The sequence below is a fragment of the Lagopus muta genome, chromosome 14 (assembly GCF_023343835.1).
Source record: "Lagopus muta isolate bLagMut1 chromosome 14, bLagMut1 primary, whole genome shotgun sequence".
In the NCBI taxonomy this organism is placed as follows: domain Eukaryota; kingdom Metazoa; phylum Chordata; class Aves; order Galliformes; family Phasianidae; genus Lagopus; species Lagopus muta.
The window spans coordinates 6,325,981-6,470,159 of NC_064446.1; the positions used below are offsets into that span (position 1 = coordinate 6,325,981).

At 39.3% G+C, this 144,179-nt stretch overlaps 4 protein-coding genes and 2 long non-coding RNA genes across 7 annotated transcripts; 1 reads left to right on the plus strand and 5 right to left on the minus strand.

Moving 5' to 3' along the window:
* Nucleotides 1–17,571: 17,571 nt before the first annotated feature.
* Nucleotides 17,572–55,047, minus strand: LOC125700418 (uncharacterized). Its single transcript, XR_007379925.1, has 4 exons — nucleotides 54,958–55,047; nucleotides 41,975–42,081; nucleotides 27,829–27,998; nucleotides 17,572–21,785 (listed from the first exon to the last, which is right to left on the minus strand). It is a non-coding gene; the product is annotated as an uncharacterized LOC125700418 (long non-coding RNA).
* A 5,272-nt stretch (nucleotides 55,048–60,319) lies between these two features.
* On the minus strand, nucleotides 60,320–88,007 carry LOC125700419 (uncharacterized). The gene is made up of 3 exons (XR_007379926.1): nucleotides 87,777–88,007; nucleotides 73,226–73,320; nucleotides 60,320–60,415 (listed from the first exon to the last, which is right to left on the minus strand). It is a non-coding gene; the product is annotated as an uncharacterized LOC125700419 (long non-coding RNA).
* Nucleotides 88,008–97,602: 9,595 nt separating this feature from the next.
* MAT2B (methionine adenosyltransferase 2B) lies at nucleotides 97,603–106,205 on the minus strand. The gene is made up of 7 exons (XM_048960768.1): nucleotides 106,067–106,205; nucleotides 103,401–103,595; nucleotides 102,466–102,580; nucleotides 102,030–102,182; nucleotides 99,562–99,755; nucleotides 98,725–98,838; nucleotides 97,603–97,785 (listed from the first exon to the last, which is right to left on the minus strand). Exons 1-7 carry the CDS (start codon nucleotides 106,127–106,129, stop codon nucleotides 97,615–97,617), a joined length of 1,005 nt encoding a protein of 334 aa, XP_048816725.1. The 5' UTR covers nucleotides 106,130–106,205; the 3' UTR covers nucleotides 97,603–97,614.
* Nucleotides 106,206–108,733: 2,528 nt separating this feature from the next.
* Nucleotides 108,734–122,018, minus strand: HMMR (hyaluronan mediated motility receptor). Its single transcript, XM_048960405.1, has 18 exons — nucleotides 121,882–122,018; nucleotides 121,446–121,544; nucleotides 120,757–120,833; nucleotides 119,868–119,948; nucleotides 118,955–119,143; nucleotides 118,583–118,669; nucleotides 117,632–117,732; nucleotides 116,986–117,060; nucleotides 115,862–116,040; nucleotides 115,056–115,204; nucleotides 114,560–114,774; nucleotides 113,848–113,964; nucleotides 113,128–113,286; nucleotides 111,408–111,560; nucleotides 111,204–111,303; nucleotides 110,762–110,938; nucleotides 110,345–110,507; nucleotides 108,734–109,630 (listed from the first exon to the last, which is right to left on the minus strand). The coding sequence occupies exons 1-18, from the start codon at nucleotides 121,925–121,927 to the stop codon at nucleotides 109,611–109,613; spliced, it is 2,187 nt and encodes a 728-aa protein (XP_048816362.1). The 5' UTR covers nucleotides 121,928–122,018; the 3' UTR covers nucleotides 108,734–109,610.
* Nucleotides 122,019–122,103: 85 nt separating this feature from the next.
* NUDCD2 (NudC domain containing 2) lies at nucleotides 122,104–125,919 on the plus strand. Of its 2 annotated transcripts, none has more exons than XM_048960411.1 (4): nucleotides 122,104–122,351; nucleotides 122,746–122,794; nucleotides 123,819–123,970; nucleotides 124,874–125,919. In XM_048960411.1, exons 1-4 carry the CDS (start codon nucleotides 122,172–122,174, stop codon nucleotides 124,955–124,957), a joined length of 465 nt encoding a protein of 154 aa, XP_048816368.1. In that variant the 5' UTR covers nucleotides 122,104–122,171; the 3' UTR covers nucleotides 124,958–125,919. The 2 variants fall into 2 exon arrangements, with proteins under 2 accessions (XP_048816368.1, XP_048816367.1); XM_048960410.1 differs by having other exon boundaries at nucleotides 122,106–122,360.
* Nucleotides 125,920–127,365: 1,446 nt separating this feature from the next.
* Nucleotides 127,366–132,841, minus strand: CCNG1 (cyclin G1). The gene is made up of 7 exons (XM_048960409.1): nucleotides 132,680–132,841; nucleotides 132,176–132,439; nucleotides 131,059–131,312; nucleotides 130,119–130,197; nucleotides 129,939–130,037; nucleotides 129,525–129,719; nucleotides 127,366–128,866 (listed from the first exon to the last, which is right to left on the minus strand). Exons 2-6 carry the CDS (start codon nucleotides 132,437–132,439, stop codon nucleotides 129,528–129,530), a joined length of 888 nt encoding a protein of 295 aa, XP_048816366.1. The 5' UTR covers nucleotides 132,680–132,841; the 3' UTR covers nucleotides 127,366–128,866; nucleotides 129,525–129,527.
* Nucleotides 132,842–144,179: the final 11,338 nt, after the last annotated feature.

The window sequence follows — 144,179 nt, forward strand, 5'->3', positions numbered from 1 at the left end:
GCAGGGTAAGGCAGAGGACCAACAGAGCAGGGGAATGCAGGAGAAACTTCATTGTGGGGTGTCTATGAAAGCAGATATGTCTCTGCTTCACTGCAAGGACATGATTTACACCACTGGAACACTGTGCATTTTACAGACTGTTGTTTACAAAGTCCAAGTCAGATACAGATTTTCCTGAGGAACTCCCTTTACCCCCATTCCAGAAGCAGCATCCACAGAACTGCAAGATTTGCAGTACTGGTCATTTTGTCTTTCTATTATCCAGCTCCCTGATGTCACAGGTTTGCAGAGCTCCTGAGCTCTGACAGTCCCCTGCATAGTCAGGGGGACATTATTAAGAGTCCACTGACTGCCATTTAGCCCTTCTCAAGCCTTTCCCCATAGATGCAGATTTAGTTCCAGCTGCTACAGTCTGAATAGATTGTATTCCTGGAGTGCCTTCCTTAGATGCATTTCTTTTCTCTACAGTACTCCGTACTACTTGATAACCTTTACCATTTTTTATTTACTACCATAGGTCACCAGAAAAGAAGAACAGGTCTTCCTCACTACTCGTATGTTTCACAGTATCACAGATGCAACAAAATGATTCATAATCACGTAGGGCTGCACTGGCTGTTCCTTTTGCCCAGATACTGGGAGATGTACTTTCTATATTGAACAGATGGGAAAGATACTGAAAGTGCATCCCACAGCTTAGAATGCTTAAATCATCGCAGGCTGTTTTTGTATTCTTTGTGTGTCCATTCACTTGCAGGCTGCGATGATTATAAATCAAGCAGCAACACATCCAATTGCACTCCAGAGCTATAATTTAAAGAATAAATAATCATGTATGTTTAGAGGTGTCTTAGTGATGCTATAAAAATGTAAAATTTCCATGTTCTAATCAGAGATGCCCCAGCAGAAACTTAGGCAAGTCTCCCTCACCTTGGGTTATTAAGAAAACACTGGAATGGGAAGTAACTCTTCTTGGCAAAGTAATGTAATAACATAATATTTATAATATCAGGGAGTTGTCAAATTACAGATTGCATGCTTTTTACTCATTATTCCAAACTAAATGTTTAGAAGAATGATCAAAAAATGGAGTTATTAATTAAAAAAAACGTATTTCTAAGAAGTTTGAAGTTGTAAGTCTGATAGATACATCAGGTTGGGTAAGTTATCTCCCTAGAAAAAAGAAGTTACGTCATCTTTTTTTTTTTTTTAATATTCAATCTAATATCTGTTATTAAGCAGTCTGCAAATCTTTAAACACATTTAATTCTGAAAGAATTCCCATTTTGTAACTGCATGGTAGCTTCAATTTCCAAATAAATCTTATGCTGCACAATGAACTCCTACATACCTACATGAACTCCTAGCATTACCTACATGATATCTTTTGCTAATGCATCCAAGCAATAATGCATTAAATGTTTTACAAGTTCTAAAAGGCATAACCTATGTGTCTGACCTTCTTATTTCAGCAATCACCTTACCAGCAAAGCACTCACCTGTCAGTGAACTATTTTACGTTCAGAGTCAAATCACTAGATTTGCAAGATATGACCTTTGATCCAGCTTACTCAGTACATTATGGCAGAGTTGCCTTGAGATACACTATCAAGCATAAGAATACAGGAAATGCAAAAACAATGCTGACTACAACCTTGCATCTTGCACGTCCTCACATGTATTGTTGAACATAAACCATCCCAGCCAAATGAAGTAGAGCAAGTTATTCCCACTGCACTACCACCTCTGAGTTCTAGTTTTCCTTAAACTTAATTACTTTCCTACAAACCCAGCAGCCAGTCCAGATCTGTTATCTCAAGACCGTGCAACAGTGCTCACATGGAAGGGTAAAGAAAGGATAAGAATCCTATGTTAATGCAGAATGCTCAGTAGCACAGATCTGGATGTCAAGTTTTTCTTAATTTCTATGCATCTGCTCTAGTCCATTTTGAAAACCTTTAAACAAACAAAAACCAACCATTAAATCCCAGGTGAAACACATTAACAGGTATAGCACAACAATTGGTAACACACTGCCACCAGAAGGCTCTTAGGAGGTCACGCACTCCTTTTTCTACGTATTATAAAATATGTTTGTTGATCCAATTTTAGGAACACAAGGACAACAGAAGATGAAAAACTGAGCTTCTGTGAGAATGAAAGAAATGAAGCTGTGCACCTTAGCAGTTTGTTGAAGCACAATATTTAACAATATCAGAAACTGCCAGTTAGAAAAACTGAATGAATATAACCTAGCAAAATCCTTAACAAAGAGAAGAAAACAATATGGGAATTAAAACAACAACCTGAATTCAGCATCCATATCCTCATAAAATTAAACAGACCTGTTCTTACAGTCTGTAAAAAAAAGCTCCATTTCTAATGCTGACTCATGCTTATCACGTGTGTGAAGTGGAAGTATTTAGATACCTGTTACAATTTAAATCAGACATTCTTAAGGCTTTTTAAGACTTTACTTGCACTGAAGCACATTTGCACAGACTCAAAATTATGTGCTTCTCCAAGACTATCTAGCAACCTGCATTAACCTCTGCAGTGCAGGATCACAACTCTTACCTCTGACAAGAGCTACAGCATTCAAACTACCCACACAACTGACTCTCCCAGCAAAGAGTTTTTTTAGGTGGTCAGAAACAAATACTGTGAATGATTAAAACAATCCTTACTGCTGTTCGCATCCATGCAAAAAACTGAACTGGGAAAACACAAAGGAGAGACAGAAACATACTTACAGCGTCCAAGATCAAGGCAAGATTATAGGACAAATATAGGAAATAGCTGCCTACAAAAGACTGTACATCAAGTGTTGTAGAAAAGCTTGAAGGCTCCCTCCTGGAACATCTAATCTCATGATTTGAGCCTTTAAAAACTATATTTTGAATCAATAGAAATATATTCTGACTTCAAACCATCACTGTCACATATACGTAACCCTCCTGTAATCATGTATTGTCTTTGTTTTGTTTGCTTTTTAAGTTTATATCATAAAGTCAATTCATCTAGAGTTTTTTGGTCCTTAAATAATCTTTTTTTTTTTTTTAACCTCTGTGGTAGCTGCAATTGTTGCATACCAAAGAGATAACAATTTAAAATGCTAATATTACACAAAACTTAAAAACTTTTCATAAACATCAGATTAACTAGTTATCATTAGTAAACTTCTGAGAACATTGAAGAAGAATACTTAGAGTAATACTGAGAATACTTAGACTATATCACAAGTTATTAGTAGGCCACCTTATATATAATTTGTGCATTATCAGCATCCTTAAATTAAGTCTGTAACTAAATATTACAAGGTATCTAACACAAAGCCCTCCAGAAACAAAACCGAGAAAAGCATTTCATCAAATGCTATTTCAACTTTTCAATGATATTTTGTCCTCACTTAAATAACTGATTGTAAACAGCGTTTCAAATATCCTTCCTTATACCTATAGATATTTCATCACTCATGTTTAGTTCTTCGGCTTTATATAATGCTAAATGGTCAAATTCTCTATCAACTGACCTATGAATGCTCCTGTACTACCACTTCTTTTCATAAAACCATTTGGATTGGAAAAGACCTTCCAACTTCGACCACCAAGTCCAACCATCCACCCAGCACTCCAATTCTACTGCTAAACCACGTCCCTGAAGTGTCACATCTCACACATCTCTTTGATACCTCCAGGGATGGGGACTGCACATACTCCCTTGGCAACCTGTTCCAATGCCTGCCCCCCTTTCTGTGAGGAAATTCCTCCTCATATCTGATCTGTACCTTCTCTAGTATAACTTGAGGACATTGCCTCATGTCCTATCACTTGTCACTTGAGAAAAGAGACCAACACTAAACCCGCTGCAACCTTCTGGCAAGCAGATGTCAAGCAGTGAGATCTCAGCTAAACTTGCTGTTCTTCCTGCTGCTCCTCATGAGTCTTGTTTTCTAGTCCCTTCACATTGGCCTCTTTGCTATTCTCTGAACATGTTCCAGCAATTCAAACCCCTTGTAGTGAGTGGCTTAAAGCTTAACACAGCACATGAGTTGTAGCCTCACTGGTGCCAGATACAACCTCTTCCCTCACTCTCCTGGACTACTGGCTTCATTAAAAGGCAATGAAACAAGGACTACGATTTTTATATTTTAGGGCCACCAAACAATTGCCAAGGATGTTCTGAAGTGTGTATCACTCTTCCATTTCTTGAGGATTGTTGTTTTCCAGATACCGCTTTTTGGTAACTAGCATACATGTCATCTATTATATATCCTAACTTATGTGAATATATAATGACAAACCACATGATACTTTTCCTTTTTTTTTTTTCCCCAGAAAAGTCTATTTTTTGTTTAATCCTAGATAAGGAGAAGCCCAGTCTGAGTTTGTATTTAGCACTAAGCTTCAGTTTAGATTAATGTTTAAATGGAACTACGGGTTTGGTCAAAGCTTGTATCGAACAAAAGCCTTTTCAGATTTCTGTGTCATGAAGTATTCCATTACCATCCAAGCTGAGTTAAAATTACCCAGAAGTGCGGAGCCTATTGAGACTTATTGCTTAAATATACAAAAGGTTCAATCAGATAAATTACTGAATCTCATGGTTTTACTTTTCTCGCACAGAGTATTTAGTCTATTACCTTTTACAATATTTAATTAAACCATTCTATCAATTATCCTGAACAAATACGCAAATACAACCATAGCTGCTTCATGCCATGTTTTCAGACTTAGTATTCATTAAAAACTCTGCTAGACTATGTAACTTATTCAATTCATTTTGCAATTCTAGCAATTGTCTTACCTAAGAAAACTGTTCCTTATAATTAAAGCACTTGTTCTTATTTGGCACATTTCCCTCTGTAAGTTGAATTTAAAAGCTAAGAAGAGTTCCCTGTGGTATACATAGGTCTGGTATTTTTGGGTGGGGGAGAAGCAGGGTTGTGGGTTTTTTTTTTAATCTGAATGAGAAAGGTATAATCACCCATCACAAAATCATGTATTTTATCTCATCTGCACAACAAATTATAGGCCTGTAAAGCCCACTGCCACAAGATATTACCAGGATCAAGGTATCAGTGTTACACACAGATGGGTTGTATAACAACACTGAAAATGAGAACTTAATAATCACAGTAGTAGAACATAACCTTTTCTGGAAAGGAATTTTATGCAAGGAAGGCAAATTTCTCAGGTTGTAAACAATTTCAGTAAAAATTGGAAAATTCACAAGATCAAAACCTGTCCATGTAAAGCAACAGTTCTCAGCCCCATCTCTTACTTGTTTATCGTCAGCTGTCACTGCCCACAGAGCACACCTCCTCTGTTATTGCAACACAGCACGTGCTGAAGCCATGCATTCCTTCCTCCAGCTTCACTGCGAATTAAACAAATTATTATAGCAAAGAACTTTTGCTCAGGATAAAGAAATGACTGGAATCTCCATCAGAAATTAAAATCACTAAGTCAGTGGAAAGAAATTATTGACAGTACTGGGCTTTGGATCCAACCGTACAAGAATCTTCCCTTATATGTTACAAAATGCTAACTATTCTCCCCTGACACGTTTTCCTATTACTCTTCTCTCTATGATGCCTTATTACAATCTAGTGTCTCAACAGAAATTAGAGAACTGACCAAGTAAAATCAGGATCTCCTCATTAAAATAGTAAAATTGCCAGAATTCTCCCTTGTTCTAGGTTAATATTTCATTGTAGACAGGAGTATTTTACATACACAACAGCCATCCTGTGCAAACCTCTATATGTTGAATAACACACAGGTGTGCACGAGGGCAGTGTTTTTACTTAGCAAACTTGCAGTGTTATCAGTGAACAGATGTATACCAGAGAACTCCTTCAACTGGGAAACAACTGATTTTTATTTTTTTTTTAAACTCTATTAGTACAACATGGTGATGTATCAGTACTTGTATGTGTAAACAAATTAAATTAATGAGTTAATTGCAAAGAGACACAAAAGTTTGTAAAAACAAGTCAATTAAATCATAAACAGTCCAGAAATAAGTGTAATGCAATTAGTTTTCTAATAACTTCAATAAACAGGATCTTAATTACATGACAGGTCAAAACAAAAAAATTAATTGATATGAAGAAACTTTATGCTGCTATACTACAGAGCTGAGTTTAAAAAAAAAAAAAGATCTGTGTTAATGAGGTCAAAATACTGTTATCTAAGAATTTAATATTTTTAATAGACAACACCCCTTGTTCAAGCAGGGCCACCCAGGTTTTGAAGATCTCTAAGGAGGAGACTCCACAGCATCCCTGTTCTGCCTGTGCTCAGTAACCATCTGTATCATCCATCCATCAAAATGCTGTGAACTGTTGCCAACGCTTAACTCCTATATTGAGCAAGCAGTAATTCCGTCTAGGATTAAGGAATGCAACTCCAGTCCAGGCAGCATACGACAAAACCATTACTTGTCTGCTTTTTAGGTCCACGGATAATCTCTAATATTTATTCCTTTATTGAATCCACAGTCTGGTAAATTAATGATTAACTTTACAGGAAGAAGTTGCTAAGAGGATTTGCCTAAGAAGTATTTGCCTAAAGCTCCTACAGTGAAGTCTGAATGGGAAGAAAATACAGGAGGGAAAGTGTTCTCCTACCTAAGGTATTTACACAGTCCCATTATCATCCTACTTTGTGATAGATGATATTGAAAGTCTCCGTAGCAATAGTCAACTCCAAAAGCTAGAGAAATGTAATTACCACCTTAGAAACTGAAAGTAATCAAGACCAAGAACAACAAATGGCTGGTTTTACAACTTGGTTTCTTACACAGCAGGTAATCTACCAGGAAAACAACACTAGGAGAAATGGTATCCAAAGACATTCACGTTAAAGCCCGTATCTGTTGGCACTTCCCTGGAAGAGACAGCAGTAGGGTAAGGGTACTGCTAGCCAGGGCTGGCTGGGTAGTGGGGCAGCACAGAAGATGGAGAGGTTCAGTGATTTCACAATTTGTGTGTTAATGGAGTGAGATGGAGCAACATTGTAAGTAAAACCATTCAAGTTTTAATACCATTAGCAAGAGGTGCATCACGGGTACCTATATTTATCAACTTGAGGTCCAGTATAGATGAGTATTTACTATTCCAGTGACTTCTCATTGCATTTCTCCAGAAAAAACAGCCTTCTTACATTTTCTTTCCAGCGCTCCTATTACATACTTGCCATAAATCAGAGCATACACGTGTTATTTTTGTCCTTGCTTGACATTGAAGTTACTGCATATCTTTCAGTAGAGTTTAACTGAAAACAGCTATTCAGCAGTCTCTGTTGTTTTGAAGATGTTCCTTGATGGGGGGGAGCATGACTAATAGCATATACTTTTTAAGGTAAAGTAGTTTTTCCTACAGTTAACTCTAGCAGAATAAATAACAGCTCACTGAATTCCAACACCTCTCCCCACACACCTCGCCTGGCTCCCCCTTCCCCCAAAAAAGAAAAAGAAGAAGATGTAATAAGCAAATACATAAGAAATATTTGTAAATAAATTCCTGCAGCCTGATGTCCAAATACCCTCTGATAGCTCTCTCAGCAGCTTGACTTCCTCTTGCTGATACCAGCCAGGGGGCTGCCATGGAGAGCCCTGAACAAAGTGATGAACCCCACTTTCTGCCCTTCTGGTACTTTCCAAAAATCTGAAAGTAAAGCTTGAAATAAAATTGACTCTTTGCTCTCAGCAAGAAGTAATATTTATAAAATGTCCTGGTCAAACACAATAAAATCACACTGAGTTAGAAAATTGCTTTTGTAATTGATTCACTAGTTTTCATAGAAGAAAAGGCATTTCAGTAGCATTTTCATTAAGCTGCTTGTCTACACAACCGCCACCACTCCTCCTTCCAAATCTCTTTCTAAAAACATAGCCTCTTAGTCTGAAATAAGTAGTGCAACAAAAAACATGGTACATAGTGGCAAGTTGTGCTGTAAAAGGTCTGGACAGTGAGATTTTGAGAATCTGCTGTTATTCAGAACTGCCAAGCATAGCACAGAGGCAGCAGCCCACGTGTTTAGCACAGCAGGAATCACTAGCAGTGCAAGGCTCGTGCTGCTGGTGCCTTTGTGCTCCTCCTGTCCAGCATGCAGACAGCCCCCGCTCATCACTTCTACTACTGCTCAGGGACATCCCAGAAACCAGCAGGATAAAACAGCTGGGGCCCAGATTATTTTCAAGACTCACAATTATGTCAGTCAGAAACTTGTAAGACTTTAAATATCTAGTGGAAATAGTCTTAAAAGCTGCTGCACTTCCCATCATGTCTGAAAAGCATTCCTCAGTACGATGAGCCAGTGGCAAGTAGTCCACTCCCTTAAACCAGTTTGGTTTTTTTTCCCATGTCATTTTTAAGGTACCATGCTGATAGGACCAGGTCCACAAAAAACTTGGGCTGTACACATTATCATTACTCTTTAAATAAGAAAATATACTCCATCTATAATGATAGAGTTAAAATTCATCTACAGAAACTGGATCCTATACTAATACTACAAGAGGAACAGTAAAAAAGAAAAGCCAAAGTCTTACCTGATACAATATAGTGTTTTCCTTTTCTAAACCTAAATTCCCCCCTTCTTCCCTGAAAAGGGATAAGCCCTGTGAACAACCCACATCTCAAAATAGCATCAGGACTTCTGTGTTACCATCAAGTATTTAGAGTGAGGTATATTTATTTTCACATATTCTTCTGAGAAAAGCTACCGTGGCTAAATTAATATTCCTTAATGTGTTCCCATTGCCTTGCAGTCAAATTCCAGAGAACTCCCCCACTGAAGATCTTTTTCCCCTCCACCAGTTCATTGCCACTGCCTTGGCACTAACCGCTGTGTACATCTGCATTGCCTCAGCATCTGTACAGCATCCCCCAGTTTCTGAGCTCACAGAACAGAAGGGATGCAAAGATCGCCATGTATATACAGCTGTATTTGAGATGTCTATGTAATTACAGTATCCTCACCCATGATAGTAAAAGCAATTGCCAAAGCCAGCTAAGGCCACAAGGTCAGCCCTTCTGCTGTTTGGTCCCTGTGCCTGTGGTACAGCTTTGTGCTGCCACACAGCACACATTTTCTGTGCAAAATCTCAGAAACATGCAGCATGAGCTCACTTTTAAAATAGGATGCATACCTTGTACACAGATCTGCAGTGTAGTATCTCAGATTCTCAGTTCTAATTTAAACATCACAACAGAAAAATACTGTGTAAGGATCCCAAGAACCTTCATTAAAAATCAAACCTGGTTCCTACTGCCAGGTTTTAAATGCCAGCCTTGCATTTTATTTGAAACAGTTTCTTGAACAAAGGGCACTCTTCTTATTACACACACACGCACAAAAATTAACTTGATCTCACATGCTTTTATATATTGTAATTCATGGATTACTGAAATTCATAATTGAATAATATGTAGATGTCACCTAGAGGTACTAAGCCAATTCTCCTACTTGTAATTGCCTGACTAAATAAGAATGACACTAACTTTAGCATTTTCTCTCCGATTAAGACCACTATAGATTTGTGGTTGCCTCCACGTAATATAAATCAATAAAGAATAATTTTCAAGGCAGCAAATCAATCGTCAGTTCACAGACCCTAATACCCCTGTGCAGGATTTATCGAAAAAATGAATGGCAGCCTTGTTAGTGGATGTACAACATGCTTTGCAGGCACATAATGGTTTAAAGCCCAGACTACAGCTTATACTGCTGCACCTGCCAAATTCCTTAACTCTCCCCTTGCCTTTGCAAGAATGTGGAAATAGAAGAGAGGGAAACAGGTATCTTCATAGGAAGAAAGGAAATTTTAAATATATATTCACATTATGCTCTTCTGTGTTAGCATCTTGGTATCAGGATATTCCCATATCTTCTGTAACACTTAAATGGAAGCACATTACTAGGCAGAGTTTTGTAAAATGATTTGCTACTAGATAGAGTGCAGAATGATGCTTTAATGCAGTTGAACTGTCCGGAAAAGAACCTATGGAGAAAAAACATTTGAAAATGCTAACCTGATTAGATCTAAGCTTTTATATGCATATTCTTGTCCAAATAATTTATCTCACAGAAAGAAAAAAAAAAAAAAAAAAAAAAAAAAAGAATGAGATCAGACTCCTACATTTCTCTTCTTGTTTTATACGACACCGCACTGTTACAGGATACACTTCTGGATCTGATGGACCACTCCTGGATCCAAGTTAATGTCCATGTTTCCTCATACACCAAAATTTTTGGTCACTAAAACTATGTTACTTTGGTGCTAGAAGCAATATACCAAATGGTAAAGGGCTATGAACGCCAGCTTGACAGTCCCAGAACATGCAGTACTGGGGTTTATCTCATTCTTACTGGAGGTAAATGCATTCTGAAGACAATCAATGGAAACAGAAATTTACCACTATTCGAACTACAGGCACACTGGGTGTCAGGGCAGGAGGGAGATGGCAAAGATGACAAACTGCTTGACAGCAATTGCCCAAGGAAAGTCTAGCCCCACCTAAAGTTAGAGCTAAAATAAAAACCTTAAGATGCAAACGTGGAAAAGTGTCAAGAAAGAATTTCAAGTGATAGTTCAAAAATCTTTTACATGACAGTCAAGCCGCATCACAATAATCCACTCATGAATCACTAAGTACCAATGCCAATGCCACCTTTAAAAATGAGAAGGATTCAAACTTTCAAACTTTGTTCTATACAAAGAACAATGGTTGCTCTTTCTCACAAGGCAGTGGAAAGAAAAAGTAAAATAGAAGCTATAGATACAGAATTTTATGCAGAGAAGGCAAAAATTACACCTTATGCCAGACTGTTATGAAGAAAGAGCTTGTCATAAATTCAAACGAGGCTCATTCACTTAAACATAAAATAAAGGTTGAGTGCAACCTTCAAGCAAAGGAGACAGAAAATGTGCAGGCATTGTAATATCCACGCTTCCCCACAGCGCTGAGAAAATAGGACCTTAATTATGCAACATTGTTGTCACCTACAATGAGAACTAATGCTCCCCCACTGGTTTCTGAAAATCTATTCCATTCTCAATACAGTATCAAACCCACATTGCATACTCTAACTTCTCATCTTACTTCCAAGGTTAGGTTTTGTAGGTGTGTTGGTTTTTTATTTTATAGTGTGAATTTTGCATCTGTACTGGGAAATAAATAGAACTGAGGAAAAACAAGTATTCATTAATGCCTATTTCTCAAACAAATTGACCTGACTCAAAATTAATATCCTCCTTGCCCCACAGCCCCTGCCATTTCTGCTAATATTTTTCAATGGAATAGTCACGTACTATTTAAAACCACTTGGTAGATTCTTTTCATTAAGGTAAGGTTCTGTACACGTAATCTGAGAGAATGGAATATTTAAGAATTCTAAAAAAGAAGAACAGTAAGCTGTACTAGTAATCTGTCCTTTCTTGTCTTCCTCCCTTACTTAAGCCATTTACTTAAACTTCATTCCAATATCTCTTTTTTGCTCCTATTCCAGTGTTTGACTATCCCTGTAATCATTTCTTTTTCTCTTATTTCCAGCTTGATTAAACTGTATTGCATGGTCCATTGCTATTCATCCTTATCTCTTACATTTCTATGATGAATCTTGCTTCATCTTCTCTATAAATAAAGATTCCAGTGATTCTTTAATATGTTCTATTATGTCATATAAATAATACTCAGAGATTCTCCTACTGCTTTTCTTTTTAGGATTTCACTTTGCTTTTTTCTCCCATATTCTCATCATAAACCGAACAAGGAGAATATTCAATGTATCGACTAAATGCAGAGTTTGAAGTAACAGAAAACAAGAAGCACCAAACTTGATTTCTTCCTACAGATTTTGATTAGAGGAAAACTGTTCCAAGTCATTATTTCGTGAGGTGAAGCTTATCTCACTAATTGCACAAAAACTTGACAATAAATGCAAAGAAGTGGATGACTTTATGGTCACTGCTTTTACCAAACCAGCTGAGATCTCCTTTCCTACCGTAGCATTGAAACTCAATGGTGTTAAAACACAAGAATGAAGTCTGATGCCAATGACACACTACAACTTTCATATAGATTGCAATAAAGCATGAATGAAAATAGCACAGAACCAGTAATCATCTCACCAGAGTAAACATATAACCTTATATTTGTAGGGATAAATCTGTTGACGTAAACAACAGAAACGAGAACAACAAAGGGCATAGATACATACAACTGCACTGACCACCATGGCATAAGAAGTAGCAAACATGTCAACTGATAAATTATTCAGACAAAACTCAACAAAAATCTTGCATCTACATTAAACATTTCACTTCATGATATTGGTTTGAATTTGTTGTCTGTGCTGAATTAGGACTACTTAAAAAAACAATTTCCATCCAATCCCTTGGCTGATCTATGCCTCCCAGGAATTACCACCTCTCACGTCTCCTGCACCACACACAGTTTGCCTCCCAGCCAAGGATTACAGCACGTTACGCAGAATGAGTCCTCTTACTTTGTTTTGCAGTCTAACATGCCACAAATGCAGTTTTTCATTTCGGTTCCTCACTGCTTGTACAGTTGAGCAAATAAAACATTTTTATTTGGACCAAATTTACCTGAAATTTTCTTATTTCTTTTGCATTTATGTGATTTAACATCTTTGAAGAGAAAGAATAAAGGTGAAGAGTGTATTTTCTCAGATAAATTCTGAGAAGTTTTATGCAAGTTCAGAATTACTATCCACCACTCAACAATAATCATGCATCAAAAAAATTTAGCGAAGATGCCAGTAGCTAAAGTAACATGTTTACACCTTCACATGAAACCAATCACCACGCATTTCAGCATAAGCTGGTTTTGGATTGTGCTACCAGGTATATTCAGGAAGTGCCCTGCATTTTCAGAGCTAAGAAGCTCAGAGCATATCTCCATCTACCTACCCCAGGCCCAGCTTATGAGTTTGATTCCTGAAGCCAATTTCCATGGAGCCCCTAATTAACAGGACTCCACACAAAACGTTGGGTTCCTTTCAGCTCTAGCTCCTGTCTTTGCTATTAGAAAAATCTCATGCAACAGCAATCTAATTAGTCATCAATTACTGCTGGATGAGAGGAAAAGAGCCAAGATGCCCTTCACGTGGAAGGTATTCCTATTTCATCAAAATCACTGAGTAAAAAGAGAAAGAACAGCAAAGAGTATTGCTTTTGCATAGGGGAACTAAGAGGGCAAAGACTATGTGCCTAGTTCCTGTTTCATTTACAGTTGCTGAATGTCATTCAATACCTGCTTAACATAAAATGGAAGCACTCACTGCAGGGACTGTGAAATATTGAGCTGTTAAGTGAAAAAAAGGATTACAGCCTATTCCTCCTGCTCCCAAGGTTATGCTGTAAAAGAGTAATCTTACCTCTGCAAACCTGAAATGACCCAGAGCTGGTGCAAACCCTAGTCTGAGCTATTACCCAGGGAGGGTAAGGACTGAAAATGGTTGAAAGACAGATGAGGGGAAAGCATACTGAAACTCTCAGTCTTATGCTTCCCATCCCTCTTAACTCTTCTGCAAATCTAGCCCAGGAACCTTAAACTTTATAAAGCAGCATGGTTCATAAGAGCTAGCCACGCTCCATGCTCCCAGCACAGAATCAATCAATAGAACACCATTCTACTGATATCCCTGTAAATTAGGCTCTTTTTGTGTATCTCAGAGGGGTGGAGCACTTCCTAAGGCACACAGACTTTTGAAGCCCCATCTCTACTATACTCACACAGTCCAAACTCAGCAATTCTTGCCCTTAATAAAAGAATGACTTAAGCGTTTGCATGGGGCATTATCTATATGCCATTGCAGATGTTCCTTTTAATATCAGCTCTACAGTATATCTTAATCCATGCTCTTTCAAGCATGTTGTTACATTGGACACAACATCAAACAGTGTAGTAAATCCAGATGGCCAGATGCCTCGTTTAAAACGCAGTCAGTGTTCTACTTTAAGCAAGCTAGGTGCGCCTACAACTTTTCTGCTCTTATGGGGTCATCACTAACAGTAAACCAATTTAAATTTCTTACGCGTTTGCACTATTATTTAATACTTGATCATCCAAAATACGTCAGAAATGTGAGAACTGAAAGGAAGTCTCATCTGCAAAACAAAACTCAGTCCAAAGAAATTCGAGCTGACGTGGGATTTAAACTCATGAACAGGGAGAATAAGCTTCAGGGAGCTCTTTCTAGTAACTTCAGAATTGAATTTTGCCCTATATTGTTTATTTTAAGGCTTTTGTGCATATTCCCCTCTATAATTTGCACATCACCTTGTTCATTACTGAAATAGCATTTCAGTACATGTCTAATGGAAATAATTATTATAAATTGTTTAGAACTGTGAAGCATGTGGGACTGAGCTTTCATTTCAGCAGTAAGTCTATATAATCACACTGAGAGCTGCTCTAGAGACTTTTTATAAAGTAATCAAATTGTGAAACTTAGCAATGCAATCGATTTTCTTGTCAGAAGATCTACATCACTGCCTGGGATGCCAAATGGTTGATGAGAAATTCAGTCACCTACAAGCCTAGGAGCAATCACCCACCCACCAAAACACTCAAAGAGATAGGGGGGTCAGTTTTAAATGAGTTGCCTAATTACCTGCAATGCACTGGTACAGCAAAACAAGTGGCACTGAGGAACGCGTGCTGTATTCAACAGCTTCTCTTTTTCATTTCTTATTGATGCTTTTTCATTCTCAAATAAGGCTGCCTTCTTTCATGCCATGTCAGAAAAGACACATGATAATGTTGTAGCATTCAGTGAGGAGCTGCTTCATTAACAACTGAGTTATGTCACATCCTTTTATACCTTTCCATACGACTGCAACCACTTGACAAGACAGACCTTAACACAATGCATCAGCTGAAGTGTACAGAGAAATACTGCTTTCAGAAGCATGCTGTCATTACAGGATTTTTTCCTTTTTCTCTGCTCTGTAGGCTTTCCTTACTGAAGGCTGCACAGATCTTTCAAACGTGTCTTGGTTGGCCCCACGCTGACTCATACATCCTCGTATTACCTATTAATAAGTCATGTGGCACAGGATGGTTTGAAGTAAAATTGTGGATGGTACCACAGTACCGCACACTGTATTGTTATTCCTTCTTGGCTTTTTAAGCAATGTTTCCAAACACATAAAAGGCATGACAATACCCAGGGTTTCATATTGTGCCATTGTTTTATTTTCGTGTTTCCTATATAGTCTTCCACACATCACTTCATCTTTCCCTGTCTCAATTTTCCAGTCTGAAAAAACTGTATAATACATCACTTCTCAAGAATACTACAGGAATATACTAACTCTTAATTAAACAAATTAAGATTTTTTCTTAAAAAAAAGGGGACTCAAATGGACAAAATCAACAAGAGACTCCAAAAGACTCACACAAGTTCAACATATTGTTTTTAACAATTTATTTTTCTTTAATTGGATTTACTAGAAAACAAATTGTACTTGCTGTTGATTTTCAAACGTGTCCCAAAGACTAAGATCTGCAGGACCCATTCAGAACACTTGTGCTTTTAAACTCCAGTTAGGAAATTTAAAAGGTTTCTGCTTGCAACTAGGACCCTAAAATAAGTAAGAGAGAGAATTCCTTGAGAAGTTTAATGGCCCCACTCATTCTATAGAATGAGAAATACAAGTTCAACAGCTACAGCCATCCATATATGATCGGAATTTCTCCCTGTGGTAAACAGCTCCCCACATATATAGGAATACCTCCCTGTTAAAAAGTTATCAAAAGCAAAACACATTTACTTAGTAGTATTTTCTCCCTAACGAGCCACCAAAGATTTTAAAGCTCTTGTTTAGCAAAAGGCCTAAGAATATTTTCCCAAGTACCAGAAGTGAGCTTTCAAACAATGGGAAAGAGAAAAGAATGGCATTTTACGTATCTTTTAATTATCTCTGTTCTTGGAAGAAGGGCCAAGCGTGCTTCAGAACCTGAACTAACAGCTGGCTTAGCTCCAACTTGTGAGCTGTTCCCATTATCTCACTAACCACAGTGTACCTCGCACATACATGATGTACCTGAATTATGCACATACAGACTATAAAGACAAACACAATCCATCTTGTCTGACCTCCTGCCTGAGTAAGGTCCCAATACTTCCCCAAATAAGCATTCCTTGAACATCACTTCCAAACTTAAATTAAGATGCCAGAAAATACGACAGAGAATGGTGAGTTACTCAGGAGGTTAATTACCTGTACTGCTAAAGCAGTGCACCTTATTTCTAAGTCTGAGCGTGTATCTCATTATACATCTACACACTAGAATACAGAAACCATTGTTTTCTCATTCCTTAAATACACACTGATCAAATTCCTCTCCAGTCTGTTCATTGAATTATAGAATAGCTTGAGTTGGAAAGGACCTTAAAGATCATCAAGTTTCAAGCCCCTCGCAGGAGGCAAGGTTACTGACCACTAAATCAGGTGCTAGATCAGACTGCCCAGGTTCCCATCCATCCTGGCCTTGAACGCCTCCAGGGATGAGGCATCCACAACTTCCTTGGGCAGCCTGTGCCAATGTCACCACCCTGTCAATAAAGAATTTCTACCTAAGATCTAACTTAAATCTCCCCTCTTTTAGTTTAATGCCATTCCCCCTTGTTCAATCACTGTTACACTGCATGAAAAGTTGGCCTCACTCCCGTTTACAAAGGTCCCCTCACGTGCTAGAAAGCTGTAATTAAGTTTTTCTAGAGTGTTCTCTAAGCTGATCAAACCCAACTCTATCAGCTTTTCTTCATAGAAGTGCTCCAGCCCTCTAATCACCTTCACATCCTTCCTCTGAACCCTTTCCAAGAGATCTACATCATACTTATTCTGGCAACATCAGGCCTGGATGCAGCACTCCAGACAGAGCCTTACAAGGACAGAGTAAATGCTGGCAGGTCAAAAGGGATTGTCCTGTTCTGCATTGGTACAGCTTCACCTTGAGTGCAGTTCTGGGTGCCACAATATAAGGACTTAAAAGTACTAGAAAGCACCCAGAGGAGGGCTATGAAGATGGGGAACGGTCTAGAGAGCAAGATGTATAAGGAGCATCTGAGGTCCCTGGCTTCATTCAGCCCAGAGCAGAGGAGACTGAGGGGGGGCCTCAGGGCATCCTGCAGCTCACAGGGAACTGAGGGGCAGCTCTGAGACCTGTTCTCTATACCCCTCAATACCTGAGGGAACAGCATGGAGCTGAATCAGGGAAGGGTCAGGTTAGCTATTAGGAAAAGGTCCTGCACCAGAAGTAGTCAGGCATGGAAAGGGCTCCTCAGAGCAGTGGGCATGGCCCAAAGCAACCAGAGTTCAAGAGGCGTTTTGGACAATGCTCCTAGACATGGGATTTGATTTTTGGGTGGTCCTTTGTTGAGCCATTTGGACTAGATGATCCTTGTGAGTATCCTCCAACTCAGGATACTCTGTGATTCTATTATATGATCCTTCTGAACATCACTTATACATTCAAGATAGAACAGTAAAAGGTGCAAGAGGTAAACTGATGAGTTTGCTGAAACTCACCCATCTTAAGAATGTATAAATTTAGAGAAAACTGAACAAGTTTCTCCAACTATTGTATATCTCTCTCCATATTCTCTTCATCATTAGGAGATATGACCAGTGAACTACAAATTTAGTCAGTCTCTATAAAAACACGACTGCATTAAAAGATACTTATTCCAGACTTGCAAAATCTTGTTCAACAAGAAAACAACTTTTGTGAAGACTGAGGTATTTCCTGCCTCAGAATTACTGTTCAGCACAAAGAAAACTTTCAGGTTTTTTCTTTACTACTTTTATTACATCTTTCTCTCTCATTCTCTCATTTAAATAAAAGCCCTGGAAACCTATGGTTTCATAGATTGCCCACAACCCACAATTTATGGATGCTACTTGCAACCTTCAAAAGCTTTTAAAAATAGTACTGGATCTATTATTGTGAATTACAGTAATTGCAGCAAAGATTTAAGAGGCACTTTGAGAAATTTCAATTTCATGGTATGTTTCTGAACCCTTCCTCTGCATCTGAGGGAAAACACAGTTATTTTTCTGAAAGAGCTTTTCTTCTCTTTTGATATAAAGTTTCAATTGAAACTTCAGTAACAAAATTTCTCATACGGAAAAAAATGCTGGGTTTCCAATTCCAGTTGCAAAAGAGTCAAAGATGGTATAAGACTCCAGCCTAACCTCAGTCCTCAGAGTACAAAAAGAAAATCAACCCCCAAAAGGAGAGCACAGCCTTTGGGATTTCTATGCTCTCTAGTCACCTACGAGTTTCATATTCTGATGTTTTGAGCTGAAGGATCTGATAAGATAAATATATTCTCAAACAAATAATCAGAACTGAACTCCAAACTATGGTATTCATGTGAACGCTAGCAGATTTGGACTAAGTTCATCGGTACATAGAAATGGAAAAAATACTTCATGATCTCTCCACGTTTCCTTACACAGACTGCCTATTCTGCAGTTAAAACACCCAACAGATTAGTGCACTGGAGAGGACAAGAACCGTGTGAAAAATCAAGTAACCAAAGTAACCAAAGAGGTCAAGGAGGTCCATTATTTGGCTTTTTCTTTCCAGATTGCAGCTTTTGCTATCTTGATTCTAAAATCGTCACTAGTCTGTATCACCCCAAACAGACAAGAGCTAAACCTGCTGCAAGACAAAGGAGAAGCAAAGTCTCATAAAGAGTTTGTCCTTAATGAGCTGAGAGGAGACCTAATGGAAAGGATCAGCTCACAAGGACAGAAGGAGCTTTGATACCAAGGCCTTCAACTTGCAGATTGTTTTCCAATGATTTCCAGACCTCACAGTGATTTCTTTCTCCATAAAATAACAAAGAAAGAAAAATAGAAAAAGGAAAAAAAGGAAAACTGTTGTTCTAGTTGTAGTTAATGTAGAAGCAGATTTTATGACCTAAACTCTTTCTCATGGTTTTCATGTGCTTATTCCAATAACTAGATGCAAGATTAAATTTTTAGCTGATGAAACTGTAATTGCTTGATATGCTAGTTTCCCTCACGTGGATTGCATTCTCTGCAATTTGTGCCCATTACATTCTTCTAGAACATCCTATAAGCATAACTTCATAAAATTTTATAGACAATCTCCTAAAATTGCCCCCCTATGTACATGCAAGAAATTTTTTGTCAGCACGATGTAGTCATTTACAGCTTCAGATGCCGCCCAGATGGATTCCCTTAACCTCAGTTCAGACCACCTATTTATTGAAGGTGTGATGTTACTCGGTTTCAAAGAGAGTAGAACTTCTTGCTCCCCCCCCCACACCCCCAACACATAAAATATGGAATTAATCAAAACCATTAGTTTTTTTTTATGTAACCATAATGGCAGCAACAGAGGTATCTTGTCCTCAAAATACAGTAACTTCTAGGAGGAAAAGAAATGATCAGTAATATCATTGGCTTTGACTTCTGATTTGTCTGCTACTTGCAAGGCAGTTTCATGGATGCCTCATCAAGTTTTAAATTATAGGTATGGGAGCAATCATGTTGTTCAGATACTGGGAAGATTAGCTATTACCACAGGAATAGGAAATGAATCAAAGTTTCCTTCCTTCCCCTTCTCTCACCTCCAACCTTCTCATACTACAGATATTATCAATGCTCAAGTTTGGATGAGCAGCTTGCAGAGACTTGCTTAATACCCATCTTCAAATGATTGATTCAGACAGCTGCTTTACTGATCAGGCTCCAGCACAGCTGTGTTGGTCAGCATTACACTTGGTCCTATGTTTCCAGCAATTTTTGAAGCACTCTATCAGTTTTGCACTGCCATGGATCTGAACTATCTCCCTTGTCTGAAATTGACAGCTCCTGAAAGGAGGACTGAAGTAGAAGAGATGCTAAACCTCTAACTTGCCTCCTCAGAATAAACAAATGCCAGTCCCTTTGGATTAAATGGAGAGTTACTATTTTCACAGACACATGAATCCAAATACAAAACAACAACAAAAGCACAACCAAAACCAAACAACAACCCCACAACTGCAATCCCCCAAGAGGATAATGAATGCTAATGAAGCATGCATTGCCACAGGGACTGAATGGGAACAAAGCGGTCAAAATGTGGTGCAGAAAGCAGAAAGAAAATAGAGGCTTAAGACAAAATATTTTCTTGAACAGTAAATGCAAAGAGTCTATCATACATACACCAAATGTCAATAGCACATGTAATTTTTAGTTAGAACAGCACAATTACAGCAGAGAAAAGGGATTCCTTCCTCACTCTCAACGCTCCCTAATTTCTTTGAACGTCAAGACAGTAGCAAAACTTGCCTGTTTTAGAGGTTATATATGCAGAATTAATAGAGGCAGCCCAGCTCAGACTCTAAGGCATGTCAGTTCCCCAAATACACTTCTTGTACTGCAGTGATCTATTTCAGTATTTGCTGGAGCATGGCAGGGGTTGTTGAATAAGCTCTTTCTGAAAAGCCTCTATTAATGAAGTACATTTTTCCTAAGGTTTTTTCCCCCACTGTTCTCCTAATGAAAAGATAACTACATGGCCCACATAGTGTAAATAACAATAAGTGCTTCTACTTTGTTTTTTACGGCTCAGATTCATGCCCATTTTGACAGTGAGAGGCAAGCTCATTCTGTCCAGTGATATTTTATTATTTTAATTTCTCCAAATACCGTGGATTTCATATTTTAACATTCAGTAAATAGTTCTTACAGGGAACAGATGCTCAATCAATAAGTCCCCATAGGAAGAAGGATCTGGAATCCTCTCCTCTGACTGGTATTAGCTTAAGCTACAGCACAAATCCAGTATTACCAAAGCAGATTTTTTGCCAGGTTACCTAACAATGGGGTGTGTAGTCTGAAAGCTGCAACAACACTTAGCAAGTGGTATATGACATTTGATTCCTTCAGCAATATCCCCCACTAACACATGTTTGGCTTTCAATGGCCCTACTCCTTCCTTGTTAGCAATATACTGTAGAGCCTGGAGCAACACACTACAGTTCAGAAGCCAGCCAACTATCACTGCTTTACAAAACAATTCTGTTGCTGAATCAATATTTTTATGGCCTCCAGCTACTAGAAATGTCAGTATTTTTAGAGCTGCCAAAGCAGTGAAATGTCATTTTCAAATCAAGGCCTAGATGATGATCTCCATTACATTTGTATAATTGGATGTCAGCAGAATCACTCAGGATTTGCAGATGAAACTGCTTAAAATACAGTCTCCTCACCCTATTTATTTTTTAACTATTTTTAGATCACCTCATCTTGAGGAAAGGCAGGTAGCCACAGACCTGACTCTATTAAGACAGCTGTTACAGCTTCTTAATTCTTCTCTGACCAGCTTCCTTGCAAGCTGTCAAACTTCTGCTGCAGCAGTGGCTTGAAACATCATCAAAGGAGCAGATGTGTGCCTCAGCTGGTAAGCTGACCAGATACTCTTCCCAACCGACTCAGTGCTCCTTTTGATCATACTGCTTAGCTTCCATTCCGTCATTTTCTCCTCTTTCTGTAATATTAGCCAAGTTTGTGGCAGTGATTTTCCCAATATGACTCCAGAGAACAAACTCCTTACTTACAAGTTCATTTTTCATAAATGCAGACTTTTTCTTCATTTTCTACTTCATAACATGACTGCATACTTGCACAGGAAAGAAGCATATTTTAAATGACTCTGTAGTTGCTGGAAGCAGGGAAGTGGCCATAGGTTAGCCAACAGAGAAAATCATCAGAAAAGCCTAAAAGGAAGACAGAAATAAAAGAAATTACTCATTCCCTTTTACCTTTCTTTTTTTCCCCACCTGACTACACCCCCCTACTTATCATCATAAAGAGCAGTGGAAAGGGAATAACATGTGCCATAAAGGAACCCCTGAATAGCGCAAAGGCCAGACACAGGCAAATCAAACAAGCAGCTGTCAGTCTCCCAGGTCAGAAGATAACCAACATCTGAAGAGAGTTAGTTAATATTTTTGGTGCATGACCATGCTCTTAAGTTTTAATTGGTGGCAAGTGAGCAACCAAAGAATTGTAAGTGGAATTTCATTTATCTGTATACAGCAGATCAATATTCACTCAGCATGCAACAACTCCTTGCATCTCAAAGGGATAAAATAAATTGTCAGTCAGCAGCATGCTTTTGTTGTTGTTGGAATTTTTCTAGCTAAATTATTCACCTTCTCAAAAGGCAATCTGATAAATGTTTATTTCTTCATAATGCATTCTAACAACTGCTGATTTGTGACACTTGCAGCGAACAGAATTGAAATTCAGAGCAGGGCTCTAGGCAAATGCTAGGCAGTACAAACAAGAAAGGGCTGCAAGAATTTTTTTCTCCACTTCAGATATTGCAATGGCCTCCTATGGTATAAGGGGCACTAATTGAATTTAAGAGATTTAATAAGTGAGAAATTCTCCCGCTCACTTCATATCACAATGAAAGCCAATTCAACGGTATTGGCAGCAGCAGCAGCACCAGAACAGCACATAAGTGCCAATTTCACAGCCAAGCAGAAGAGATTGTGGAGCTATAAAGTTCACTGACAAATGTTAGCTGAGGGCAGTCCTGCATAGCAATGGTCAAAGTTTCGCATACTCTCTCCTGAAGAGGGTACAAAATCAGAGCACTTTTTTTGCCAATAACAGCTCTTGATGGTGTCATTTCACGTCACAGAAGAACATTTGGATTTTACTCATCCCTTAGCAAGAGATTTAACTGCATACATCAATGGCGCGCTACAAATTCTGAAATCACACAGAGCTTGGAAACATAGATAATTACAAATATAATTTCTCCATTAAAGCATTTCAGATTCTTCAATATTACCACCTCATGAGTCTAACTCAGTTTTTACTAAAACACATGATCCTCTGTATCAGTTTTCAGTTTCAGAGCCGAAAAGCATAATGCAGATGAAAATGCATAATTCATATAACAAAGAGCCCATAAAGACACATACCTGCAAACTTGCTATCAGTATGACCACTGTGACAATTTGACTTCAATACAAAGAGCTAAAATTTGCAGTGTGCTCAGAACCATGACAGAATCACAGGTATGATTCAGTGTGCCAGCTAACAAGACAACTTTAGAAGATCAGAGGGGAAGATTCTCAATAATATGGCAATGCAGAATGCTCAGCCAGAGAAGTTGATTATTTTGTAATGTTTTATCATCTTTGTTGAAAGGAACATTACAGATAGAAGAAATTCCATGAGGAAGTACTGCGTCTCACTACACACTTTCCATGATGAGATATGTAGTACAGATTCTGCACAGAAGGCCTCCAAACTGAACAGTATGGCAGTTACTGTCAACTGGCAGAAAAAGTAGGAAAAACAATACAACTCTTAGTAAAGAAGAAATACGAACAACATAATAAGAGATAGGAAAAAGAAAAGCTGCTGAGTAGCACAAGATATGAAGAGGATAAAACACAAAACAGGAAGCTGGTGAAGCATAAAAATGGAGGTCATCTAATGAAAAGATAAGCAGGATGCTCAGAGCAGTTGCATTTTCATGCACGCTGGAAGAAGGCAATATGTTTTTGAAAGCAATTTGCAAGCATGCAGCAGTAATCTACATAGTAAATTATGAGAACATGTATGAGAGTCCAAGAAGTAGAGAATCAAAAGTGTAAACAAACATATACTGACTGCCCAGTTTTCAGTGGGGAATGTTTCTCATCTGATTCAAATGCTGCTGAGTTCACCTTATACCAGAGGGAAAATAAACATAAGGAGCAGAAAACTCCACAGGAGGAAGAAAAAACCCTGCTGAACATGGATTAATCTCTAACAATTATTTTAAAAGACAGGCAGAAAAATACAAATTGCACATCGACTGTAATTTATGTTAAATGCAGCTGTAAGTGCTGCACACAATATGCCCGCATCCTCTGAAACAAAAAAGGGGAAATATAACAGATGTTGCTGCTGTAAAACATTAAGCAATATGACTCCTCTTTTTTTCTGTTTATTTAGAAAAACAGGAGAAATGAGCACAAAAGACTTAAATTCATAAAATATTAAATATCTCACTTAGTTGATTCCGTATGTGACAACCTTTCCTGCTGTGTATCTCACAGCGTAAGAGTAAGCATAAGTATTAGTGTAAAGTGATATTAGTGCAAAGTGATATTAGTGTAAAACATGTAACTTCAACACTTTCAGAAAATTTCATGCTACTGAACTTGCAGTGATAGCCTCAAAGAACCTTCTAAGGTTTTGCTATACTGGGGAGGTAAGAGAGATAGACTAAGTCTCTCAGATATTTGGGGAAAATATCTTGAGGCTTTCCAAGTCAGATATTTGCTAACTGAAGAACTTCAACTGTCCCAGGAGATTCCATGGAAGAACTTCGGAAATAAGATAGCAGTTATATTCCTTTCTTATCTGACTGCTGGTGAGATAATCACAGTGCTGGCAGGTACACTGCAGCAAGTTCTAAAAGACATCATGGAGATATAATTCCTGCCAGACCTCCCTTGTCCCTCGCCTAAAAACATCCAGCCCATTTTATTCTTCTAAGACAAGTCTAATTGAGACAGAGCAAGGATCACAAAGAGGTGGTTTGTGGTCAGTCAATGAAAAATAGCTGCAAAAGATGAAAGAAAGCAGAAAAGCGTGAAAAACAGGAACTACACATGCATAAAGCCTAGGTCACATTGCAGCAACGTCCAGGGAGACAGACTCCACTTAGGTAGGAGCGTGGTTTTTGTTCGTAATGAACATACTGAATAATTGTTCAGTGGGTTTTGTTTGGTTTGTTTTAATCCTCCCACTGTTGCTCTGATTAGTGTTGTTTGCTATTTCATTTCATTATCTTGAAGTTATCTTCGCAGAGCAAAGATTCCCTTGTGGATTCACTTTATTTCATTGCTTACTCATCACTGACTACAGTGACAGAACATAAAAAGATGTTAGATACTGTGGGATCAGATTCTGCTCTCATCTTTCTGAGGAGTTACAGGGCAAGGAGAAATCAAGAAACCCTATTTTCCATTTATGTGCTCCTCCAAACCTCAGACTATTTTAAAAGAGGAATTTGAAGGTTGCCTCATATTCACTCCTCCGATATTCTGCTTTCACTGAACTGGAGCTATCAAGAAAACCTTTGTAGCATTACATTTGCACCATTCAGCAAAACCTAGAAAGGGCTCAAAGTAATTTCAGACATAAGTTTCCACTTTTTTTTTTTTTTTTAAACAAAACACCCAAAACAAATGTAATTCCTGTCTGCTGCCTATGCATCCTCCCTCCCCACTGAGTCAGTGCACTGTGATGCTAATGCCAGTAACATTCAGACAGAGATCAAGCAATGCAACCAGCTCTAGCTCAACTCTTTCAACTTGAAATTTTACTTGGCTGCACATACTACTGTCTGAGAAACAAAAAGCCATTTGTTCTCTAATAAGAAGTGCTTTTAGATAGAATTGGAACTACCTCAGATTCAGGCAGTGAAGGAAGGATGTTAATCCAACTACAGATAGGAAAGAGTAAAAATCTGTTAGCAATTCAGAGATGCAGGTCATCTCAGAGACATGCACGTTCAGCAATAAAGTTATGTTTCATACATGTGTAGCTGTAAAGACATGACTTAACCAACAGTCATTCTTTACTGTCTGGTGCTGCAGAATCCAGTTTACCTAATTTTGATGCTAGTGACGATGCCAAGTTTGGCAAGAGATGTGTTACTGGTCTGAGCACCCACTTCATAACAGAGGTGTTAAAATCTGGTACCCAAATTTCAAAGCCAGTTTCCAGTCATCATTCTTAACTGTTCAAGGTTCATGCAGACATGTTTCATGTACCTGTATCACCTCCTTTCTGTCTCTGATGGATTTACTGGGATTAAGAAACAGTTTCCAACCTGACATGACAAATGAAGCAAGAGTTCACTTGTATGAAGTAATAGAGGCCAAGGATGAGTACCCTGCTTTCCCCTCCATCTGCATACATTTACCACTGCTGTCAGCACGATTAGATTTTAGGACTGGCTAATGACTTCAAGTCACAAACTGAAATGGTTTTACAGAAAATACTTTTAGCATCAAAAAACACCTACAGATAAGAAGAGCCTTCAGAAAATCCTATGTTAACACAAGTATTTTAGTAAATAAATTAACAAAACTATCAAGTTCTGCAATGACTTCAAATGACTACAGAAAGCAGCTAAGTGAAATACTAAATAATTACTGGAGATAAATATTAATTGTATTTGTAAATTGTAAATTTATAAATATCTGAATATACCTGAACATTGAAGAGTCACAGGAAATTTGTGGAAGGTTCTGCCTACTTAATGTTTTACTTTTGGTGTCATTTTTTTTATATTCTCTAGCAAAAGTAATAATATTTTATTATTATATGTTTATATGTTAAACTAAGCACAGGTAATATCTCACACCAGCTTTTCCAATACTAGATTCATACTGTCACCAAACTAAATAGATAAATAGCACTTTCCTCTACATAAAAACAAAATTTAATGAGTGAAATCTTAGTAGACTGATACTGAACATATCTGGTACCCAGAAGTCTCCCTCCCGCACTACACAGAACAGCTGTGAACAGCTAAACACAGGAATGAGCCTCCTGAAATGTGAGGACAAAACATAGCGTTTCCCTTCTCGTTACACCTGACTTAAGTTAACTGACAGAGAATAATGTAGCTTGAAGCCTCACTTTCTATGAAGCCCTGAATCACTGAAGAGGGAACATTTGATTTTTGGATACTCAGAACACCAAATAAAGCGTACAACTCCCTGGTTGTTATGAAAGTTGCACGTAGATACCCAGAACCATTGTTCTGATCACCACTTCTCTGTATTTTAACAATGAAGACCTTAAGGTTTTGGGAAAGAGCTCACTGACAGTGAAGTCAATGAATAGGCAAATATCTATTCGCACACGCAGCTCTGTTGACTTCAGAGAGACTGCTCATCTGTGAAGCAATTCTACAGCCACCGCGAATATAAGGCCATCAATATCCTACATTTCTTCTCTGCCACTGAAGTTTAACCTATCGCCAATGGCAACCCCAATTACATGAATTAAGCTTAAGGTAAGATATACGACCTTATTACTGCAATGTTACCTCCATGTCTTACCATGGAGAGAATTACAGCTTTCCTTGCAACGTACAACCAAGTGCTACGAAACTGTATTCATCCATGCCATGCTGCTCTTATTGGTATGAATGCTTACGAAGAGCCAGTACACTTAGAGCAAACCTATCCCTAAATGAAGAAACATATCAACCCACGCTTCAAAGCACAGCCTGTACCCTCTGATTCACTGCCTGCTCTCCCTTTGCTACCATGTAACAGCAGAAACCTGGCTTCTAAATCAACTGCTGAAACAATCATGGCCTCATGCAGCAGCGAGAGTCTGAGGGAGCCAGCGCTCCCCCTAGAAATCCAGTCAATTAAATTCTGCCCGGAAGGGATCTAATCTAATATCAAAGATGCTGCCATAAGGGTAAGTTCCCTGGAGCAGAGGGTTAATGATTTAGAGCATGTCGGGCTGGCCTGAAGCATGGGAAATGAAGCTGCATCTAACTAAATAAATAAATACATAGGGAAACAACCAAACTAAATACTTGCAGAAATTACAACAACAACAACAAAAATTTCCATGGAGACAAGCTGCAGTAATTGGCACCCACAGTAATTGGGATATTCAATTTTATTTTTTTTTAATCTCACCTTAAAGCCTGAATATTTGATTTCCCAATATCACTGAAACACCACACATCTTGAAGATAATGCTGATACTCACTGAAAATCCCAAACATAAATCAGTCATCTCTGGAAGTAACAGCAGCCCCTGCTAGACATGGGTGAAGGTGGCTCATTTTGAGCTTTTGTTCTGTTGGCGTTCTTTTTGGTTCCTCCTTTCAAAATGGAAGCTGAATGTTGAATGTCTTCTTAGCAGATTGTAGACCTTCCCTAAACATACACAGTATCATCAGTGTTAAAATTCAAGAATTCTCATTGCCCCTGAAATCAGAGCAACAAAGGTACCTGGTGATACTGAGATGAAATTCTCTTGAATGTAAGGCTCCAGACCCATCTGTGCAACTAAATGCATATCTAAAGCACATCTAAGAGTCCAAACATGTCCAATCCCAAATTCACTCTCTTCTGTGATTATTATTACTATTCCCAGATTATCTTCATGTTTGACTCACCACAAGAGCCAGACAGACAGCTATTTTTCAAACACATTCAGTAATGTAAGCAAAAAAAAAAAATCGATAAAAATTTCTATGTAAAAGCTACTATGTGACAACAATTGTTGGTCACTATTATTCTGTTACTTGGATTATTTCTAAAGCAAACTTTTCTGTCTGCCCAGAAGGACAGAAAACTGTATCTGAAAATATCCAGCCCTGCTAGTATCTAATGATGTGATCTAACCCTGTTTGGATATCTCCTTGTGAACCACAGCTAAGCAACTTCTAGAGAAACACCAGTTGATGGGCTTAGAATCGCTGAAGTTCAGGTTGCATTTAAAGAGGCAGAAAAGTCATTGTTACAATTTAGGTTCTGGACAAGATCTCATCATGATCTGAGACCTTATACAAATCACTCTCCTGGTGTTCTAGTTCCCCATTTAAAAGACGAAGACTGAAAGGTAGCATCAAGGTATTTTTACCCCAAAGATAGATTTGAGAACACCAGTTACCTGGGGTAATAAATAAATAAATCACAGGACTACTGGTATAACAATAAGCATCAGTCCTCCATAGCTACCCAATCCAGTGTTTGAAGTTCACAGAGTTGGCAAGACTCATCATCTCGCAATTCCATCACTCATTCAAGCACCACGTATCACCACAGCTACTTTCTGTTCTCTTTGTTCCAAGCTCAGCTGCTACATTAAGAGATCTGTCAGTTTGGCCCCCCAGAACAAGAACACAATCCTCTTTCTTTCCCTACATGCAAAGATGTTGTGTACCTAACAATATGTTTTAGCCACAGTTCCCCCACTGTATCAAGAACCAATCTGTATGATTGAATTGATTCTTCAAGCAGTAGGAAGACCACAGTGTACATGTGGTTTATGTGTTTTCAATACACCAGTAACAGAAGCAACAGCCAAAGAAACAGGAGGGAGGGCAGAACTACTTTGGAAGATAACAAGAAGAATAACTAATGCTATTAATAGCCATTCAAAGATCATATGAAGAAATGATATCATGCAAAAATACACTTAAAAATGAATGATTTGTTATATTATAATGATTTTTATTTATATGAAATCTCTACCACATAACCTTTAAATATATTTGACTAGGAGCATGAAGAAAATAATAAAAACATTGCATAGTTAGGAACACGGCTATCAGCTGCTTTGTTGGCCTCATGGTAGCTGAATTATGTTACATTTAATAATAGAAGTGAACACTTCATTTCCAGGATCATTAGCAGGTAACTAAAAGCACTCTAGGCAGAAGCAGGTTCATGTTCACAGGCATAACATGAGGCCATTTTGCCTTTTTAGTTCTATCATCTATTCACAAGAGTCTTGAATGCTCTTTTGGTCAAAAAAATATATTTATGAAATTGTGACTCAATTCACAAAAAAACCTTGCTTTATGAACTCACCATGTTGCAATTATTAGGAAGATCGTTACTTTTATTTAGCCTCTATTATCTCAGAATCATAACTCTCCAAGACTGATGAGCAAACACGTGCCTTCCTTGTGGCCAAGAGCTGAGACACCATACTTTGGGAAGCTTCCAGTAGGACGAGGCCCTGAACCTTTGGTCTCCATGAAGTGAGCAAATAGCTTATTTTTGCACAAAATATATTTGTAAAAAGTTTATCAGATAATTACTATTAAAAAATCCCTGGTGATCAAAGATAGGGCTGACTCCTCTCTCTTCCTGACCAAGAGCCTCAGCAGACAAAAAAGAGAACAAAGTTTTAGATACTGTGAGAATGTCTCACATGAGAATTAATCAGTTCTAAGCTGTTTAGGTGAATGAATACAATAATGATGGACACAGCCCAGAAAAACAGAAGTCAAAACAGCAACAGCACAACCAAGTGTATGGATGCTCATTACCATGGCAACTAAACAGTATAAAACAGAAAGCATATATGTTAGCAAGGGACCTTAGAAATTAAAAGGAGAAATGCTAAAATACAACCAAAACTCTTGTAACAAATGCCCATTCAACATCTCTAAGTACATCAACATGTACATCGCCAGCATCTGCATCATACAGAAAAATGGTGTTCAAGTTTTGCTTTTATTGGGCATGGTACAAATGAAGTCAAAAATTTCTGAACTATCGATGAGTAACTATATGTATTTACAAAAATATTATAAATACAAATTATCTGAGACAATATTGGGCCTCAATAACCACGAAAACTCCTCCCATTCACTGATATCTTATTGTCACACTGTCATCTAATACTCCAGATAATAAAAAAAGTCTTGCAAAAATCTGTATTTAGTGTTAACCACGCATCACATAGAAGATTAAGGTCTAATTAAATTTTTTACTCTCCATGCACTAAGTTGGAAGAGTTCTACACATGGCAATTGATGCTGCTATAAAGTGTCAGTGTGAAGAAAAGGCGCTGGTGAGCTTACTAGGATATGGCAATCTAAATCACCTCCAGGTACTTCCACACCCAGCCCATTACTCACTCTGGTTTTTGTACCTCAGCTCAGTCAGATATTTAATTTTTTGAAGGTAGTCAAATGGGCAGCACTTCTATTATCTCATCTTTTGAAGAAAGAGAGATAAGCAGCAGTGGCAGCCAAGGGTTCTTCACTTTTAAGTACTGCTCTGAGTAGGATATTTAATTTTGGCAGTCATACTGTAAGCTCATTTCTTTTAAAAAAATTCCTAGGGGAACAAGCTGAAATACTACCTGAAATAGTAACCTTTCATCCTTAAGGTCAAAGGAAAAACAGTTCTTGTAAGCTCAGTAAGAACCTCTCTCTGATGTATATGAATGAAAGCCAAAGGAAAAAAAAAAAAAAGCCCTACCTCCTATATAAACATCTCAAAAGTAAATAAAACCCTTGAAGGGGAATGACACAGAGCTAAGTGAAATTGCAGAAAGATAAATTATCTCAGGAAGCCAGATTTACTCCTGTGCAGTAAGACAGTAGCAGGACAAAAGAAGACTGGAAATCATGACAGGTTTTAATAAATCAGAAACAGGATGAACACTCTGACCCACCAACTGTGCCTTCTTCCTCCAAAAACATGTTTCTGAAAAAAGTATTACCATTGGAAACTGTAATTTATTAACTGTTCTACACCATTTAGATTATGATGCTTTTGACAGGGTTAAAGGTGTTTATTTCAAACTGGCAAAGCAGATTAAGATCTCACTTGCATTAGAAGCATATGAGAAAGAAGCAGAATTATAAAATTCAGCAGAAGTACAAATAAGATTGAGCCATTAGACCCAATTTTTAAGGCCAAAATAAGCTTATCTTGATTGAATTACAATGCTAACAGAATGCCATATTTGGAGGAATTACGGTCAATTTAAAGGCAACCGATTTAAAAAAGGAAACAAAATCACAAATCACACAGCTCTCTGCTGCAGCTTCTCTTTCTTTCAACGCTGTTTTTCCTTTACATACTATTTGATAATAGCCAGACTCACCCTTACAAATGCAGGCTAGGTACATCCTACCTATAGGCATCTTTCAAGTAGTTGTTTTATTCTTCTTGACGGAAGTTTCAAAAGCTGTCATCTGACAGTTTGTTCAGGTTTTTTTTGTTGTTGTTGTTTGTTGTTTTTTTTTTTTTTTTTTTTAACCAAAAATGGCAGTGATCTGATGGCATTTCTACTAAGCAGCTGTAAGCATCGTTTTGATACACGTCATACAGACTCCATTCCATTCACTCCAGCACACTGAGGATTAAGAACCAGCACCAGCAAAAGTCACTCCAAAAGCTGCATGCAGGTAGATGTCCTCAAAGAGCACTAACTTTCTTGGGCATTTCTCAGCTTCAGAATGAGACTTCAGTTTGGTGAGAAAGTCACACAACACAAGGATCAAGACCTCATTTTTCCTCCTGTTTTAGCCTTCTCTCACACTGCTTTAAGAAGTCTCAAAATTTTCTCATCATAAGATATTAATATATTGAAATGTGTTCTGTTTGCAAAGCTAATATTTTACTATTAAGTGTCCTGAAGGGTAGGTGGCATTGCATGACAAAATCTAGTTCAACTCTGGTCAGATTCATGATACGAGAAGATTGAAACAAAAACAGTTCCTTTCAGTTTCAACTGAAACTGTGACAAAGCCGGTTTATCAAATGCAACAAACCCATCTATCACCTTCTAATTGGAAGTCTTTCTGCCAGCATGCTTGGTGCCTCAATAATCTGTACACAGCTTAATAAGAAAGTTAATAAATTATGCAGAAGAACTAATTATACCTATTTGTCAAAAGATGAGATAGTTAAACTCAGGATTTAAATAGCAATAAATGAGTATTCTATCCTAATTACTTTGACCTAAAATTTGATAGGAAGGGAAACAAGAAGCAGAAATTTTTCTGACTGATCTCTGAACAGTAGGAGCTATGACCATACAGGAAATACAAGACCAAAAGGGCTTCTGTTTCATGAAACACTGGAACATGCATTTAATTCAAATAATTAAATATTATGCTGTTATCAGTCCTCACAGTAGTCCAGTTTGTATATGGTTAAAGTCCACTAAAGGAAATAGTTAACATGATGCCATTTGATCCATCTTCCCCTCTGTTTTTGTTTTGTATTTTGAGGTTGTCTGTAAACAAGTTTGTACCATCATAGAATGGCTTGGATTAGAAGTGACCTTAAAGAAAGACTTCAGTTGCAACTCCCCCAGTAATACCAAGAACACCATAAAATAAAGCAGCATGAAAGACACTCTCACATACGTACCTAAGTAGGCGTTCACACACACTTTTGTGTATGTTACGGACGCTTTAGATACTGAAACTGGCACATGCTTTTTGAAGTAGGGATCAAAGAAGAGATTGTTGAAGTTACTATATAAAATAGTGTATTTTAACTAACAGCAAATACTGAGATGAAATGGGAAATAATTCCTTTTCATGTGAACTTCCTTAGATGTAGTCCATTGCAGTATAAATATCATGACAAGAGTTTAAAACAGATTCTGGACTCATCCCATTGCCAGCAGTTTCAATTCTCGTCATCTCTTTTATTAGACTGTGGACATTAGCATATCTCACCACATATTGTGTTATGCACAATCATTTTGAACCTTACAAGGAGACACTGCTTCTTGTAAAGGACTTTGTTGCGTGCCTGAGGTGGAAAACAAATGTAGCTCTTGCTCCCATGGAAAAGCAAATGTCTTTTAGACATAACAATCTTCTCTAAAACAACTCAAATTACTTATAGACCACCTCCTTCATCAGCTACTTCAGATACTGCTTGCTGCACTACCAGTGGTTACTACAGTAAGAATTAACTCTTAGCAAACATCTTCTTTCAAATAACCAGAGATTGAGACGTATTCTTGCTAGAGCTACATAGCATTTTACATCCATACATGTTCTTCCCATATTATTTTATTGTTCACGATGACTCAGCCCTTAAACACAATTGCTGACTGAATATAAACTCATTACTCAGAGTCTTTGCTTAAGGTGCTGTGGTTTGAGTACCAGCGTTCAGCCCAGGTCAATTCAGAGGTGCCTAAACAATTACATTCAGCTGATCCTAATGGAAACTGTGCTCAATTGTATACATTAAGAATGTCATGATATCAGAGATATCATAAACTTGAAACCATATAAGATAAATATAGCTATTACAATTAATTACACTAAACTGCCTGAGCCAGCAAAAGGCATAAGTGCCAAAGATTTGAAGCAGGCAGGCAGCTATCATTCTACCCAGCAGAATGCCTGTACAATCAATAAGCACTGAGACTTGCTTAGAAATCAAGAAAGAGCTTTCTTTTGACAAGGGGATGTATAAAGTCATATCTGCTATAAAACAAATCCTTTTAAGCCCGCTTACAATTACAGATTGTACCTGCTCAATAGCTGAAACAAAAAAAGAAAAAAGGTAATGTAAACGAATATCGGGAGGAATGCCTCCCCACAGGTAATCTGTCCAACATAAAGTATTCCACTTGACCTTCAAACTTCTCTCTAACACGGTATCAGAATATTTAATGATTGTGCTTTTGAAAGAAATACAAAGGAAATTAATACTCCCTTTCAACTAACTAGTAGTGGGAAACACAGCCTCCTTTTATTTCAATTTGCTTTTACCAGGGACAGAGCTTGCACCCCCATATACAAGATGCACTGATAGGGAAAACTACCGCACACTAAATCCTCTCCTTTACAATTTTGCAAGGAGGATTCCCAATGTTTGTTGAGGTTAGAGACTGCATAAATAACAAGGGTTTGCTGTTGTGTATAACTTGTTATACCTCAAAGCTCCTTGGTCAATTGTTCTCCTCACTTGACTCTCCCACTTAGGACCTGGATATGGATTTCTTATCACAGGAATGGTCTCCTAGAGAGACCAAAGTGGTCCCATGTCAGAATTCTGCTAAATTGCCTCTCATTACAACACTCTTCTAGAACAGAGAAAAATCATAAACTTGATATAGAGTAAGGATCTGAATTAATGTCTCCTATTCCTGAACCTGCTTTCAGCTGGTTTCAGCTACCAACTTAAAAATACTTGTAGCCCAGGTTATAAAGCAAATCACTAGCAAAGTAACAAAGGGTATTCAAGGGTGTTTCCACTTGTTTTCTGATACAAAATCTCTGCATTTCTACTTATCCTGCATATTATAAACCCTTACCAACGTACATGCAAAATATTTAATGAAGTAACTTCAGAACGAAGAAATCAGTGAACAAAAACTGCTGCTAACCATAACATCTCAACCCAAAGACTACAGACACAGTAGGAGGTGAAACACTAGAATGCATTTCTGAACAACTACAGACTGAAGATAGAGAAGATAAATCTTCATTCATGGCAAAGAGAAAAGCACAAATCAGTACACCGAATAAAACAGCTTGCCTGCACACTGCATGTCCCTCACATTGAAGACAGAGGGACACAGACACCGTCATCCTCAAAATGAACTGTAGCACCACACCTCAGCAGGGCTTGTTTCTCACTGACACATCCCCCATATAGGATCAAACAGTAAGTAAAAAATCTTTAAGCTATTTTATTAAAGTTCCATTTTTACAGTCTTTCTCTATTAAATTGCTGACAATTAGTTCCCATAAGCTTAACTACAACCAGTTAAATAAATGTTGTGCAAATCTATAAACAAAGCTTGGTCAATTTGAGATAATGGGTAGTTGAGTCTAAATGAGATTTCTACCTCACTACTTCATATGCAACTTACTCAACACATTCAATACTACAGCACAAGGTTTCAGAGGAACCTTGAATATTGACCTTGAAATTGTCTGAGAACTTGTAGCTGTTTAAATCAACAGCGCAAAAAATGTTTTTTTAAAACAAACAAAAAAAGAGAACTCCTACAGAAATTTGCATTAGCTACATGATCAGTTCACAGAACACTGCTAGAAACACAGTCAAAAAAGAAAAAACACTGCTCAATTAAGGTGAGTTTCTCTCTAGATTACCAGAAGTTCATAGATAAACTAACCAAGGAATTGAAACAGAATATTTCATTGAATCACAGAATGGCATTGGTTGGAAGGGACCTTAAAGATACAGTTCCAACCCCCTGCCATGGTCTGGCTGCCACCTACCTATCAGCCTGCCCAAAGTCCCATACATCCTGGCTTTGAATGCCTCCAGGGCTGAGACGCCCACATCTTCTCTGGGCAATCTGTTTCAGTGCCTCACCACTCTCTGAGTCAAGAATTACCCCCCACACAAGCACTGCTGGCTCATGTTCACCAGGACCCCCAAGCCCTCCCCTGCAGCGCTGCTCTCAGTGAGTTCTTCTCCCATTCTGCAAACATATGTGGGATTTTTGACTTTGCAATAATTTTGCAAGTCAAAGAAGCTGTAACATTTCCATCAGATCCTTCTTGTTTCCAATCTAAATCTTAGACCCCAAATCTGCTATCTAACTAATTTTGGAGAACAAGTAGCAACACGGTAGCAATAGACAAAAAAAAAAAAAAAAAAAAAAAAAAAAAGTAATTCTAAGAGAAGGTAACAGTACTCATAAGAGTAAGTACAATTTCCTCAAGTACTCAGACAGCATTAGTCTGTCCCTGCACTTCTGAATGCTCCCTGACAGGTGTCTCCCACCCACACTGTTCTTCAGCTGTACCTTTGATGAAGTTCATTACCCATTCAAGGCATAATTCAGTAAAGGGTACAAGCTCATCAGTTCCTACTGAGAGGTCAAACGTGTTACCTTAAACATGACAGCTCAAGTTCTAGTCCTTTCTTGCCTATCCTATTCTGCATTCACTCAACAACTTATCTGAGTTATTCTGGCCTTACAGTAATAACTTATTACTCTCTGTTTATTAATTTCCTTTGTTCTCTTTATTAAGGATCACAACACAGCCTTTCCAATGGCTCTATTTGAGATGCTGTCCCTTGGAGAAAGTTTAACAGGTCTTAAATTTGTATTACAAATCACATCTTTCAATTTAACATTCATAATTACCTTCTGGTACAGAAATGTAGTTTCAGTCTTCCTCAATTTCATACATAACATTACACAATTCAGCTAACCAGAATGAATCAGTTTGAGAACTGTAATCAGAGCACTTTGTTAATCCCCAGTGTAAACTCAATATGTAGTCAGCCTGTCCAGTAAAACACGAATTTGTCCACAAATGCCCTTCTCAACACTAACAGAGATAAAGGCTCTGTTACTCAAAAAAGCACATGGTTTAAATGGAACATCTGCTGATTAATTTTCATTAATCAAATCCATTTTCTTCCCCTAGAACATTCACAGTTGAATCCTGAGAAATTACTCAATTTATGGTACTCTAGTAACATCCCTTTCTGACCTTTGTGGTGTGATACTTGAATGTGGCAATGTGGCAATCAATGTGGCAGCATCATGTTTCAACAACCAAAGAAAATATCACATATTTCATATTGACCAATAAGGATTACTAATGCATTTTTTATGTTGAGCAAACATTAATGTTTCTATTATAATGGAACCAAATACTTATCTGTTTAAGAGCCTACCATTAGCTCTGAATCCAGTGCAGGCTAGTACCAGGGAGAAATGAACAAAGAAAACAAACGTGCTGAAGATAACATGCATGGTACAACTGGAGCCAGATTCACTCCCCTGCATACTGATCCAAGAGCTCTCATTTTAAGTTCACATTGTGTTGCAACATCTCAGAACACAGAACCTGACTAGTGCTGACAGCGGCACAGGAGCAGAGGGAGTCCGCTGGGGCAATTCACTCCATGAAAGACTCCTTTGTCCCACCAGCTCCTCCAGACAAAAAAAATGTCACCCCAAAATTAGTGATTTATACCTACCCAGTATTACTATCATTTGATAGCCTAGCATTAAAGGTGTTTGCTGATATTGTTCTTCACAGAACTAAGTACCCAGAAATATAAGCAGCGGATATTTTTTGCAATGATAAAACTTACTAATAAGCCACCAGTGAGTGTTCAGGTGTTAAACTGCATTCTCACAGAATACCACTTTGTTTTGTTTTGAGTCTTAGCACATTTCCTCAAACTCACCTTTGCTGCCAAGGCATTATAACTATTTAGTAGCAAATATTTTTTCAAACAGTAGATTCCTGTCTTCTTGTTTACACCCTATAAGAACACTTTAAGGTTATTTTTCAATTGTTAAGATCTGCTATTTCACGTGTCTCGTCACCACAACTGTAAAAAGTCAGACTTCATGAGTCCCTTTGGAACCTAGTTTCTTTTATCATCAAAAGCACATGCTGTGCGTTTTCTCCCTCTCTGCACATAAAATGTTTCATTTATTCCCCCTGAAAGTTTGTAATTGTCAGCACAGCAAATCCAGTAGTGGCTTAAAAAGCAGAGCTGTGCTCTTATTTGTAAAATTACAGTGAGGACTCCACAGAGACCTATGTGTACAAAAAAGTGGGATGAATGCAAGAATGGTAAAGAAAGGTAATTCAGAACCTGAGCTTTCTTCATCTTGCTGGAAAGCTTGTGTCTGTACACATGGCTACCTAAGCACATTTGTCTTTGTGCGCATACCTTGCTTTGCACTGAAGGTCATGGAGAAAAATAAAGAGAAGGAAACAAACAGATACTCTAGTCTGTCTAAACTTTACATCTCCGTTTCACGTACAGAAATCCACATTTGCTTAAAGCAAACTAGTTTAGGCAGGTAAGCAATCTAGCTCCAGCAAGATAGTTATGCAGGATAATTTAGCTCAAAGATTTACGGGCTGCTGCATTAAAAATTATTTCTGGTACTCATTCAACACCTTCAAAGTTAGCTTGGATACAGACTACAATGTATGTACATATTGCTAGCTACTCTGTTAGACATCATTTCAGAACAATGCAGAGGAATATGAGTTCCCAAAGGGATACAGTGTACATAGAATATCTTTCCATTCCCACACCATAGTTCATTCCATAAGACACATACTAACTCGCTCAGCAAAAGGAAGCCCGAAACAAGTGAATGTGGCTCCGTCATCACACAACTTTAAAAAGTCTAAGATGATTAATGACTTAAAAAACAAGATTCCTGCCTCCCTGCTATCATGGCAACATTTGCCCACGAAAGACTTGTTACTTCCTGTTCAAGATATTGGAGGAGAAAGGAAAGCTTTCAAAGCTTTGAAGGAGTAAAAGAATAAGTAGAAAAAAATTAAGACAATTATAATTTATTTCCATTCCTTTTAGCTAAAGGACATTTGTGGAGGCAAGACCAAGGATATTCTTTTAGATGGTACTTAGTGTTCTTTGTTAAAGTTTTCTACAAGTTGAAGTTTGGTTCTGCTTCTTTGAAGTGAAATCCAGTACATACAGAACAAGAAAAAGCATTGCAAAAACACATCTGCTGCTCTAGGTGTTAGCATATTCCAACCGATTCTCAAAGAAAGCCAGAGGAAGCACAGAATGGTGGCAGTTATTCCAAAAACTGGCAAAATAATACTAGCTTTAAGACATATTTTTCTCCTGATTATTATTATTATTATTATTTTGCATAGGTGGGAGAAGTGTTAAAGATAGCCTAGGTCTGGTTTTCTAAGAGTAAATAATTGTAAAACAGCCAGAGGTGGAAGCAGTCATGAGAGATGTTAAGCAATAATGTAGTCGTGGTAACAAGCAGGGTGCAGCTGTGGCCATTAAGATTAATCATGCTAAGATCTTACATCACTATTATGGTGAAGTAAGGTCAAAAGGAAGTGGTCAAAGGATTTGAAGACTCCAAAAGATAATCGGAGCACTGGCCTTAAGAGCAGATGTCTACCCATCTGGCACCACCACCCTGTGTCTCTCCTGAGTGCTAGCCAAATGGAACCTCACTCTTCTGTAATGCTCACCATTAAAGCTGAACTTTTGATACATCAGTTACATCAACAGCTGCTCTCCAGTTCTAAAATCTCTGGCCTTCTTGTGTGGATCATCCCAGTGTAATTGTAATTATCACCAACTTGTATAGATCAGTTTGCACAATGAGCTAGGACAACTTATTTAATCCAAAAAGTAAAAAAAATAATAATAATTAAAAAAATTCTAGCTGTGCAAGACACCCTACTCTGTACCACATTTCTCTTCCCTTCTGCATGGATCTGCAATGGAGGTATATCGTTTCAGAATAATGTTGTATGTGACATAATGTGTAGAACAAGTAATAATAATGTGGTGGGATGACAGGTTCACCTGACGTAAGCAGTTCCAATCAAGCCTTAACTGTAAAGGAGTGCACGCAAGAGAGACAAGCATTTATGACAGAACCATCAATTCTGAGTAGTATCAGAAAAAGAATAACTGCAATTCTTCTCTTACAGTAACTTAATTTCTCTTACCACTAAAGGCCCTTTGCTGTTTCTCCAGGAATAGTGCTATTAAGCTAGTACCCAGGTTCAAGATTTACAATTTGATTTTTTAAGTTGATTTGTTGTTTTGGGGATTTGGAGTTCTGGCAAGTTCAGCCAGATATGGGAATTAAGGTTATTTCTGAGACTTTATTCTGTTCCCATATGTATTTATTTCACATCTTTTTACAGAACACATTACTTCCTGCTGCTCATTAGCCACACACCTGATCTCAGTACTTCACCTTACAGGAAAATTAAATGATCCAGATTCTCTCTTTTAACATCAAGTGTGTACAAAGCAGTGCCCAAGTAAACAGAGAGAAGGTTAACAGAGTGGACTGATAAGGATAGGACAGAGGGAAGAGGGTGAGAGGACACGCCATAAAATCATTGTAAGCTCTTATTCCTGACCACGATTCTTTCTTCAATTTAATCTGGTCATTTCTCCTGCCTGCACTCCGAAGTCCAGATGCAATTTTTTTCTGAGTTCTTCACTCCAAACACATAGAACTCACAGCCTCTTGCATGACAGTACCAGCTTTTCTCCCACCCTTATCTTGACTCTTCTAATGTTCCCATACAAAGTTGGACACTTCCTGTCCAGCTAGTCTAATAGCTTCTTATTGCCACAAACTGTTTCAGTTCAGTTTCTCAACCATTTAAAAAGATAGTGGAATCCTGTCTTCAATGTGCAAATAAGGACATTTACTTTTTAAGAACTGATCATCTTTTTACCACCACTGTTCACTTCATAGGTGCAGAAAACATTTCTTGCATCAGCATGGCTTCCAACTGCTTTGTACCCTTTGAAAAAGATTACTCATCTCCTTACACATTATTGCACACCTTGAGAAACAAAACAAAGATGGAATTGTCTGCAGAGGAAAGACCCTTATTGCACAACACTTTGCTGATCAAGATCCTAAAGTCCAAGAACGCATACGTGCTATACAGGATGTAATTAAACACAGTAAGCAACACATGCTATAGTTCTCTGAAATCTACATGTAAATGCCTGTATGCACTCAACAGCTCTCTCTCTCTTCCTCATCAGGAAAAGGACAGACTTGGAGCAATCACTGAAATGTTTTAGTCTAGCTTCAGGTTTGAAGTGACAGCAGCATTAGAAAACAAAAACCTGCTGTACTCTCATCTCTCCATATATTCAGTTTTCAATCCCTAATACAGATACCACCATATCCTTCCCATTCTGAGCAATATCAGAAAACTGTCCATCAGCCGCCGTTCACTTTGACTCAGAGACCCATAACTGAAAGAGGGTTGTTCTGAGTTTTGTATTTTAGACAACACATCGAAAACTAAGAAGAAAAAAAATCTGTGATGCCAGTGAAAGTGCAGTTCGTAAAGCTAGAGTGGCACCAAGTGGTGAATGGATGAACTTGGACATTGTAAGTCTGAAAAAATATTTTAACAAGCCACATTTGCCATAGTATGAGCTAAAAACAAAATGGCTTGGCAGCTTACTTCTACTGTGGAGTGTAGATTTATTAGAAATCCAACTTCACACATTCACACACTAACAAGGGGAAGATCTTTCCATAAAATTCTCTTAAGTGATTGAAGTTGAGAATTACTAAGTTGACAAAAAGCATATGAATGTCAATAGCAAGTAGAAAGTGATAACATAAATCTTAATTGTCATCATTAAAAGGCAGTCAGAATCTTTATCATATCATTTCACTTGAACTTTTACAGCTATTCAATCCTCTCCCTTTCAGCTATTACATATTTTTCTAACTTCCTGAAGAAAGCACCTTTATATTTATTTGCCTTCCTTCAATGACTCGAGATGCGTGTGCCTCTCCCCACCTCCAGTTCTTAAAATGTGTTGAGCATCGATGCTTCTCTTAGCAGCACAGAGAAAAAAGAAGAAAAAAAAAAACCACAAGAAAAAAAACTGTGTACCTTCAAAGATCATATCAGGAACAGGATTTTCCCCTGTGGTTAGTTGTAATAACCATACACTTCATCCCAATTGTTCTCCCCACAATATAGCAGGCTTCTAATCAAACCTGGAGAAACAGAAGAGGAAGGCAGATGTATATTTCTGTGAATGACTGTAGAAAATAAACAAAACAACCAACAAAAAAAAAAAAAAAAAAAAAAAAAAAAAAAAAAAAAAAAACACCCCAAAACCACAAAGCTGCATATTTCTGTACTGTGATTCTCAATTTAAACAAAAAAACACTTCACCTGTATCAAGGACATGAGTTCTTCAATTCTAGAGAAAATTAGATTGTTTTCATTGCACATTCACACTGGCTGACATCAAATATTATCCAGGCAGCTGACCTAAGTCTTCACTAAAAACGTGCACAGTATTTTGTGTTAAATGTTTTTTGGTTTCTTTGACACAGACTTTCAAATAATAAGAATTTACCTTTCATCCAATTTAACTGATATGTTGTGAGTAGTAAAGTGATGGTTCTAGGAACAGTGGCTAAAACAAATTCTGACTAAACAGCCTTACATATGCAAAAAATTAGGGCGATTAGCACACAATCACGTCCTTAAGAGACAAGAAGCACACGCCTTTGCAGGTTCTTGCAATCAGAAAGCCACAGCCAGTTACGTACTTCACTAAAGATTTCAATATTTACAGACAAAAGTTCTGGAGAAACAATAAATTGAAAAAATAGAGCCTCATTAAAGTCAGCCTTCATCATGTACAAAGTATCACAGTAATGATAGGCAAGTTTATGTGTGACATGTCAGTAGTGTAAAGATAACAGCCCAAAACAGCAGCTGGGGATGGACATCCATAAAGTAATTTGAAAAACAGCAAAGGCTCAGAGGTTCAAGAAGCCAAAGAAGTCCCTTGTAACTTCTGACCTCTTCTGGCTGTGTGGTCTGTTTGGAAAGCCCCATCTTCACATATAGAGTCAGACAATGCAAAATCTGGACTATGAAGATCTTTATAAACACACAACAACTAAGTATCTTAGGATTTTTTTTTTTTTTTCCAGTTGAAAATCAAGTTCAGTTGGTTACATTCTGCGTATGGGTGTCCTGACAGCAAATAAATGCTTTTTCCTTAAGCTCTACATTCTTTTCTGCTTTTAACAGATGGTAGCAAAGTTGATCTACAAATTAACAGCAACTCATTTCTGATTCCAAAACAAGTGAAATGATCTTTGTGTCATTACCCACTGAGAGTTAATTAATGGATATTTGCAAGCTGCTTGGAGATCCTCCAATAAATTGTGGACTCCCCCTCCCCCCGCCCCAAGTGCTATGCAGTGCTAGCAGACTCTGTTTCACAAACTGTTACACAGTTAACTTTTCTAAAATTTCTCATATCTCATTTCACACTTAAACTCAAGCTAATTCACTGACGCTTAAAGTCAAGCTAAGACTATTCTCATCTGTGGCACCCCCGCCTTCACTTTGTCCCATACCAAATAGTTTTCTGTGTCCAAACTTGAGGATAACTAAAAGGTAGCAAAGGAAGTCTCTGTACAGCTATACTGAGGCAAATTGCTTAATCACTTCTGTCTCCTTCAATTCCAGTCAACTGCCCTATTTCACTACCAAAAGAGTGTTTTATACTTAGGTTCTAAGAGATTTGGACATAATTTATCAGCTACAGGTAGTGCATTTGTACCCAAAACAGGCTCCCAATCTAAGGAGCCATGCTATCTACTAATTGTTACACAAATTTGAAAACTAAGAAAGCAGAGGGTTGGGCTGTCTGCTACGACACAAATGCTGCAGATATTCTTATTTTAGTTACTAGAAGAAATGTGGGGAAAAAAACACAAAAATATCTTAGTGCTCAATTAGATTAGCATACTGCCATTCTAGAAACCATAGAAAGACAGTGTTGTTAATATCTTCTGATTAAGATTTCTTGACAAATGAGCTTTAATTTTTTTTAAGTTATGTCAAAGTGCTGGCATCTGGACTGCTTAGTGGACAATACTTGCTTGTTTTAAAGACCAGAAGCCAAGTTCATCCTTTAGTACTAAGGAACAAGAATTTACTTTAAGTAGCTCTGAGAAATCAGTAGCATTTTGAACCACAGCTGAAAGCATTTACTCCATTATCATGGAGACTGGCCTATACTCCATAGTTAGCAGTGTTGACTCCCTCAAATCACCACATTGTTGGCTATCTGCAATGAATTTACATTTTACATTTCTCTGCAAAGATCAGAGCACAGATTGAAATGCCACCCTAGAGGAATTGACAACTGTATTGCATCACATTTATATTTCTAGTTCTTCATTACAAACATGTGTTACACATACCACATCTTTTACATTTTCTTTAGTTATTAATTGGTGTACAAATAAAAGATTCTGAGCTAATATTCATTTCACACTGAGATAAAAGACAGCGCCAAGATCACAGTATACTTGAGCAGAAGGGCTCATTTTAGTTACTGCTGTCATAAATGACCACGTTCAGTTTTATTTAATTTGCTTTCAGAGAGCTTTGCAACTGGCTGAAAATCCAAAAGGCCACTAATTATCCTTCTTGAAAGAAAAGAATTACAAGGAGTTTCACATAAAAGTCCTTTTACTTCCCCTAGTACTGTCTAATCACTCAGTACTTGTCTGCAAATGGATTTGGTCTTACACATAGTAATAATAATGACAGATGTTTTTCTGTCAGTCAAACTTAACGTTCAAATTTCAGTTGATTATTATGAGTAATCTACAATTTCCTCCATAATTAAGGCTGCAACTTTGTTCCCATTAAAAAGTTCAATTTTGACCTCCCACTCACATCTATTAATGAAGGAGAACTTAAGTGCTACGTGAGAACTGTTGCAGAAAAAGAATTTTCCTTCCAGTTCAGAGTAAATGGAAGGAGGAAATTCTAATTTACAGCAGTGCATCATAGACATTGCCACCTGTCAGTTATGTGTCACTTTATTGAAAAGAAGAAGAGGAAGAAAAAAACATAACTTTACTGGACTCAAAGAATGTCCTCACACACAGAACTGAGATGAGACAATAAAATGCTGATTATAAATGCAATTGACAGCTCCTTTCCTAACTTCAGAATGCACTACAGGCTCTGAAGCAATAGGCAACAAACAAGAACTACAGCTGTTTTCTCCACACTATTGCCTCATTAAAACCAACAGGCGCTCACTCAGGGACAAAAATCCAAACACCCGTAGTATGGAGAACCAACAAAAAGCAGAAAGTTTTCCTTTATTTGGATGAGCAGCATACGGTTCAAGGACGAGTCCTTTGTGATATTCCAATATTAGAGGCCCTCAATGCATTTCTAAAAATTCCTTTTATCTCCACTTTCAGAGACAAAGAAAAAAGAAAACAATAAAACACAGATTAATGGATTTATCTACTCAAAATCTAATGCACAGGACAACGTTTGCTACCCAGAGCTCAATTTTAAAAGTTATTAAGATTTTAATAGGCTCACTAGATCTGTATGTTGACTCTGACAACTTAATTTAGGCTCACTGGCAGTTTCAGAGATGCTGCATTAACTGTTGGAGCTGGCCAGTTTAAATAAACACCTTGCAGCAGAAGAGCCATGAGCCAAAATCAACTCTTCAGAAGTGCTGAGATTAAAGGATTTGAAAACAACTGCAAGATGTGAAGAGGCTATATTGAACTAGGTCCCATAATGAATTTCTCAACAGACCTGTGTTTGTCATGCAGGACAGAAGGCATCAAGAAACTGCCTTTCTGAATTATGTAAAACAAACAACCTCCACAACCACCACTTTTCTTTTTTTCTTTTTTTTTTTTTGTTACTTACTATAGGCAGGAAGATTTAAAAGCAGAATCCCAGTATCACAAAACTGAAGGAGTTGGAAGGGACTACTAGATATCGAGTCCAACTCCCCTGCCAAAGCAGGCTCCCTAAACCAGGTTGCAAAGGTAGGCATACAGGTGGGTCTTGAACTTCTCCAGAGAAGTAGACTTCATAACCTCTTTGAGCAGCCTGTTCCAGTACTCTGTCACTCTTACTGTGAAGAAATTCTTGCACACATTTGTGCAGAACTTCCTACGCTTCAGTTTGTGGCTGTTTCCCCCTGTTCTGTCCCACAGACTGCTGGAAAGTCTGGCCATGCTCCCTCTGCCTTCTGCATCCTAGATATTTATAAATATCTATCAGATCCACTCTCAGTCTTCTTTTCTCAAGTCTGAACAGATCCAGGTCACCCAGCCTTCCCTCATAGGAGAGATGCTCCAGGCCCTTTTATCATCTTTGTGGCCCTCCGCTGGCCTCTCTCCAAGAGATCCCTGTCTTTTTTGTATTGGGGAGACCAGAACTGGACACAGTACCCCAGACAAGGCCTGACCAGGGCAGAGCAGAGGGGTGGGATCACCTCCCTCAACCTGCTGGCCATGCTCTTAATGCACTCCAAGATACTATTGGCTTTCTCGGCCACCAGGGCACACTGCTGGCTTACAGCCAATCTGTCGTCCACCAGGACTCTCTGCAGAGCTCCACTCAGGCAGGTAACTCCCCAACCTGTACTGATGCATGTAGTTATTCCTCCCTAAGTGCAAGTCTCTACGCTTGCTTTTGTTAAACCTCAGCTGGTTCCTCTCTGCCCAACCATCTTCAGGTCTCGCTGAATGGCAGCACAGCCTTCAGGTGTGTCAGCCATCCTTCCCAGCTTCATAACATCAGCCAACTTGCTGAGGGTGGACATTATCCCCTCATCAATGTCACTGATGAAGATGGTGAACAAGACTGGACACAGCACCAACCCCTGAGGAATACAGCACAAGCCTCGAGACCTGTATTTAGGAAGGAAGACTCAAAATTTTGAATCACTGAAATCTCTCCCATTCAACTTCTTTCCCCCTCCCAAATGAAGGACAAAGAAAAGGAAGCATTAATTTTTTCCTATAATTTAACTGTCTGAAATATTTCTACATCATCTACTTTTACATTGCCAGGAACAAGAAGAGGACAAAAGTGAAATAAAATCTTGGTACCAACATTTCAATAGCAGCATACTTAATTTCCTGTACTTTCTCACTGGGAGTTGTCTTCTCCTCTTAGTAGCAAAAACACATCAGATTACGGATCTGAAAAATTAAAAAACCACCATAACACTTATCTACTAAATCCATTTTTTCACTAGCCACAATTTTGGAATGACAGAAAATGAAACAACCAAAATTTGGATCTTATTTTTATAAGTTCAGTGTACCAAACCCAGACAGAACCGTTCCTATTCTGACAACACAAAGTTTAGTAGGATTTTTAGGAAATGCTAACCCAACCCAACCATTTCTACCTAAACAAAATCCATTCAGATGCATTCCAGAGAAAGCTAAGACTATCAATGCAGGTCATACTGCCAGCAATCTGGGGCATCCTCTGTCACCCTTTATTCTGCATATTAATAGCTGAGGGTGATTTGAGAGAAATTTGTTTTCAACAGTGAGAGACATCAAAACCATTTCACAATGATTCATGCTGTGAACTTGTAGGTCATTTGAAATAACTCAAGAAAGTTCTTTCTACCTTGAGCACTTAGGTCTAACCTTGTCCTTGAACGTTCTTAGTGTTTATGAGTCACTACCAACACCTTAATTTACATTCTGCTGCTAATACTTCCCCACTTTCTCCTGTTAGTTGTTATCACTGAGTTCACATCTCTTCTACTGGTGTAAGGGTGTTTGGTTCAAGTAATTTCCAATTGACATTCTTTCACTGATGAAGTGAAAGAAACAGGATTTCCATTTTTGCTTTAGTTATTGACACAACTTGTCAAGAGAAAAATATATATGCATCCGTATGATACATCAAAACCTAAAAGCATAACCCAAGGCTAAGAGTGGAAGATGATATACACAGTTAGATCCACAGTTGTCTTATTCCAGTATTTTCATTTGATCGCATACCAACAGTACACCAGTGAGAATAGAAAACATCTCAAAGGCAACAGTACAGACATGATCTTCATGAACTCTAATAAAATTTCATCTAAAGTGTACAATTACTACTCCTTCTAAAGCCCCACTTTATCCTTTAAATATGTTCTCTGCTAACTCTGGAAGATTTGTCCAGTGTTTTTCTGACTCCCACTAAGCTTCCGACCTCAGAAAAATCTTGCTGCTCATTGCTTCTGTAGCAATGCTCTTTTCTCTCCCTCAGCCAGATGATTGTGCTATATATTATTATTATTATTAAATCTTTAATTTGAAGGGCAGCATGAAAGCCATCACTATATACTACCAGTGCTGCCTCAGGGCCTCTGATTTCATACTTTGCTTCCTTACTATTGGTTTGCGTAGGGTTTTCTAAGCAACAGTTGACTCAATGAAGATACGCCATTGACGCATTATTCTTTAAGGAAAATGGGCTGATGACAGTCACATCACAAATGGGGGCAGGGCTGGGGGTGTCCTCCAAGACCAGAATCCCTATGTACATTCCTGCAGCATGCAGGAGGTGCCAGTCCCAGTATAACAGACTAGGGATTGGCAATATCCCCTACCCCTGTGAAACTCCAGTGACACCAGCGACTCACAGAGACAAAAGAAATACAAGTTCTGAATAAACTCAAGGACAACAAGGTAGCAGGCATTGAAAATGAGGTGATATATCCACAAGTTCATCATGAACCAGATTCATATTTAACTAGTTTTAAGTGACCAAACTTAGCATACGAAAAGGTATAAAAGCAGCAATCACTTGCCCCCAGCGTACAACTTAGGTCAGTTGGCCAGCAGCCCACTGTCAGCAGGATGCCCTGTTGCCCAGTAGAAGCAGAGCAGCTGCTTACTCTGACCTGGCTGCAGCACCCAGAGGGTATCTGGGAAAAACCTTCACGGCAGGATAGACACACAGCTTCATTATCGGCAGAAAGGCCCCCCAGAACTACTTGGTTGCCACTACTTACTTAGGTGCAGTCAAGAACTACAATTTATTTTTTCATTTTAACTTTTTCAATCCTTTCTTCTCTCCTTCCCACTTTTACCTGATGTATGTCTCCTGTGAGGGATCACTTGATTAGTCCTGGAATCCAAAAGAAACCCCGAACATCCCTCTGCCAGTGTGTCACAACTTGAACATCTATATTCCAGATGGCAAAGCTAAGATGAATGCCTGCCTTATCTTCCTGCTTCCCCAGTTGCCATTACTGAGGTTCCTGTCATCTCTAAAAGTTTATCATGCATACACTGGAATGTGAATTCTTCTCATTTAATCCACAATCCCACAGGTGAATTTTGCTCACAGCAGCCTAAACTAAAGATAGACACACTCACTTAAGCTTACCTGATTTTTCTCTAACAGCTGTTGCTTGACAAGAAGTCTATTATCAGTGTGTGTCAGCAGTTGGCAGAGCCGTGATTCAAGCACTCTGCACCTGCACCATGCCCCTCCTCTAAATAAGACCTTCCAGTTAAGTGACCCATCAGTGGGGCTGCTGCATTTATCACAGAGGAAAGAGGGATGGAAAGATTAGTGTCTCAACAGCAGCAGCCCAGAACTAAACATTCATCCTGTGATATCAAGTAGAAGGACACGCCATTTTCTTAAGTTCCACAATGAAAATAGAAGAAGGTTGAAATTAAGTGCCAGCTTATTCAGAAGCAGAGAGAGTCAGCTCCATCTTCCTTATCAGGCACATGAAAAACAAACTACACTAAAATCCAAAAACTTACTCCTACGTTAGATGTGATGCAGTCTCCCATGCAGCGCTTACGCAGCACTCCAAAGTTACCCAGTCTCTCTCCCTAAAATACAGCAATTTACATCTTCCACTTAATACTCCCCATCCTTCTAAACAGAATCACCATCAAACTCGAGAGCTCTGTCAAGTCTCTCTGAACAGGGAACACTTCATTAACCTAATTGAATATCTCCATCTCCACACATTACAGCCCAACAGTTACCCTTCTCCTCTCAACACAGAGCCAAAGCTAAGTCCACCCTTCTTTCCTATCACCACAGCTGATCTGAATACACCACATTCATTGAACAGCACTGTAGTATTCAGTAATTCACTTTTTTCCTCCTTAAACATTGTGTCATAGACAAACACTATTAAGTCCCATGTGCTCCAACCAAAATCACACAGAAACTCAACAGTATTAGCATACTACACTTACAAACTCCTAAACTCCTAAGACAGGGTAAGGGCAGTAAGCTACACCTCTAATGACGTTCATAGAAAAAGACGACAGACAAGCAAGCACTCCTGATACTGATAGAAGTTTTTTGGTTGTTGTTGTTTTTTTTTTTTTTACCCAATCAATATGAAACCAATTAACAAAACTGCCATCTTATGAATACAAGATACCAAGTTCTCTCAACATGTATTTGAAGTTGGTACCACTTGAAACAGAAGCCTGGGTAACAGCTCGTTTAAAAACTGTGTGTCATGTGCACACTGATCTTTAAGATCTTTGCATAAAACAGCAATAAGGGATGAAAACAATCTATCTTATCATCATCTGTGTGGAGCTTCCTGACTGAGAAAATGACACGTGTTAGGCACCAGATGCACGTGAAGCCATAGTAGGGCGATGTTCAGTGCAGAGCATCACAACATCCCAGTACACCAATAGCTCCAGAAAGGCAGAAGAACTTCACTGCAGCAGCAAGTCGTTGCCATTGATGCACTGTGAGCAGGCAGTAAGCCTGAGGTAACACTGCTACTCTAGAATTCAGTTTGTGAGTTGGTGCGTAAGAAATTACCATCAAATGAAGCTCAGAACAAATCATCACTACAAAACCGACATTTTTGCATAGCTGACTACTCTGCAACCATCACAATACCTCTTATGAAACGCTTTGCTTTATCAACCTAATTAGTAACCTGTATCATTATCACAAAGATGAAAGGAATGTAAACCATTAGATGTATTACATTCACATAACACATACATACAGATCTACTTATAAGCCCCATACAAATTACCCATCACAATTGAAGTTATTCGCTGTTAGAAGCTCTTATATACATCTATTTGCATGAGTGTACGCATGCATCAGGCTAATTATTTTCCTTTTCTCCTTTTAAAAAAAGAATAGGCATACTGCTGCTAGTGGGCAAATCCTGATCATGTATTTTATCACATTTACTTGCAATTTTGATGAAAACTACAGGTGGAGATAGATTATAATGGGAACATCTAATTGAAATTCATCTCCATTTTGCTTCAGATTGAAGACATGCTGCTTGAGCTCTGAAACATATTCAATTTCATTCAAATTGTATGCAGATTTTTAGAATTTTAGAATAAAAAAAAGTTTCAGAGTCCTGAAGACTAGAGTTCACAGACTACTATCAATGCTTAACTGTATTTTAGGTGTCTGTGTTCTCTTCATTAGTTTCCACTACTCCTAGCCTTCCAGTGCTGTGAAGCCTTCTTACCAAGGCAGGCACGAGGAATACAAATCCCACAGAGATCTGTCCTTTTGATAGGAGTTTGACAGCTTTCACTGACATGTCAAGTCACTCTAAGTCCTTGTGGATTCACTGGGGCATTAGCTGTTCAGTATGTTCTCCTCAACACATTCCTATCAAAAAATAGACAACCTATCTGTCTTTCATCATTCAAAAGCTGTTTTGAGACTCAAAGTTGCCACGCTCCCTACCTCCTTCCCTACTTGGGTGTTTTGCAATTGACAAGACTGAAGGCTGTCAGTTATATAAAACTGGACGGGGAGAGAAAAGTAGCAAACAACAGAATGCTTCCTCACTGCCCTTTGGATACAGCTCAGAAATCCACTGTGTCATCCAATTAAAAGTCACAGCAAATTCTATTTTAATGTTTATCTAATACCAAGCAAGGCATTTGAAGAACTTTTGGTTGCAAACAGTAGCTAACAGAGCTTTCCTCTTCCTGTTACTCATTGATATAATCCCATTTTCAGTTAATTCACAGAATCATAGGTGTTGGAAGGGACCTTTGGAAATTATCTAGTATAATTCCCATGGCTAATGCAGGAACACAAACTCAGTTAAGAGTCCATCACACAAATGAATTAATCTAATTCATGATAGTAAATGCTACTCTGTGTTTATGGTGCTGTCTTGAGGCACACTAGACAACCGGAATATACCAGGCACATGTACCTAGCACACATCAGTCCTGAATATTAAGGCCCTCCCTCATGTTTAGGGCCACAATACTCATGTCAAGGAGCAGAACTAGGGGAGTTAAGGGTGCTGACAAGAGTACGATTATCTGGTATTAGCACTTATTCCTGCCCAATGTTTTCCTGGTAATTAATTCCTTTTTCTAAATTCTGTATCAGATTTTAGCTCAGAATTGAAACCAAACTATTAAAAAATGTTATAGAAAAAAATCTTGGAACAAATAGTAAGCAAAGAAGTGATTAATACAAGAAAGCTAAATATTAATGAATCGAGCTAGTTCTGAGAATGGACTCTGAATTCAAACTCGGCATTTGAACATTTCTGCTCAAACATTTGTTACTGTGTTCACTTTTGATGTTCACTCACAGGGAGCAAGGAGGTACAAGTGCTACTTTCAAAAACAGCAACAGGTGATAAAAAAAGTATTTAGTGCTGTGGGAGAAGACAGTGACGATCCTGTTCTGTACTGCTGTTATCTTCAAAACACGAGGGAATTTCCATTTTGCTGTTTATTTTCTCTTAATAAAGTACTCCAATACAAAAATAAATCCTGGTTTGTTCCTCCTCATTTAGAGGAAGAATAATGTGTTAAAACTGAAGCACTCTTTCCACTTAATTTTCCCATACTATCTCTCATAAGGAAAAGATTGGTAAAGTGAAATGAAAAAGATTTGAAGAAAAAACTCACCTGCACTCAATTCTACCACACCAAGTTTAGTCTACAGCAAAGTTCTGAAAGGCAGATGCTGCAACAAACTCATAGAAACCTTTCACCCAAAAATGCAGGGGAGATACATCTCAGTTCCAAAGAAAAACATCAGACCATGTCCCTGTCTCACTTTTCATATGGAAACCTCCACCTGTAACCACAGCTTAAAAACTGTAACAAGAGTAGGTCAAGCCAACTGCTAAGGCCTGCTGGTACCTGAATCCAAGAACTTGAGAAAGGCACTTATTGGTGGCTGTCAGATTTTTTTTCCCAGAACAATTCCAAAGAACAAGAAATCAACTTCTTTCAGTGAAACCTGAATTGCAAATTATTATTTTAACACAGCTTCAGGATGATGTTATTTTACATGATATCCATGACAGCCATCCACCATCTTCTGGTGTGGTACCTTGAGCCATTCTCCACCTTTTTGAATAACAAGCATTAAACACAGTTACTGTATGAGGAAAAGAGAAAAACTTTAGGAAATGTAAATTCCTGATAACAGTGAGACACCAAAAACAAGCACTAGCAAGACACACCTCAAAGATAACAGTAGCAGGTTGTTCAATGTATATATAGATGAGTTATTGACATTGGGAAATCTTTTGTACAAGAATCAATGCAAATCTATCCTCTCTTGAAAGTGTAAGCAGTCAGAAAACACACTAAACTGACCATCTGTTCCTCTCTGATAACATGTAATTAAGTAATTTATTTATTCAGCACTTAAACCTTCTCCCTTCTCCTCATATTAGTCAAGGATGATTATGCTAAATCCAGATGTAGTTAACATATTGTACACTCAAGTGAGCAATGTCCTTACAGGCACGTGACTTGCCTTCTGGCTATCCACCTTCAATATCTCAGCAGCTTTGCCTTCAAGACCCCGTTTGCTATCCTATTCTGTTCTCACAAGCTAGAATCATGGTATTTGGTTTGGTAATTAACTGAAAAATGCAAGGAAGTAACCACAGATCTCAGCTTCTGTATGCATCTGGATAGAATTTCTTCCTTCCTACAGGATACAGGACTGCTTACAGCTTCAAGTTAAACCAGAGTATGTCACCCAAACACTTTCCCTCTGTATAAAAACTTGTTATTGTGGCTATTGCCACAGACAATCTCTTGAGAATTTCCTGGGCTTCTGGAGACTTACTGGCATAGCAGGAGGGCAAGGACTGCCAAGGACAGTCTCTTCTGGTGAAGTCTATGTCTCCCTCTCTGCACTTTGGGATGGTTTAGAATTCATGTAGAATTCCCTGATCTAACGTTCAGGTGACATAGCAACCTGTCACACTGGTGCAGCTGAAAAACAGATGGCACACTGCGAAAGAATTTCTGTTCTGTACAGTTTTATGTACTGAAAGTCAGAAAATAATTTTAAGAAGCACTGTGCACTTCTTCCTATTGGTCTCTCTGGTTCTCCCAGCCTTACAGTCCTATAATTCTGGACTAAGTTCCTCCTCTTCAACTCCCCTGAGTATCCAGTTAAAAGTCTCCAAAGTTCATTATGCTGACACTTTTTCTTACATGCTAGTTCCTCTCCTTGCCTTACAGATCTTAAAGATTATTTTAAACCTCTGGATGAGGGCAGTTTTAAAACAAGCCACTGACTGATCAATACAGTTTCACAAATGTATGTGTGTATATATATATATATATATATATATATATATATATATATATATGTGTGTGTGTATGTATGTATGTATGTATATATATTTTAATCAAGAAGCTGCACCCAGAAGAGGTAATTAAACTTATGGCAAGTTCCTGCAGTCCTGCATCATGAAGAAGTCCACTTGAAGCCATGGCACTATCCAAGAGAAAGCCTTTGAGCGTTCTCATGCTGCACATAGGCCTTGCCCTAGAAGGTTTTCTCGAAGATAATAAATTTTTACTATGCTGACTTCAGGTGTAGATTCTAAAAGCCAGTTAGAGAATGCACCCAGGCCTTCAGAGGACTAATTTCTTTACTGTAAAGGTAGACGTGATGGTGAAACACAAAGGAAAGTGCAACAATGAAAGCAGAGCAGCAAGGCACCAGGCAGCAGTGAGTGAGGATTCACTCAAACACAACAGCAGCAGGAACAAAAATAAAGGGAAGAAGCTGCTTACCTTCAGAATGCCTCAGGTACAAAGAGATCTTCAGCAAAACACTCTTACCTCACTGCCAACCCTTAAATGAGGTCTTCCAGGATCCGGCTCCAACCCTTCCAATCATTCAGCTGCATTGCATACACCTGACCTTCCCTGGCTTGGCCCTGCCTTCCCACCAGGTGTTCAATCAGTGGTCCAAGCCATGACTTGCATTTCCATTACAGATATGTTTTCTTTTACTAGCAGCAGCTTCTTACTTTTCCCAGGAAAAGAAGGCTAACTTAGATATCTTCAGCTAACGTCGAATTTTTGTTTTATAGGCTTGACTTACGACATTTCCACTGCCATTATTGGCATTTCTTTGAGATGTCAAAAAGCTCTTGATTCCCATAGAGATTTATCTTTTTTTTTTCTATTTGCTTTTACTATTTATTAAAACATAAAGGTTGGATTGAACTTTTCATCCCACTTGTAAACTGAGAAGAACAAGCTCCCATAAAGATCAGCAGCTTACCATCATTTGTCTAGCAGGCTCACAAGTCAAATTATTGCTCCGAAATATGAAGGTGTGAATCAAACCAATTCACTAGGGCCAATGTCCCAAAAAAACCTATTTGATTCTCCCAAAAAACAACTATTTGTTCTGAAAATGGCATATTTAAAGCAGGATATTTTGTTAGTTTGTGGCTGTTTATTTATTTTTTTAAATTATTTTACCCTTATGCTACCAACACGTTATTTCCATATTATACGCACCAATGTGCTTACCACATGGGATGGATCATCTGAAAATTAAAAATGAAGCAAAGGAACAAAATATATCTAATAGAAGTATATATTTCATTTTTCTCTCACTCTATTTTAGTGCTCTTTGTTGCATATTGGTGGTTGTTGTACTCCCCCTCATCAACTGACTTTAATAAAGAACGCCACAGTCATTGAATCATAGAATGGCTTGGGTTGAAAAGGACCATGATGATGATCTAGTTTCAATCTCCCTGACATGGGCAGGGTTTCCAGCCACCAGACCAGGCTGTCCAGAGCCACATCCAGCCTGACCTTGAACATCTCCACAACCTCCTTGGGCAACCTGTTCCAGTGCTTCACCACCCTCTGAATGAAAAACTTCCACCTAATATCTAAACTAAACCTCCCCTGTCTCAGTTTAAAACAATTCCCCCTCATCCAATCACAATCCACTCTTGTAAACAGACGTTCCCCCTCCTGTTCATACACCCTTGAAGTACTGGAAGGCCACAATGAGTTCTCCCCAGAGCCTTCTCTTCTCTAAGCTAAGACTACTACTAAGTTGAAATTGGTGTGCAGGTTGAGTCAAGGTCTCCAGCTCTATAATAAAATCTAGATTTCCACAACATTGCATTTTCCATTTAATTTTATGTTGATTTATAAGTTAGTCCCCCGGGTGCTAACTTTATATAGAAGAAATATTAACTCAGTGGAAGCACTAGTTAGCTTTTTATAATAAAAAAAAATGCATACTGTTCATACCATTATTGCTGAGGAAATTAGGTAACAACCCTTCTAATACCCCATGTGCAGGACACTGTAGCCAACTACTTAACTTGCAATAATAGAGTACTGACTAGGCACAGTGATATGTAAGACAGTGCTTCTACCAGATTAGACAACTTCCCTGCTGTTAGAGACTATTTCTCCCATAATAAGTTTGTTGGACCTTAATAAAAACTTTTCGTAAGAAATAACCTCCAAAACACAAAAAGATCAAACTTAGAATAAATTTAAATACGTCTCCTGTCCAGTGACAGCTCTATTTATAGGGTAATCTGGAGTGCTGTATGTTTACCACAAGAAGGAAATATGGTGATTTCAACATACAGCGCTCTGAAGCACGCTACAGTTATATACAGGAAGTATTGCTTAAACCCATATGTTTTCAAAGTCTTCTTCAATTAGTCTTGAACAGATACAACTACGCATACTTCACAGAAGTGTAAGAGGATATGCTGGGTAAACTTGCCTTTGCAATCAAGAAGCAATATAAGAATTCTCAGACCCTGGACTACGGCTTTCTAAGCAGACCTCAACTCTTCTCCGAATTCTCAGTACACTTGTTTTACTCCCAGCATTACATAGGCAACAACATGCTGCTCAGGTAGGCAAAGTTAGCCGTTTCCATGGGTCAAAGATGATCAGAAATAGTCCTAACACCCAAGTCTATCTGCCTCCTGAACCAGAATCCTGGAGGCACACTTCCTCTCTTCCCATTCTCCTGTAGCAGTAACAAGGGCAAGGCCAACCCCTGAGGGTTCCTTCATCTTCTCAGAAGAAATGTGGCCATGTCCCATCCGCTCACATGGATGAGTACTACTTTTTTCTACACATTCCTGTCCCCCATGTCACCACACAAAAGATGACATAAAAGCACCCACAGAAGTTTTGATGACATAAAGCAGAAACAGCAATAGTGCCTATGCAAGGAATGCTGTCAAAATGCTAAAAAACAAGAAAAAACATATTTCAAAGGCAATGAACTTGAAGAAAAGGTTAAGGAAGTGCACTACTCATAAACATGGAAGCAGAACTTTTTAGAGATGAAAACAGAGGAAGAAGTACTGCAATAACATAGGAGAAATAACACGCCAAGATATTATTGTTATCCAGATAGGTAACTGGAGAAGAATCAAAATATTTCTCAAAAATTTAAAAGCATAGACTGCTTTTCCCACAATGCTAATGGTGGTTAAACATTTTGCAACGTGGGGAACACAGTTAGCAGTAGGAAAAAGTGAAATAACCAAATGTTAGCTCTCATGAGGCTTCAATATATCTCTATTTTCAGCAGAAACATTTGGTAGCAAAGGAGTAGAAGCTTTTTTTTTTTTTTTTTTTTTAAAGAAAAAAGGAGTACATGAAGTACGGATCACTTTGCAATTGTTTTTGTTTTTATCAAAAAATAACATTTTTACTGGAATGGGTTTTTTCCACTCCAAAGTAGAAGTTAAAATTTTGCCTTATTTTTTGAGCTCTCCTTTAATGACTTCAAAGCTTATCCGAATTAAGGCAAAACTAGGTCCCATGTACAAGTACTGGTCTCCTTGGAAGTCCCACTGAACTGACAAATATAAATCAACACACAGGTTCTTATCATCACGAGTAAAGATCACAAAAATCCAGCTTTATGCACAAGACCATATTTCTGTTCTTTACCTACAGAAGAGTTTTACTGCATTTACCTATTTTGATACCAGCTCCTTTCCTAGCTACAGATTTAAAAGGCACTTACATATTTATCTGTACCTTAGTGAAAACAGGCTAATTCTACACTGCAAAAACACTACAGGTTTTTAAGGCGATTGAAGGTGCTTTCGGAACAGAATCTTTGTTCCATTGGTGCTGTGGTTGCAAGACAAGTTTCAATTTTCAAATATTGTAGAACAGCTTGTTTTGTCATCATCTAGAGGAATCTGCACGGGAAAAAAAAATAACACGGACAAAAATAAAATTACTTCAGTCAATTTGCTTTTGCATTCAGACAGCTGCAACCCAAACTCTTTAATTCCAGCTTAGCCAAGGGAGAATAGGATAAGTAAGCACCCCACCTGCTGTAAGGCAGCCCAGGCAAACACCCATGCATCATTCTCCTCAGATGATCCCAACACAGCTAAGGGCTTCTGAAAGAATATTTCTGATGCGTATGGATACTTCTGGTTTTAATGTACTCAAGTTTTAAAGGCCTCCCTTGCTCTAGCTTTAAAAACAGCAATGCTTTGTGCTATTTGCTATTCAGAATTATGTCAGGAAAATTAAACTTGTACAGAAGGTCCATGATATATGAATGCAGACATCAGAACCAGGCAGTCTTAGCCAGGAAATCATGAACTCACGGTCCATCACAACAGGACTTGGACTAGAGTTGGAATGGTTTGGTAAGAACTTTAAGATCACCTAGTTCCAAACCCCTGCCATAAGCAGGGACACTTCCCACTAGACGAGGTTGCTCCCAGCCCTATCCAGCCTGGCCTTGAGTGCTCCAGAGTCAGAACATCCACAGCCTTTCTAGGCAACCTGATCCAAATATATATTTTGCCACTGTTTCTATCTTCAACTTCATATTCCTGCATAACTTACAGCAAAACACTCAAGCCTTCTTGACTCAACTACCCCATCTGTAAAATAGGAGCATTAGTTCTCTCTCTCTCTCTCTCTCTCATGCTTTGAGGTGTTGTACAGCTTCTCATTAATATCTGTAAAGTGCTTTTCACTTCCTTTCTGCATGCATTAGCTCAGAAGAGCAAGAATATACTGCAAATGTAAGATTTTTTTTAGTGAAGTTTTTAGAATGTGGCAAACAGAGCCATGTATATAAAAAAGTATAAATGCAAAATTAACATAAATTAAAAATAAAATTAGCATACACTAAAATACTGACACCTGCAGAACAGACAAATGTAGCATACAATAGCAACTCAGCAGCAGCAAGCTCTTCACCTGGGACACTGGTAGCCTACAGAAAAGAAACAATTCTGAAGTAAGTTAAAAGGGCCTTAAGGATCCTTTAAACTTCAGAAGCGAGAAATTTTTTAAAAAGCCTGTCAGTCTTCTCACATAGAAAAGTACAGCCCTCTATTCTCAATCTTTAACAAGAGCTCTGATGCAGTAATTCATTTGCTAGCACTGCTGTTGTTCCAAGTGAAGACAAGGACAAGTGGGACTTTGTGCAAACTGAACTAATCGGCAACACTTGATCAACTCAATTAGCTCAAATCAACCTAAGTGTTTCTCTGTCTGCTTAGAACATAACAAGGATGCAGTCGAACTATAATGGCAGCTTACACAGACAGCAACACAGATTTGCTTTGCCTTTCCTCCAAACCAGCCAGGGGCTATCTGCTCAGGGATTTCCACAGCTATGTCTGAAAAAGCTGTGCCCTGCTGAGGTGACCTTCATAAATTCTTGCTTATGTCAGCGAGAACTGGGAATATTTCTGAGGAAGATATTTGTACATAATTAGACAAAACAAGCAGGGACAGCATAATCAATATCCATGTTCACAGAAGAATTTCTGCACGAGATCAGAGCATGTGCATACCATGTATAGGTTTCAGCTATTTTAATGTAACAAGATAGGACTTCTTTGCAGGACAAGACAATCACAATCTCACGACCTTCTTGAATCAGCCCTGAGATTCCAAGGTGTCTTGATATGAAGGAACTGAGAGGAAACAAAAGGAGCCTTCTTGCTCACTTTGGTCTCCTTTCTCTTTTCTCCTGATAGTTTCCTGGAGACGTGGACAGATTGCTGCACTGAAAAGTATTGGTGATGTTATAGATGAGCCTCTCAAATCATTACTAAAACTAAGTAAATGGTTCACTTCACAGCTGGAGTCAAGTGGACTGACGACTGTTGTCTCAACCTTGGCTGAAGATAAACGAGGCCTCCTTACTCACTCAGGTCCTTGACCCAAATTCACAACATGGTGACCCTGCAAAAACCTGTGACAGAAGAATATCAAATGATGCTTTGTCCCTACTCAAACTACTCCCCAGAAACTCAAGTTGCAGCTCATCTGCCAAAACACTTTTTTCAATAGTAAACACAACTGCCTAGTCACTTTGTTCAAGTCAGTACATCCTCTTGCTTTCCCTTGTCTTTCCTCCATAGTTAAAATACATTTAATACAATTCCTTTTAGTCTCACTGAGTGCCTTAAGCTTTTCTCTTCCTATCAAGTAGCACATCTGTCTTCCTGTCATCTTAAGTCTTAGAAAAAATAGTCACTAGTTTCACTGTTATCAACTCAAATGCCTGTTTGAAATCATAATTCTACTGCACTGTAGAAAGCTGAAGACTACAATGTTTCAAGTTCTGAGGACGTTCAAATTCTACATAAAGAAGAAAAAACACTGCCAGTTTTCAAGAGCGAGGGACACACCAGGATAAAATCTACGCTAATCATACAAAAAAAACTTACCTACTATAGATGTATACATATATTTACATACATATATACACACATCAATAATAAATAATGAAAAAAACCCACACCACCACGTGTATAAAATCACTTTTTTTCCTGTAAATCTCCTGCAAATTATAGGTATATTTCAGCAGTACGTTTCATGAGGGTTTGAATTTAGTTTTTTCTTTTAATTAATATTTATTTACACAGCTGCTGTGGCAGTTTGACCTCTGCAGCACTACAGCACTACCCACTTGTATAAAAGCACATTTCCCAATCCCTAAAGGCTGAATGCAAGTCAATATTCTATATTAAAAGCACAAAGATGTTGACAGAATGTATCAAAGTGAGTTTGATGTTTACTTCTTTACATATACAGGTATTTCTAAAAGACAAGGACTTATAAGCTGACTTCCAATCACAAAGAATAGTGCAGTAACTGAACAGAACCAGCCTGTACTGGTTTTGGTTGGGACAGAGTTTATTTTCCTCACAGTAGCTTGTATGGTGCTATTTTATGAATCTGTGATGATAAAGTGTTGTTGGCCCAGTGACATTTTAGCAACTGCTGAGTAACACTGAGGCCTCTCTATCTCACACCACCCTGGCAGCAGAGGGCTGAGTGTGCATGGGAAGACCAGCACAGCTGACTCAGACTTACCAAAGGGACATCCCAGACCTCATGGCATCATGCCTAGCAGTGAAGGCTGTGGGAAAGGACAAGAAAGAGAGGGACATTTGGAGTTACAGCATTTGCTTTCCCAATTAATTATTCCATGTGTTGAAGCCCTATTTCTCTGGAAATGGCTAAACACCTGCCTGCTGATGGGAAGTAGTCAATGAATTCCTTAGTTTGCTTGAACATGCAACTTTTACATTACCATTAAAATATTCTCATCTCAAGACAAGAGTGTTCTCACTTCCCTCCTCCCAGTCCAACTGGGGGAAGCAAGCACGTGGCTGTCAGCTGCCCACTGGGTTAAAGCCCAACCAAGCCTATCAGCACCACCAGCACTCTGCCCTCACCTCAGCTTTCTCATGAATGTCTCTGCTCAATATCCCTTCCAGCTACAACTGAGAGACCGACTGTGATGGAGGGGTATAAGAATGTCTGCATAGTTTGTATGCTGTCAGTGGATTCTGCTAGGAACTGAGTAGTGTAAATAAAAATCTGAGGGAGTTTGTCATCATCCATCAAATTCTCAAAGAAGTGACTTAAAAGCACTAAAGTTCCCATTTATGCTAAAAAATATATCTAACTGCTTTTAATCAATAAATAATAATATCTTTAATAATTATGATCAGATTTTGTAATTGCAGCATTAGCATTTTTCTGACTTACTATCACAACAGTGAAAGCGTTCATCAACACAACAGAAAAATTAGACCATGTAAATTCAGAACTTACATTTTGGCACCACTTTTGAAAATAATCATTTTAGCTAAGCAGAAATCAAGTATAGCAAAGCAAGTTTGATCAAAAGACAAGTCTGGCGTGCCACTCCAGTGTTTATTAACATTCAAGCCACATATTATCCTCTATCCTCTAGCCACCCAAGCAGAAACAAACAGACCTTAAAGGGACGGTATGAAATTAATTAGCTAATAATTATAAAACAATTTGAACTTATAAAACCATGTTACAGAAATGTTAAGTGCTGTAATAATGTCTATGTAGAAGTTGAAGGTGAGCTTGCCAGAAACTCTGTGAGATTCTGACTGCATGCGAAGTAATTACAGGCAAAGTTCAAGTTATTTTCTTGCTTAATACAACAATCCATGCTGCAGCCCATCAAACCATTGCTTCCAAAGGGTGAATACCAAGTGGAACTAACAGCTCTCAGTAATAGACCTGTTCTTCTGAGAACACAATACATATCACTACCTGGTAAAGAATAAAACAGAAACAAAGCGGACGGACTCAAGATGAGCACAAGGACTGGGCTGATGGCACTCTTTTATCTAAGAAATGACTACAAGCATTACTAGAAAAGTTTTCTTTTTTAAAAGAGAATACCCAAAGGAAGAGTTTTAATCCAATCTTTTGTGTCAGTGTGGTGCCCAACAACCTCACCTTACTGAGCAGTATTATGAACAGCGTTAACTCAACTGCAGTGCCCCGAAACCTGCCCAGAGTGCTTTGGGATGATTTTTCTACATGCATGCACATGTATATCTATGCACACACACAATACACTAGAGCTTAAGGCCAGATTCAGGTCTCAGCTCCAGTAGGTTTATCTCAAGGAATGGCAGCTATTCCACAGATCTTTGCATCTGTCAATAAATGAAACTGTCCTCAAATCCACAGGTGTCTAATTTAGATTTTGGCAGTCTTTGAAACAGTACATATCTCCAGTTTGATCCAGTACAACTAAGCAACAGCATGAACAGTGCTATAGAGTAACGGCTTCTAGTTAACTTTGAGAAGTAAAAAGTATAACAATAGGGAAAAGAGACAAAAAAATGCTTCCTATCAGCAATAGTTTAAGTTTTTATATACCTTCAGAAGTATCCAGCAGTATCAGAGTTATGGAATCCTATGGCACTGTCCCCTTGTACACTACTACGTAACTACACAAACTACAACCCTAAGTACACAGCCTTATTACGTGACTGTTCTCTGAATGTGATTCTGCAGATAAATACATCAGGTAGGTAAGACACTTCAGTCTTACAGGTGATAAGAACAGTTCTGAGAATCAAAGGAAGTGGCAGCAGAAAGACTCCTTTTGAACTCTCCTGCTTACAAAATTAAGTTGCAAAGCAGTCAAGCTCCAGTGACAAAACCCTCCCAAGTACAAGAGTAGTCCTGTTCCCATTGCAGTACAAGGACTATGTAGGTAAGTTTGATGCAGTAAAAACCACCAGAACAAGTGCTGGGCCAACATGAAAACAAGTCCAGTAATGATCATAGCCTCTGCTTGTCTAGTGGAAAACACTCGTGTTCATGGAGATTAGAACCAACACATCACGAAACACAGTCAGCATCTGCTACACTGACAGAACAGAGGGTAACTGAACACTCTAACCCACAAGAGGCACAGAAGGGATGATATTATAATGTGAATGACTAGAGGAAAGTCCAGGAAGAGCTTACCTCCTGGACAGTGCAAGAGGTAATCAGCCTGCTCATCTCAGCTGACTGTTGGGATATAAAGCCTCTTTCCAGGCATGCCTCCTTGACTCAACTCCACATTCACTCTGTTTTCAAATTCAATGACAGCCACAGTAGATGAGTACTGCCTTTTGGACAAACCTCATACCCTGAACTCCAGTTAAAAGCTCCAGGCTACAGCCAGTAACCCACTACAGCTGCCTATGGCTCCAAATTTACTTCCCCTGAAGATTTCTGCCCACGTTGTATCGCCATTTCTATAGTTACATTTGAAATCAAAGCTAATTAAAGTGAAAGCAATTGAGAAATATTTGTGCTGCATTTTGTTAGTTAAAACCTTCTTCAGTGCCTTCTCAATTGTTCATTGTTACTTGCCATTCAGATTACAGCACTAAATCAAGCATAGGTATTTTTGCAAGGTATTTTCAAGCAGACTTTGCTAAGATTCCTAATTTTGACTAGGTTTACCAAGTTCTGCTGCACTGGTCTTTTATCAGCTCCATGACCAGTGCAGGAAACTTTCTCTTATGCTGAGAAAAGGACAGCAGAGATGCAGCCAATGAAAAAGTAATGGGCAGAAGACAATCTCTCAGAGATTACTTTCCATAAAATTGAATTGGTAACATCTGCTCAATCTACTGTAGATAAACAGTGAACTATTTTCCATCTCATTAACTCAGAGGATGAGATATTAAATAAACCCCAGGGGCTTCGTGCTTTGTTAAGGCTTGTCCTGAGCTCACCAAATTACTTTTCTTATGTAAGAGAGAACCTAAGAGCAGAGTTGCAGCTACACAGCAAACACATAACATTGAAATCCCTGGATGACCTTAAAAAAAAAGTCCCTACTTAATCTGACTGTGTTTCTAATTACTAGTCACTTAGCCTAAATTATTAACCGTGTCCTCAGCAGTGATGTATGGCGCATGTAAATTTCCAAACAGGATTCTAATAGAATTATCTAATTCTATTAAACCACAAACAACTACCCATTAAATATTTATTAGAAAGCTTGCATTCACTTAAAATAGATTGGAATGTCAGCAAAACACCATGTTAATCTCTTCTTCATTTCAGTCTTCTATGCCAAGAGATCAAAATGAGCTAATCAGCATCACACTTATTGATTACGTACAAATTAGTTGGCTAATCAAAATCAATAAAAATAAAATGATCTGAAAAGAATTTACAAAGTAGACTATGGATTTCTCTAAAAAAATACACTCCGTTTAAATAAACAAGATCGTTAAATTCAGTATTGTTTGATTATGTAAAGCTTTTTAGCTTATTCTGCCATAGGGTGGGGGTGGTAAACGCCAACTAATTAAGTTTTCTCTGTAGCATCAATGAATTGCACTTCATAAAGAGAGAACTGTTTCAAACCATTTAAGAGATTCAGTATAACTTTATGTTCTCTGGGTGGTTGTGCGGCTTGATTTTTGCTACAGATTTTAGTCTTGCCTGAAACCAAAGCAAAAAGCATTCCAAGAAATTCAAACAACCACCATTCACCTTCTGTAAAAGAAATGCTGAGGACAAACCAATCATTCACCTTTCATTAAAAAAAAATAATAATAAAAAAAAATAAATACTGAGGACAAGTAGAAAGCACACACAGGAGACAAGTAACCGAGTGCCATGTGATCACTACGGTGGTTGCAGAGGGGTTATGCAAAGCGAATCTTTATTTTATTATACTGTGCAGCAGATCCTGCCCTTGATCAGCATGATCTTATGATCTTACATGTGACATTTGAGTCACTCCAACAAAGCCCAGTCTACTTGTTGTTGGCATAACCAGCCCCCTAGTGATATCTGTCCTATGAAGACATCCACTTTGGTAGATTGAAATCTACATTAGTTGAAAGTAGAATTATAAAGATCACTCAAGCAAGTATGATAATGTTCTCATCCCAAAACTAGATGCAATGATGTGCTCTTGAGTCCAAAAGTCATGTTAAAGAGAGCCAGTCCATTATCCTTGTTTATTTCCTCTAAGAGATGTACTTCTCACTCCTTCCCATGTAATACCCAATTGTACCAATAAAAATCTCTGCCATGACAAACTCTGTACCACATCTGATACAAACATTCTAAATACCATTACTATCCTACAAGAGATACTGAACACCTCAGAAGATCTGAGTGGTTTTAACATTAACTTGAAGGTTCATATTTTGCAAAGCAAAGAAGTAGAAATTCTATTCCATACTTAGATGAACTGTAAACTAATGCTGAAAATCCCAGAGACATAAAAGCCAATCAGATATGTGGTGTGAAGTGCTCCCAGTCTAATGAGGATTCCATACGCTCTCTGATTTTTCACAACAGTGACTGTCTGCATGCAGTCACAATAAAAATAATTGCTTTTAAAATTATCTATTTTATTTTAAATTCCCTGTAGTGATGTTAAGAGTACAATAAAATCCTTTAGAAATGCTAACATATAGCAAGACAGAATTTCCACTAACAGAAAAAACTAACATAAATTCATTACTGTAAATGGAAATAGACTCAAACTGGAATCTGAGTAGACGTGAAGCCCACAGAAAACTCAACATGTAATTCTTGCAAGAAAACCAATGAGCAGTTGGTCCAAGAGTTGCAATTCAAACAACAACAACAACAACAAAAACTTGCAATGGAAATACAACAGAAGGTCAAAATTCAACTTCCAAGCCCATTTGTTTAAACCAATCAATTCACACTATGAAATTTAAGAGAAGAGCCATGTCACTAGCATATGGTATTACATGCTGCTTTGGCTTATGGTATTGAGGCCAACAAGTCAGCTTTCCCTACAGGATGCATATGGTTGACCAGTACACAAGTATTACAGATGTTTGAGGCTTTGTTGTTTTTGCTATTTTTTAATCTCCCCAGACAACTACTCAGCACTGACCTACATTCCTTACAGGGTCTGCAGCAAAAGAAATGCGAGACTGTTCCTCCCTGCCTGGAAAAAACAGGCTCTACACACTGCAGGAGAAATCCACTGCTAGCATTACTCCAGACCAATTAATAAGGCAGAATAAAACCAAAATATCTGACACTTCACGCTTCTTAGATTCATGCCTAGTTATGAAGTCTTGTGCAGGAAAGAGCTCCACTTCCTGCAAAGCCCAACTCACTAGCAGGGCCACATCTCTAAGTGCCCTGTGGAAGCAAAGCAACCCTGCTGTCCATCTCTTCCCTGCTTTTCTGGTCTTTGAGTCTTTTAGATGTTCACCCAGTACTACAGCTGTTTTCACGTATATTTATTTCTAGGAGTCTTTGTTATTAAGTACAACTCCTCTGGCACTTAGAAGCCTGGGCCTAATTCTGCCCTGCATGGCACCTTTTTGTAGACTAGCAAACAGATCACAAAATGAGATGAAACTATCACCTCATAAACAGTAGCAATTTACAACCACTTTGCACAGCCGTAATTGACTTCAGAGAGCACAAGACAGGGCTGATGAGGTTTTACAAGGGAGCAAGCAGAAACTGGACTCAAGTTTTGCTCAGTAGTCAACACTTGAGCTCTTCATGTGGAAACTTCACAGCTGTGAAACATCTACAGAAAGGGAAAGCAGTTACAGAACACTATCACTGAAGGAGCTTAAATAATTTAAGGTTTACTGTAACTCCAATTCCTTTTATTCCATTTCTTCTTCAAGACCATGTGCTGCTCATTTTAACACTTAGGATTTCCACACATGGAGTTGGACTTCAATTTTTCTCTACATGTATATAGACTACATGAGCCTCCAAGAAAACAAAGGCTTACAATTTTAGGATGAAAGATTCCTTTCCATACTTGAATCTTGGAAGGAGCTCCTTCTGATTCCTAAGCAGGATTTTCAGAACCCATAAGCCAGATGTACAAATTCACATGGGGCAGTTGTACACGTACAGAGACATGTAATGTGATTATAAAAATCAAACTAACATGTGCAGACAAACATATTGTCCATATAAAGTGACTTGTACGCTTGTACATATGTATATATATGAACTCAAGTCAGCCAGAACATAAATGTTCAGCTTTCTGTTAAACAAGGATCACCCACTTCATGGTCACATTTTACTAGCAATCACAATTTTAAGAGATAAGCTTAGAAGATACAATTAGATTTCTCTGCCAGGCCCTAATCATTCCTTTGAGTATATCCATTAGAACCTCATTAATGTGAGCACTTCATTTATTTATGTAACTGAAAAACTGAGATTTTATTCAAAGAAAATGTTAGCACTACTAAAATACACTGGCTACTTATATAATATTCATATAAACAATAACTCTTTAAAATCCAAGGCAGTCAAGGCTGCTGTACAACTGGCCATTTTGTTTGTTTGCAAAAACTAAAGTTGCAGGGTTGTAGATTCTGTTTCCAACACCTTGCTCTCCTCAGCCATGCTCCAAGGTTTTCGCTGATGATGAATTATGCTCCCGAGCCTTCATTTCACATCAGAATGGTAAGTACACACAAGAATACATGAAGCTGCCAGCTTTAACAAAGATACCCTTGAAAACCCCAATTAAAGATTTATTTTTAAAAAATGCTCTTACGCTCTTTGTTTCTAGTCTAGGTCCTTATTAGGGAAAGGTGGGTGGTTTTCTTGTTTCTTTTTTTGTTTTGTGTTCAATTGTGGTACCTTTTATTTTTTCTTCTAAAGGCACAAACATTACGCTTTTGCTAATTTCAGTCAATGAAAACAGAGGAGCGGAAACTCCAGCAGTGGGCTCTGATGCAAACTGCTAGCCAACCAGAAAAGAGATTGGCAATGTGATGTTAAGCAGAACGTTTGCCTACTACTGACTTACTACTTACAATTGTACTGTCGAAGCAGTGATATCCACGATGAGAAAACATGGAGTAGTATTACCAGCACACAGCTGACAAGGCGGCTGAGCTCTCATACACTCCCTGCCATTGTACTTCTGGTGCAATTCTTGGTTTCTTTTATTAGAAATACTTGGAGACCTATCTTTCTGTTAAGAAAGACTGATTGATTTTAAAGCCTTCCATTTAAAAAAAAACTGCTGCAACAGTTTTGTTATAGGACAAATAACATGACTTTCAAATGGCCAAGTAGTGTACTAATTTACAGTCACGCAAGCCTTTAAAGTGAAAAACGTCTGATCCGGCTTTCATCAAGGAACACAGTATCAGCATCCAAAGCAGATCTATTGCACCCTCAGCTACAAAGTACATGCTTCCATCATCCTCAAGGAAAACCCACCCTGCCTCATCTGTGAAAAACTTCAATTTATCTCACCTGGGAGTCGTATTGATTTGTACTTAATCATTACAAAAGGCAGAGATTCAAAGTCAACCTCCACCTCCTACTCTGCCAAACCTCTTCTTTGGAACTTTCATATCTGTAACAGAGACAGTGCTATATGCAGAGGTTGATTTTCCATTCCTATTTTCAAACAGGCAAATAAATACAAGCTTACAACAGGAAAAAAAGAAAAACACTTCAGATATATACACACATATATATGTATACAAATAAAGACCTCCTATTGATCAAATAATGCAAGAAAAGCAGAAATGCAGGCAGAACATGAAACACTAAGAAAATTTCTTCACAATGGAAGTGCATCTTTCTATCCACATCTTTTTCAGTTGGCTTTACAACTACTATCACCACTTATCAAGTCCAAATTAACAACAAAGCAAGCGAAAAAAAATTGCTCTTTGATTGGTTATGTACTCAGACTTTATGGTCTTGCAGGCAAAGGCACCATGCTACAGTAATCTTCCAAAAAGCCTGCAATGGATTATGTAATGGAAATGTCAAACCAAAGAAAAACAGAAAAGAAAACTTCCTCATAAAATACCATTAACACTGTGGGTCTCAGAGTCTCAATTAGATTACAGAGACACGTCTGTACAAAACTCAAAGCTTATGTATTTCAAACCACTTCCTTAGGTGAATCTAATCCAAGCAAACCTGGAAGATGGTTACATGTGAGCTAAAAGCAGGAGCCTTGATCACTCAAGCAAAATACACAACCCTAATGCCCTTGGGGCTATAAATTTGCCTAGTACCACTGAGGTTGAGGTTAACTCACATGAATCATTTGGAAGCATCTGCATAATAAAATATGCAGTTCTCAGATGTCAAAATCTGAGCCATTGCCTATTTTACTTACAGAAGAAAGGCTGAAAAGGTAATTAGTTTTTACTATTTTCTTTTTAAAATTAGTAAGAACTCTAGGTGTCCAAAGAAACAATGATAGGCAATGATAGGCATTGCATAAAACTCACATGTGATCTCCTAATGACCCACAGCAGTTACTGAGTAGAACTCATATTTGTTTTGGAACAAATTCTAGGTTATAACTAGGTTCGTATTATCATTGGTTAGTTTCAGTCAACTTTCACACCATTAGGTGTGAAATGGTCCCTATTTCATTTTCTTAGGATCTAAGCCAGACTCTGCCAGCTCCAAAAATGAAGTTTTTCTGTTTTTGTTTTTTTTTTTCCACAAACACTAAGTTATTCTCTAGCTTAAGATATTTAGTTACCAAGAGAATTTGCTAGTAAGCAAAATATTTCTATTGCTGTTAAAAAATAATTTAAAAAAATCCACATACTGCTAGACAACAGTTTGCAAATAACTGATAGAGCAAGCATCAGTAGTTTCCAACTCTGATATTTAAAAGGCTTCATGAAGTGGTGGCATATTCTTTTATGCAGCGGTAACGGAAAAGGAACAAAGTACACATAAAGGCACTTAGTTCATTTTATTAATGAGTTTCACATCACTAATTTCCAACAGTCCCAAACTTACCACAGTCGCATTGAATGCCACTCTTCCCTCAAGCAGAACCTAGAGAAAAGACTTACACAATGAACTCAATAAACTGAAATGTAATCAAACTAAAACCAGCAGTTGATTTGTCTGAATAGAGAAAGAGAAAATGTGCAATATCTTTAATATATGGATGGCTGGGTAGACTAAATGACTGTCACACAGAAAGCTTATCAGTAAACACTGCAGAAAGCCTTAAGATTTTACAATAAATGACTGGTTTCAATCAAAGACTGCTAAAGCAAAAGGCATGGCCCACAGGAGTAATTACAGTCTCTTTACTGAAACAAAGGGCAATTACAACAAGCTGAAGTATGCTCACAATAGTTGAGCACTTGATTATGGAGTGCGACAGCAATCAGCAAAAAAAGGGATACACAGCATATCCCTGCACAGTCCCAGTTTGATATAACTGCTCAGTGCAGGAGGTGCTCCCATGCGGGCTAACTTAATGCAGAGCTTTGGCTCTGACTTGTAAAATGTAACACAAATACTGGGAGAGCAATTTTAAGTACAGAAAAAAGAAGAAGAGCCCAAGGCAAGAGACTAGTGGGCAAACTCACTGTAGTCTCATCTACATCCAATTGTGATTGTGCATGACTGAGCTGCTGGATTCCTCCTGCAGAAACCACTGCAGTGCAGCAGTGCTGTGTGAGCATCATGCTGCCTCACAGTTGTTCTGTGCACTGCCTTTGGCTTGTCTTCACAGCACAGAATTTAAGCAAGACTAGCAGAACTGTGCAGTTATACTGAATTACTCAGCTGAGCTGCCACATCACTGCAAGTATTTAAAAGAAAAAAAAAGAAAAAGGTCTGCTTTTAAGACCAATCAAGGCTTGGCTTCCTTCACATTTCCAATCAAAAATTCATACAGCTCACTAAAAACTCCATGGAGTCAAAGCCATTAGAAAAAAATATAGCTAAGCTTAGAGAAAAGAGCTCTTCTGTAGCTCAGCAGAGACTTTTGTCTCTTACACAGGCTGACCACTGCCAGCAGCTTATCCAAGAGTACCTGCAGACAATGTGAGCCAAGCTTCCCTGGAATACCGTGGTCTTGATTGCTCAGATGTGCAACCATGATTCTTACTGTCATAGAAGTTCAGCAGGAGCCACAGTACAGCAAGACAAACTGAAAGATTCTCCCATTCCCATCCTCAAACGTATTTTCAGGTGCTCACAGAAGCCACTATGTACAAAATAAGTACATTTTAACAAAAATAGAGTGCTAAAAAACTGATACTATCCCATGACAACTGGACAGTGGACGTGGGAGAATCAGACTTCAGTGATTCAGAACAAGGACTAGACAGGATTTAACACAAAAAAAACAGAGCTCTTGAGTTTGGTGCTTAACTTTCCTGAAGTTCAGTATGGTTCCCTCTCTTCCCACCCAAAAACATGTTCTATTTTTTGAAAATTACCTGATGAACAGTATTTTAGTGCTGTTATTCCGATATGCCATTAGCTATTCAGTGAGATGAGATATAGCAGCGAGACTCTTCTATCAGCTACTTAGTGCTAATTTCTTCAGTGTTAACTCTTTCAGCGTGCCTTTTCCTTTCATTTTTATAAATTAGGGTTTGACTAACCTTCCTCTTTCATTCCATATCATTCAGCTGGAATCAGCAAAAATAAAAATTCTCAACTATAAAGATGTATGAGATGGTTTAAGTAGAATTAAAAAAAAAAAAAAGAATGCTAAGATCAAGAAAAAAGTCATATTTTGATGAAAGGTTCAGATTGGTGTATACTTAGATTCAAAGAAAAAAACACAGCAGATGAGTGGCAAGCAGGGAAAGCTTGACTCTAGGAGAACACAGGTAGCATCCAAGTTTAAGATAAAAATAACATCCTTCATTGGACTATTTTATTCTCACTGCATGTGCTGCTCAATCTCTTTAGCTCGTCATCTTAAAATCTAGCCATGTAATCAATATATGCCAACACATCACAAAACAAAAGAAGCTAAAAATAAAAGAGCAAGTTACACACAGGTGATTCTCAAGCTGTGGCCTACGGTTTACTTTTTCTTATTATAGACAGGCAATCAGTCCTCATCATTTCAAAAGACACACAAGATAAATGTACATTCCAAAAAAAAAAAAAAACCCCTGAAGTCTCAAGTTCATATTCTAAAAAGCAAACTTAGGAAACAGGACATCTCCTCAGCTTGCTACACAAAATGCAGGTAAGCTGAGCAAACTCTGGATTTGTTTTCAGACCAGTTGTTTAATGCACTGAACTTTATTTCTATGAAGTTCTTCTGTAATAGTGTAAAGATATTGAAATTTGAAAAAATATACCATAAATTTCATGCAGCAAGAATAGAGTCCTTCCTGTAACAGGAGTAATGTCTGTGGCTTGGTCATTAAACTTGATTGACTCATGCTTTGTGTATAAATGCCCAGCACCAAGTTACCTGGCAATCTCATATGTATGGTCTCTCACCACGAACGCAGAGCTTTCTGTGTCTGGATAGTTATCCTAAAAGCAGTCCCAGACTGTTTCAGAAGCCTAAGAATAGAAGAAACAAAGTTCTGTAGAATATTGTGTTTTGTTTGTTACCTGGGTAGGGGTGATATATTCCAATGTCTAAAGGATCTGACTGTAACCCAAATGAAAGTGTTAATAGTAATGTAACATCTGCAGGTTCAATCAATCCTGCTTATTCAGGAAAACTCCCCATGAAAATGAGGAAATTATTAATAATCTTCCATACAAGTCTATTTGTTGAAATAACTACAGAATAACTTTCACTGATGCAGCTGTCAGTTTAATCTCTTCTCTCAGTTGTCTTGGAATACCCTACCCCTCTCACATACCTCTCTGTCTGCCCTATCAACTCAGGCTTACCCCTAGTATCCCTCTCCCTTTCTGTGGTTTCCATACTTCTACAAGCATCCCTCATGATGACTGACAGGACCACATCTTTCTTTTGAACAGAGTCCTACTGTGTCATCTGCATTAAACAGTTATTAAGATAAAACATTAAGTAATTAATCATTAATTGTTTATTACTACAATTGCATCACTCTGAGCTATGTGATAATATAAATATTCTCATCAAGAGTTTTGTAGCTGTGTGTTTTTTTTTTTAATCTGCTCTTAAGCATTGAGAAAAAAAAAATAAGAAAAAAACAACACCAGCAAACAGCATAAGCAATTAAAACCTCTCTAGTAATAGAAAAGGCAGCACAGGCAAGAATGTTGAAAGCCTTCAAATACCACCCCATCAGCACACCTTGGTGCCAAGCTGGGTGGACCACTTAGAGAGCAGTAGAAGCTGCTTCAGCACCTGAGCACACAGCTCAGGGTTTGTCTGCTGACCCTGCTGGCAGCAGTGTTTTTTACAACAGATCCAGTATCGGGTCTGCATTAAATGTACTTCTCTTGTGCAGCTGAAGAGCAATAAGAGAGGCAATTTTCCTTTGTTTTAGAATTTTTTTGTTTTAGAAAGAATTTCATTGCATGTCCACTTGCTTCCCTCCAGGCTTTTGTGCACATGGCCTTCACACTTAGCCTTGGAGAGTCACCTAGCTTCACATAGCACAAGAGGAAAACCAATAACAGCTGGCTCACAGAGGTGATGGATGCTCTCAGTCTGAGGGAAGGGATTAGTTGTTACGGACCACATTTAAAGGAAAGGGAGATGGAGGAGGATGTGTCTGTGTTTGTTGTCAGACTAGGTGACATGCACAGCAACCCAACATCACATCCAATTAGTATTTTCACTAGAGCACTAATTAATCACTTCAGACATCTTATCTGTCTCCCACACCTCCCTGCCTCAACTGTGTCATCATTTACACTGTATAATGCTAACTAAAACAACCTAGAAGCTTAATGTCCATAGCATTGTTGTTTCTCTACCCTCTGCCTCTTTCACCTAACAGATAAGGTTGTTAGAACACCACGTCCTTTGCACGGCTGTAGCAGAGGCTCTCGATCTGAAGACACCAAGCAAACCTGCTCATCACTAGGTATAAAAAGTGGCTGGAAGCAGCACAGCTGGTGATACCTGCAGCTGCTTCACAGCAGGAAGACTTCCTCATGCTGTCTGCCCTATGGCAGATGCCCTTGGGCTGGCTTTACAGCGGGGCTTCTGTCTGCAGCCCTTCAACAACACAAAGACTTCCCAGATCTGAAGTCTAATACTCACGAAGCAGGTCTTGAGTTCTGCTGACAGCAAGGGTGTAGAAGCAGTGTAATGCTTCCCCTTGCTCTTCCCTGGCTTAGTATATCTGAAATAAATAGCAAAACAATTTTCCCTTGGAAAAATGTATTTTAATTTTTTTTCTCCTTTCCAAATTGGGACAGCATTTTCATACAAACCAGAATGCTTAGTTGTGCCAATTTAAGGAACTAAAAAAAAAAAAAAAAAAAAAAAATATCCAGTTAGAAACATGAGGAGCTTTTAAAGCTCTCAGTGGTCAAGTAACACTTCTACCATACCTGGAAAGCCTAAAAATTGGAAAAGCCTAGCAGGAGCTGGACTTTCACTCTACCCACTACAGTAGATTTTTAAACTATTTTGTTCATAATTTCAAACAGAAGATTGTTTTTAAATAAGCATTTAGTATTTTTGATTGTCAGCTAAAGGTCCTAAGCACTCCTTTGAAGTGGCCTAATAGATTTGTAACCATTGTGAAGGTGACAGTTGGGCAGGAACAGAGAAGATTCAGTCAGCCTACTTTTATTATGGTCAGATCAGCAAGCTTTTACTTAACATCCATAGTTGTACAAAAACTTTTTGAAACAACTTTTCAAAACAAAAGCAAAACCCAGAGTGAGTTCTTCTTGAAAACAAAAGAAATCAAACATGGGGTTTATAGTTTTATTCCTGCTGTTATTGTTTCTTTCCCCCCCTCATTTTGACATCAGTAGTCCAGACACTGAAGGGTCCATTTACATGGATAGACAAAAATGAACATTTGAGAGGTCAGGTGCTCTTGAATGCCACCAGATACTTTAGAAATCTAAAAGTTGATTTCATTTCTAATAACTACTACACAGAACAAACCAGAAAGTACACGCCATTTACTGAAGCAGCATGACAAGTAATATGTTGGTAGCATTCGCACTTAACCAAAGGAGTAATAAGCTGAGAAAAAAAGAGCAAAAAGATTCAGAGAAAAAAAAAAAACAGTCAGTGGGAATACGAGCTATTTCAACTAAAAGAAATTTTACTTTGAAGAGAGCAGCAGACATTTTCTGGAACAACTGTCACAATACTACAAAGAAGATTCCCTCCTCGCTAAAAGTTTCTAGGACTCGAGAAAAAAAACTGCTTTTCAGTTTTGATACTTAATAAGATTTCTCAGTAGACATTCCTCAGTTAAAAAGAAAGAAGTTAAAGGAAAATGGAAGAGAGAGAACAAGCAAGTTCATTCGCAACTTTGATCTTGAGTCATTTACATTTGTTGTTATCATAGAATCAGGAAGGCTGTTTTCACTGCAGGCTGTGTGTGCTGCGGTATCTCTTGCTTAGTTAGAGCTTCAGAAAGCCAAAGTAATTCCTTGAAACAACTCACCAAAAAGTTCGGGGGCTGGGGGGGGGGGGGGGGGAAGAAAAAAAAAAAAAGGTCAATTCGTTTGTAACTGAAATTGACAGCAAAAGGTTTTCTGGGATACTGTTTGAATCACAACTCTTTCAAACACTTGCAGAACAGCCCTGTTCTGCAAACAAACTGTTAGCAAGGCATAGAGCTTATTGCAGAGCGTTACGTGACAGGGCCTCAGCCAGTCTCTAATTGAGTGCAGGGAAACAACACAAAAGAGATGAAAGAATTCTTGGAGAACTTTCATTCTCCTTGTTCAGATCTCCTAACTTTCACACAAGTTCCTTATGAGTCTTTATAGAAAATTGCCAGCTCGTGGCTTACTCCAAAAACATTGTCTTGCTATAGCTAGATAGTAGCAGTTGTATTCTGTTATACCCAAACTGTTAGAGAAAAGTGCTGACTTGTGGCATTATTCCTTTCATTTCTGTTTTACCCTCCGATTAAAACTCATACAGCTAGCACACAAAACAAACACACCTGGAGATCTCAAAGAAACAGTGCCACACTTAGTTGTAAGCTATCTAATCAGTCACAGAATCACCCAACATAAAAAAATCATCACAAGAACCTTAGAAATTACATTTTGTTGCTAGCCTGAGATTACGGCTACTTGATCTGCATTGGACTGACCCTCCATTTAAATTCCATATGCTAGCTTCCTAAAGTACTGAGCAAGAGATGTGGTAATGTAACCTGTCCAAGGAGATTAAGCACAACAGCAAAGGCTGAGGTAATAAACGATCTGTGAGCTGAGAGCCTGAACCTTGAGAACTATGGATCAGTGAGTTTTAGTGGAAAACAGAAAAAGAAAGAAAGAAAAAGAAACAAAAGATGGACAAAAAAAAAAAAAACAAAAAAAAAACAAAAACTGTGAATCAAGAGGCAAGTCTGCAACAATCAAGTTGACGGAGTGGAAATATCTTGGTAATTAACGTCAGCGAAAGAAGAATGACAAAGGTTTGGAGAACAAGGAAAAGCAGCATGTAAGCAAAGCATCTGGTACCCACAGACATAATTTCAACTGTCCTTCTGAACAGGCTTTGGCTTCTCCCAGTTCCAATCTGCTTCACAAAAAAACAACAGAAACTGAAATATTGTGTATGCATGACACACAGTTGGTATTTTACGAGCTGATTTTCTTTTCCCAGAACTCAAAGGGCTGTAATGGATAGCTAAACACACCTCACACCACTTTGCCCAATTCAGTTGGCTGTGTTTGAATACCTGTGCAGGTACCGACAGCTGAATGTCCAAACATGAACTAAAACTGCTTAATTTCTATTTAACACATTCTATCAGCTGTCTTCTTTATTCCCTGTATTCTGGTGCTATCTCTGAAACTCCTTTAAGTCACTTCTAAGTCTTTGCTGATAACATGAGATAAGGAAATCTTATCTAATAATAAAGAGTCTATGTCTGAGCTTCAGTACAACTACAGAAATATCCCTGAACATAGCCATATACTTCAGGAATTATGGAATTTAAAAAAAAAATCAGTGGGTTGAATGTGCACACTCCCTCTGCTTCCAGAACAGTTATTTTGGACACATGCTCATGATGCTACAAGAATAAACCTGATGGTATTCTGTATCAGAGAAGGGAAAAAGAAGTCACATGATTAGGGAAAAGCTGAGCCAATTTCAAAAGAAAAAAATGAAAAGAAAATTACAAACTAGAAAGAAAATCTTAGAAACTTACTGCAAGGGCAACAGCACTTTGGAAACCTGAAGAAACATCCTAAACAGCCACAGGGAAAAACTGCCAGAAGACGCCAAACACTTGCATGCCCTTTCCTGAAACAGACAACAACCAGCTGTCACCTCAACACACAGCTGGTCCCAAACAGTAGACAGCCCAGATGGGTAACATTTTTGTCCCCACTAAGTTTCATGACTCATGCTGAGAACTGCTGCTTAGCTGAATTATCACTCAGGTCGAATTTCCCATCTCTATATTCTTCACATGTGAATATGGCGCTCTGTTAAATATCTTGAGTGTGTGGAAGGGAGCGCACTTGTTCAGTTACCCCAGGAGTCTATGAAAGTGGTGGGTTTTTGTGTGCGTACGTAATATTTGTTTGTGTTTTGTTCCCGTTTCTTATAGACACACACTACAAAAGATGTTCCTGCTTGAAGCTAGGTTTATCAGTGAGATTTCATTGCAAAATGCCTCTGCTTTTGCATTACAATGTAGCATGAGGCTACAGAATAATTCTGTGGTGGACCTCAAGAGTAAAGCAACAGAATACACACCCTTCTAGAGAAGGGCAACAAAGGTGAGGGGTCAGGAGCAAAAGGCTCAGGGAAAGCAGCAGAGTGAATGGGGTTTGGTCTGGAAAAAGAGGATGTTCAGGAGTGATCTTATCTCCCTCTACAACTGACAGGAGGTGGTGGTGAGATGGGTCAGCCTCTTCTTCTGTGTGACTAGTGATAGGATGAGAGGGAGTGGCTTCAAATAGCACCAGGGGAGGTTCAGGTTGGATATTAAGGAAAAATCTCTTCTCCAAAAGAATGGTGAGGCACTGGAGCAGGCTGCCAGGGAAATGGTTGAGACACTGTCCCTAGAGGTGTTCAGAAAACATTTAGACATGGTACCAAGGGACATGGTTTGGTGGGGACATTTTGGTGGTAAGTGGACAGTGGGACTGGATGATCTCAGAGGACATGTCCAACTTTGATGATTCTATGCCCCAGAAAAGTCAAGGTACTGTCAAACATGTAATGTCTATAACCCATGCCAATTAGCAGTAATAATTGAAAAATTGCATAATGCTTTCTCTCTCAACATCTCTAATTGCTACTTAGGACCCTCTTTAACAAAACTCAAAATAGCTTTGTGGCCATACTGAAGAGATCAGGAGGGAACGTGCTTCTCTAAGCAATGTACGTGTTTAAGTGCATTGGTAGAACTGCCTGTTTCATCTGTTTCATGGGTAATAGAACCATCCACTCATATTGCTGTCAATCTAGGAACTTCCTGCTAGAATTATTAAAAAAAAAAAAAAAAAAAAAAAAAAAAGAGTATGAGAGATTGCCTGTGATTTTGCAGTGATTTAAAGCCATTTCATTAATGCGTATCTTTGGTCATAAATTACTGTTTACCTGTCAACTGGGTTCAGAACACTCATGAGGTGTTCTTTGAAGCTAACTTGGATTTAAAGATTTTTAAACAGCTGTTGAAGGACTGTTTGATCTGAAAATCTGAGTCTTTTGAAGTTGAGAGTTAATGGAATATTATTTTTTATTCACAGTGATCAAGCAGTTAATGAGATAACGTGATGGGAAAACAGGCTTAATAGAGTATGTGGACGCATCTCTTGCTACCTTTCCTGCTGCTTTTTGTAAGGATTAACAGGAAGGCCAGATGTAGTCAAGTTCACACTGAGATTAAATCATAACAAAGAAGGAAATGTTCTTTAGTTAGGTACAGCATTGTACCAGAACCAAAGCCATTTGGGAACTGGATTCCAAACCCCTCCACAGATACTTACCAAACAGGCAGTTAAGCTATCAAGGATGTGGGCTGGGCTCTTTTTTCTTGGTAAAAGGGCTGGTTTCTGACTCACAGGTGATGAAAGAAGGAAAGGGCATGACTTAACAAAATGATGATCCAATATGCCTCAACTACGTATCCACTCTCACTGTCTTTAAAAACCCATCAAATCTAATTCATAAGGTTCCAACAACACTTCAAACACTAGAAATATTATTGAAATACAGTGTTTCTGAACAGTAAAACTAGCATTAAGGACTGAATGCTCTGAAATACAGAAATCTGCTCTTGTCCAGCAAGATCTTCCAGTGACATAGTCCCCTTTACCACACACCAGCAGCTACTTTAATTCACATGGGATACACTACTAGGAGAATCAAGGGTAAGTTTTAAGCTACAGACAATAGTCTGCAAGATAAAATTTAGGTAGTGAGTTACATTTAAATATAAATAGACCAAAATCATAGCTCTATTTACTTGCCAGTTTTGTCCAATCTGGCCTTCAACAGCATTTGTCTATGTCATTTCTGTCGTCAGAAAAAAATGGTCTAAAAATACAAAAAGTGTCTTTAGTTGTCTTTTTTAAAGGAGTAATACATGACTAAGGATAGATAAAAGTAATATCCATTTATATTGTGAAATTCTTCTCCATTCTTACTGCTTTTACAGAAGATATTAATACTGCATTAAGCATTAAGAATTAGACTAAGGTTACAATATTTATTTGTGTCCTTCTCTAGATCACAGAGTATTCCCCTTGAAATCAACCCCTGAATATTATGAATCCAGTCAATACAGTTTGTGAGAAAATAAAATGTTAAAATGTAAAGAAAACTGGCTCATAAAAGAACTTGCAATCTGGCTTGATAGCTTTGTACTCTCTACTTTAGCCTCCATAAGTCACAGTAAAATGGCAGAGAATTTCAACCCTGCATTCTGTAAAGCTGCCGTAGAGCAGTGACAGAAATGACAAATAGAGGGGGGGAGGGAGAGAAAAAACAGGAAAAAAAAGCCTCTTAGGACACACTTCCATTTATTTCCTTTGGTACATTTTGCTCTAGAGCAGAAGTGCCAAGGACACTTGTGGCTGAACTGTTACATGACCTGAGACAAAGTTGTGTTTTTACTGTTCTTTCATTACTGCTCACTAATATCTTACTAATTATATTTCTATTCTGTCCAACGGATCTTCTAATAGCACAGTTACAAAACTTCAGCCCAAGACAAATTTATACTCATTAATACCCTTGCACAAAGGACAGAATATATTTTTTCCTAATTTTTCCAGGAGGGGAGGAGGAGCACAGCTCTCCAGTGCTCACCTGATGCAGCAGCTCATCTCCAACAGCAGCCAATACCAGATGCAGGAAATACAAAGGGTAAAGACGCTCCCTCCTTTACACAAGGTAAATACTAGTTCGGACTCCGTTTTCTCTAGTGACCATGATTAGCTGGAAGTGGAAAAGTGGGATTACAACAGTAATTAGGCTATCAAATATTACCTTCACAATAAATTATTTCAAGGTTGCTGCCTCAAGGTCCTTGACTAAAGCACCAAACAGCTCCTTTGCACTGAGAATGCTAAACTACCTGTGATGTGGCAGAGGCAGGAATGGGAAGCAGAAAATTTCATGTCACCCAGCCAGCAATGAAAGTCAGCAGCAGTAGTGGTGGTAGAGCAGGGAGTAAGAGCAAAGAAACACTTTCACTTGTTGTCTTTATTGTTGTTGTTGTTGTTGTTCAAATGATAGAGGCAAAATTCACAGAGCTATTTAGAATTACTCCTCATTTTAAAGGGAGAAGTTATTTATCAACTCAAGCTACTTGTAAGCAGAACAGTCACATCAGAAAATAGACCAAATTCTGTCACTCTCATTGGAGACTCATTAAGCTTTTTTTTTTTTTTTTTTTTTTTTTTTTTTTTTTTGTCCTCCATGATACTATTAACCTAAATCTTCAGATTTTAAAAGGGATGCTACGTTAGCCCTATTCTGTGAGATCCTTACACATGAAACTCAAAAGGTTAAAAATCTGAGATTTCCCAAAGCACAGGAGCCATGGTGCTGCGGGGCTGGCAGCAGTGCCACCCACCTGCCTTCAGAAGCACACTGTGACCTCTATGCTTGGCATCCAGAACGCCCAGCTTTAAGTTTCTTCTAGTCACCACAGATTGGGAACTTAACGTAACACAGCGGAGTAAGTGCACAGACAAGCACAGACATATTTGGCTACTTCTGTTTAAAATTTTTTAATATTTGAGAAAAGCAAAAACAGGTTATGTGCCAATTTTCTGGACAAGGAGTCAGCATCAGTGGAGAACATGCTGACGTGAATACTTCTATACCCACACCTTTAAAGACAAGAGTTTGATGCTATGATTTTGAAGAGATGGCAGGTTTCCATCCTAACCAGTTGGTGAGCCACCACGTATTGTGACCAAATCAGCAAATTATGGCTCCAATAAACATCACCATCCGTGCAAGGGAAGATTTTCTGACTGGAGAATTTGTAATATTTAAACCTATATATTCACCTCTCTGTGATCAGTACTAAGTTAGTTTATACTCTTTCTATTATTTAAACTAACTAAATAATAGTTTTAAAAAGTCTCTTTCCACTAATGCAGTAGTTAAAACTGATTTTCACAGTTGATATTTGCATTTTGCATGCTGAAACTGCAAACAATGCCCATTTCCTGGAGTATGAAACCAACTGAATAAATGTTTTCTTGATATTATTTCCTCATTCTACAGTCACCCACATGCTCAGTGCTCTTAACAAGTTTTCAGTAGCTAGTGAAAGGCAAGGTTGTTTTTTATGCATAATCTTTTCAACTTAAAGTCAAGAGCATTGTGGATGTCTGTTCCTAATGCTATGAAACTGAAGTATTATACTTTTCATCTGGAGCTGAAACCTACATTTACAAGAGTTTTAAGCAGGATGATAAAGAAGCCACGTTAATAATCAAAATCAATTTCGTTTACACCAAAGAGTTCAGCCATCTTTAACGTAAACCAGAGCTATACTATTGCACAGAAACCTAGTTTGAACCCTACGTATTGCTTAAATATTTATTGTTTTTTGGGATACACAGACTTTGTGAGCAAAGCAACTTAACAGTTACTGAATCCCAGTTTAGTTTCAAAAATTCTTCTTATTACCCACCTTGGCTTCTCATTCCATACTAATCAAATGACTTGGAAAATCCTTTTATGTAGTTACTTCTCTTCCCTTCTGGGAAGGAATATTTGCTTCCTTTGCAGAAGGTAATTCACAGAAATTCAGCTGGAAGTAAGCATAGTTACAGAAGCCAGATTTACAGAAAGAATTTCTCTCTCCTCATACAAACAAACCTCTGACTCCTTCACATGCAAGAAGTATATGCAGCTTTCTCAGAAAGAAAAAAATACACAAAACAATGAAACACAATAATTCACACCAGTGTCAGAAGAGAGAGCAGAAAATTAGCTTATATGAAGTAACTACTCAAAAGAGAAGGGTGCCTCTCAGAAGCCCAGATGATGGTTAAATACAGCACGATGCTTTCCCACATCCCCCAAACCAAGAATGGGGATATAACCATTTAATTTGGCCCAAACGTCACGTCAGTATATCTTGCACATACTAGATGAAAAAGATGGTACTAAATAGGAAATAGAAAACAAATTGAAAACCTGAATGACTTTAGCTCACTGTGGATGTCAGCTCCAGCAGCACATCTCACAGCAATTGTTCTTCCAGCAATCTTTTCCAAGATACGTCACCAGATTCCTTTTTAAGACTGCTATTTTAAAACAACTTATTTAGCTTCCTTTTAACATGAGCATCACGGGACATTTTGGAGAACCTGAACCTCAAAGTTTTTTAAAAGAAGCAAACAAAAAGATAGTCCGTGAAGTACGGAGAGGGTAGGTACCACCATATTGAACTGCTGATTACAGCAAGGAGCTGGAAGCCAGCAAAGCTAGTGTGTTTCATTCCAAATGTATCACTAAAGCAATCCAATGATTTCACTTTCTTGTTCAGATTTTAAAAGGCATATTTTCCCATCCTTTCCAAACGACTTCATTAAGCCTCCGCCTCTATCCTGAATTAAAACCAGCTCCCTTCAAGCTTAAAGCAATAACTGGTACAAGCTGCCCAAGCTGATTTCAGTGCCTGCAAGACCTGGTATCGTACTAAACTTTGGCAACTGAGCTATACTCATGCAAGTTGTCAGCGAGAAAGGAAATGGTTGGAAGTAATACTCATGAATATGCATGCAACTGAAGCTGAATTTTGATTTGGCTGCATTCATAACCCATTTATGTTCATTTCTGTGGATGATCAGATGCTGGAGATTTATTCATGAAAACTAACCAAGCACTCAGTCACCAGAAGGGAATTCTGAGCAGCATTTTCAATGGAAGGTCTGCCAGTGCTGGTGAGCTACACAAGTCATCTAATCAGACAAGGGAAATAAGCAAAAGAAATAGTAATATATGTAAATCTAGCACAAATTACAAATATTCACAGCGAGGTATACACAGATGAGCTGCTAATCAGAACCAATTCACTGAGGAGTGGAAGTTCAATGGTCCAGGTTCTGCCCTGTATCTACCTGCATGTACTGCAAAGTGCTAATAACCATTTCTGTAACAAAGCACCTGGAAAGCTGTAAGAGGCATGAGATAGAGGAGTTAGGCAACAGTATCACACCAAGGCACCACACAACTCTTTGCTGTCCTTTCACAAATAAAATCAAAGGAAGGAGCTAATTATTTGTTAGGACAAATGGCACAGCCCCGGACAACAAGGATTCAAAATCACCACTGCTATCATTTCAGATTTACTGAAAATTCCCTGTGCATTGCTAAAGCACAGCCCAACTGCCCCAAAATAGAAGATTATCTCTTCCGTTCTCACATTTAAAGACACTTTGCAAACTGGACAGTTCTCTGAAGCTATAAAGTACATCGGATTCACGAGGGCGAGCAGCAGCTTGGCTTAATCGTAAGCTGTCAGGAGAGCTGCAACAGACCACTTTCTTCAGATTACATGAAAATCCAAGAACAGCGTTCAGAAGATTTAAGTTAGAGCAGCACAGACCCTTAACATTAAGATGCTCTCACATTTCGGACTTTCAAATTCTTAAATTTGCCCTTTGCTTAAAAAAAGTCAATGATTTCACCAAGAAAGTTTGATTAGTTTCTTTTACTTTCTGTAATGAAGTGCCATCCTTTTTACACTTGAAAGGATCTTTGTAATAATGCAACATTGATCTTTTGAATACAGATGAGCTAACCTAGATAATAGGATTTGGTGCCTGAAAGAGGGATCTTCTGAGCATACATCTCTAGGGCTCCAGCGCCATCAAGAGGACTCGGAAGATACAACACCTATTCACAAGGAAATGTCCATATTTTGTGCAGTAACAATACATCCTTACATTTTCATTATATTTCTAGAAGATCTTTCAAGCCCCCCAAAAACTTTGTGATGCATCTGAGAACGTAAGCAAGCAGTGGCGCACAACTAAACACAAAGGGAATGGGAACAAAACAGGTTCCACTGATAAGAATTTGGAAGCTTTTCTTTTTGGTAATTCATACCACACTATGGTGTGTAATTTATTATCTGTCATAACATCATCTGGAAAAAGATGTTCATAAGCAATTTCCTAAATGGAGACAGAAATAATCTAGAAAAAAAATAAATAAGTTGAGGTTTTACATCAAAAACTATGCCAACAAGAGCACTCAGCAAAAAAGTGAAGTTACCAGTTTTCCTTAAGAAGGAACTACCACTAAATGTTTCCTGAGAGTGCTTGAACTCAAACCCATTGCAGCCAGCAAACAGAGCAGATCACCAGGTATCAAATTACTTAGGTTTTCTTCCTAACCTTACCACAAACTTCTTGTACTGACCTCCTAATCAGAAAAACAAATGCACATCTCCACCCTTCTATTACCTTATTTCCTCTATTTATCTACCTACACAGCCACCACATGACAGCAGCAATTTCTTGTGATGTGCTTATAGCCAGCTAGTATTGCTAGACTATGGATTATGAAACGTACCATTTCATTTCACTCTGCCCTTCTCTAATACATATTGGGCCTATTTTGAGAAGGGAGCCAAGCTGAAAACAGTATTAAAAGCAATTCGAGATGGATTCCCTGTCATCCAACAACCTGTAACACAGAAAAATGTTTAGCACAAAACCAGCCATATTAAGAAAAAATTCAAAGCAGCTGTATCAGCCAGAAGCGTTGTTGTGTATGCGTGGTGTTTTTGTTGTTGTTTGTTAAATGGAACAGAAGTAAAACTCTTCTAATCCTCCACCAAGAAAATAACATCTAACATCTTTACCAAGCTCTTACCAGGCTGCCAAATCATTGTCAGAATGGAGCAGCAAGAGCTGAACTCAAACTGTGCCTCAACACCATTTCCAAACACAACTCTATTCCAACTGCAGGCAGCCTTTGAAGACTGGCCTTTTTGAAATCTTCCTAAGATACAGCCCATTAATAGGCTTATTGGGGAAGCATTTTTATTGCAAAAATTCATATTGGTCTGGATAACTTCAGCTGAAGTTTTCCTATGCAAGCTATCAAATTTTGCTGGTGACAGCACACATGCCATTATTTCAGCTTCAGCTCACCAGGTTTTCAGACTATTGAAACACAATCATTCTATATTCAGAGCATCAAGCACTTCTGCTAGACCAGATAGCAGCAGGGTATCTTCCGATTTTTTCCCTCTGTATGTGCCTTCAGGCAGCACCTACAGATGGGAAGCTTAAGAAGAAAGTCGGTCTGAGCCATGGTTTTAACTTGTAAACAGGGTCTTTGAAAGAGCAAAGGTGTGAGTTTGTCTCCAATAAAGCAAACTTACTTTGCTGTTTGCTTTAGGCATTTTCGTGGTAAACCTACAGAGTAGGAATGGATTTCCTGTCTCTCTCTGCAAACTTGCCTTTTACTGAACCAAACAGAACTGCCAGGGTTTTATTTCTGATGCAAGAATACAAGTCAGGGTCAAAGACAAAGGGTCAAAAGTGCAGTTCAGGACAAGGTGCATTTTTCTCAATGCTTATGCAATATTCTGTAGTAAGAAAGAATGAAAGACTTCAATTTCCAGGGTGTCAAGAAGCAGAAAGTTTCTATGTTTTAGTCCTCACTCCTCTGTTGATGTATTTGTGTCATTGTAACGAAGAAGAACATTTCACATAAAACTCAGCCATTTTGTACTATTAAAATGGTACTAAGCATTTTAAAAATCAATTTAAAAGAAAACCCTAACATGAGGTGAACCTTCCTTCACCCCGAAATCTCTTCTTGTTTTACTCTAAACAGCCTGAACGAATTGCCATCTCAAATTTCTTCTTATCAGTTGAGAAAAGTCCAAGGCAACAACATGCTTGAAGTCACTTAAATATTCAGATTTTAGGCCACTTCTCAGCTATTGCACACAAAAGGAACCACAGGACATGTTTCTACACATGCATATACCCAAAATAATCATATAGCCTCCAGCCATTCTGACGTCCCTGTAGAAAAATGCACCTGTAATCTTAAGTGACAGGCAGCATCAAGGAATTGATGTGTGCACATTACTTCAGTGACATTTCCAACTAAATATCATCTATTCTTCAAGTGTGAGATCAGAGACAAAACGAATGTCCTACTCATGACATTAGCATGTGTCCATCAAATGGATGAAGATAAATCAACTACTTTGTAGCCTCCATCAATATAAATGCATAAAGAAATAATAAACATTATGAATTTTTAACTACCTAGCTACTTCTACCTGCAAACATCAAATTCCCTCACGCTTCAATAAAGGAAAAATACACTCAATGAAGTCTAACAAACGTGCCATCTGTTCTGGTACAGCCGATAAAGCAGAGCAGCAGCTGTACGGGACAATACGGACCTCTAGCGGCAGCACTGCAGATAAACACCTCCATAAGCAAAAGATTCCTTTTTGAAAACGCAGGACCGTTCCTAGATATTTTCTTCATCGTTTTGCTACCGGAACATGAAAAAGACTTCTCAGAAGGACGCCTCCGTGTCAGAACAAACTTCTTCCTACACCATCAGCTGTAGCTTGTTTGCCCTGAAAAGGCTTGCTGCGCACAAGCCCCACCTGCAGCTCACAGGCTGCCCACATCATTCTCACCTGTTCACTGCATGCCATTAGAAGCCTATTCTGCATTAATTGTTTTCTTTGTCAGGAAAAAAGGCGCGTTTAAGCGACCGTCATTATTTTGTAGGTTTTGAGGTGGTTGCTGCTTTACCTCACAGAAAGAAGCCAATATTTCACCTACCTGCGCTAGGATTTCACATCTCTCCATCCTGTAACCCTTTCCTAGCACAAAATAAAGCAAAAAAAAAAGTCTTAAATCGAGGAAGTGCCCTGAAGGAGTGTAACTGCCACCTCAGGTTTCCTTGCACATCGTCTGTAGCACTGAGCGCCTTTGTACACACATTTCATACACAGGGAGCGCCGTGAGCATACAGAGAAGGAACTCCGACCTAATTTAAATGTCTTGAGGAATATTATTCTTTTTTACACATTAGATCAAAATAAAAGGAACTACCGGGGGCAAGCAGAGCACGATGATGCTCCATGCACAATACCTGTGAGCAGGATTAAGTAACCCATCACCCACAGAAATGGTTGGCCTGTGTAAAAATCAGGAAGAAAACACATCTGCAGCCCTGAGCCACCAAGTTTCAGAAGATATGTGCTTTCCCTAGGATGGCTGCACAAGCTGTGCTTTGTGGAGCAGCTCGATCCCCACAGAATCACTCAGGAGCTATGGGCCTACCTCAGCAGCCACAGCACGAAGTGTCACATCTCAGTTCATCTTCGCACTTAGAGAAGTCAGAAGGAGCCGTCTGCAGACTCTACGTGATGTTCTGAAGTCATTTCAGTTGTGAGCTCCCACTGTGTGGCCATAGGGCTCTGTGAGGAGAGCTGCTCATGCTTTGGCTGGACGCTGAATGAAGTGCAGCTGAAAATACAAGCTCCCACACGGGCCCAGTGTGGGAAGAGTTTTCCCGCCCTGCCAAAGCTCTCAAAGTTATGAAATGTCCCTGCTCAGTTCTGAGCTGCAATCTGATTTTTTTTCTTCATGTAGAACAAAAGCAAGATCATAAATACGGCTGCCAAAGACGGCAATGAACCTGAAGACGGAAGCTCAGAGAGGTCCTAGCTCCAATGGCATCCATTGGAGTTAACACAACACAGTTCTTGTTCTGCCACATCCTAAAATGGTCGATGTAACCACCACCAGTGGCCTTGATGCCAGCTTAGAGCCCTTCCTCCACACCTTAATTCTGTGAAAGTAGGCACTCTCAAAGAGAGCACAGGCCTCTGCTGTAGGAACTGCTGCAGTTGCTCAGGTTATACTAGGACAGTACTGGAGTCAGTAGGGGTTACTTATAAGCAATTGAGAGGAATACAAAGCCTCAGGGGCCCATTAAGCAGTCTCTGAAAATCAGGTAGAAAATTTCTGTAGTAAAGACATTACAAGATATTTATTCATGTTGTTTCTACCTGCTGCAACCAAGTCCAAGGGCTGTCTTTTCCCAAGCTACGTTTATAGACTTTGAAAAAAAAATGAGTCATCTTTTGGGCTGCGTAGGATTAAGAAATTTTCCCCTCCCTCCCCATAATCCAGATAAATGATACCACTCTCTCCGTCCTGCCTACTCAGAGCCACCAGGCACATTTATCTTCCCTAATCTTCTTTTCCAGGATCCATGCTGACTACCCCTTAAGCAATTACATATATCTAAATGTTCTGTTTGCATAATTGCTCTCCATGTATTTGCTGCCACTGAGATCAGATTTACAAGCCTGCAGAGTTCTCAATCTTCTTCCAGTCATCCTGCTTATATTAGATGCCTAACGCTCTGCTTTGTCCTTTAATAAATTATCAGCGAAATGCATACTTGTAAAAGAGTAAGTCAAAATGGCCACTACTTGGCCTCTAGAAAGAAAGCCTTCCAAGCTACATGTCTTTTCCCAACCCAGAGGTTTTACCTCATACAGGCTTGACAATTCAGAAAAGCCATGTTTGAGGTGCCTTCCCTAACAGCTCCCTGTTTGAGGAGGAGCAGCTGGCTGGGATAGGGCTTTAGCTGTCCAGTGAAGGTTCAGAGGGCTTGGGTTATATGCTGAGCACTGGCCCAGTTCGTGGACTTGGAGGGACTTCAGCAGCTCTTCCATTCAGAATGTTCCCAGTTGTCCTGGAGTGTGTCTCTGTGTCAGGGCAAACCCTGCAGCACAGCCAATCCCTGCCATGGCCAGGACTGCCCTCAGGGTACTGACTTCAGTGCACAGTGCTAAATATGAATCTTTAAGCCTACACTCCACTGTTAATACATTCACTTGCATTTTTCCTACTTTGGTTTTCCATACTGTCCCTACTAGTTATTGCCCTAATCAGTCTCTTCCATTATCTCTCTCCTTTCCCCATTCAAAGTCTTCTTCAAAAATCAAACAGACGTGAGACCAATCATAATCTATGATCTGAAACAAAAATAAAATTTAAAAAAGGCCTGAATAGAGACAGTAATATTTTGCTGCACTTTCACCCAACTTCAAATGCATTGCCCCAGATAGAGGAGTAAGCCAGTCCTTCACTGCACAGATAGTGAGGGCCCAGCACCACTGTTGCCAGGGATTGGGTTGGAACTTTGTGTTTCAGACTTGTTCCCTTCCTCTTAGTTTATCATTGACCTTCAGAAGCGACGCCTCCAGGTTGGTGGGATGTACACTTAGCAAGATTGCCCCTGTAGTCTCAGTTAGACGAATCATATTTCTAGAAGCTGAAGAAGCTGTATTTTCTCATGATAGAATAAACTGGAACAGTTCTCAGCAGGAGGGAGGAGGACATTGTGCAAAGCTTCCCACTTAATTGCAGTGAACAAACAAAAAAGAGAGGGCCTACCAAAAGTACAAATAAATGTTCACGTAAGTGTTAAGTGCATCCAGTTCACATTGAGTGGATACATAATATTCCTTTTGAGCCTTTGAAAATCAAGTTGAAATTAACTGTACACTTAGGAAGTACTTCGGATTTGAATAAATGAGACAAGTGCTGCCTGTTGCGGGATGGTTAGAGACTCAGAGTGTATGACAGGATTTACCTTCTCTGCTCAGTGCTCAGCTCCCAAACTGCCCTGAAAGGCCTTTGCTAAAGTGATTTGCATAGCATGTTGAACACTGCTTACACCTCAGTCTGATAAGGTATCTCTTTAAGGCAGAGGTATTCTGTGATTCTGTGATTCTATTCTCTTGCAGTATTGTTATTTACATCTGGTTTATTGATGAATATTACAAACGCTGATATTTGGGATATGAAATTAAGCATATCTTCACTTATGCTAATGTTATTTAATTTGTTTTCAGAGAGGAGATTTTGTTTATAGACACTGATTATCTTGTACTTTCACTGTGTCTCCTATGCTTTCTTTTTCTTCTCAGTATGTGTCAAATCTGTGTATCACTGCTATCAGTGTACACACTTGCATTTATATTGTAGCTAATTATCTAATAAAGACCTGAAATAGTCATGCACAGACTTATTTCTTGTTTATTTTTGTTTAGACAAACAATGAAAGTGTAGTCCCTCATAGTCTGGAAAGCACAGTACTTTAAGTCCTCAGGGAGAAAATCTGAAGCTTCTGCTTCACCTGTGTGCATCAAACAGCTCTTCATAAAGCCTCTTCAATGCTCAGGCACTTGCGAAAGGATAAAAAAATACCTGCTGCTTTTCACCTGCTCAGCTATGTGTGTCCATGCTGTCTGTTGTCGCAAGGGATGGTAGAACTATATTGCAAGACCGTTGATTTACAATCTAGACTGTCTATTTTGAGGAAATATGTAGAATATCACACAGAAAACATAAACAAAAACATTTTGTTGTTGCTTTCATTTGGACATTTCTTTCTCCTTTTAACAAAGACTTTCACTGCTGTCTTCCTGTGGAAATTGAATTTGGGCTAAATAAATCCCCCTTGTATACAAGGGCATGTTTCTTCATCTTCAGTACTTCAGACCTACACGTAGCTTTTGAAGCACCACTATTCCAAGGGATGAGCTGCTCAAAATATTCCTCTTACCACGCCTGCTAGAATACTGAAATGTATAATTCATCTTGACCTTGTGCCTTGTCAGCTTTTAATACTTCTAATTGCCTGTCTGCTCCAGCATAATCATAAAACCTTTTAACATCTCTCTTAGTCCGCTTTGCAGAATATGACCTTCAGTCTGTCTCATGAATAATGGGCCAAAGAAATTCATTTAGACTACTTGCAGCATCAGCATCACACATCTTCATCCTTTCTTACAGTGCTCCCAGCAGCTATTTGCTGATTATAAATGTTTCACTTCTTTCTGCATTTTCATGGCTCCTTTAACCCTTTTCTGTCATAGGATCATAGGGTGTATCAGGTCAGAAGGGACCACACAGGCCTCTAATCTAATCTCCTGCTCAAAGCAGGGTCAGCCCTGAGGTAAGGCCGGGTGGCTTTATTCAGTCTAGTCTTGAAAACCTTCAAGAACTGCACAGCCTCTCTGGGCAACCTCTTCCAGTGGTTCACTGTCCTCATACTGTGAAATTTTCTTTTCCTTACGCCCAGGCTGAACTGCACGTTTCAGTTTATGTCCATTGTCTCCTATTCAGCAGCTATCTTGCTGTCCACCAGGAACCCAGGGTCCTTCCTGCAGATGTGCTGCTCACCCTGGATCAACTGAAAAGGGCTTTTCCTTCCCAGGTGCAGCACTTCTCATTTGCTCATGCTGAATTTCATATAGTCACAGTTGCTCATTCCTCCAGCTTGTTTAGGTCTGTCTGAGTATCCCAGTTTGGTGCCATCTGCAGATGTGTTGAGCATGCCCTCCATCACCAGCTAACCACATAGCCAGCTCCTTTAGCTCAACAGTAGAAGCATGTGCTTTGATATAAGAGATCCAAATACAGATTGTCCTATAAAATATTTTTACATTTTATCTGCACTACTGCTAACAACAAAGTGAGAAATAATCTTTTCCAGTTTTCTTTGAGGTAAAACCTATAAACAGTTTAGCCTATGCTTTGCCTTTTAGCAGTGTACAGAAGTGTCACTGAGGTTGGGGTACAAACAGTGACTTCTGAGATCTTACCAGGTCCATCCTCCTGTGATTACGCTCACTGCCATCACTATCACTTCCTAGACAGCAATAAAAAGATTTGGAACTTAACCGCTCCATTCTGCATTCTGGTACTGATTCTGGTACTGTACCCAACAGAGTACTGTCAAACTACACTTATGATGCAGTAAGGAGACAATCTCTATCTTCATTCTCCCATCAAGATACTCTGAAGCATTGATGCCTGTGCTTAAAAGAAAGCATGGTAAGCAACCCTACTAAAATCAATGGAACAGTAAGCAGAAGCAGAAATCTTTCTTGTGATAGTTTTCTTAATGTAATTCCTATTCCCTGCTGTTTACACATTTCTTTTTACGTAACTACTAAGGACAATTTTTCATGCTCACAAATGCCCTGTAACATTGCACAGCAGTCATTATGTTGGAAGCCAGTGTCACTAAACAGCCAATCCTCCTTGAGAGCCCTTTCTCAGGTTATAAAGAAGCCAGCTCATACAGAAGTATTTCTCTAAGGCTTTAATTAAATACAAATTCAGGCAAATACAAGTTATAAAGTAAACAAACAGCACTGCAGTGCCACAAGTTCTCTGAGCCCAAGGCTGCAACTCAAGTTCCCTTGAGACAGTGCTAAGCTTACAATTTCATTTATCTCTAAACTGCAAAATCTCATCAAAAACTGGGTACGTTGTAGGAGGCTATACATTTCTGACTTATTACATAGTTTATCTAAGCTTCTGTTACACCATAATCCCTAAGATGCTCAAGCATTTTTATATGTGAGAATGATGGATTGCAAAGTTAAAACATTAAACCCAAACACAGCTTAAAATAAGGTTGTCCTAGGAAGGAAGGAAAGAAGGAAAACATTGGAAATCTAGACATTTAATTATAGAGCATCTGGGAAAGACATAGTTAAAAACTCAGCTAATTCAAGTCACTAGTGAGTTAGCGCACATCAACCTCAAGTAAATCTAGGTCAGAACTGAGTGGTATCATTGGAAATTGTGTCTGACAGGTATGCACTGTGTGTTACAGTTCACTCTACTAGAATGTTTTCTCTTTTCATTCAGGAATTAAATTGGATATAAATTTGGGCTGCCCGTTTTGGCATGTTATTGCAGACAGCAATCAAAGAGAAAAAAACTCCAATGCAAAATGAAACATTGTTTTGAGGTTTGGGCTCCTGCCATCAGCACCCACCATCAGCATGCCCAGAGAACACCTCACAGTCCTGCAGCTGCTGCTTCTCTCTGCCCCCAGTCCTCCCAGCCCCTAAGTTCAGATACACAGATAAAAGCATCCATTCCTGCCCTCACACCCCACCAACTGCTCATCCTGCTCTTCCCCTGCTCTGGCAGGCGCCATGCAGAAAAAGTTGCCACAGAGCTCCTGCAAGGAGGTAGGATCTGAAGGTACATCAGAGTGGGCTGGAGCAAGAGTTAGCCTGCTGCAGTCATGCTGTCTACACAGAGCATACCTTCTGAGCCCCCTAAAGGGACACGCATTCCCTTAGCAGCACACACTGGTCTGGGAAATCCGCCTTAACAAATTCAGTTATTGTTGGCGAGATTACTCGCTGAAAAATGGTTTCCAGCCCACACTCCTCATTCACATACCCATATTCACTTCTACAGCAGAAGACTCGAATGCAATGAATTCAGGCAAAAGCTTACGTGGGCATGGAATTAGCACGGGTGGGTTATGTCAGGCAGGGCTGAATGAATATTTTCAGCCCGTTCTTCAGACCTTGAACCCACAGAACAACTTCATTCATAGGAGTTATTTTTCATGATGTTCTTCTGTGAATCTGTATTAAGAAATGAACAAATTACAGAAATACTACTGCAAAGAAAGCCTGGACAGCAAGATGACAGCGGATTTTATGAAGTAGTATGCTCACCGTGTTCTGCAGAATTTGAGATGCTCTCTGAGTAGTATTTTTCTCACTGCAAAACACACATATTACAATTCCCAACCCTTCTGCTTCAATTGCAGTCCTTGTTACATAGCTTTTAAAAGCATCTGCTGTAAAGCAAGTGAAGGGTATGGAAAAGGTAAGGTACTGACATGGTTACATGCTAAGCCAATTGTAGCTTTACAGATGTGTGTTTTAGTTTAGAGGGGAGCACAGAACAACTAGCTCTAAATCTCCCTAGTTGGGAGATCTCCTTTGCACAAGGATGCAGTACTTAGAGAACATTGCTTCTGCCTTCCTTCAGCTACAGTAATTTCACATGGAGCTGACAGCTGCATCAATCACTTGGCCAGAACTGCTTCCAGGCAACAGACATTGGATCACAAAAATGCCAATGTGACATTTTGTATCTTACCTTTCTTTTTCTTTGATAAGACATATCACCAGCTTCTGACAATCTAGATTCGTTTGAAATCTATATACAGTAAAAAATGAAAGAGCTACAAGATTGTTTTGAGCTGAAATTGTGTTGAGATTTTAATGTATGACCTCAAGAACTGGGTTCTTAATGACCAAAAGGATTTCGTACATCATCTGATTTTCCTATTTCACTTATACCTCATCAACAGTGGGTCCCAAAGTAAGAGTAAGTCTCTACATGGAGTTGTAACATCAATTTTATTTTCTTTCAGCATTAATCAGAAAATAAATTAATTTGGAATTTAATAGAAGCTACAGCTTCAACATCCAACAAAGTTTCGCTCATATATTTACTTCTTCTTGTTGCTTTTGTAAGTTGTTTGCAAAGTCTTAGCCTATCAGTGAATTGGGAAATTCGGATGCAAGGAAGTTGTTATAACCTTAAAAAACAAAACAAAACATAAAACCAAAATCTACAACAATCTGTTCTGTAAACCTGTTGGGCATGAAAACCCAGCTGTGTACAAAAGCCACTGGAGATTTCATCACTGAGACTTCCGCTACAGAACTTCCACTGGAAAGCAAACCCTTTTATACCTCAGTGCTTCCTGAAGCAGCCAAGAAATCTCTACAAATGACTCACTCCTGAAAAATGTCAGGTTTTTCTTGAACTCAGAGGAGGCTTTGAAACCAGTGATTTCTTTATTCCTTAGCTGATAAAGTGCAATGAATGTAAATATAGAAATAAGCCTACAGTGAGGATTCAAGCAGGGCTGACCTCCTAATGCTGTACATCACTTTAAGTTGGCAGGAATTAGAAGTATTTATGACTTTGAGCAAACAAATATTGGGAGAAAATAAAGAACGGACACATGTTTCTCATGCTGCAATATATATTTATTGTCACTTTGGAAACAGCTTACCAGGTGTATATCAGGACTTCAGACTGAAAACAAACCAGGATAATGAACTCTTAGCATACATATGCCAGTTGAAAATTAGAGAACTGAACATAAAGCTGACCTTTATAATATCTGAAGTTGGTCTGTTTTTGTCCCACCCTTTACCCCTCCCAACATATTTTTGAAGATGAACACCTTCTCCCCTCACCCACTCTTCGTTTCAATCTCAGAAAAATAAATTATCATAAAAATGCAGCTTTTCCTAATTTTACTAATGGTCTGCTGGCAATCTCAGAGCGTTCGTGTTGCTTAACAACTTCAGAAGGAAGCTAACTTTTACAAACCACGTTCTTCCTTTACTTTTAAGTAGCTACTGAGTTCAATTTCAAGGACTAAATATAAGCAGATTCGAGGTTTGGCTATATAAGACTCCTGTGGTTACACTGCACTGCAAACATTTAACATATGCACTTTGCTGTTCCAGAACAAGCTGCATCAGTGCAAGATCTGAGTCTGTGCAAAAGAAGCTGGAGTGCTATAAACTCTTGAAATACCTTTCCTCTTTTCTCTCACATGTATTTACTAGAACATCTTCCTACAAATAATTTCACCAATCCCAAATACTATGCAGAAAAGAAGATGAAGATGTCAAAACAAGAAAGTATCCTCCAATACCCACCCCAAAACAAAGGTCAAAACTATTTTTCCCCTCCCTATTCTAGCTTTAAGTGATCATTAAAACAAGTGCAGAGAATTTGCCATACAAATATGAAGCTGCAGGCATTAAATTACAGAACACTGAAAATATTTCAAGCATAAAAAGTACACTTGATAATTGCAAAAATAAAGTTTCACTTTTTTTAAAAAACATTTTGATTCAAGCTCAAGCAAAACAACATTTTACAATTCCTGTTTCAGTTTAACTTCGTAGTAACAACCACTTCAGAAATCAAATAACTCAGATTTTTGGTGATAAAGTGACTGACCGTGTCTCTTAGCAAAGTGAAATGGTATATACAGCGATGGCACAGACCTTAAGCATCAACAGCATGTTTCAGCCAAAAAGAAGTCTACAAGTCATCTGTGTCATTCTCAGCATCAAATGGTGCTGACTACTAAGAACCACAACCTGCTACAAACAGACATTAGGTTGGACAGGTACAAATGGAAGGAAGGATCTGTGGTGTCACACAGACTCAGTGTTTGTCACTGAACTTTTTTAGGCTAACGATTTTACTAGTGCAAGACCACACGTTTACCTGATTAAATGAAAACTCTTAAGTGTCACAATTTAAGAACACTCATACAAAACTATTTTTTTTCTTTTAAAAAAGTGCCACATACCATACTTTTACTAAAAAAGTTACAAACTAATGGAAGACAGTCTGCCTCCATCTCTTGTCAATGAGGAAAGGCCAAAGGGATTCTTTGATTCCTGCTCGAAATGGTGTTCTCTGACCAATCCCCAGCATCTCCAACTTGGAGCAGTCAAGCTGAGCGTTCCTTGGCCGAAGAGCGCCTACAACTGGACAATCAGTAATCTAAAAGAAGAATTAATACAAAAAAGGAACACATCACCAGACAATTAGAAATGGCAAAAATTGAATATTTATTCTCATATGTATGTTCATTTGGAACCTTTTTATTCAGGAAAATTCCCCTGTATTGTGTTTTTGTTTTTTTATAGTTAACTTCATCTCAGCATAGGAAACATCAGGCAGAGTGAAGTGTCTTGAGCTCTGACATTTCTCAAATACCTATTACCACCTATACTCTTTTTTGTTTTATTCCTATTTTTGAAGTATGACTGTAGCTACAAGGTAAAAATGATGATCAAAAATGTTGACGGAACCATATCTTGATTAGTATACTTGAAGAGAAATCGACTTAGCAAGAAAAAACAATCAGGCTTTCTCTCCATTTTCTAAGTCACATTTCAGTTCCAGCTACTACTAATGCACAACCCTTGGAATTTATTTTTTATCCTTACCTGTACGTTAAATCCTAACAACATTATCAGTACTTCTTTCAGAACAGTCTTATTTTGGAGTGTCAACAGAACTGCAGAATTATTTTTTAAGCAAAGCAAAACTGAGTAAGTTTTTAAGTGCCTGAAATAAAACCGAAAAGTTCTTTCAGATTCCTACCCCCAGGACAGTGTTCTGTCAACCTTTTATTTTTTTGTTTTTATTTTTTTTTAAAGAAACAGAACACAAAACGTGGATTTGCTTATTACTAAGGGGAGCTGTTCTGCAGAAATAATATTGCATTACAGACAGAAACTGGTTACTGACTGGGTAATTCTGGCAACCCACCAGTCCAAGTAGCATCCTCAGCAATGCAACCTCTGTGCTAGGCATACTCACACAGACTGTCCTGAAAAGGAAGTTTACCTGTGGAGCCAATGTGAGACCCAGACCTACTGTGTGAAAAAATAAAACACTTCAATTTTTCTACAGGTTCAACAGTGTATCACTTACTGGTCTCAAGTGGCTGCTGGGAAGGTTGAATGCATCTGCAATGGCACATGCCATTTCATACTTTGTCATCTGCTCATTGCCAGACCAGTGAAACGTTCCTTTTATGGAGGGGTCCTAGGAGAAAACAGGAAGCACAAGTGAAAATAAAGCAGCTAGCCTCCAGATTAATTCCCGTGTAAAAACTGTGCAGAACAAGTTTGCAGCATGATCCCATCCAGACAGGCACGTTACAGCACCTCACTGATGTTCTGGGGACAACGTGCCTCCAGAGAAACACCTGAATAGGGACTGAGATCGAAAATTAGTGGTACATTCATTAGATAAAACTTCACAAAAACAGCTTGTATTGTGTAGCATTAACATGAAAGAGCTAAATCAATCAATGAAGATTAAATAAGTGGGGAGAAAGAACTCAAGAAAGAACTGAGCTGTTCTATATTACTCACTTAAAAATAAAAAGGCAGAAAACACCACACAAGTTCTAAATGCAATGATCAACGGCAACTTTGAAATTACTTTCAACTGCTTTTTTCAGTCTAAGGTGGCAATCTGCACAAGGCACATTTGGAAAGGTTAAGCATTCGTAGTTCCTGTCTTTGTACTAGAAGAAACACAGCGATGTTCAGAAGGATCTTCCTGTCACTTCGCCCACTTTTGTTTCAATTATCAGAACACTTGCACACTGTCATGCAAAGCAGATACTGCAGTCTTACTGATAACTCCTTCCTCCCTCCCACTGATCCAGAAATACAAAGAATAGTGCAGGTTAGAAGTAGTTTTCAGTTGTTCATTAAGAGCTTGAACTGATTTTACCCCAATTTTTCTTGAAATTCTTACCAGCATTCTTTTTTCTGCTAGCTGTCTGCAAACAACTGCTACATCCTTCACATTTGTAGGAAATCTTTGCTGCCAATGGTCCATGTTGGCAGACTTATTACTGAACTGCACTTTATCAAACATAACAGTCACAGCACTTTCCTCCAGTCTTTCCACCTCCCCATACAAAACAGGAATCCTAAGTACTGCAGCACCTAAAAGACAGAATATTTTGGAAAGTGTTAATGGGGTTACAAATAGGCACTGGTGCTGTACCAAAACCTGAAAGATGTTTTGGAAGTGTTAAGAAATCTGTTGGTGATGTTAAGCACATATAAATAAGAAACAAAAAGCAATCAATATATTTGTACTCAGAATATGATTTTGAATGTTGCTTCCTTAAAGCAATGTTTATGAACACCAAATTAATACAGACTATTTTCATTTATACCACTGACTTTTCTTCACTGTTAACAAGCTCACATCAACACTGCAAGAGAAACTACAGAGTCCATTTGGGTTAAAAAGAAAAGTTAAAAAAAAAAGTAACTGCAGTTACTCCAGCATTTCACATTGTCTCTGAGTAAAACCAAGACCATAAACTCCCACCAATCACTGTATTTCAGGCATCCATCACAGACAGATACGTTTCACCCAGCATACAGAAATCCCCTGCATAAAAAGAGGACATTCAGGATATTACCCCACAAAAAGACAGAAACACCAGAATCAATTTGAAGTTTTACATACAAGGAACAGATTGACAGAATGCCTTTGTAAAGAGTATTAAATGTGAAACAGTGAATGGAGAAATGAAATTAACAGTAAACAAGTACAAAGACGTGGACATTTAATGATGGAGTAATGGAATACATCATACGATTATCTCAGAAAGACTGATGATCTTTTGAGGAAGAACCCAAGGAGATTAAGACAAACTGATTAAAACTAATGCAGATATTATTGCTTTAGGTAGTAAAGAAAAAAAAAAAACACACACACAAAAAAACAAATATAACAGCTACAACACTGATCAGCTGCTGCTTTAGAAGCAGTCACAGAATCACAGAATCACCAAGGTTGGAAAAGACCTTCAAGATCATGCAGTCCAACCATCCAGCTATCCCAACAGTACTCACTAGAAGTCATTTGTTCACTCAATTTGTTCTTCCCAGTACGTTCAGAAATATCTTCTCAAAATTCTTTCCTCTAATGTAACTGCTGCAACCCACTAAAGCCCGAGCATATTCAAAACATTATGAAACAAAACTGAAATGCTGAATTGTGCAAGGATCTAGCAAGACACGCACACTGCCTTGCAAAACATGTACTTGAATTTGGTCAGTCTTTGTTTTTACAAGCAGTTTTTATAAGTTATTATAAGCAGTCTTATCTCTGTGACCAAGCAGAATCACAGTCAACTTCAGAAATTATAGTCCCGTAGGAGACAGAAAGAATAATCTTTTAATTGATTTTTACTTCATGTAGACTTTTCCTAGAAGGCTTTTTTTTTCTTAGAAAATTTGTTTCTTACTCCTAATGGCAGGCCTATAATTAAGGCCCACTACTTTCAAATACAGTGTTCATTTACTTGTTGAAAGATCATCACACTAACAAACTAATTTATCTGTTTTTCCATTTTGTGACTAAGCAGAGCAGAATCAGACTGAGAGCATCGTATTCACTTATCAGAAGCCTCTTTAGCAGGAGCACCGAGATCATTTTCTTCAAATTTCTTGGAGAAAAAAAAAAGAAATGTTTATTTTCTTTTAATCTGTAAAGAAAAAACTGACAACGCATTATCTAGAAACCATCAAACCTCCCTTAAAAGTTTAAAGAAAAGGGACCACGTTCAAGTTCTACTTTTTTTCCTTTACTAAGTAAACTTTTTAAAATTGTACATGTGTATTTTACGTGCCAATTTTCATCAAGAAAAGATTAAAATAGTGAAACGAGTTGCTTAAAATAAGAAATATATGTTATTAATCCCTTATAAAGCTATAATACAAGAACTCTAACGCGTGTGGTACACGGAAAGTCCAGTGCTTATGCAGGAAGAGCAAAACAGGAGATCATTCAAGAAAACTAAAACCAAAAACTTGAATCACAAGTCTGGTTTTCCCCTACACGTAAATAAACATTTAGAACAAGTGCAATGCGTTCCTCTAGGTAGCAGCAGCTATATGCTGTGTGGTAAAGGTACAACATATTAATGATCTGTTTGATTTTTCTTTAGAAAGATCAGGTGAGTTTTAATAGACAACTCTTGCAAACGTCCATCAGCAGAGAACTAGAAAGATGCATGAAGATCAGCACAGCTTCAGTCAACTTGTGAGTAAAACAACCGACTCCCAATCGCGTTACTTTCTAAATCCATTTTCCATGGTTTTGCAACTGTATCTCAGACACGGGAGTTAATAAACGTAAAGCTAGCAGACAACTACACAAAATAGGACATTTCTATTAGAAATGTGTAAGTGCATTCTTACCTTCGTTATTTTCCAGGACTGCCTTTTCACCCTCCAGTTTGGTTTTACCGTATAAGTTCAGGGGATTTGGTACGTCCGTCTCTTTATAAGGAGGGCTGGTTCCATCAAATACATAGTCTGTACTGATGTAGATCAGAAATGCTCCAATCCCAGCTGGAAAGAAAACATTTGTATGTAATCCATTTTAATTCATGTCTTGTTTGAAACCTCAGCAAATCCTTAAATTTCCAGAAAACTTTGTCTTCTAGATCCATTCGTACCCTTTTCAGTGACCCATGATATAGACACTGATATGGACACCAATGTCACTCAGAACATGGATCAACTGCACACTAGCAGCAGAAATAACATTCAGAACTTTGAGTGACTCTTATTTGTTTTTGTCTATGTAAATGCAGTATTTAAAGGCACCAAATCCATGAGATAGCCTCCTTACCTGCCTCTTTTGCTAAGTTCCCTGAAGCAGCCACATTGAGCTGGGAAGCAGCATCTGGTTGGCTTTCCACAACATCTGGCCGTCTCTCTGCAGCACAATGCACTATAACATGAGGCTGGAAATTAAACAATAATTTAAAACAACGAACACTGTGATCTTAAGTCCCTCAGGCAAAAAGGCATTTCACTAACTTGTGAAAATAATAAAAGTAGCAGCAGTATTTTTAATCAGCACGTTCTGAGGAGCAAGCTTTCCTGAGAAAGCAAAACAGAACCAAACTGCCTGAAGGTTTTGTATTAGAACACCAGCAGAACCTGACCATTAGTTTTGCAATCTTGAGCTCCAATAGGCTTCAAACTTACAGAAAAACTCAGGTTGTCTTTTTTTTTCCTTAAACAGCAAAATAATACAAAATATGGAAAAATGCATTACCTCACATGTAACGTTACAAGAAAAAAATAAATTACCCAAATACTTATGGATAAGCTATTCTCACGTGGCTTATTTCACACACACAGACTGTTAATGGGATATTTAAAGTCATTTTCCAATGCACAACGTTTTCCAGGTTTTACATACTCCCCTTGCAAGTTAGAACAGGAAAACAACATACTGCTCGTCTTGCACACGCGACAAGTGGTTACTGCTCACTACCACATCAAATCTCATGATTACCTTTTCCTTTATACCACAAGAGCTGGTGTACCAACATACACATTCACCACCTGCATTCTCTCTATGGTGATGATGATAAAGTTCAGAATTATTTGCACCTACAAAGTAAGCCTATACCCCAGATATAGCAAAGATAATAAAATCGAACTTCAGAGCTCTACCAAACCATCACTTCTACTAAAGCCACATGGCCTGAGTACCAGAATGGCACTGTCAAGTAGTCATGTCAAGCATCTTATCCGTCTACGCCAGAAACTCACCTGAAAATCATGGATAATGTCATGAACTGCAACGGAGTTCAGAAGATTAACCTGCTCAAATTTAGGCTGAGCTCTTCTGTATCCACAGCCAACAGCATTCCAATTATTTTCATTGAATTCTTTGAACACAGCTCTACCAAGAAGTCCCGTAGCACCAGTGATCAGAACTCGTCTACTGGGAATATCAATATCTTCCTAGGAAAGGAGAACAGGAGAAGTTTTGCGTTCTATTGTTATTCATGGACTTCTCATCTTGAAGTGTTAGCAAGGCTACATGGAGGGCTGCTGTATTAATAAGCTTTCATTATGATGCATTGTGAATTGAGTGTCTCATGGAAAACACACAGCTGGGAGCACTGATACTGTACAGAGTCAAGTAGTTAAACATACTCTTGAAGATGCTGAATACAAAATTCAAATGGGAAACTCAAGTACTTCCACAAGAGAGGGAAAAAAAATCCCCATAAATGTCCAAAGACAAACTCAAAAGTGATAATTTTAACCTCATTCATAATCTGCTAACTCACTGTGGGTGCACCAACAGAGATCATGGCACAGAAAACTTGAACTTTACAGGGGCATCTCTGAAAATAAAGCCTCCTATTTTATTATGTTATTCCATGACATCAGAGGCAGATGCTGGCAGGATGGCAGTAGAGGCTGTACCTTCCCACCAATATTCCATAACATTTTGTTGCCATGTGACAGATGACAACAGAAAGACAGTAAGACATGATGGCATCTGACATGAAAGTGTGTATGAAGCAAAGGTGATGCAGTGAATTCCTCTATGCGGAGAAAAATGGTACCCAGTGCTGTTCCTCAGCACTTGCTGAACATTCACAGAGACCAGACAGTGGATGTGAGCACAGGGAGGTGGTGGGTGGTGCATTTCAGTAGTGGCAGCATCAGGTCACCTTGGCTGGTCCAGTTTTATCAGTGAGGGTGAGAATGCACAGCTAACGATGCAGACAGTTGAAAAACAGTGCTTTGTAGCTGAAAATTTGTTCTATCAAATAGGAAGCATTACTTCCAGAGCAACATGCATATTACTAAATAAAATAAATTCATCATTTATGAGCACACCAGCCTAATAACAAATTAGCCAAAACTACTGCACTCTTGTCTTAGCTTAATAAAACGCAGGTGAAAGCAATCAGGTTACTTTATCTCTTAATCTCTACAACCAAGTAAGCCTTGCTTCAGCCACAGCACATTCAGTACTTGGGATGGCCACATACACCGGTCCACATGGAGCTCCTTTCTCCCCAGCACCACTCACTACTGTCAAGCCCTCAAGACTGCAAACACTGACTCACAGCTGTCTGTGCAACCTTTATTCACTTTCACACTTTCCTTCCACACATACTGTTGAACAAAAGCCTGCTGAGAACAAAAATGAAAGCACATGCTGCTATGTCAATAAAGAAAGCCTCAAGTACACAGGAACTACAAATCCTGGATTTCCCAACTGCACCCTGCACAAGGATACTGTGCTGAGTATGCTTTTGGTAACAGTCTGCTATGCAGCTCTGATAACCCACTCCCTTCCGAGCACCCTCACGGATTCAGCTCAACATGCTCACTGTGGCTGATTGCAGCACTGATTTCTCTACTCTTTGCCCTTTGAGTCTTAAGTTTTCTGTCCTGCCAGGTGCAGAGGTGTGATGGGTACAGCCAAGCCCAAAGCAGCTGTGTCAGCACTGTGCATCTATGTTCCTCAGCATTATGGCAAAAAGTTATTTATTTCCATAAATACTGGGTGAAAATGGGTAACTCTTAGCTGGAAAACGGCAAACCGCAACAAACGATGTTAAAAAATAAATATGCCTATCTTTATGTTGACTTTGATCAGAGAACAGAAGTGTGCTGACTGCTCCTCAGGGCTGCCTGCGTGCCTCTGAGAAGTGGGAACAAGGAAATGGTGCTTGCTTTCTCTGTTACAGACTTTTCAGCCTCATAGGAGAGATTACTGCTGCGTCTGCAGACAGAGCATATCTGCTCACCCACATCAAGGACTTGCTGCACAAACCAGAAGGAAGACACGCTCTAAAAACACAGCAGGACCAACACGAATGCGTAACCTCACACGAGAAGTAACGTGCACAGATTAGCAACACTACGAGACAAAACACAAGAGTACGATCTACAAAAACCGCAGGCATGCTTCGAGTCAAGAGCCAGGACCGACCGGCAGGAAAGCGACACAAGGAACCAGAACGGGACGACATGGAGCCACGACGAGCCGAACGACTCCCACTGCAAGCGGCCTGCACAGCGGCGAGCCCCGGGATCCCGCCGGTACATCGCCCCGCGCGGCCAGAGCGCAGAGCGGGCCGGGGCCGGCGCCGTGCAGCGCTGCCGGCGGGCTGTGCGGTACCGGCGGCCGCTCCGCCTCGGACGCACGTCAAACACCACCGGGCAGCCGCGCGGCGCCGGGGCGGGCCCGCCGGGCGGCCGTAACGCTTCGGGGACTCGCGGACGCCGTTCGGCGCCGCGGAGCTCCGCCGCTCAGGTAGCGCCGCGCCCGCCGATACGCGACCGACCGACACCGCTCGCGGCGCGTCCCGGCCCCGCCGCACGGCCCGACCGAAGCGACCCGCACGGCGGCCCGCCCCACGGGGAGCGGCGCCGCGGTCCTGGGAGGCCGGCGCAGCCCCGCGCACCTCCACCAACTCGCAGCGCCCGGGCACGAAGCGGATCTTGAGCTCCTTCTCGCGGCCCACCATGGCCGCCGCGCGCAGCCCCCCGGGCCTCGGCCTCGTCCGCTGCGCCGCCGCTGCCGGCGGACGTGCGTGCCGCGGGACGCGCCCTCACAGCGCCGGGCCCCGCCCCGGGCAGCGCGGTGCCGCGCGCTGAGTGGCTGAAGGGCCTTAAAGGGGCCGAGGGCGGCGAAATGCCGGTAAGGGCGGCGGGGTGGGGGTGAGGTCTGCTTATCGCCGTGCGGAAGCCTTCGATTAGAGAAAGCAACGCCGCGGCCGCCGCGAGCGAGGCAGGGCAAGGGGCACAAACTGAGTGGGAGGTGCTACTTCTCCTCCTGTTCTATACTTCGTTATACTTCGAGTAGCTTCGTTGCTCTTACATGATCACTGCTTGCCGTATCACCTTTCATCCTTTTTATTATGTTTTTTTTTTTTTTTTTTTTAAATAGGTTATAATACTTAACCTCGTTGAAGCAGTGAAATCATTAATACCTACTCGATTGTAACCCACGTAATAGCCCTGTGAGCACAACGCCCCAGGAGGTGACTAGACCACTCTGTTTCATACTGTAATTTCAGACACCCTTTCCCTCTTTCTCCTCCCTTCAATCGCAACACTGGAGTACGGCAGCAATCCTCCTCCCTAACCGCCCAGTGCCTTACCTGCCCCGGTTCTGCCAGCACTTGAGGCATTACCTCCGGAGGAATGACCAGACAGGGCAGCGATTGCACCTTTCTCTGCTTTTGTCTGCGGAGAGCACATGGAGTGAAAGGAGCAATAGGTCCGTTGACCTTTCAAACCAGGACACTAATCCCAAAACTATCACGTGTAGATCTGAATCCTATTATGCTTTGTTTTCTTCCCGCTAGCTCCGTTTAAGCTGCTCGGTAGGATCACGGGAACAGCAGCATAACCAGGTTCAACCACTGCACACTTCAAAGCTCTCCTTACCCTTTTTCATAGAGGACAGGAAAGATCTCCCAGGTCAGCAGCTTCCTCCTTTACCACTTACAAAATCGCTCTACACTCCATATTCATATTTTCAAGTTAAAGCAAAAAAAAAAAAAAAAAAAAAAAAAAAAAAAAAAAAAAAACACAACAAAACCTGGCACTGCTTTACCAACTAGGTCCCAATCATTTGAGAGTTGCTCTTATTTTTGCCCGTGTGAAACATGCCCTTCATAGTTTAATAAGGATTTAAAATGGACGTAAGCAAAAAAGCCAATTAGGGTAGAAAGCTTTAACCATTGAGGCACACAAAAAAGGTACCCCTGCAATACCTGCAGTACTGCACTTGCTATGTTTTTGCCCTTCGGCAAACTTCAGCTAACATGACACATAACGTGTACATTTTTAAAAAGCTACATTAATTCAATGCTATCATTTCCTTGCTTGAGCTTCCTAGAGCCTTCCAGTAACATTCACTTGCCTTAATCTCTTGAAATAAAAGGCTAGCTTACATAACTGAAAGCACTTGTTTTTGTCAGGGTTTTTCCACCAGCTTTTTGCTTTCTGGTTTATGAACAGAAATTTTACCTTGGAAATCCCCTTTGGTGTAGCCTACCTGAGCAGATAGGCAGGCACCAGCAACCTTGTATGAAATAATTCTAAGACAAAGACTCTCATGTAGTATCATCACACATTGCCCGAGTTCTTCCATTTTCAGTCGTGTTTTACAGATTTCTCCCCCAGCCCCATTACTCTTTGCAGTGTGGCTCACAGACAGCATGGCCTAACCATGTACCTTACCACAGTCACTGTTAGGTGTACAAGACTACTTAACACAGCAACTTCTACAAAGACCATCAAGATTACACCAGTTCACAGAATGGCCAGGGTTGAAGTTTCTCAAGGATCACCAATCTCCAACCCCTCTACCACATGCAGGGCCATCAACCTCCACATTTACTACCAGATTAATACATTTAATACAGGCAGCCCAGGCCCCCATCCTCCGTAGGTTTCTTTTACTCCATTCACAGAGTTGCTTTTCAGAGAAAAAAGCCAAACAAGACCAGCTAGCTTTATAATTTTCTCTCCAGTCTGACTGAGAACCCTGACACTCTGAAATTCTTTCAAGTTCTTCATTCAAGTAACTCTGTGCTTCAGAAAAGCTCCTGCATTGCAAATTTTGTATGTGTAAATTGAATCTTGCCAATTCAATCCTCCTCTTCAGAAGTTCAAATAGCACAGCAAACACACAAAGATAGCATTAGCTACCAGATCTATCCACATACTTCCTTAGACTTAATACACATCTTTTCTCAGTACCCCCATGCTTCATAACCTTGTGGTGTCAGTTTAAATACCTCAAGTTATGTACATTGCAGCACCCATGTACAAGACAGTAATGCATGCTATTAGCAAAAGCAGTTCCACATTTCACTTCAGTTCCATTACTTCTGTACTAATAGAAATTCACAGGAAGTGAGAGAATAAGGGATTTGCAAGTCGCATACAACATGCAGTTCAACTGAATAGCTTCTTCAGTAAGGTTAGAAAACTGCAGTGTCCTTCAGGCAAGATTGACAGCGAGTTCTGTTGTGAAGATTTAAGTTTGGAACACCAGGTCATTTACAACATCATTTGATTTTGGTTTTCATCTCTTGACAAAGGATAACGACAAAACATCATTGGAAATATTTATTCTAAAATATCCTTGATTTTTGATGCATTTCAACAGATTAGTTCCACCTTGCCAAAAACAGTTCTACACAATCAGTGTGTAGTGGGCATCCTCTCACTCAAACCAAGTTCTGTTAGTATTCTCTTTCACATAAGATCAGCTAAGATAGACAACTAAAATGACCATGACAATTTAAGTCTTGCGAGTACAGCATCTGTAAAACAAACTCCCCTTAAGACACTTATCTGAGCCACATGATACAAACATTTAGATGGACAAAGCAGCTGTTTTGAGTTTTACCTGGAAATCTTTTTCTGAGTTGCATTATCCAGCCCCAGGAATGAAGTTACAATGCCTTAAATATGGATCCCATTAAAAATATCCATGCCAACTACACAATATAGTTTTTACATTTGCTCTATATTACATAAGCCACAAAGGAAAAAGGGTTTTTAGAAATCATTTCTGCCCTTGGCATCAAAGCAACCATAACCAGCAAAATTAGTTTAACAAACTGCAGAAACTCAATAGTTACAAAATAACATTCACAAAGGCATGTTTTGTTTGTCATGCCTTTTCCCTCATGATTATTCACCTTCTCTGAACTCAAGCTGACCTGTTGAAAACTGAGTACCTTCAGAAAACAAAGCAAGTCAAACAATGACAGTTATAGTGGTAGTACCAGGAATCTGGAACATACCAGTTATGTCTTCAAGTAAGAGTACGACCAAGCTGTTTTCTGAAAATGGATTGCTTTTTTTTTTTTTAAAATCACATCCCAAGTATTCATAGCAACGTCTATTACAGATGGCAGCCAAGTTCATCTTGAACAGTCTGTTGAAATCTTCTGTAGTACTTGTTTTCTCAACAATGAGAAGAGACTAAACTTTGTTTCTATTGCCTGCAAAAGAAAAACCATGACTGAGTTTTTGTGCTGCACAATTGCTCCCTCCAAACTGAGCAGATATTTGTCTGGTGGGGGAGAGGGAGGCACTAGACACCACCTAACAGGCAAGACCATGATTTCAGACACTGAAACATTCTGAAGTGAAGACCTAGTTGAAATTAATTGCTGCTTCTCTCCTAGTCTGCTTCCCTTTTTGCACTCTTGCCATTTTTTACCTATAGGCCTTTTACTTTTACCTCTACAGCTACAGCAGGATAAGGCTCTATAAGGTAGCAGCTCAAAAAGACGGGCTCAGACATCTAGTTGAGCCCTTCTTACTCTTGCTGCTCCTGTAAGAGGTAGTGCTGGACACAGCAGGTAAGCTGTGAGAAGAGTGTTAGTAGGTGACAAACAGCAGGATAATTAGGTTCGCATCTTGCAATATCACATAAACCACTTGACCCTCCAGAACCCACTTCTCAACATCAAGCAAGCTTTGCTGTCTGACTTCAAATAGATCTCAGGTTAAAACAACCAAGGCTAGGAAGTGCAGTGGCAAAAAATCCACTGAGAAGATCCCACACAGCTGTAGCCTCCAGTACCTGCTGTGAAATACAGCATGTGCCACCTCCTTCATTTCCCAGTAGGGTACATTGAGCAAGACTATCATATCTTTTTTGGATACATTTAAGATACACAAGGACCGAGTTTATGAATATCCACGCTCACCTTCTTTAAAAGGAGTTTTTGGAGGAATATTTTCCTTGCTATCATGCTGGAAAGCTTTAGAAGGATCAAAACGCCTAATGCCCTGAATTGTATACAGCTGCTCCTGCAGATCTCTGTTTGCTTGTTTCTCTTTTGCAAGAAGCGCACGCAGTTTTGAGATGTCCTGAAGAAAAAAATACTCAGGAGTTAGATAAAGAAAAATAGGAAAGATACCTCTGTATGTTGTGTATCTAACGCTAACAGATCCCCTTGCTGTTCTGGAGACTGATGGCCTATTCTAAACTAGCTCATTCAGGGAAATCAACAGCTACAGAATACAGAGTCTGCAGAATTAGCCTGCAAGAATTTGGAGGATTTAGCATAAGAAAACATTCAAGCAAACAGTTAAATTCTCCATTTTTAACTTATTTGACAAACCTGCTGCAGGTGGGTATTATATTCCTTCAACTTCATAACATGCTTGATTTTTTGTTTCTGGTTTTGGTGGCCAAGTAGTTTAGCATACGCTTCACTTAGTTTATTCAGTTCTTCTTGAGCTGCACCTTGCTCATTTAGAAGAGCATTTTTCTCTGCTTCAAATGCATCTAGTTGTTGCTGAAACATATAGTACATTTAATAGAAATTAAATTTGAGTGTTTTTGTTTCCCCCACTACACCCTTCCTCCCAAATGGAGATCTGCAAGTACAGACAATGGTTTGGAAAGGGAAACAACTGTCTCAAGGGATGTTAACTTACAAAAACGCTGCAGAATAAATGCCTTCAAATGAAGAAATAGCCTATTTATTTATCAAGAGCAGAACTTGATTCAACCACACAAATATTAACAAGATACCAGTGAGAATTGACTTCCTTACACACCTGAAAGGGCTTAGTTTTGTTATGCAGTTCTTCATATAGATTACGCCAGGTCTTTATCTCTTCTTTTAAGCTAGAGGTCATGTCTTCATGTATGGTTTTCCTAAGAAACAAAAAGTAAAGTTGCATCATTTTTACTATTAGCTCTCAGCACACCTTCCTACTGTAGTGTGCTGCAATACCCAAGTTCAGCTTCACAGAAGTCACCTTGATTTTTCCACTTCAGATTTTTTTTTCAGATCTTCAGTTAACTCTTCCAGTTTTTCCTGTAGTTTTGTCACTTGTATGAGGCAAGACTCTTTTGTTCTCTCTGCTTCTGCTTCTTTTAGCGCAAGCTTTGTCTGGGCTTCTAGAATCATCCTAATGAAAACATAAGCCACCCTTAGTGAAGCCCAATTAAACATCTTCAGAGTAACTTAAAATTAAATAAAACTAAACGTAAAAACAATATTCACCACACTCAGAAGCTGTTTCTGAAGTAAATGAAATTAAGATTTGTACTAACATTACTCTAAGATAGAAATATAGTATAGAAAACACTCAAACTCAAGACCTATAGTTTAACTTCTACAAGGAAGCTGTCTTTTGAAAGCAAGGCAACATTATGTTTCTTGTATTTATTACTGTTAAGTATTAGCAACTCTTAGTGAAAGACACCTGGCTAGTTAGACTTGCACACACAAGTTTATTCACGTAGTGTGGATGACTCCCAAGGATTTCCAAGTTCTCTAATACACTGCTTTCCTTCTCTTACTTCAGCTGTTCATTGCACCATCTAGGCAGAGACTAAAAATCCTTTTCCTGCCAGTCTACTATGACCAACTCAAAAAATAATTCCTCAGCTTTTTTAATAATTAAGACAACAAGCCAAAAAAGTCCCACAACTCAAATAGAAACTGGAGGAAATATCAAGCAGCTGGGGAAAAAAAGGACAACACCTTAAGTAGCAAAAGCGTTCTGAAATAAGTTGGAGCAAATATGATTATGATAGTGCTTTGGTTAACCTTAATATCGTGGCTAAGGGTAAACAAGACAGCAAAAGCATTACAGAAATGCTTTTCTAAGTCAGGAAAGTTGATTCATGGAATGGCTGGAAAGACTGAAGTGTAATTGTGGGCTTAAACCCAACCTCAGCTTTAAGAGCTAGCTAGGAGCATTAAGAGAAAAGGGGAAGGCAGGCTAGCACACACACAATATGTTCTTCCCTAACGTACAAGCAGTTACCAGGGCTGCCTAATACTGGCATTTGTATACTGGAACCTTTTGACACCCAACTCTGATATCCTCCAATCATCAGTTAGTTGCCCACAACAGCAGACTTATACCTGGTCTGTCACAGTGAGCTGTAAGGACAATATTGAATCACTAAGTTGCAGTTAGCTGGTGAGAGAAGCACATCCACAATAACTGGCCTAAGACAACAGCTGGTTTTGCTACTTACAGCTGCACACTAAGCAAAGGAAGGTCTTTGGTTTCTTTCACTGCAGGGTAGTAATCTGTTAAGCAGCATCTGCTTGTAAGCAGAATTTGAGATGACAGACATAATTCAGAAAGCAGTAGTATATCATCACATACAAATTCAATATTTGCTCATCTGCTCCACAGAGCTTGTTCATTTGTGGAACAGTCAATGTAACTGATATTTCTAAGAGCAACATTCCAACAGAACCAGTTCAACTTTCACCTATGGTTCCACATGAAGGAAAGCTACTTAGTAATTAACTGAAACAATTAGTTTACTAATTAATAAAACATTAATTCATTTTGTCTATCTGTATTTTCAAACCTATGAATTGAGAAAATGAAAAAATTTAAGGCTACACTGAGTACTCATTTTATTGGATAAAACTGATAATTTCTAGCGCAGAAGGCAAGCAAGCCTTGGCTAGTATTCTTTAGGTAGAGGAAAAGTTTGTCAGCCCAATACCTTGCACATTCTTCTTTTGCCTTGTTTTTAGTGTAATCTGCTTCCTGGAGCAGCTGTAGATTATCTTCACATATTTTTTTCAGGTCAGCAACTTGCTCCTGCAGAGAAGTGTTCTCCAGTTTAAGACTGCGTATTTCTTCAGCTATTGTTGTCTTGTAGCTGCCATGACAGTGCAAAGATAAGTATTGCCACTTTAGACAAAATATAGATTAAGTATAAACCCATAAAGCCTTAAGCAGGAATACTTAAGCAGGATCACTCATGCTTTGGTGAAAACAAACACTGAAAGACTGACTACATCTGAAAGATTCATCAACACTTGTGGGATGCCTTGCATTCTTATTAATGTACTACTTCAATATTTTGAGGTTTGCAAAAGCTGTAGGATAAAAAAAAAAAAACCTTGTTAAGTCTCAAAACTTGCACTGAATCAGGATGGCTTTCTGCAAGTTATTTCAGAGCACAGAGATAGTCTTCACCAGTTGCAGCTATCATTGAAAATGGAGAGCACTTGAGTGCTTGATTAGACTTTGGTAGAAACATCCACAGCTTCCCGATTATTGAGCATGTCATTATAACTGACTGGTACTCAAAACAAATAGCTTAATACCAAACACTCCACCACAAAAAAACACCGCTCATAAATGAGCAGCATATATAATTGTAATTCTACTTAAAAAAAAAAAATCACTGCCCTACTCTTTAATGGAACTGAAATACCTTTCAAACTCAGCAACATTCTCTCCCAGTTTACGCAGCGTGTTGTTAAGCTCTTCTTGGATTTGCAGAACTGTATTGCTGTGCGTTTCCTTGATTTGCTCCAACTCAGCATTCTTCCTGAAACAAGCATTCAGCATTTCATGCTGGACATCAGCATGTCTGAACACATTACCAAACGCTGTTATCAATTACAGAAAGCCTGCAGGAGCAGCAATATATTAATCCTGACATACCAGTATCCTGTCACAACTTCTCATGAATTAAAGCACAATCATCAGATTTAGCAGCTTTAACTAAACACTACCCCCCCACTCTTAACTTCCAAAATATTCATGGAATAGGTTTACTGCCTGCTAGTAAGCTTTCAATACATCAACACAAACAACAACTTGCTCGAAAAAAAATCTTTCCTAGCAATTGCCCTGTCTAGGGTATAAATATCTAATACAACTCAGATGTAGCTAACATTTAACAGTAACTTCACATTACTACAGTATTGGCACTTCAAGCATGTTAAACAGTTTTAACATAATTTATAATAAATCACTCATATGGATAGAAAACCTATCTGCCATAATTAATCAACAACAGCAAGAAAAGTTTATATGCGTTCAGGTCTCTTTAAAGCCTGAATGAGGCTCAAAAGCTTTGTGTACATTGCTGATTCCACTTTTCCCTTTCTATAGCTTTAAACTCAGTTCATTTCACAAACCCTTTTAACTTCACTTCCATCTGTGCAAGTTCAAGGGCTTTAGATTTGGTTTCTTTTTCCAACAGCTTCACCAGCTTCTCAGCTTTCTTCTCCTTAACATGTAGTTTGTCCAGCTCATTCATTGCACTCTTCAACTCCTCTTCCAGGAGACATCTCTCACTCATTACCTCATCCTGAAGATTGAGTAACTTCTGGTGCATAGATGCAGATGATTCCTGCAGAGCATCACAGAGTTTAAAACTACTGATAGTTTCCTAAGAATGAAAGGCTACTTTGCAATCTTTAAAGCACAGAAGGGCAAATGGGCAAACTGGAACTACTGTACAATAGCTGTTATTCCAAGAAGAGCACACAGCTTCTGCTAACCAGCACCCACTTCCACATTCTAAAGATTTAATCTTTAGAAATATAAAAACTTCATGTGTAACCAAAAAAATCAGAACATTTAGTCTCAGTTATTTGGATTAGAGTATTTCAGACTAGAGTCTGTATTTACCTTTTCTTGCTGAAGCTGAGAGATTAATTCCTCTTGTTTCTCAAGTAGTTTTTGGTGTTCTTGCTCTTCTATGAGAACTTTTTTCTTCAGTTCTTCTATTTCAGCATTCATACTCAGGACTTTTCCTCTGCTCTCAGACGATTCTCTCTCTGCATAGAGTTAGCATCAGTGCAACAGGTAATGCCTTCTCTGTCTTCAAAGAAGCACAACATCTTTTCTTGATAGATATTATTCTGGCTTTAAAGTTAGTCAAGCAAGGAAAAAACCCACCTCATAATTTACTCATCTGGAAATTCATCAAAACCAGCTGAAAGAATCCCACTTCTAATTAAGCTTGAACAACAGCAAACTTGATCTCAATCAATTAGCTTTTATCAAATAAAATGGTACAGCTGGGGAAAGCCTGCTAAATGATTCACTCAGAGTTCTGAGGAGTAGGGTAGAGTTGGGAGAGCAGCAGTGAAAAAGAGCCCCAAGACATATTCTCAGTACTGCTGTGAACTTCTGTGTGAACTACTAACAGTGAAATAAAGCTGTATAGTACTAATTATTAAGCAAAAGGAATAAACATTCAACTTTCTGATTGAAGACCAGCATTGAAACAGTTTTCATTGTTATACTATTCACTTCAGTATGTCTCCATGGAAATAAAAACTCAGACTTGTTTCCATACAGGCTGGTCTGGTCACAGCTGAAGCTGAGACATGACTTCACTTAAAATCCACAGTGGCATTTTAGACAAACTTTTTTACAGGATGTCTATGTGATCCCAACTATGTTAACAGCATTCCAAAACTAGCAATTACCTTTTTCTTGTTCTAGAAACTCACACCGTTCATTAAGTGCTCTGATCAGTGTATTTGATTCTTCCTCTTTCATTCTGAGTGTATCCCTCAGAATCTTCACATCTTGCTCTTTCTTGATCAGTGTCTCCTCCATTTGAGCAACATCTAGTTTATATTTCTCTACAGTTTCTGCAACACTACTGTAGAATAACATTTATTTGTTACCATAACTTCATTTTTATGATTTTAATTCAGCACAAATGAGAGATGCTTGGAATACTGAATGTGTTCCTTTTCAGCAGGAAAGCTTCCTTTTGTTACTTAGGCTTATTTTGCAGCATTGAAACAGGTTGATTTAGAAACAGGTGCATTTAAAATTAAATGCAATTGATATCAAAATCTGTATTCTAAGAGAAGCTTACAATCACATAATTTAAAATATGCACTTCAGTTCAATTAAAAACAGAACTAGTTACTATACTTCATTTACAGATGATTACTATATCATTACTATTTTTTTTTTTTAAAGGCAGATGAGTTTTGACAGAAAAGCATACACACAAATAAACCAGACTTCACAATAAACCAGAACTTAAGGCAAGCTCACAAGGAGCCTCTTACTGAGCAAATAGGCAGAAGTGGGACACTGAGGGAGAAGGAATGTTCAGATTTAAGTGAACTAAATTGGAATGCTTTTGTGTTTTCAGTTTTCTGGACTAGGTACACATAACTGAGGAGCTGGGCAGTGTTTCCACCTGTTACACAGCACTAAACTGGTAGTGTTTACAGTCAAACTGATATTCTCCTCAAGTACCAGAAACATGGATGATTCATCACAGCTATAAAACAAAAACCAGAAAACTGCCAAGTTCACTTTTTTTTTTTTTAAAGTGATGCCTCCAATACATAATTTTTAGTAACTCAGAGGAAATAAAAATAAAAGCTGAGTTTTGTATACAAATAACTTTTTAAATGTGGGCACATCTTTTAACTCCCTCCCATTTACATGGATAACCACTCCTCCCCCCCCCCCCCCCCATTGTTGTTAAGCAGAATTGTTCCCAAACTTCTGCTTCACCAAGAAAAACAAAGCTTTATTTTGCTGCCTTTTAATGTACCCAATCCAGTTCAAGAACAATTCTTACCCAAGCTCTGTGATATATTCCAGGAGTTTTTCAGTGTCAGACTTATCATCCACTTTCTCTCTCTCTGTAGCAGATCTAAAAAATAAAAATAAAAATAAATAAATAAAAAAATCAGGACACTTTCCCTATCACTATTTAAACACTTCAGAGTTACTTGTAGGTTATTTGTTTACAGGTAAACAACTAAAAATCAGTCACTGGATCACTACTTAATACTGACACATTCTTCCCATAATCAAGTGTGGCTGATGCTTCCATTTGCACTAAAGATGCTGTAGTACATTTTACCACAACTGAGTATGTAAGATAGGCTGCATTAGCTATACAAAGTATCATTGCCTCCTTTCATCAATTACATTACCTGCATTATTAGATTACAGTTAAAAAACAAAGATAAATACAAAGCATCTGCTCACATTCAAGCAATCAGACAGTAGAGGAGAACAAAAGGAAAAAAAAATTTGCTTTTCATATAAGGAAAGTTTTCCAGTGGCCATCATCTAAACATCTTTCCATAAAACTAATTTCAGGCCACTGCTAATCTCTGTTTCCTCTCAACAGAAGGACGGCCTTAATTTTTTCTGTAAGCTACATGCTTCAGTACAGTAGTTACATTGCTACTTCCATTCCTTTCCTTACTACTTACAGCTTTTCTTGTAACTGTGCTACTTTTCCTTTTGAATGCTCCAAATTCCTTTGAACTTCCTGCAGCTTCATTTCCATGTTCTCCTGCTTTGCAAGTGCAGTCTGGAAAAAGATGAATGTTACCACCAGAACCGAATTTAGTATGAACAAAGTCCGTTTTCTTAGAGCCATATTAATTTTTAATTAAACCATAAAAAGGACTTAATTACAGTACTAGCTGCTATGCTAAATGTGACTCCTATATTCAAATAACCCATCTGCAGATACATTAGCTGTTCACTATAACTACAGACATGCACAACCCAGAAAACCCACGCACAGCTGTAGCAATTGGACAGATCAATACAATAGGAAAGGCATTGCAACAAAGATGTGATGACAGAAGGACCAGCATGACAGAAAGGTGCTATAAAGTAAAGGAAGATTGCTCACCTGTATCAGAAAATTCTAGGTAGCAGTGAAAACTCCACACAGAAGCGATCTCCAACCAGAGAACACTCCCCATGGCATTCAGCCCTTAAATGAGGTCTAAGAGAGGTGCAGCCAGGCTGCAGCCCCTCTGGTCACACAGCTGAGTTGCCTTCACCTGTGCTCCCAGGGCTGACCAGGTCCTTTCCCCAGGTGCTCCATCAGTGACTCAGCCCATGACTCAGCAGTTCCCATACCATGGCTAAGAGCTCATTTAAGGCTACTGCTTTTCAAATACATCAGTTACCTGACCAAACTGATACTTAAACAAGTACTTCTAGAGTTCCTTGCTCAGAGGAATTTTACATATCAACAGCAAAATGAGGAACGTTCGTTATCGATTGTCCTTCCTAATTCCACTGAATGGAAAGCAGAAAATTTTGAGTTGAGGACAGAAAAAAAAAAAAAAAAAGGCAGGACTGCTGCAAGCTCTTCATTGGTAGCTCCTGAACAGATCAGTCCTGTACAGTATAAAACAGCTTACCTTATCCTTAGCATCCCTCTTGTTTCTGAGCTTCATTAACTCCATACATAGACTGCTCATTTTCTTCTGCACACTATCTTCAGATAGCTTATTAGAGATTGATAAAAAGAAAAAAAAACAGTATGCATAACACCTTCATATGAAACACTCAGTATTTTCCTCCCACCCACAACACTGATCTCTGCGTGTCCCAGTAAGTGATGGTAGCACACCCATCTCTGTCTTTACATTGACACACACTGTCCCAAACAAGACACACTCTGAACGTGAGGCAATGAAGGGGTGCAGAAAACATGTCAATGGGGAAGATTACTCTTGACCAGGGAAGTTAGTAACAACCAAGTCAAAGCAAATAAGCATCTGTATGAATACCTTAGATTTTAGTAGTTCATTGGTTCTTGTTAATTCCAGAAGCTGTTTTTTCAGGCAAGCAACATTTGCCAGAAGAGATGTTTTCTCCTGAACTGCAGCACTCAGCTTAGCTTCCATCTTAACAAAGTCTTCATCCAGGGCCTGAAGTTTTTTATCCTGCTCTCCACGCTCTCTCACTAATGCACGAATCTGGAACATAACAAGTGGTCTTTTCTGTTTTATGATATTATTCTTCTTAAAATCCTTAAGTTATGACTGCTGTTTTCCTGAAAAGGCTGATTATCTGAACTGTATTGGCTTACATTCAGAACAGAGATCTTCAATTTTGTCATTCAGACAGGATATTATGCAGAATTATTTTTTTACATGCCACACAACTGTAGTTCTAACTCTCAACTGTCTTACTGTGTGCTACTGGCCTACTGTAATTTGAGTTAGTCTTGTCTTTCACTTGTGAGAGAATACGTGTCTGTTTTCAAGCCAAGGTGACGTGACATCTGAGACGAATAGAGTAGATATGAGTACATAGACCTGTACTGAAAGGAAAAGCTAGCTGCGTCTTAAACTTGAAAATTATAGCAGTTTTTGAGGGGAAAAAAACAGCAAGACTTTTAAAAAGAGTTGTTAAATAGCAAACCCTTTTTAGCAGTAGAAAACATAGGACTAGATTCCTTTATTTTCTATTAAGAACATGGTTTAGCTGCACAGCTGCTCGGGATTAGCTGGAATTAATACAATTCCATTCCATTAACAAGCCCAATGTGTTCTACAAACCATAACATCTGATAATCTCTGCTCTGTGTAGAGCACTTGTGCACTATGTTATGTAAAAGAAGCAAATCATGCCAGCTTCTCTTTTTAAGTCTGGAAAGCAGCCAACATTAAGTGAATGCAATTCAGTGATTATTCATACCTCTTTCTCCAGTGTCTTCTGTTTCTTTTTCTCCCTCATAAGGATAAGATCTTTTCTAGGCTTCAGACTCCCACTAACTGGCTGTTGAAAACAAACATGTTAACTGATGTCTAGCAACATATTAGTTCAGCAACAGTTAAACATAAGTACAGACAACACTATTAAAGAAACAGTAACAAAAGAAAAAAAATCTCCTACAGATGGGACAGATGAGGACCAGCTCTACTGCTGCGCCTTCTTGAATGTACTGCTCCCAGACACTGAGATGGGAAGCAGACTAAGAAGGCATGAGACATACACATCTCTTCAGCTCCATAACACCACACTAACCTCTTGAATGCAGCTGGGCTCACAAAACTTCTTCCTATATCCTAAGTACTAATAAACTGAATTAGTAAGTTATTATTCAACTCATTAACCTATCTATCTTCAAATCTCCAGCCTTACAGATTGAACTGAGAACCCCTCTTTATAAACCCCCTTTATTTCTTCCTCCATCAAGTGCATGCTCTGGTCTAGCCACCACATGAAAGAAACAGAAACAAGATTTTAAGAGAAGCAGCTTTGTTATAGTTCTATGCTGAGCAAGAATGCAAATAAAATAAACACAATCGCAAAACAAACAAAAAAAACCCAATCCACATTAATGAAAATATTGTGCAGGCACTCTGCAAAGCCAACAAGCCACTCTGTAAGCTCAAATAATCATCACGTGATCCCAAAAATCCACTTATCTATCTTTCTCTCCTTTGTTACTAAGGAATTCAGGCACAATAATGTGCTCCATATTTTACATAGATAAGTGATTGTATAAAAGAGATGTGCATGGTTTAAATGAACACACTGAGGTTTTAATCTCAGTGCTGCAGATGCCACAGAAAAATCTTACTAGTGATCCAAGAGATGCAAGTCTCCTTCCAGCTCCGGAGGCAGTTGTATTCTTCTCATCATTCAGACTTGTTTCACCTGCAGGAGGATACAGAAAAGAACAGTGAAGAAAAAGGGTGTGAATGCATACAGTTAACAAAATTTCACCAAGGTAGACAAAAACAATTAATTTGTTATACCAGCGACAAAAAGCTATCTGATCATTAGACTACCCACCTCACAACCTAAAGCCAGCTGCTTTCTTAATGCACTCAAGCAGTCAGTGTTAGTCAGCTAGGCACACAACAAAGTCCAGAGACTGACTTCTAGATAAAAGCCCTTTTTGAGAAATTAGCTTCTGCCAAGCTTATACCCTCCATCCAGATTCACACTACCAGGCTTCACCCAAAGGACTTTTTATGTACAAAAAAAAAAAACAAACATGAAAATATCACTAGAGGCAAATCTAGTGAAGTCCTTGAATCATGTATCTTAAAGCACAGACTGCACCAATCAGTAGAGATCACATATAAAACGGCCTTATAGAAAAAAAACTGGAACAGTCATGTTCTTACATCTGGAAGGAATGCAATGAGCTGCAGAAAAGGAACCAACAAAGCTTGAAAGAAAAGAACGAAGCAGTAGCAGCACACAGACATTCACAAGTGCAGCTTTCAGAAGTACTGCAGCACAGCTTGTAGGGTTACTCACTGTTCTGTTTCCTAACGCGCTGATCTGCTTCAGAGGATGAAGAGCTCCTCGGGGCAGCTGAAGGCTTGGTGTCACAGGAGCCTCGGAGCAAGCTGCACGCTATGAACGATACGCAGAACAGGAGAAAAGCAGTACGGTGATTTCAACTCGTTAGAACTGAAGTTAATAAAGTATAACAGCTACACGTGCTTTAAAACAAATAAATTAAAAAAAAAAAAAAAAAATCGGCGGAGGAAACCGCTGCTCTCCTACAGCACTGAAGCTGAAGCCAGGAGCTTCACCTGAAGCACAGCGCAGCGCAGCACCCAGACCCGCTCCGCAGATGCACGCGGCGACTCAACGCAGCGCCAAGGGGCTCTGAACTCCCGCTCAGCCACAAAGCTCCCCACCGCCACCCCGCAGCACGCACAGCGTCACGGCGGGACCCCGCACGTACCCGGCTCGTCGCTGAAGCGCCGCAGCGGAGCCCTGCGGGACGCCATGGCTGCTGACAGAGCTGCGCGCCACTCCCCGCATTCAAAGGCATCAACGTTCGCCGCCACGCGCTGCGGGCAGCCAATCGGCTCCTCCAGCTCCGGGCCGGCTCAGCCAATCAGCGCTCCTTTTCTGGAGCATGCGCGTTGCAGAATAAGGGATCGGAAAGAGAAGGGTGGTGGGGCTGTGCGCACGCGCGGTGCCTCACTTCCGGGTCGGGGCGGAACGGGTGGTCGGCGTCCGTTGTGTCACATGTCGGCTCCGTTCGAGGAGCGGAGCGGGGTGGTGCCCTGCGGGACGCCGTGGGGCCGCTGGTACCAGACCCTGGAGGAGGTGTTCATCGAGGTGCAGGTGCCGCCGGGCACGCGGGCGAAGGATGTGAGCTGCAGCCTGCAGAGCCGGCGCGTGGCGCTGTCCGTATGCGGCCGGGAGGTGCTGCAGGTAGCGGCGGGCCGGGAGGGGCGGTTCGTGTGGCTGCGGCCTTACGGTGCACTGCGGGCCGGCGTAGCCTTAGCGCTGCCCTGAGGTTTTGTCGGCAGATTCGCTACGGGCGGCACGACTCCAGAGCGCCCCGAGCTGTGCGGTGAGACACCGGCACGCCGATGGGCGATTCTATGTATCGAATGTTCCGTTAAAATAAATAAATAACGTGCAGTAAACGAGTATGTCTCTGATAATGTTCAAGCCCACATGGGCAGAGAATTGGTGCCCTTATCCTTTGAGGTGGAACACAGTCAGGCTAGCAGTGCGTAGGGCAGTACGATTACAGGTGAGCTTGTGGCTGAGCTGCTTTTCCTGTTCTGTAATGCTGTCAATGTCTTTGCAGGGTAAACTTTTTGACTCTACGATAGCTGATGAAGGAACGTGGACTTTAGGTAATGACCTTTATCTGAGGTGACATCTGGGGGGGTGGTAGAACACAAAACGTGCTGCAGAAGAGTTTACCAGCACCGCCCCCTCCCATTCATTTTCTTCCTTGTTTCTTCTTATTCTATTTCAGTCTGTAGTTGTATGAAGGGACAGTTGTATTGCTATGCTAAGAAACTAAGGCAGTGCAAAAGTGCCAGGTGTGGGAACGCAGTATCCCATGGCTTAGGAACACTTTGCTGGGAGCGAACATTCGCTTCTCAGGAAATAGATTGCTGAAAGTTTGATTGCACGTACACTCCAAAGTTAGAGCAGTACAGCTGTGTGCTTCTGCAACTTTTATTTTTCTTATTTTTTCCCTTCTAATTTGTACATTATATTTCTGGGATAGGTGACAACACCTACAGTCCAAAAGCATCAAAAAGCAATTAAAAAATCAGGTGATGGTACTTAAAGAGCAAAAAGCCTCTCTAATTATTTGATAAATATTGCAAAGTGTTCGCAATGCTTTGATCTTTGAAAGCCATACATAATAACTGTACATATTCATGTTATTTTCTGATGGATTTCCATCAGAAATCCTAAGTGCAAAATGACCAACAGCGACTCCTCATCATAGTAATGGTGGCTTTTACAAGTAATAACCTTCTGTAGAGCTTGGCTTTAAACGTTTGGTTATTCCCCTGGCTGACCTATGTCTCATCCTATGTGTGACCTTAAATCTTTTCTCCATCACAGACCTCCCCCAAAGGTTTTATTTGGAATAGAGGTGCACCATAATGGTTCCACAAAACGACTGTTAGGTTTTGTAGGTCAGAAACTGAGGTATGGCTGTACAGGTTGTCTTTGCTTCCTGTTCATATTTTTATATATCCTGTTCATATTTTTATTTATTAGTAACCCCGTTTGACATTAAGAACTTAAACTATCTCAGAAAAATTCCTGTGCAACTTGGTGGTGAATTCAGCACAGCAACAAAAAGCCTGGCACACAGGGCACTAATGGTTGTTTTCTTTTTTCTTCATTCAATAGAAGACCGAAAACTGATACGAATTGTTCTGATGAAGACTAATCGAGATGCTGGAAATTGCTGGACATCTCTGTTAGAAAATGAATACGCTGCTGATCCTTGGGTACAAGACCAAATGCAAAGGAAACTTACGCTGGAGCGATTCCAAAGAGAGGCAAGTCAAAGGCCCCCACTTACTGCTTGTGTTTGGTGTTTGCAGATATGGGTTATGGTCACGAAAGCTGAGTAAAATTGTTCTGTAGTGTAGTGCCGTGGAAACAGATGGTACTTCAAGACAGAGATGTGTAAACACTCAGTATGTCAGTGTGCTTTCAGGAGGCTCTTCTGTCTGTAGCCTGTGTGAAGAATTTGTGAAAAATCAAGCGAGTTGCAGGGTGGTGTTTTAAGGTTTTGATCCGTAATTGTAACAACTTTTCACTAATGATAGCATACATATATTTCTGTTATTATCTTGAACTATGACATAGCTCTATGTATAATAAACTTCTAGCATCTTACTCTGTTGAATAGTTTGTATATAACATCAGGTGACTGAAACTAGTTAACTCAAAATTGCTCTGCCTTTTGACTAAACTTGCTTAAGTTATTCTGACACACCTCCAGTACCCAGCTCTTCCTATTCAGCTCTGCACTTTCAGAAACTTAATAGATGAATCAGCACTACAACAAAGATGACAATTTATATCTGAGTTTTTATCTAGCATGGGGGTACTTTTTTTTTTTTTTCCTCTAAAATTGTAATTTCAAGGCATGTGAAAAGGCAGAGAATTTTCTTAGAGTGTTCTTAATATTTCTTCACTAGGAAATCTAAGTGCTTGCCTGATGAAGAATGGCATTACAAAGGAATTTCAGCAGTGGGCAACTCAACTGTGGCAATTTAATGTTGGTTAACGCATTTGCCTGGCAAAAGAATTTCAGTGTTAGTAATCCAGTTAACAAGTTGTACCTGTATGTCCTTGTTAGAGTGGTAGAATATGAAAAGAAACATTATTTTATTTATTTCTTTATATCAGTTCTGTTAAGAATAATCTTTATACTAAATTTTTGTCTCTGTCAGAACCCTGGATTTGACTTCAGCGGGGCAGAAATTTCTGGAAATTACAGCAAAGGAGGACCAGACTTCTCTAGCCTTGAAAAATGAACTGTTTGCAACTGTGTTCCCTGGGAGCAATCACAAATTACACTGGAGGACTGGAATGTGTAACTGGTGAAGACTTCAGTGATCTATCCAGCAGATTGTTGGCAAGTAATCACTTCAGTGAAGAGAAAGGAGGTCTCTTCTAGTAGAGTGAAGAGGAAGTGTTAGTAGCTACCTTGTAACATTAACTTTCTAGTAACTTGCTAATGGTAAAGGAATTAAATACAGAAGAGTGTACACAGAAAATAACAAATGGAAGCAGAACATATCTTTCACCACAGTGAACTAGTGAGATAAATGTGCCACTTGTCTATGCAAGAATATCTTGTTCACTGTTGAAAATGGACCCTATAAGCAAGATACTTAATGCTTTTATTTAACATGCGACATGGAAGAATATCAGGAAGGCTTATTGAAATTCTGCTGCATAGCAGCCCTGTAAGAATCTGAGAGTGTTATTTTAAGAGTGTTTTAAATAAAGAAAACTACTGGATTTTGCCTGAAATGAGGTTTTACAATCCGCTGCACTGCCAAATATAATACTAGTGAGGAATGCCTGCTACCAGTGATTGGAGAAAACTGAGAAGTCAGATAGTCTGTATATAAATAATTGTGTGAATGTAATATCGTAATACATGAAATTTTCAAAGTAAGAGAATATAGCAACTTCTGAAAGGAGTAGTAAGTCCCTAAATAAAAAAATGATATATTTCATCTTTTCTGATACACAGCGCAATGTTTTGTTTTGTTTTTACAAATCTAAGAACATGCAGCTGTACATTTTGGTAGGTAGTTTAATGGTCACATCTTAAACTTAGCTATTGAATGATATAAGACTTCACGTGTGCCAATTTCTTATTTTCTACCTGTTCTTAGTGACACAGGTGAAAAGCCCTCCAACTGTGTTATGCAGGACAAATACTGTGGCAAACTGACTAACAGGAAAATAAAATGTGATCACTGAATCCTACTGTGTTCTGAACACTGAAAATACTGCCTACAGCTAGGTCCTAAGCAGACAGCTCACTGGTGGTAAGTTGCCAGCTGCTGTCCATCATATTATTGAACATGACTTTTACCACAGCATCAGTATTTTAGTTGGCATATGGCAAAAATGAAATGATACCTGGAAGAGGGCTTTCTTGTAGCAGCAAGCAAGCAATTAGTTCTCATAAAATAACCAGGTATTCTTCTTCTGCCCATGTAATCCTTACACAAATATATAGTAGGTCCAAACACCATGCTTGGGTTTTAGAAAATTTGCCTTCCTGTGCAAGCCAAAGTACAGTTTGTTATCAGATGTATCTTTACCACAGTCCTGGTTTAGAAGGTAGATAGTGTAGCTAAGGAATGAGTGAGACTGCTGCAAAAGGTAGAACTGAGAACAGAGATAATAAATAACTGTTAATGCTGCTTCAAAGTGCTGACATACTATTCAGTGCAAGAATATTTTACTTTACAGCAGATGCAGTTGTTTATACAGGAATGATTCTGTATCTTTTGCTTACAGAAATTCAGACTAGCATCTGATGCTTCTCTGCATGAACAGATAGTTTTACTGTATATTCTTTCAAAACCAAGTTTTCTCATATTTTCTTCTTCATGAAGTGGTGTTTTGTGCTTTACAAAGCATGTGTTCAGCCATTATAGCTTGCAATTGTTCTAGGAGGACAAGTTTAAACTATTTGGTTTGCTGCTTCTATTGTCTGCTGTGATTTATTTCCTGAATTGGAGTCCACTCAGTTTGCAGTTAATATCTCACCAGATGGTGGCTTGTGTTCCATCTTGCTGGGATTCCATCCCTTGCTTCCTAAATAAACCGTGAAAGATGTGACAGATGATAGAGTTGGATGTATGATAGTTACACAGTGACCTACTTTATGGGAAATAATACTGAGCAGTCATTCAAATTGCTCTTATATAAATGGGTAGAGGCCACCCTACAGGCATTCTTTCATACCTCTAATGCAAGATAAGGTCAGATAGTTCAAAGGACGAACTGCTTTTAATGGATGTGTTAGGCACAGTAGATGGCTAAACTTTAATCTAGTCACTCTGTGATGCTCAGCTCGATCCAAACACTGAAACCTTGGAATTAGGAATGTGGGTTCCTCCTTATCTTCAAGTACCATCTGTGTATTTACTACAATGCACAGAAGTACATGCTATGTACTGTTAGAAGCGGAGTGGCAGGTATTTGAAGTGAAATTCATACAGTGTAGTCTTTTGGCAGTCTGGGTGCACCAAATTGCTTGAGACACCAAAACAAACCGAGCCAAGCTGAAATAATTTCATTAAGCTTTCTTTTTTGTTTTTCTAGCCTTTCCCATTGCAGCTTCAACCCCTTAAACTACATCCTTAGTCTCTTATGTCTTGCACTGAAGTTGACCAGGCAGCATCCAGCTGTAAGCAGCTTTGTGGGCTTCCTACTAAAATGACTTGTAATACACTGGGGAAAAAAAAAAGTTACTCAATTATTTGCATTTCAATGTTTAATTGAAAGGTACATATCTTGAGACACGACAATACCAGCACAATTGCATGCTGCATCTTGCAACCTCCCAGTAGGCTGACTGCCCATCTGTCTACATCACTTGTGTTCCTTTCAGCACAATGCATATATTGCACTGGTGGATTGGAAAATGCAATTCAGTACTATGCAGCATAACCATTCCCATGAGTTTATGAGAAAGCTTGATTTGTCCAGTATGGAGCTTTGGTATGTAGTTTTCTGTGAGAAGTTTAACTAGTTTGAGAGAAGTGAAGAATTATCTCCTCATCCATTATTACCATAAAGGAGATGGATTTGGCAGGCTAGCTGGTAAGTCCACAGTATTCCAGACATGCACATTCCTTCCTTCTCCACTGACTCCATTCATACAACAACCAGTTTTTAACAGAACTCAAGGAGTCATAAGCAACATTCCCCCAAATCCTCATCCATCTTACATACAATAACATATTCTTCATGTTCACTGTCACGTTAGTACCAGCAGCATGATACACCTCAAGTACTGACTTAGTCTTCAGGGAAAATCAGCAATTTTACTTAGTAAGCTGTCAGACTATGGTTGCAAGTCTTCACGTTTTCCTAATCTTGAGTAGCCTGTAGGTAGCAGCACAGTGAAGCCTGAACATTTCTGACTGTACTTGTCCCTCTTGTTCAGTATCAGCATTTACTTCTTGTACAGTGGAATCCTGGCAAACTGATGCCCAATTTGGAGCAGATGCTGTGGTGCTTTCTCCCCAGCCAGCACTAGGTATTATGAAGTTACCACACACTTGCCCATAATCTCAGCAAACCACACCTCTTATATAATACCGATGTTACTGATGCACTCTTAATGACTACACAACAGGCACCACAAAACCTTATTTTCAGTTTGTGTCCATGGTAAAGGTGAGCACCCTACCCTGTAAGAACACAGGTGTGTGCTGCTATCCAAACAGCCTGTCAGCTGGACTGATGAGCATTTGTTATTCTATCAATGCTGAGTAAGGTGGTCTTTAGTTTGCCTGAGAAACTGAAGCACTGTGCTACTGCATACGTTTACCTAGTGTCAAGTAGTCTTTGGAAAGTGAACCAAGTTTTTTCAATTTAATATATAATTTTGCACCTGCACTTGCTGTAAAACAAGGTTAGATTACACAAGCTGCTCTACAAACTATAAGGTATTAAATTCTTTGCATCAGTATTGTGATATTTTACTGCTTAAATAGTAAATCGTCTAGTAAGACCAAAAGCTAACGTTAGGTATCATAGTCATGGAAAACAACATTTGCTGCAAGGAATTCTAGTCTGAACCACTATATATTCTTGCAAAAGTCAAGTTCTTCATTACTAAGATGTTTCTTGAACCTTCATCTGTCTATGAACAAGTTTCAGGCTGGTTTTCTCCTTTTATTGTACTCCTGTAAAACAAACAAACAAAAAAACCCATAATGAACAATCAACTCAGTAAGGGGATTTCTACGAGAATAAAATAAAGCATAAGACAGACATTAACACAGAAGAGACAACTTTTAAAGGTTTGTAGCCATTAGAGTTAAAGTCTAGATAAGGAAGTAGTGTGCAACTCTACAGTTAATCAACTGCAATATGCATAACCAAGTGAGTTTCACTTTACTAAATGAACAGCTAACCAACTCAAAGTGTATAAAGCTGTCTGTAAGTGGCTTCAGTGAACCAGAGCAAGAGAGATTGTAACAGGCAGCTGTTTTCTTTTAGATTCTTTCTGCAATAGGAGCAAGCTAAGTATTTCCCCTGCTTTTTTACCAGTTCTACTCCATATTTAAGTTTGAATGAGGTCGTAATGTCTGTAGAATGTATTTCTGCTCCCAGAACACATCAAAGCATCAGTTCCATTTCCAGTGTTCACATATTAGGTAGCCACTTCTTTAGGTATACCACGGGCTCAAGCATGAACATGAGAACAGACCAGCCTCTGTGACAGGCCTACTACATTTATGTTAACATCTCCAACAGGTTACCTATATGGAATAAGAAACTTTGAAACAGTTAACAGCTAATGACTTCTACATTGTGAGAACTGCTTTTACAAGTAGTTACCTATTATGAGCTGGTTTCTGGAATTGTAGGAAGGTGTGTTATTCTATAATAGCTATGCTTAAGCTGCCGTGCTGTACGTCCAGACACGATCCATTTTAATTTCTGGACATTTGGTTTGGAACACTTGCTTGAGGAATATTCTGTAAGGCACTTCAACACCAATTCCTTCCAGAAGGTCAAATCTCTGTTGTTTATCTAAATAGCAAGACAGAATCCCATATGTCACTAACTCATTACATCCTTAAATTACATGTGCATTTTTAGCTATTTAAGATAGAAAGCCAAACATCCCAAGCCAGATGGAATATAAAAAAGAAAAAAAGAAACCAGTACGCCAATAGAACTCCCCTTCCCCCAGTGAGAAAACCCCCGCATACATTTTTATTCCTGCACCCTGGAAAACTTTATCCATACCTTGGAATGCAACTGCAGAAATTCCAATGCCTCTGTCAACTCCAGTAGTTTTTGTTCTTCTATCTCTAGTGCCATAATAGACAGTGCTAAAACAGAAGGCTGGAGAGAGAAAGATAACATGACATTTTTGATCTACAACTTTAAAGTTTCTCTAGCCTCACTATTAGCTTTCAAGTTTACCTTAGCTTTAGAAAACATGATTCTGCAGTGACATGCCTTAAGCTGGGTCTCAAGTCTCTCAAAATTAAGGTATCTTTTCCTGTAATAAAAACAGATGAGACATTGTTGCACAAAAACACAATCTTTATCAAGACCACTCTTCTCTCTGGTGACAGTGACAGGACTTGAAAGAATGGCATGGAGCTACGTCATGGAATGGTCAGCTTGGGTGTTAGGAAAAGGTTTCTCACAAGAGGGTGGTGGGCATGGATTGGGCTTCCAAGGCAGTGGTCACTGCCCCAGGCTGCTGGAGTTCAAGGAGTTCAAGCTTTTGGACAACACCCTCAGAAATATGGTCTGAATTTTGGGTGGCCCTGCGTGAGTCAAGGACTTGAACTTGATGCTCCTTGGGGGCCTCTTATGACTTAGGATACTTCGCGATTCCATGGAAACAGAGCAGCTGTGAGAATGTTCTTTATTTAAACAAGGGCCTCATTTGTACCAGAAGAAGTGTTTCAGTCAAACAAGCATTAAATTTTGGCAGTCTTCATGCCCAAAATAAATCTTGTTTTACGGGGGAGAACTGCATCCATTCAGAAAAATGGAGTTTTAATGTTAACTATCAAAAGGAACTTTTTCTGAAATCTATTTTGAAATCTTTGCAGAAAGGCTTTACTGACACAAACTTGTTACACTATTATTGTTGAGAAATTTGTTTTGGGACTTAGAGAACAATACTCCCTAAATGACTTCACACACAAAAAAACATTTTAAGATAACATTACACCTCACCAATAATAAATTCACATTTATTATTAAGGAGGAAAGTTTTATTCTTTTCTTTTTTTTTTTAAACATCAAAAGGCCAATTACTTGACTAATAATCCCTGGCTGTTTTCTGGCATAGGCTCCCTGATTACCTGCAGCCATACCATAACACAATAAGCTTGAGATATTTTACCTTTCACAGCTTAAATTCTCATGAATGAGCGAATGATAAAGCTGTAGAAACTGGAAGGCTGTTGTTGCTTTGACTTTCCAAGAAAGCTTCTCCAATACGATTTTCTCCATTCTCATCATATCAGAAACAGTGAACCTATACTGGCTTATTCGGATTAAGTCGGTGGCTAAGGGAACATTTCTCTCTTCTTCTGTTGCTTTCACAGCTAGGTAGAAGCAGCTCAGTCCAACACAGCCCAAGTGTTTAGGCTGTACCTAAAGAAAAGTCAATGTTTTTAGTTACTTTTAAAGAGGGAAGCCTTTGATAAACCATCTCAATATGCAAGTACCAAATTATTTGTTATTTTAGGAGTAAAAAAAATTATGTAGAACTAGTTTCTACACATGCTTGTATAGGACCTAGAGTGTTGTACATATTGGCTTATATATAAACAAAAAATACTAAATTCTTGGGATATATATACATGTATATATATATATATATATAAAAGGGAACCACAGAGAATTTGTAAGGGCAGGTTTGGATTCAGAAGTCTTATACTCAACCCAGCCTTCTCATTTTTAGGGACATACATAGAAGAATAGGGACTAACATAGAAGAAAAGCTAGCATTTGTCTTGGACTAAGTGGAATAGCAGTAATCCTGTCTCGTTAGACAAATAACCCAGGTCAGCATGCCAAATACATGCAGAAGAATGGAATGTTAGCTAACTATTAATTTTATCTGATTAATAAATGCTGAACAGTATCCCAACTCTTGATATACCTAAGAGACACTACTAAACAGCAGTAAACTGAGAGCTAATTCAGCACCTTCTTGTGTATGTGCAACAGGCCAAACAGCCTGTCTTGATCTAAAGCAATAATAAGCCTGCGTTTCCAATGGGCACCTCCAGTTGGAACAGATGCCCTCTTCCTTCTCTTCTTCAGAGAAAGCAGCTTTCTTAGCACTGCTGAAATCCAACCAGGGAAAGCCATTTTTTAAGCTCTCGTGCAACTGGAATCTGGGAACGGAGCTTAACCTTTAACCATCTAAAAGCAAAGCAAGCCCTTCTAAATAACGGGAGTGAGGTCACAGTGAGGAGAAGCTATTGAGCTTATACTTTAAACAGCCGTACCTTCATTTTGGACAAGAACCTATCTAAGAAGTTGACAGCCAGCGAGAAGGTCTCCGTGTGGAAGCCGAAGAACTGAGTTAAGCTGAGCAGATCCTTCACTTCGAAGTCTCGCAGCCTCGCGGTCATTCGGAGGCCGTTGTCGTGGGCGGACTCGATCAGCCTCAGGCCGGAGCCCTTCGGCTGGCAGCGCAGCTCCTGCTCCAGGAGAGCCGTCAGCCGGTAGAGCAGCGCGCGGGCATCGCCGCTCACGAGCGTCTCGATCATCTGCAGCGACAAACGAACGAGCTGCAGCGGCGAACAACAACGAGCTGCAGCGAACCCGGCAGCCGCGCACGCGCCGCCCGCACAGGACATGCCCGGGCCCGTCCCCGCCCGCCTCGGCGCCGCACCGGGCGGCAGCAAGCAGCGGGGTGCCCTACTGTCCCGCTCCGCACCGCCGGCGATTCGGGCGCGGCGCGGAGAAGCCCGAGCCGCCGGCTGTTTGCTCCGACCCCGCGCCCTTACCTCGTCGCCGCCTCACTGCTCCCTTCGGCCGGAGGAGGGTCCCGAGGCGGTGCGCGCGACGCCGCGAGTTTGCTCTACACAGCTCTCGGCCGGCCGGGCGCCGAGCCCCGCCCGCACGCTGCCATGCGCCCCGCACCGCACCGCTCGCCTACACCTCCGCGGGCTCCGCTCCGCCCGGCCCGGCCCGCCCCGCGGGGCTGCGGATGATTGACGTGCAGGCGGGCCAATCGCAGCGCCCCGCCTTCTGCACGAGCGGCGCGAGCCCGGCGCTGCGGCTCCCTCTGGTGGAGGCGCCGCCACACAGTCGGTGTTGGACGCGAGGTGCGCTTCAGCTACGTCGTCTCCTGAAATTTTAGAGGTGTTATTTCGGATTCAGGCTAAAATTTTCAAGCCGTCTTGTGGTAATTATCGTGCGAGAGGCTTAAGGTGCTTTTGAGGGGTGCATTGGAGTAGAATGCAAGCAGCTGCTAGGGAGCAAACTTTGTACCTCACCGTCTGGCTGCTTTGCAGAGACACAGCGCCGGGCGGACAGCCTGCAGCAACTCCAGCATGGGGTGTCTGAAAGTTACATTGACTAAATACAAGTGAGGGCTATGGTGTGTGCTTGTGGAAGTGTTTAGAAAATGAAGTAAGGCAATATATATATTTTTTTTCAGAAGTGCAGTGTAAACGTAGCCCTCCAAAGGACTGTTTTTGTTGAGGCTGGTTTGTTGATTTGTTTTGCTTTCAAAAGAATTGCGTGCTCCTGCAGTCCATTTGTCAGATTTGGATGGTTTGGACTACAGTATAATTACATTTATTTAACGTCAGGTTCCAATTTGTTAGAACATTGATCTGAGTTGTGCAGAAGTCTTCCTATGTTGTAACCCTTGAAATGATACAAATTTCTGCTTAGTTCCTTGACGTGTCTGCCAGCCAACCAAGGGTCCCAGGGCCTACTGTTGCTGTTGGACTCTTTCCTTGATTCAAATCCCTAATAAATGTTTTTCCTGTTTCCTCTGAGCCTTCTCATTCTCCTTCAGAGAATACAGGAAGGGAGGCCTGGCAGGAGAATGTGTTGGTTCTTGGTTCTGTCTTCTTGTTCAGGACATGTCAGTGCCTGAGGCATTTTGTGTGCTTTGAGGTAAAAATATTTTTAAATGAATGTTGAACCACACTTGTTACTTCAACTCCTGAGATAACCTGCAGCACTTTTGTTAGTTGATACTTAGCATCCCTGCTTTTCTACAGCAGTCATTCATGGAAAGTAGAATTAGGAGCAACTGCTGTAACTGCACTGCTTCTGCATGCTGAGATGAAAAATGCTCACAGAAGTCATGCTGTGCTGCACCATGCTGTATCTGCAGTTAGCTGCAAAAACCACAGAGCTGCTTATGCACATACCAATAAAAGTGCTTGTGGAAATGTTTCACACTGTATCAATGAATCATAACTGTATCAAAATCATTTTTCTTCATTAGCAAATACTTTTCTCCTTCTACTTGCTTATATTTCTTTCTTTAAAAGGTAACCTGCTTCTTCAAGAGGAGGTTTCTCAGAATGTGTTGAACTCAGAATATTCTCTTTTATTATTTGGGCAGCTATCATTCCTTTTTAGGTCAGAGATCTTGGTTCTTTTAATTTAATGTTGCCTGTAAAAATCTAAGGAATGTAAATATTTATTTTTCTTTGCTAATGTTTTCAGTACTTCATGCATGCTCTTAAGTTAAGCCATGAAAAATTTTAACTAAAATCTGGCATTGTTTTAAATATATTTGAGACAATGAAATTGAATTAAACTTGTTACTGCAGAGCAAAGCATCAGCCTGTCCGTATCCTTCATGGCATGCTTGTTAAAATGACTTTTATGTGCATTTGCTGTATAACTAGGGATGAAATATTATTTATTACTGTGCTCCTTGTGTCTGTCCTAGTTTCCATGGAAATAAATAGGAGGCATTACTTTTGGAGCATTCTATGTACTTTTCCTAGCTTTAAAACCTTTACATTACTCCACGCTCTCACTGCAGTTCTTCAGTGGTATCAGTATAGACATCCAGCAGAGGAAGTTGGACATCTGTTGCATCAGAGCTTTCCCATGCGGAGCCTCTGCGTGTGTCTCGAATGTCTTTTCATTCTGGTGACTTGTCACTGCAGTTTAGCAATGGTCAGATAAAATCCATGTCCTGTCATACCTTTACTTTTCCTCTGCTGTCCCATTTGTCTGCTTGCAACTGCAGTGCAACAGGCAGTCAGTAACTGTATTGTGTGATGAGAAATAAGGCAGAACGACTGTCAGGGTTAGCAGCAGCAGCAGCAGTCATCCTTAGCAGATATAGCATGGCAGTGAGATCCTCAGCTACCAGGACACGTCCTTGCCAGTGTGACAGGAGGGAATGATGCTTGTATGTGATAAATGAACCAATATTCAAAGTTGCTGTTTCTTTAGCACAGGAAACGCTCCCTGATGTGTACTAGTTTGTAGCAGGGTCAGTGGCTTTTTAGGGTAGTCACATGGCCAAGGGTGAGACCCACCAAGAAGCTGTTAGCATCAGTTCCTCTAAATATGATAATTAACTAGCAAAAAAAAACCAAACAAACAAACAAAAAAAACGTTTAGAACACCTTGCTTGCTCTCCTCTTTCCTGTGTTGGTGGCTGTCATTACCAGTATTCATCGTTCTGCTGTCTCACAAGGGAGCAGCTTTCCTGGGCAGCTAGTCCAGCTGTGTTCCTTTTTTTGGAAGGAGTGTACATATAAAACTCAGAGGATCTGTTTGGTGCACCAATGAATTTTATTGTCTTATTCACTCAATATATGTGTCAGAAGCAGTATTCATCCTATTTTTCCCATTGTGCATTTGTCCCACTGTTTTACTGTAGATTTCTGTGATGGGTTACCTTTGGAAGTGATTCTTTCTATGGTTTACCTTTGGAAGTGAATTGTGTTTTATTAGAAGAATCTTTATTATACTGTAGAAAACTGCGATGAATGACAAAGAAGGTGAAATCAGAAAAGCTTGAGATGCAGAGATATTGAAGAAAAATATATTTTGCATAGAAAACGCTTGGATTTTTAGAAGGCTTGGTTGAAATCGGCATGAGGGATTGTTTGGGTGCAAAGATGGGATGGCCAAAATAACATGTCCAGCGTTTCCCTCTTTCAGCATCATTCACTTGTACAGAAGCAAACTTTTGTGTTTGTATTTGCCATATAGTTAACTTTTTTCCTCAGACCCTTGCTATAGTAGAATGAATGCATCTAAAAATCTTTGTTTTGGCACTCCTTTGCAGTGACTTTCATTTGTATCTTGATTAGGAAAGAAAAATAATTTGTTTAAAACTAAAGATGGGGGCATCAATCCCAAATCTCAAGCCACAGCCTTTCTGAAAGGAAATAGGTTGACTGTCTTTGCTATCAACTCTTACTTACAAGTCAATCTATTGCTTTCTATGATATTCCTACATAATTCCCATGAATACAAACTTAAGTGCTTCAAGTATTCACAGATGTATAATGTTAGAAATAAAGATTATAGTAAATCAGACCTCATGAATATGCATTTTTTGTTGCCAGTAAATCTGAGTTATCTAAATTAAAATTCAAAATTATATATTGCAGAGGAAATGTTCTTTTTAAGAGTCGGAAAACATTTGCTGTAGTCTTCCTGCCATCATTAAGCACGTAATAATCATCTGAAGAAAATGATACTTCTTTTTCTGCTGCTTTTTTTAACTAGCTGTTATTTCTTATGTTGCTGTTAAAAATGGAGATATCTTAAAAAGCAGTGGGCTATGGAATGGATTGCAGGCCACTGGCCGCAGATGAAAGCACTGCCCTGTTTTGTGCTCTTGTGGTGATGTTCTGGGCTGAAGCGGTGCTGGGGGAAACACAATTAAGCGTTCCTTTCAGAGTCCTGAGAGCACCAGTAGGTGTAGGGACCCTGCCAGCCCCAGCTGGAACTGCTGCTCCCTGTGCCACGAGTCAAACTAGAGCTCAGCACTGCAGTGGCAGAGGGACCAGCCTACCTCTCTTTTTTTAAAAAATGTTTTAAGAAAAATATTAAAAATTAATATGCTTTGTTACTTACATATTAATTATATTATATATTTTATGAGAGCTGCTCTGAAAGCCATGCCTCCTGTTTTACTGTGTTGGCTCACGACATCACAGGCGGGTGGGTGTTGGTGGGATGGCAGTAGAGGCTGAACCTTCCCACCAATATTCCATTATGTGTTGTTGCCGTGTGACAGATGGCAGCGGAGGGGAAGTCCGACACAAAGGTGTGTGACATGGAAGTGTGTGCGGTGGAGCAAAGGTGTGCCATTGAATTCCATCATGTGGAAAAAATGGCTCCCATTGGCATTCATGGATGCTTGCTGAATGTTTATGGAGATGAGCACAGTGAAGCTGTGGGTTACTTCTGCTTTTATGAGTGTGGCATGCAGGCTGCTGTTCATCACTGGTGAAAATGCGCAGCTAATAGTGGTGAGTGTATTGAAAAATAGTGCTTTGTAGCTGAGAATTTGCTCTATCGAATCTTGTATCTTGGCCCAGGCAAGCCAAAAGGTTGGACACCCCTATTCTACTGCATTATTGTTGTGACATACACAGTTTCACCAGTGTGTTAATCTCTATGGAATGCTTTTAAAAACAGCTTCTATCCTTGCCCAAATTGATTGGGCTTCCATTCTTGTGAGCCGTTGTGGACAAAAGTCAAGAGTATTCAATAAACAGCCAGAGGACAGACCCTGCAGATGAGACCTTTGGAGTCTATCAACCTGTTGTTATTGCCTAGAAGTATTTCTGCTGGAGTAGAAATACGATTGTGTTGTGATGGTTTGCAGATAGCAACTTGCCTGAGCAAAATAAGGAAGCACTCCAACATTGCTGTCTCAGAGGAATGTCTGTATGCAGAATCTGAGTCCTTGGGAGTTGGAAATGCTGCTTTCTTTTATTCTTGGTGGAAATAGGGCTGTATATATAGATAGCATCAACCTCTTCCCGGGAAAATTAAAAGTTACTGAAGTCAGCGCTGGCTTTTCATGTTTTACCATATGATGTTTTGTGACTAAGAATTAAGATAAAGCTTCTTGGAGCTATTTTTTTTTTTTTTTTTTTTTTTTTTTGGTGAAGATTCCTAAGAAAAGTAGAGGCTCTCCAAGAGTTTGGGTGACTCCTTTGCTGGGGCTCATTGCGTCAAATATGTCAGAGGAGGAGCACAAATCTTCTGGCTGGATTTGAGTACAAGTGCTTGTACATATGGCCTGAGAGACATCTCCAAGCCATCTGGATGTGCTTTGGGAAAGTCTGTACTTCAAGCATGGTGTAGGAAAATTCTGTGATGTTAATTTCGAAGGCCTCATTTAAGTTTGGAGATCCAAGTTCTCAACATCTAACTCTTACTGTCCTAAAAGTAAAGGATTTTGCTGTCTGAATTTCACTGGGGAAAGGAGGCCATGGGCCCTCTCGGAACCTGTTAGTCCTGACCTTATGGTGCCATCTGACTGAAAACTTAGCAGTAGATGAAATTACTTCAAAAGTTTCCTGTGACTTTTGCTTTCATTACATTCTTCAGCCTTTTCACCTTGTCTTTAAGATCTGTAGTCCAAAAAGAAATGTCATGTGCTGTGCATTTCCTTGCTATAAATCAAATGGAGACCATCACTTTGCTAGACTCCACGGAGATTTTTAACACTTCCCATAAACACTAAAGCTTGTAATAGGAATAAAGCTTTAATTTTTGATGTTCCTACTCTTATAGTCAAATGTCCATTCCATGCCTCCTCCTCCTTTTCTGTTAACAAAGAAAAGTTTACATTTAGTGACAGGATATTTTCTTTCTCAAACTGGTCATGTCTTCCTGCGTGCATCTGTGAAACTACCAGACTAAGCAGACTACTACATATTTTTCCACCTTGATTGCAGTGATAATGCACAAAACATTGTTTTGGATGGGGTTAATAGCAATTAGTCAGCTTTGTTAATGTATTGGAATATCATGTGATCTTAATGCTCCAGTCTATTTTATTGCATTCTGCCTGATTTGAGTGCTTGCTGATGTTTATTGTGATCTGTGCAAATTTTTCTTAAATCAGTACCTCAAAAATCAACCTCCTTTCCCCCAAAGGTATTTGAATTGAAATTTATTTGGAAAACTTCTTTTCTGTTTAATGCTCCTCAGCCCTGGTCATGAAGGTGTAACGTGCAGTTAGCTGTCCTTGCAGAAAAATGAGGGATGTGAAATTTTAGATGCTGTGTGGGTAACTTAAAAACTAGCAGCAGTCCTGACCTCTTCATGATTGTTTTTCTCTGCCCTTAATTTTTCAGCTGCGTTTTTCCTCCCAGTTTGAGAAGATTCGAGACTGCCTTCATGGAAGAGCATCATCAGCTGGATTCAGAATACAGGGAACTAACTGATGAATGGACTGGGGCTGCAAAGGTTTGTTGATTTTTTTGTTTTGTTCAGACTTAATTTTTTTGTGATAGTTGTGTTGGCGCTGCATGATAATAGGCTGATTGTTCTGGTCTCGTTCTGAGTATTACTTTGCAGATCCTATTGATTGTATCTTGTCCCAAGGGAAATACGTGGTTTGTTGTCTTACACTGGTCGGCAGAGAGCAGAGGCTCTCTTATTTTGTGTCCCTGTCTGTCTGGAGAGTTTTGTGATGTCAGCTGAGGTTCAGAGCATCTCCAATGGCTCTGGTTGCTTTAATTTGAATAATTTTGTACTAACAAAGTTAAATAGCTCATTATTGCCGAATTACAGCATTCCTTGTAGTTTTGTGAGTCAAAGCTTCTAAAAATAACAATTTTTACATATTCTTCTTTTAACCTGCCCACCATTTGTTGGTACTTATGTGTTTCAGTACCAAGTATTGTTTTTTTTTCGTTTTCAAGATAAATCAGTCAAGGTACTTGTTTGGCTTTATAATTGTGGTATAACAGGGTATGAAGGCTGTCATGTTGTGTCCATAGGTGCGCTCCTACTTGCGGGACGCCCGCCATTGCAATCGCGAATAAATTCTGCTTTTATCAGAGATACCGTCCTGACAAAATTACTTGGATGTTTCCAACACATGGCACTTGGGGAGCACAGAGCCCACGATGCTGCTGCTGCCTGTCCTCCTCTGGAGCTGCTGCAGACGGGGCCTGTCCTGCCCGGCAGCAGCCGCCCATGCAGGCTGATCCTCAGGGCTGCTTCTGGGGCAGCTCCCCTTCAGATCTGCTCCACGGAAGGTGCCGCTGGGGCTCTCCTTTTCAGGCCCAGGCCAGCTCTGGCCTTGCCCTCTTGGAGCAGGTGGGGACAATATGTCTTCAAGAAGGCATTGCTGTAAAAGAGCTGCTTTTTAAAAATGCAAAGCAGACGAGTTGCCAGTGCTTTGAGATAGCAGGACTAAGGCATTTAATTGCAAATGATAAACACAGATATCAGAAAGGGCTCTCATTCTGCTTAGGCAGACCACTGCTTTGTGATGCACCACCATGTGATGGTTCTACTGTCCGGGATCAGAACAGCCCAAAACTGTCCAAAAGAAAACAATTTAGAAACCCAGATGCCACTACTTTGCAGCACTTTACTCCCAGAACCCTGAGACTTTTAACCCCCAGACAGCTACCACCTAACTGGGTGCCAGCTCTCCATGTAGTGTGTCCTGCATGGAACTGTTTATTCTCAGCACCGTGACACCATCGGACTCAACTCCCACACTAGGAACCCTTCCCTGGGTGCCCATCTCTCTCCTCTGCCCAGTGCCCGTGTGCTGGGCGCCAGCTCTCTGCCTGCAGCTGCCCTGTCGGGGCCGCTGGTGCAGCAGGGCAGCGTGGGGCTGCCACGGAGGCGGCCTTGGCACGGCCACAGCAGAGGCTACCACAGGCACCTGGTAAGACTGAACATGCACACATCCATGGGGCCAGACGACACGCATCCCAGGGTCCCTTCCAACCCAAGTCGCTCGATGGTTCCCTGAAATTTTGGTGTTTTGCTCTCACATCTTACAAGCCAAAGCACCAGTGAGCAAGTGTGGGAACAGACATTAAGCTGGATGTCAACAGGTGACTCCCAGCTGCAACGTGGATGATTAGATTCAACTTCAAGCACACTTTTTAGTTTTTACAGCACTTCCCCAGTGCAACCAAACGAGGCTGAGTGGCCCGAGCTCCCACCAGAGGCAAGCTGCACTTTGGTTGGTTTGCCAGGTCTCAACTTTTCTAATCTGGCACAGACAGGAATTAAATACAGCTGCTCTTCTCTTACAAATGCACACTTAAGTGGCACCATGCAGTACCACACTGGAGACAGAGCAGGTGAGGTGTGCCTGTGGCTTTGTGCAAGTGTGGGAATCAAGTGTTGTTTCTGCATTAGAATTGTGTAATATTATTTTTATTTTATGATCTCCGCTATCATAGTTCTTTTTGGGAGTCCTTCTACTTAACTTGGGGAAGATCTCTGATAAGTTTACATCACTTATCGTATAGACGAACCTTCCCGGGAACACACTCTGTATATAGGTGTATATATGTATATTTTGTCATACACACTGCAAGAATATCCTGCACGAGAGCAAACCAGAGTACAAGCCATGGTATGCCCGAGGAAGCACCTGGAGAAACATTGGGAAGGCCTGATATCATCCCCCAGTGCTCTTTGTTTAACGATGATGACTTTAAAGAAAATCACCATATCAGTAGGACAAGGAGAGCACCGAGACAGCTTGGAAACAACAGGATGACTACTGACTGGCACCAGGTAACAAATAAATGAACAAGTAAATAGCAAATGTAAACCTTCTGATAAGATTGTGAACCTGGAGTACCCAGCCAGTGGGGAAACAGGGGAAGGGGGAGGCAAGGGGGAGAAAACAGGGCATAAAAGCTGTCATGTTGTGTCCATAGGTGCGCTCCTACTTGCGGGACGCCCGCCATTGCAATCGCGAATACATTCTGCTTTTATCAGAGATACCGTCCTGACAAAATTACTTGGATTACTTCCCAACATAATCAAATTTGGTTAACGAAGAGACGCAGTAGTTCTTAATGATAGAACAATTAAGTGGTGTAAGTAACTCCTAGTTACAACAGACATTTGGATTAGTTTGGAATCAGAAGTAGTGATGGTTTGTTACTGAAGTTCAGTAACACGATGCAGTAAGATGATGTATATGGTAAAATGCTAATGAAGTAATCTTCAGTCCTAAGCAATCTATTGCTTGTGCTCCTTAAAACAAGTAAAAAAACGGAAGTGTAGGGGAACAGATATGTCACAGCCTGCACTGATGGTTGAGCACCTGGTGAAGGGGGGGGGGGGGGGGGGGAGGAGGGTTGGCCCAGGAAGCACAGGAGCAAACAATTTACCTGTGCTTCCCTGTGATTGGAAGGGATGGACCTAGAGTCCCAGGCCTAGTTTAAAGGCTAGCCTCCAAAGGGGTAATGTTGTTTGGATGATGGTTGCTTCTTATGAAGGAGTGTTCTACAATTAGTGACTCATTGCCAGCTGGGTGAGTCAACTTTTTCCTGTTGATAATAATTGGTATTTCTAACAGTACTTCGTATGGGATCACAGAAAAGTTTCACTGCTCTCTGCCCAACGCAAACCAAAAATGAAAAAACATCAAACAAAAAAACCCTTTCAAAACCATTATTCCAAAGTAGCCCATGAGGAGTATCAGTTTGAAGAAGAAAGCAGTTTGGATGTGAATGCAACTGCCTATATCTTAAAATCTTCAGGAAAAAAATGGTTGTGTAATGTTGCTTTTTGTATAAGGCTTTCAGAACTAGCTTGTAATCAATTGTGTTTCAATCAGTCAAATGGGGGGGGGGGAGGAGGAGGAGGAGGAGGAGGAGGAGGAAAAAAAAAAGAGGGGGGTCTGAATGCTTTCATAATAATATCTATTATAAGATGCATGTAGGAACCTGCAAGAACTGAATAACAGTTACTTGTGTTTTTGAGTGCCTTAGTATTTATTTTTGATATTGTGTGTCTAAAAAAACCCACAAAATAAACTGGTGTGGCTCTTTGAGTAAATGTTACAGATTTATCTGGAAGAAGGAAATTTGTCAATGTCTTTAAGGCTCTTGAGTGTATAAGAGAAAACTCAAGATAGTAGTAGAAGTGTAGAAATAATTAATTCAATGGATGCCCTAATTACTTTACAGAATACTTGTTTGCTCTTACACTGTTTATCCCAGACTGGATTCTGAGTAGAAGAAAGTTTTTGAACAGTCAATTGAAATTCAAGTTATCAGCACTAGGCAGCATTCTTTTCAGGGACTTAGCTTCAGGACTAAAGAAACAGATATTATCAAATTCACTTGGTTTGTTTGTTTGAAATTTCTGAGAGGGGCAGGACTTGTCAGCACTGAAATGAAAGTGAGGCAGAGGTTTGTACTGCTTCCATGGCAGGTGAATCTCTGCTTTTCAGGCTTATTGGTGCTCTTTGTCTGTGGGCTTATTCAAATATCTTGAATTCTTCAAAGGATTTCATAGCATTTCTTGGCTAAAAACTTTACATCTTCTGGTGGGTGTTTGTACTTTAATAATGGACTTCTTATGGTTAATTACCAACTGAAAGGGGAAAACAGGTAATTTTTAACTTTTCAGGAAGCTGACAAGTAGAGTCCAGCAGAGTATGATGCGTTTTGAGAATATAAATGATCTCAAACTAGAAGTGAGTAATGGGCTGGTTGATTTGTATTCAATTTATAGTTATTCACAGTGATGAAACTTATCTTGACTGCATACTATTGTCTTGACAAAGTAGCAGATGAATTTGCATTGATAGATGAACAAAGAGTAGGAAGAAGAGAGGCACAAATGACAAAACTTTCAGGCTAATCTGCTTCAGAAAGATCAGTTGAAAACAGAGTGCTAGTCAAAGTAAACAGAATATTGGAGATTGAAAAGGAGTTGAGAACTGAGCTGGAAATGTTACTATAAAATTGACTTAATTATTTATAAATAAGATAGAATCTGTTTCCCAGGCTAACTTTGTATATTCTTGGTTTGTATGAATGATAGCAGTGCAATTATGATAAGGAAATGTTCCTCTTTTTCCAAGACTGGGCCTAAATCTAATTACGTGGTAGTGCAGTGGCACTACAAATTTGTGAGGTTGCTAAGGTTTGCTGTGAACTTGGCTTTTACCTGGATTGCAGCAGCAGTCCTTTACTGTCATTGGCTGGTGAAAAGCAGGTGATTTAACTGGCCTACTGGATTTGCCAGTGCTAATGGGATAGATCAGCAATGCAAGAGAAATGGGAACAGAGCTTGGGGTTGTATGAATATTCCTAGTGGGTTGAAGGTGATTTAATTCCCAGAGAAGCTACTGAAGTGGGGCTGAGGCATGCAACAGGTTAGCTTGGCTGGGCACATAGCAGAGACCAATGGCATGTGTAGAAACTGAATGGCAGTCACCTGTAGTGGTTTGCTGTTTTAATGACAGCATTACTGAATAAGAATTCTAAATTTGCTGCCTCTCACTTTTGATTGGATCCTTAACAAGCTGAGACAGGAATGCTTGTG

What these genes read in the sequence shown, in the direction of transcription:
- MAT2B (XM_048960768.1), bottom strand. Translation starts at nt 106,129, where the DNA reads ATGGTGGGCCGCGAGAAGGAGCTCAAGATCCGCTTCGTGCCCGGGCGC. An exon ending in ACATTATCCATGATTTTCAG is followed by an intron (nt 102,581 to 103,400) that starts GTGAGTTTCTGG and finishes TTTAATTTCCAG; the next exon opens with CCTCATGTTATAGTGCATTG. An exon ending in CCAGCAGCCACTTGAGACCA is followed by an intron (nt 97,786 to 98,724) that starts GTAAGTGATACA and finishes TTCTTCTTTTAG; the next exon opens with ATTACTGATTGTCCAGTTGT.
- HMMR (XM_048960405.1), bottom strand. Translation starts at nt 121,927, where the DNA reads ATGGCGTCCCGCAGGGCTCCGCTGCGGCGCTTCAGCGACGAGCCGG. An exon ending in GCGCGTTAGGAAACAGAACA is followed by an intron (nt 120,834 to 121,445) that starts GTGAGTAACCCT and finishes ATCCTCCTGCAG; the next exon opens with GTGAAACAAGTCTGAATGAT. An exon ending in AAAAACTCCTTTTAAAGAAG is followed by an intron (nt 109,631 to 110,344) that starts GTGAGCGTGGAT and finishes TTTCTTTTGCAG; the next exon opens with GCAATAGAAACAAAGTTTAG.
- NUDCD2 (XM_048960410.1), top strand. Translation starts at nt 122,172, where the DNA reads ATGTCGGCTCCGTTCGAGGAGCGGAGCGGGGTGGTGCCCTGCGGGACG. An exon ending in GCGGCCGGGAGGTGCTGCAG is followed by an intron (nt 122,361 to 122,745) that starts GTAGCGGCGGGC and finishes ATGTCTTTGCAG; the next exon opens with GGTAAACTTTTTGACTCTAC. An exon ending in TGGAGCGATTCCAAAGAGAG is followed by an intron (nt 123,971 to 124,873) that starts GCAAGTCAAAGG and finishes TGTCTCTGTCAG; the next exon opens with AACCCTGGATTTGACTTCAG.
- CCNG1 (XM_048960409.1), bottom strand. Translation starts at nt 132,439, where the DNA reads ATGATCGAGACGCTCGTGAGCGGCGATGCCCGCGCGCTGCTCTACCGG. An exon ending in GGTTCTTGTCCAAAATGAAG is followed by an intron (nt 131,313 to 132,175) that starts GTACGGCTGTTT and finishes ACTTTTCTTTAG; the next exon opens with GTACAGCCTAAACACTTGGG. An exon ending in TTCTGCAGTTGCATTCCAAG is followed by an intron (nt 129,720 to 129,938) that starts GTATGGATAAAG and finishes CTTGCTATTTAG; the next exon opens with ATAAACAACAGAGATTTGAC.